This window comes from Rosa rugosa, chromosome 6 (assembly GCF_958449725.1).
Source record: "Rosa rugosa chromosome 6, drRosRugo1.1, whole genome shotgun sequence".
Lineage (NCBI taxonomy): Eukaryota > Viridiplantae > Streptophyta > Magnoliopsida > Rosales > Rosaceae > Rosa > Rosa rugosa.
In genome coordinates this window covers 49486339-49614696 of record NC_084825.1, presented here as the reverse complement: position 1 = coordinate 49614696, position 128358 = coordinate 49486339, and the positions used below count along the sequence as shown (strand labels likewise).

The 128358-nt window shown below is 38.9% G+C and overlaps 15 protein-coding genes, 1 long non-coding RNA gene and 1 pseudogene across 32 annotated transcripts in view; 9 read left to right on the top strand and 8 right to left on the bottom strand.

Annotated features, from left to right (window-relative positions):
• The first annotated feature begins 7 nt into the window (after positions 1-7).
• Positions 8-2066, top strand: LOC133718177 (uncharacterized). Its single transcript, XR_009850132.1, has 5 exons — positions 8-296; positions 862-944; positions 1145-1202; positions 1526-1575; positions 1698-2066. It is a non-coding gene; the product is annotated as an uncharacterized LOC133718177 (long non-coding RNA).
• A 5635-nt stretch (positions 2067-7701) lies between these two features.
• On the top strand, positions 7702-9088 carry LOC133717385 (probable aquaporin TIP5-1). The gene is made up of 3 exons (XM_062144088.1): positions 7702-7934; positions 8176-8426; positions 8578-9088. The coding sequence occupies exons 1-3, from the start codon at positions 7805-7807 to the stop codon at positions 8953-8955; spliced, it is 759 nt and encodes a 252-aa protein (XP_062000072.1). The 5' UTR covers positions 7702-7804; the 3' UTR covers positions 8956-9088.
• Positions 9089-10931: 1843 nt separating this feature from the next.
• LOC133717384 (putative nitric oxide synthase) lies at positions 10932-14998 on the top strand. Its single transcript, XM_062144087.1, has 13 exons — positions 10932-11418; positions 11522-11707; positions 11796-11882; positions 11960-12039; positions 12121-12202; positions 12410-12430; positions 13282-13327; positions 13480-13598; positions 13670-13783; positions 13862-13969; positions 14061-14150; positions 14370-14479; positions 14575-14998. The coding sequence occupies exons 1-13, from the start codon at positions 11023-11025 to the stop codon at positions 14822-14824; spliced, it is 1689 nt and encodes a 562-aa protein (XP_062000071.1). The 5' UTR covers positions 10932-11022; the 3' UTR covers positions 14825-14998.
• A 588-nt stretch (positions 14999-15586) lies between these two features.
• On the top strand, positions 15587-23366 carry LOC133718629 (structural maintenance of chromosomes protein 2-1). Its single transcript, XM_062145502.1, has 21 exons — positions 15587-16016; positions 16393-17073; positions 17218-17361; positions 17482-17772; positions 17858-18043; positions 18124-18288; positions 18399-18458; positions 18541-18603; positions 18722-18813; positions 18999-19095; positions 19410-19526; positions 19640-19858; positions 20381-20521; positions 20595-20762; positions 20837-21021; positions 21171-21264; positions 21336-21424; positions 21536-21761; positions 22216-22290; positions 22669-22790; positions 22941-23366. Exons 1-20 carry the CDS (start codon positions 15699-15701, stop codon positions 22783-22785), a joined length of 3528 nt encoding a protein of 1175 aa, XP_062001486.1. The 5' UTR covers positions 15587-15698; the 3' UTR covers positions 22786-22790; positions 22941-23366.
• Positions 23367-30051: 6685 nt separating this feature from the next.
• On the top strand, positions 30052-32130 carry LOC133718220 (non-functional NADPH-dependent codeinone reductase 2-like; annotated as a pseudogene).
• LOC133718219 (uncharacterized) lies at positions 30523-36880 on the bottom strand. 2 transcript variants are annotated; one of them, XM_062145045.1, is made up of 15 exons: positions 36728-36880; positions 36544-36627; positions 36387-36460; positions 36257-36290; positions 36089-36147; positions 35868-35982; positions 35739-35776; positions 35490-35587; positions 35347-35402; positions 35150-35273; positions 34939-35066; positions 34755-34820; positions 34576-34650; positions 34208-34322; positions 30523-30658 (listed from the first exon to the last, which is right to left on the bottom strand). In XM_062145045.1, the coding sequence occupies exons 1-14, from the start codon at positions 36773-36775 to the stop codon at positions 34269-34271; spliced, it is 1053 nt and encodes a 350-aa protein (XP_062001029.1). In that variant the 5' UTR covers positions 36776-36880; the 3' UTR covers positions 30523-30658; positions 34208-34268. The 2 variants fall into 2 exon arrangements, with proteins under 2 accessions (XP_062001029.1, XP_062001028.1); XM_062145044.1 differs by lacking the exon at positions 30523-30658 and adding an exon at positions 33742-34096.
• A 420-nt stretch (positions 36881-37300) lies between these two features.
• Positions 37301-39714, bottom strand: LOC133715108 (F-box protein At5g51380-like). Its single transcript, XM_062141471.1, has 2 exons — positions 38230-39714; positions 37301-37759 (listed from the first exon to the last, which is right to left on the bottom strand). Exons 1-2 carry the CDS (start codon positions 39519-39521, stop codon positions 37462-37464), a joined length of 1590 nt encoding a protein of 529 aa, XP_061997455.1. The 5' UTR covers positions 39522-39714; the 3' UTR covers positions 37301-37461.
• A 1145-nt stretch (positions 39715-40859) lies between these two features.
• On the bottom strand, positions 40860-52982 carry LOC133715744 (structural maintenance of chromosomes protein 6B). Its single transcript, XM_062142373.1, has 28 exons — positions 52640-52982; positions 52382-52487; positions 52118-52251; positions 51626-51681; positions 51267-51353; positions 50874-51194; positions 50108-50227; positions 49155-49289; positions 48265-48341; positions 48091-48166; positions 47139-47213; positions 46846-46950; positions 46302-46471; positions 46115-46217; positions 45905-46017; positions 45441-45645; positions 44742-44867; positions 44553-44667; positions 44378-44463; positions 44179-44274; positions 43518-43654; positions 43328-43430; positions 42631-42710; positions 42430-42508; positions 42198-42255; positions 41710-41807; positions 41489-41583; positions 40860-41175 (listed from the first exon to the last, which is right to left on the bottom strand). The coding sequence occupies exons 1-28, from the start codon at positions 52779-52781 to the stop codon at positions 41118-41120; spliced, it is 3156 nt and encodes a 1051-aa protein (XP_061998357.1). The 5' UTR covers positions 52782-52982; the 3' UTR covers positions 40860-41117.
• Positions 52983-55638: 2656 nt separating this feature from the next.
• LOC133713526 (zinc finger protein ZAT1-like) lies at positions 55639-57284 on the top strand. The gene has a single exon (XM_062139569.1). The coding sequence runs from the start codon at positions 55800-55802 to the stop codon at positions 57129-57131; it is 1332 nt and encodes a 443-aa protein (XP_061995553.1). The 5' UTR covers positions 55639-55799; the 3' UTR covers positions 57132-57284.
• Positions 57285-62479: 5195 nt separating this feature from the next.
• LOC133716935 (QWRF motif-containing protein 7) lies at positions 62480-64793 on the top strand. Its single transcript, XM_062143569.1, has 5 exons — positions 62480-62914; positions 63000-63236; positions 63349-63438; positions 63554-63649; positions 64608-64793. Exons 1-5 carry the CDS (start codon positions 62480-62482, stop codon positions 64791-64793), a joined length of 1044 nt encoding a protein of 347 aa, XP_061999553.1.
• Positions 64794-71854: 7061 nt separating this feature from the next.
• Positions 71855-76167, bottom strand: LOC133715203 (leucine-rich repeat receptor-like protein kinase TDR). The gene is made up of 2 exons (XM_062141603.1): positions 73173-76167; positions 71855-72493 (listed from the first exon to the last, which is right to left on the bottom strand). The coding sequence occupies exons 1-2, from the start codon at positions 75832-75834 to the stop codon at positions 72078-72080; spliced, it is 3078 nt and encodes a 1025-aa protein (XP_061997587.1). The 5' UTR covers positions 75835-76167; the 3' UTR covers positions 71855-72077.
• Positions 76168-85481: 9314 nt separating this feature from the next.
• LOC133718016 (large ribosomal subunit protein eL15) lies at positions 85482-87244 on the bottom strand. The gene is made up of 4 exons (XM_062144801.1): positions 87153-87244; positions 86904-87070; positions 86251-86448; positions 85482-85929 (listed from the first exon to the last, which is right to left on the bottom strand). The coding sequence occupies exons 1-4, from the start codon at positions 87154-87156 to the stop codon at positions 85684-85686; spliced, it is 615 nt and encodes a 204-aa protein (XP_062000785.1). The 5' UTR covers positions 87157-87244; the 3' UTR covers positions 85482-85683.
• Positions 87245-88009: 765 nt separating this feature from the next.
• On the top strand, positions 88010-90434 carry LOC133715335 (uncharacterized). Its single transcript, XM_062141804.1, has 4 exons — positions 88010-88687; positions 88981-89218; positions 89390-89483; positions 89918-90434. The coding sequence occupies exons 1-4, from the start codon at positions 88272-88274 to the stop codon at positions 90190-90192; spliced, it is 1023 nt and encodes a 340-aa protein (XP_061997788.1). The 5' UTR covers positions 88010-88271; the 3' UTR covers positions 90193-90434.
• Positions 90435-99720: 9286 nt separating this feature from the next.
• Positions 99721-107660, bottom strand: LOC133715533 (DNA-directed RNA polymerase III subunit rpc4-like). Of its 14 annotated transcripts, none has more exons than XM_062142056.1 (18): positions 107516-107660; positions 107341-107396; positions 107172-107232; positions 106531-106570; positions 106104-106345; positions 105946-106009; positions 105700-105788; positions 105351-105587; positions 104228-105233; positions 103795-103844; positions 102434-102684; positions 102239-102348; positions 102074-102160; positions 101656-101920; positions 101439-101570; positions 101070-101189; positions 100325-100970; positions 99721-100165 (listed from the first exon to the last, which is right to left on the bottom strand). In XM_062142056.1, the coding sequence occupies exons 1-9, from the start codon at positions 107549-107551 to the stop codon at positions 105081-105083; spliced, it is 978 nt and encodes a 325-aa protein (XP_061998040.1). In that variant the 5' UTR covers positions 107552-107660; the 3' UTR covers positions 99721-100165; positions 100325-100970; positions 101070-101189; positions 101439-101570; positions 101656-101920; positions 102074-102160; positions 102239-102348; positions 102434-102684; positions 103795-103844; positions 104228-105080. The 14 variants fall into 14 exon arrangements, with proteins under 14 accessions (XP_061998040.1, XP_061998047.1, XP_061998049.1 ...); XM_062142063.1 differs by having other exon boundaries at positions 100325-100967; XM_062142065.1 differs by having other exon boundaries at positions 100325-100465.
• Positions 107661-108968: 1308 nt separating this feature from the next.
• Positions 108969-112829, bottom strand: LOC133718755 (splicing factor-like protein 1). The gene is made up of 2 exons (XM_062145630.1): positions 110424-112829; positions 108969-109358 (listed from the first exon to the last, which is right to left on the bottom strand). The coding sequence occupies exon 1, from the start codon at positions 112748-112750 to the stop codon at positions 110456-110458; it is 2295 nt and encodes a 764-aa protein (XP_062001614.1). The 5' UTR covers positions 112751-112829; the 3' UTR covers positions 108969-109358; positions 110424-110455.
• A 1357-nt stretch (positions 112830-114186) lies between these two features.
• On the top strand, positions 114187-115651 carry LOC133718886 (uncharacterized). The gene is made up of 4 exons (XM_062145766.1): positions 114187-114287; positions 114400-114432; positions 114645-114808; positions 115158-115651. The coding sequence occupies exons 1-4, from the start codon at positions 114236-114238 to the stop codon at positions 115260-115262; spliced, it is 354 nt and encodes a 117-aa protein (XP_062001750.1). The 5' UTR covers positions 114187-114235; the 3' UTR covers positions 115263-115651.
• A 221-nt stretch (positions 115652-115872) lies between these two features.
• Positions 115873-128358, bottom strand: part of LOC133717868 (protein DYAD-like) — a 22254-nt gene continuing 9768 nt past the window's right edge. The window contains exons 1-2 of one of the 3 annotated variants that reach the window (XM_062144614.1): positions 116432-118766; positions 116209-116347 (exon numbers count right to left, since the gene is read on the bottom strand). In XM_062144614.1, the coding sequence (XP_062000598.1) occupies positions 116447-118681 (2235 nt within the window). In that variant the 5' untranslated portion in view covers positions 118682-118766 and the 3' untranslated portion in view covers positions 116209-116347; positions 116432-116446. Of the gene's footprint in view, positions 116348-116427; positions 118767-128358 lie in introns of those variants that run through there. The other 2 variants (XM_062144615.1, XM_062144617.1) reach the window with 2 other exon arrangements.

The following is a 128358-nucleotide window of genomic DNA, read 5'->3' as shown; positions in this document are numbered from 1 at the left end:
CCTTTTGTGTACTTTTATCGGTCCAGACTGAATATGCAGTGAAATTAGCTGTGCTTTCTCTAAAAGTATTACTCACTCCCCTGTTTCGTCACATCCTTAATATCAAGGCATTTACTTTTCAAATATTCGTAGGTTTCTCCAGTATTGATCTGTACAAGTACCCTAGTTATTTCTCAATTGCTATCCAAGATATATGGAGCATTTTCAAATGTCGATACTGGCATCCAGTGAGACCTTTATGTTGCAAATGGCTCTGAACAGCTAGCAGGCATCATCAACCTCAATATGCTACTCTGGTATGTTCTCTGGTTTTCCATTTCATCAAACCTTATATGTTATCCATGTCTGAAATTGATATATCACTTCTGGCATGTTAATATTGGCTTTTTTCATCTTATTTGCAAACTGTTTATCTTTTGTATATTATTGCTTCTTGATACCCTACATGTAAACAATTGTTTGTAATTTATAATAGTTTGAATACTATGACAATGAGCAGTGGCTGACACGAGCGATTGCTTTTGAGCATTTACAGAGGCATTATTATTCTTAGTTTAGACCTTCAGCTATGCTGCTATAACTAATGTTTAATAACTCTAGCCAGGAGTCAAATATTCTCTTTGACATAGCTTGACTGTTTAATGGGGCTTGAGGTCCAAATAGACGGTGTTCCCCTTTAAATTTGTAGAAAGCAGAAACAACTACATGCACTCAATTCACTTAGATTTTTATCCTATAGCTCACTTGCTTGGATTTCAGTTGTTTACTCTTAAAATTGTGGAATTTGATAGTTCGTTGTGACAAGTGACAAGTGTGAGTGTGATTATGGTTTTTTTTTTTTTTTTTGAAATATTTGTGAAGGTGGGAAGGTGAATGAGGTACCTGTAATAAGAATTTACGGCTCTACTCCAGCCGGTCAGAAAGCTTGTCTGCACATTCACAGAGTAAGATTGTTACTTTCTTCTTCTTCATTGAAAAATTCTTATTTTTTTAGGTCTAATTCTAGTTTACTGTTGCATAAAATGGTTGAGAAATACAGCATCTTTGTTAAGAAGTAGTGCAAATAAAAGTAGTGCACTTGTGGTGTGATTTTATTGAGTTTTTTTTTTTTTTTGGCGCTAATTTTTTGTTGTTTATTTTGCAGCCATTACCATACCTATTTGTGCCGTGCAAAGATATACCGATTCAACCACATCAGAAAGGTATATAACATGTTTAGAACTAGGGTGATATTGAAAAATGGATTGAGTAGACTCCTAGTAAGAAGGGGTTAAGGCCTTACTAGGTTGATAATGCAAGTTTTGTATTTATGATTAGGCTTAGTGTCCTTTTGCAAATTTCTGTAATGGAGTTGTTGAGTTATTTTGTGTACCTAGGATGTGCCCCGTCGGCATTCTGATAATTCCTCTATATTGAAGTTGAAGCTCTTTTATTTGATTTTTGCTGTGATTATGATTTAGGTACCTTTGTTTTGGAAAACAGATGTGATGCATGAATGCTTCCTCTTTTTCCCCTAAATGTGTAGGTGATTCGTACACATATGATATATCTCTTGCATTAGAGAAAGCTTTGAAGGTATGGCTCATTGCTGTAGAGGGTGATCTCTGCAATAATGTTGTATATGAGTTTGTGGTGTTCTGCTTGACATAGCTGGTACTGAAAGTATGAATCAATGAACTTTGTATGAACACTTACAGGCAAAAGCAGTGCTGGTTCAAAACGACAACATGTACATGGTTGCAGCCTTGTCCAGGCAAGGAAGCTTTACGGTTACCATTCATCAGAGGAGGTGTTTGTGAAGATATACCTGTATCCTTCAGTCATTCTTGATTTATTTTCTTAGCGGTCCAGGAATTTTTTATGTGACAATCTTGTATGTTGCTGGATATTGAAATTCTTAAATAACTCATTAAAAATTTCATCATCCTTGGCAGGAACTTGACCATGTTGTGGAAGAACTGGAGAAAATTGCTGTTGTCAATCTTCTTCAGCACCGATCAATAATATCTCTCATTGGAAATGTGCAGAAATCATCACTAATATTAGAGAAGCTGTTGTACTGTGTTTTGCTAAGTACTTAGAAAGCATTCCCTATTTCTGTTGTTCTCTAGTTGATGACAAGTGTTGTTCAAGTGATCAAACAGGTTTATCAATTATATATGTATTTGAATATGGTATTCATGTTTTGGTGCATTTTATATAAAATTTATTATTTGGCTTCTTTTGCTCCAAAAATAAAAATCTGGTATGCAAAATTGCATGCCAGGTTTTTTTTTTTATCAATGATATGCACTTTGCGACGGCAATGTTGCCGTCGCCAATGTTGTTGATGACGTAACCATTGCTCTTTGCGACGGCAATGAAACCGTCACCAAAATTCATGCGACGGCGTAATTGCCGTCGCAAATAGCAATGGCGACGCCATCAACGACATCGGCGACATTGCCGTCGCCTAGCCGTCGCCATTGGTCTTTTGCGACGGCAATTTGGCTTTTGGCGACGGCCTTGAGCCGTGGCAAATTGAATTTTTTTTTGTAGTGTATAGAGGCCCGATCAGGAGCGGACGTCCGCACTTTCGCTAAAGTGCGGACGTCGATGCAGCAGCGGCTTCCAGGCGGCAGCGGCGGCGCGGGGCTGGCTGGAGGGAGGCAGGAGGCGTCCCAGACCTCTTCTGGGCGGCGTTCGAGGTCGGAGGAGGTCGGGCTTGCCGGTTTCTGGGCAGCCACCTCACCTGCAGTTGCAGGTTCTGTGCAGCACCGCATAACCATCGCCGGCGACTCCACCGGACCGCAGATCCCTCCGCACGACCCCCAGCGTCCCTCCGGCAAACCGCGCCGCGCCGTCGCCGCTCGATCGAGGCCGGAGGAGCGACGTCCGCTCTCGAACGGCTTTTTATATATATATATATCTTTAAACAAAAAAAGCCTTTGAAATAGAATAATGCTGTATCCAAATTCCGCCAAAAGAAAAAGTTCGTTCTTTTGCCTACGTGGCATAACTGAATGGGTGGGAGTGAAGTCCTACCGAAATGAAATGACGAAAATGCCCATTGGATAAATTGTAGTCCAAAGTGTCCAACTAAGTCCGTTATGAAACCAGTATTTTATTTCTCTCTGGCGAGACCAGCATAAACCATTTCCGTCGGAAAAACAAGACCCTCGCCGGAGACACCATGGATTCAGACCAAGCGGATGCAGAGAATCTTCTTCAGGTTCTAGTACAGCTTAAGTGCGCCGAATCTTCACTGGTAAAGGCTTCACAACTTTACATGCATGTCAGGGGTCAGTTCGGATCAAGAGCTTCGCCTGCACAATGTCACCGCCGAAGCACTGTGGGAGTACAAATCGATAGTTGCAGAAAAGCTGGTGGATCTTTTGAGCAATATTATGGCTAAAAGAAACCTACATTGTTTGCCAATCAAGAAACCAAGGAATCCACAGGAGCTTGATCTTCTGGTTCAATTCTCCAGGTTATTTGTCAATTAAGTTTCCAGAGGCTCCAGCGTCGGACGACGTCGTTTCGGCAGTGTCGAGAAGAAGCAAGGGGATAAGTGAACTGTGGGAGTGGACTTTACAGCTTTTACGGAGCAAACTGGTGGCCGTAACTGACGGAGTCGGCCTGTGGTTGAGGGGTACCGGAGCGAAGGTTGATAAAGAAGTGGACCGGTTGATCAGAGAGCAGGCCCGTCTCGGAGGTTCTTTCGACCATTTTCTCTCTGTTTAATTTCCTTAGCTTGATGCGAAAGATTTCCAGAACCTGCCGCCGTTCCGGCACGACCAAACGGAAAACAGCAGAGACTGACGACGGCGCCGGAACCAGTCAGTTGGCGGGGCGGACGATTGGAGGACCAGAAACGGGCAGCCGCCGGAAGGGAACAATTTCACTAGACCCGGCCCAGTCGAAGTTGCAAAGCAGGACTCTCGGCCCAACTTAGGCCCAATTCGTAGTCTCAAGCCCACCCAGATTTTCGGGATCTATAGATAGTCTTTTTAACTCTTTAGCAAACGAATTTGGGATCGCTCATATCTGTGACTTCTTCTTCGTCCGTTTCAGTGAGTGTCCATCAACCCCTTCGTCCTTCTTCGGTCTCGTCACTTTTGAGTCTCGACTCCTCAGAGAAGTGCAATTGTAAGCCTCCGATGCGTTTTGTTTTCTCAAAATTCATTGCGGTGAAGGGAGTTGAGAGGGAATAAATGGGTGTGAAGAGAGTGATTTGAGTCTGTGTATTGTAGTGTGCGACTCTGTGCATTTAGCATTTTAGCTTTGCTTTGTAAGATATGAGTGAGAGAGAAAGAGAGAGAGTGCCATGTTATTCGATTACTGTTCATTTCATTCTGTAGAGTAGAAATTGGGGTTTTTCCTATTTGGGGCAAATTGTAGTATGCCCAAGTTCGACTTTAACTTGTTACAGGTGAGCCTGAATTTTGTATTGCCAATTTATGTTCCTAGTTGTTGTAGTTTTTGTTTGAGCAGTGATCTTAGTTATTGCTGTAGCTTTGTTTAATACCTACAAAAATGATTAGGGTATGTGAATTAGTGCTAATTGCATTTTGACATGTTGGAATTGTTGAACCTTTGCATTTATAGATAGATGTGGTTATGATGGCTGGATCGTGTAGCTAGGATTCTGAAAACAATGCATCAGCCTTTGTAGGATAAAGATGAGGAATTTAAAGTTAACTGTAGATGAGATGTTTCACCACATGTTGAGGTAGGTATATTAAGTGTCTCTGAAGGTTGTGAGTTTTAGATTGTGATAGAGATCCATAGGTTGCATTTATAAGATCTAGCTAATTGAAAAAAAGGAATTGTGTGTATGGAAGTCATATTTGCTTTCATGGCTTGCTATCGTGCTCACCTCAACATCGATTTGTCTTTACAGGTATCGGTAGGATTGTATTATATATTGGGTCAGAAATTAATTCACAGTGCACGTAAAGATTTGTGTCCTGGCACTGCTAGGTTAATCGTCACTCAACACCAAATGACCATCTGTTTTCCTAAGCTTAGAACTCTGTTTCCCCGGTTAATTTATGCAATCTTCAGTTGAAGTTAGTTTCTGGTAATGATTTTTTTGACATCTTTTCTGCCATGTCCTAGTGTCTTTCTGCAGAGACAAAGAGACCTTTGTATGTTGCTTTTACCTTTGAGAGATTTAGTTCCTCCAGCTTCTTTGGCTGAAAATGATAAAGTATGGCCTGCTATTTTGTATTTTTGAAGGCTGGGGCTTCAAATAGCTGGACGCGCACCAGTTCTCTCTGTCACAGTAGGTTCTTAACTTCTGTTTTCATACATATAGCCTACACGCTTTCCTTTCTGTAGCATTATCTCCTCCTGGAAGCAGAGCTGGCTAACATCCTGCACAGATGAACTTTATCACTTTTCTTTTTGAAGAAATTGATTCTGGATGTGTATTGCATATATGCCTGATCTCACATTGGGTATATGAACTGAAGAAGAGGGGCTCTTTTTCTTCTCATTATTAGCAACCCATGTTTTATCTATTACCCCCATTCTCATCGATATTAAGGCCCTAGCTAACCCTTCTCTATTTCTCTAACTTTGTTTGTAGTAAGTTAGTAACATACCTGCCTTATTGTTGAGTATGTATTGACCCCTTTCTTAGCCGTCATTTCGTGTTTTCATAGATATGCTCCTTTCAGTTTGACCATATGTCCCTCACTTGACCATCTCCTTAAAGCTCAACCTCCATGGTCAAAGCCTTGTGGCTACAAAAGATATGGATGGGATTCTGGAGACTCGACTATGTCATAAAGTGACCTCTGGAATTCTAGTTTTGAAATTTTTTATGATGCTTTAAGTTACAACTTTTGTAGGTTTAAGTTAGGATATGAGTTTTTGTTTTAGTTTAGGAGATTTGAATTTTTTTCTACTTTGGAGAAGTTGGGAGTTATTTTTCTCTAAGCCTCTGATTATTGGAAATTTTTCCGAGTTGCTTTACTACTTGCGTGTTTAGATCAGATTGAGAGGATTGTAGTTGAGAATATGCAAGCAGATATCGAATTATACAAGTCATAATTGCAACTCGTATTATTATTTATTCCTGACGTCATTTTGAACCCTGTTATCCTCAGATGTTCCCTATATATAAGCTATAGCAAGTCAGATATGGTACTAGCAGAAGTGATGTAATAAGATACTGCACTTTTGAGTTGTGATTACATTTATAGTCATCGGAATGGCAACACAGTTCACACTACACACGATTTTAACACACTATTGACTAATTCTCGAATTATAGCAATCTATAGCAGCCCTAGTTACTCTTCTTGATCACTTGGCTTTGTCTGCTGATTCGGCACTTGGTCATGCATGTATGCTTCGGCAGTACAGTATGCTACCTGTTGTGACCCTTGGAGGGCGGTAGCTTAATGCCGTACACTTCTATCCGCTCAAGTGAGATGTATGGGAGGGATCCAGTTAACCTCTAGAAGGAAAATTAATATCTATGTTGCTTAAACTACTTAGGAATTAGGATGCTTAATAATTTATGTCCAATGTTCTGTGAGTAATACCTTCTTCAGAGATTCTCTTTCGAAAAAGAAAAAAAGATGGGCAAATCTACTAGGTATCCTGAGCACAACATTACATATATGTTATGCTTGAAATGAGTTCTCGCAATTGAACTTGCTCTTTTTATCTTTTTGGAAATTAAAGGTCGGCCGAAGGGAGAGCCCCTCAAGCCCAGGCTATGTTGACGCCCCACAGACACCTTGAGTGATCAGCCTAACTTCCAATCAAGAGATTGCTGACCGGCCTGCGAAAGTATAGGAGTGAAAAAATCCCACAGAGTCTCGAATCCTGTCAATTGTCATTAGTCACCTGTCAATAACCGCGGTAATTGTTAGGACTCGAACTTGAATGGGGTTTCATCCAAAAACAATTCTCTCTGATGCTGCCAATAGGCGTAAAATTTAGTCGTAATTTTGTACCTTGGTTTAGGGTTTAGGTATTTTATTTTAATTAAAATATGGGTAGTTTCAAAATTCAATTAAGAGATAGAGAAACATGATTGGCTAGGCGTACTAGTACGTGACACATTTGTTCTACTTAAAATTTTTCATGAAAAAAATGTAGTTAAAGCTTGGACTTTATTAGTTCATACACCATTACATGTTAAGAATATACCTAGAAGTTATGGTAAATTTATGTACTTCTCTCATTGAACTAACACCATCATTCCATCAACTTTTTCATTTTGTGCTGACAGTGTCACAATTGGTTGCATGTGTATTTTAGATTTTTTAATTAAATTTGAGGTCATTTCCCGATAATACTTCCACTTATTCCACATAAAATGCGAAATTTGCAACAAACAAACCGATCAAACTACTGATAACTTATGGGATTTAACAAGGGCAGAATTTAAAAGAATTTGTTACAGTACTACCATCTATTCCTTTGGGAGTCTTACTATTGAACTTACTCTTTAGAAGTTGGTTCACAAAATATACAAGGATACAACCATATAATTTGTAAACCGCAACCACCCATGTCCTCCCAATCTTACATAGTTACTTAGTTACATGTACGTGACCACGTTGGGCTTTGGCGGTTAACATTTTTCATTTCGAATTGCATAACCTTCATATCCCTTCGCCAAATGCGTTGCACCACTTGGATCAATATATAACTCCCTCTACCAGAGACCAAACTACATTTCGACCATTAATTCCCTGCCTTCCCTTCTCGTCGATCTCAGTCTTTCCCTCTTCTGTTATTATACCTCGATCGAGTTTCTTTCTTACAATCGTATTTGGTCTTTCTTCTTAATTGCCCAAAAATGGCTAGGATTGCGCTGGCTGCTCGATTCCAACGAGTAATTACTCCTAATGCTCTCCGATCTTATCTTGCAGAGTTCATCTCAACCTTCTTCTTCGTCTTCGCTGTTGTCGGTTCGATGATGTCCTCCAGTAAGTAATTAACTCTGTTTTTCCTTTAGTTTTAGGGTTTATTTGGAATGGAGCCCTTAATTTCTTGCATGCGTTCTCTGACCAAATTATTCTGTCATTAACTTCTATAAAGATTGTTGGGTCTGTTACTCTGTTACACTACAAGCATTAATGGAAGTATGAAACTAGTTTAGATTGTTACGATATTAATTAGTTGGCTCATTTACTTCTTAAACTTTGTTTGGTTTTGTTGATGTGGCAGGAAAGCTGATGCCAGATGCTGCATCAGACCCAGCTAGTCTGGTGTTGGTTGCCATAACCAATGCCTTTGCACTGGCCTCGGCCGTTTACATCTCGGCCTCCACCTCTGGCGGCCATGTAAATCCGGCCGTCACCTTTGCCATGGCCGTTGGAGGTCACATTAGTGTCCCCATTGCCCTCATCTACTGGATTTGCCAAATGGTGGCTGCTGTCATGGCTTGCCTTCTCTTAAAAGTCACTGTTGTTGGACAGGTACTTTATTTTGCTTATATCGGAATTTAAATCTAACCCTAACCCTAAACCTTAAGGGTAGTTTAATTTGGGTCATAATACCATTGCATTATGTTCTTATAGTTGGTTTTCGATTTTACTCAGTTAATTGTTTGTTATATTTACTATGCAGCATGTTCCAACATATGCAATTACAGAAGAAATGACAGGATTTGGAGCCTCAGTTTTGGAGGGTGTGCTAACATTTGCACTAGTTTACACTGTTTATGCTGCTGGTGATCCAAGACATGGTGCATTGGGGGCTATGGGGCCCTTAGCCATCGGGCTCATGGCAGGGGCCAATGTATTGGCAACCGGGCCGTTCTCCGGCGGATCCATGAACCCGGCTTGTGCATTCGGGTCTGCAGTCATTGCTGGTAGCTTCAAGAACCAAGCGGTTTACTGGGTCGGGCCGTTGATTGGTGCTGCAGTTGCTGGTCTTTTGTATGACAATGTGGTGTTCCCTATTCAAGATTCGAGTACTGGGAATGCAGATGGAATTGTAGTGTAATGCTGAGTATAGACTAATGCTCAGGCATTAGTTCTTGTTTGTTTTGTAGCATTTGTAGTTCATTTAGACTCTCCTTTTGATTTTGTGTAATTAACTAGCTAGTACTAATTAATGAACACTTTCACCTTTAGGTTCATTTAACCAACAAGAAGTGCTGTATCACCATCACCCGTGTATGATCGATCAAACTGGGTCTGACTCTCTTTTTAAACTCAAGACGTACTCGGGCAACAAATTTGTTGTAGCACAATGCAAATTGGTAAAGCTTAAGATAAAATTGAATTTGACTACCGATAGCGAAACAAATATTTTTATTAGCTTAAAAAGTTAAAATCAAATCGGATTTTTTTATGAAATTTTTAATCCAATACTAACAACAAATCCAGTGTAGTATAATACAAATTGGTTATCAAATATATCAAGCTCGACTCTCAACAACATATATACTTTAATTAATTTTTTTTCAAAATAAAAGTTAGAAAATAAAAATACTTTATAAAATTTTTATACAATATTAATAACAAATTCACTGTAGCACAATACAAAAATTAAAGTATCTAAAACTTTGTAAAACGTTTATAACCAATACTAAACAACAAATCCACTGTAGCACAACACAAATTGGTAAAAGCTTATTATCAAATTGGGTTTGACTCCCGACAAAGTAAATGTTTTTTTATTTACTTAGAAAATAGAACAAATATGTTTTATTAACTTAGTATTGGATACAAAAGTTTCATAAAATATTAGATATTTACTAACAACAAATTCATTGTAGTACAATACAAATTGGTTATCAAATCAAGTTCCACTCTCAATAGTGGCATATACATTCTTATCAACTCAAATGTTAGAAAAAAGCAAATCTTTATAAAATTGATATATCCAATACTAATAGTAACAAATCCGCTGTAGCACAACACAAATCGGTAAAGCTTATGATTAAATCGGGTTCTACTCCCGGCAGCGGAACAACTTTTTTTATTTACATAGAAAATATCTAATACTCTATAATATTTTTATATCCAATATTAATAACATCAAAAATCCGTTGTAGCACAACACAAATCGGTAAAGCTTATGATTAAACCGGGTTCGACTCCCGGCAGCGGAACAACTTTTTTTATTTACATATAAAATATCTAATACTCTATAATATTTTTATATCCAATATAAATAACAACAAATCCGTTGTAGCACAACACAAATTGGTAAAGCTTATGATTAAACCGGGTTCGACTCCCGGCAGCAGAACAATTTTTTTTTTTTATTTACTTAGAAAATATCTAATACTCTATAATATTTTTATATTCAATATTAATAACAACAAATCTGTTGTAGCACAACACAAATTGGTAAAGCTTATGATTAAACCGGGTTCGACTCCCGGCAGCGGAACAATTTTTTTTTTTTATTTACTTAGAAAATATCTAATACTCTATAATATTTTTATATTCAATATTAATAACAACAAATCCGCTGTAGCACAACACAAATCGGTAAAGCTTATGATTAAACCGGGTTCGACTCCCGGCAGTGGAACAATTTTTTTTTTTTATTTACTTAGAAAATATCTAATACTCTATAATATTTTTATATTCAATATAAATAATAACAAATCCGCTGTAGCACAACACAAATCGGTAAAGCTTATGATTAAACCAGGTTCGACTCCCGGCAGAGGAACAATTTTTTTTTTTTTATTTACTTAGAAAATATCTAATACTCTATAATATTTTTATATTCAATATTAATAACAACAAATCCGCTGTAGCACAACACAAATCGGTAAAGCTTATGATTAAACCGGGTTCGACTCCCGGCAGCGGAACAATTTTTTTTTTTTATTTACTTAGAAAATATCTAATACTCTATAATATTTTTATATTCAATATTAATAACAATAAATCCGCTGTAGCACAACACAAATCGGTAAAGCTTATGATTAAACCGGGTTCGACTCCCGGCAGCGGAACTAACTTTTTTCTTTTTTTGTTGCTCTTCCCTTCTATCCCGGTCCTGGTTGAAATCCACATCATCACCAATCCTCCAAACCCATTAACGGCCATGGCGCCTAAAACCCTCTCCTCCTTCCTCTCTCCCTTCACCTTCACACTCCCCAACCCCAAGCTCCTCAACCTCAACCTCCACCTCCACCCCAACCCCACTCTCATCCTCTGCCGATTCTCTCAGCCCCACCAGAAAACACCCCTCTCGGAGCCCCAGTTACCCCAACCCGAAGGCACCGGAGCCGCCGCACCCACCCCCGGCGACCGCTTCCTCGAAAGCCGCCGCTCCTTCGACGCGGCTAAGCTCTTGCTCAAGGAAAAGAAGAAGAAGCGGCTCAAAGAGAAGCCCTTGAAGCTTTCCACCGCCGTCGCTTGCTGTTACGGTTGCGGAGCTCCGTTACAGACTTCCGAGCCCGACGCCCCGGGTTATTCCGACCCGGAGACCTATGCATTGGTATAAATTTCGTTCGATTTAACCTAGAGTTTCGTAATCTGGGAATGAATGAATGAAATTTGGGATGAGATGTTCATATATTTTGGTTGTGTTTGATGTGCAGAAGAAGAAGCACCACCAGCTTAGAACTGTTATATGTGGAAGGTGCAAGCTTCTGTCTCATGGCCACATGATAACTGCTGTGGGTGGGAATGGTGGTTATGCTGGCAGGAAGCAGTTCATCATGGCGGAACAGCTTCGGGAGAAGCTCTCGCATTTGCGCTACGAGAGAGCGTTGATAGTTAAATTGGTAACTACTTGCTAGCATTTGATTTCTAATGAATTGAGTGAGTTGCGTTGAGAAATGTCGGTTGTTTGAGATTGTTAGTGGAATGTAGGTTGATATTGTGGACTTCAATGGTAGCTTTTTGGCTCGTGTGCGTGATTTGGCTGGTGCGAATCCCATAATATTAGTCATTACTAAGGTATTAAGCTGCTCATTGGTACTTATATAATGTGACGGTGATGCACGCGGCTTTCTAATTGGACTTTCTAATGACAGGTTGATTTACTTCCCAAGGGGACTGATTTTAATTGTATTGGTGATTGGGTTGTGGAGGCCACTGTAAAGAAGAAGCTTAAGTAAGTTTTGTTTCCTTGGCCATGCTTTTATTTATGCATACAGTATCAATCTAAAAAGTGTCCCTGGGTGCTTATTGGCAGTGTTATGAGTGTTCATCTAACGAGTTCAAAGTCTTTGGTTGGAGTAGCTGGAGTTGCATCAGAGATTCAAAAGGAAAAGAAGGTATTTTCTTCTTAGTTTATTTGTATCTGCATGTGTGAAATTCATTATCCTGACTAAAGCCATTGATAGCAGTTAGTTAATTATAGCCAGCGAAAGAAATAGGATTACACATTGTCATTTTGTACTTTCTATTGAATAAAATGGAATATGAATTTCTGTCATTTACATGAACTTCAAACTGAGTTCTTTGGCTGTTTTTTGGTGCAGGGGCGGGACGTGTATGTTATGGTGAGCTTCTTGATGGGAATTCTGGAGGTTTACTTACTTTGTACTGAGTATGTGGTTTTGTCAAGTGAATTTAACACTTTTCAGAACCTTAAGAATTTTTTACTTAATGCCCCTGCATTTAGAGTGTATGGCAATTTTATTGATTCTCAAAATATTGCTTCACATTTAGATTTTGACCTGTTGACTCTCAGTAAGCTTTTGAATCAGTACATACTTCTGCAAGGGTATGTTATCCATGAAAAGCTTCATGCACACTCAAGTCACCTTGCTGATTTTCATTTGAAATCTCAGGAAGAAAAAGAATATAATCATCATTTCAGTCATAGAGTTCTTTTTGTTCCTTGCCATTTTCAAATTCAGTTCTTTTCAAATTTTCTATGATGGATTGCTACTTGTCTAAGAGTTCTTTTTGTTCCTTGCTATTTTCAAATTCAGTTCTTCAAATTTTCTATGATGGATTGCTACTTGTCTAAGAGTTCTTTTTGTTCCTTGCTATTTTCAAATTCAGTTCTTCAAATTTTCTATGATGGATTGCTACTTGTCTAAGAGACCTGTGTGTGCCAATGGCCAAGATGTAAGGAGCTGTCTCAAGTCCTGGTGAGCTACTCCTGGTGTCTTGTTCAGCCATTGGGGTAACAAGGGGGAGTTCATATATGCTTGTAAAAAGAGGGAAAACGAAAGAGTTGTCATTGTTTTATTTTGCTTTTTAGTTGCTTATTCTCTAGTTGGAGTCGTTTATTTCGCTCTAGTTTATCAACTTTTGATGTTCAATTTTTCATTAGTCAAGATTGATATGTATATAGTGTACGTCTCTTTTGCATTTCTGATAGTTTATATTACCTTTTCTGTAGGGGTCGGCAAATGTTGGGAAATCAGCTTTCATCAGTGCTTTACTGAGTAAGTTCACAAGTTGACACATTCGTGTTTTGTTGCCTTCGGTTGACATACAGTTTATAGAATTTCTGTTTTAGAGAGATCAATGCCAGGTTTTAATTACTGAATGAGTCGGTCTTCTTTTAAACTGACTTGTTGTTAATATGTGACACAAGAACTGATGGCGGAAAAGGATCCAGTTGCTGCATCAGCGCAGAAGTACAAACCAATACAATCTGCTGTTCCTGGAACTACGTTGGGTCCAATTCAAATAAATGCTTTCCTAGGAGGAGGGGTATGCCATAATATCTGTATTTTACCAATGGCCTTTAAGAATTTAGTAGAGTAACCTTCTATTACATGCAGAAATTATATGATACACCTGGAGTTCACCTCCACCATAGGCAAGCAGCAGTGGTTCATTCAGAAGACCTACCTTCCCTTGCTCCTCAAAGTCGGCTTAGGGGTCAATCTTTGCCTGTAAGTTATTATTATTTTTTTCTCTTAATTTTTCCTTTTGTATATTTGAGTTGTTGACTGTTTGTTATCCTTCTCCAGAATTCTCAGGTTTCCTCTGGAAATATAACAACATGGAAAGGCAATTCTAATGATTTGAATGGCTATTCAATATTCTGGGGAGGTCTTGTCAGAGTAGATGTCTTGAAGGTTTGGTTTGGTCTTGTAGCCTCGGATACATTGCTTTATCCGGCTGATGCATATATGATGTTTCCTGAATATCAAATATTGTTAATTTCAGGTTCTCCCTGAAACACGTTTAACATTTTATGGGCCAAAGAGTCTTCAGATTCATATGGTACCCACTGATGAGGCGGATGAATTTTACCAGGTAATCAAGGTCTCACTTGAGATTCATAGTTTCTGATTTTCAAATAGAGCAGACTTATGAAGCATTTGAAATATTTTGAAAATATTTAAAGTGAACCCCTCTATGTTACAGACACCATCAAAATGTGATACACTTCCTGCCTTTTAGGGCTGTGCATGATATTTTTCTCTTTAAATTGATTGGTGTGATTGTAATGTGCATTTTTTTAACATGTTGCAGAAACAAGTTGGAGTTTTATTGACACCTCCAACTGGGAAAGAAAGGGCAGATGAATGGAGAGGACTCGACTCTCAGCGTCAATTGCAGATAAAAGTTGAAGATGTGCAAAGGTGAATCATTCATATGAGTACTGCAGTTGTGATATTTCCATAAAATTAGTCGGTTAATCAATATGAAAAATTCTTCTCTTCTTTTTTGTATGCAGGCCTGCATGTGATGTGGCTATATCAGGCTTAGGATGGATTAGCATCGAACCTATTTGCAGATTATTGAGAAGTTCTGATTCAAATTCAGAAAAAACTGCAGGGGAACTGCATTTAGCTGTGCATGTCCCCAAGCCAGTCGAAATATTTGTTAGGTCTCCAATCCCAGTGGGCAAGTCTGGAGCAGAGTGGTACCAGTATCGGGAGTTGACCGAAAAGGAAGAGGAAGAAAGACCAAAATGGCATTATTGATTCTTGTGTATGTATAGACATAGAGATATGCAGTCAATTAGGTGTTGTAAAAAAAGGAATTGAACAAATCTTCATACAAAAAGACTATAGACACATGAACAATGCCAGTCCTGCTAACATGAACCAGTCTGTAACTCTGTATGAGAAAAAGAAATTTGACTCTTTTGATAGAAATTGTTTCTCAAAACACCTCTAAATACCAGTTTTACAAGAGGAACTGATTGCAGAGTTTTCTCAAAAAAAAAAAAAAAAAAATAGATATTTGTTCAAAATCATGATTTTCATTCAAAATTGTGGATAGCACACGGATTTTGGTCAAAATTTCATGTTCTTATTTTTTCACCAAAGTGTAAGTCATGATTGTTCAAAAACCGATGAACTTCAACAATCTTGATCTGATTTTTTTTTAATGATTTGTCATAGTCGGAAAACTGGAAAAATCATTAGAAAAAGAGATTTTTGGTCTGTAACTCGGAGAAGGTCCTAAAAATACAGGTTCACGTGTTCCTACGGTAATCCCCCCCAAAAAACAAATCTGTCGAAAACCATCATAAATATGATACCTTGCATCCCAAAACGACCTCGTTCAAGAGTTTAAAGGTCTCTGTCCCAAAAACACCCAATGAAAGCCCATTGAATATAGTGTAAAGCCCAAGATATAAAATAGAGGCCCAAAGTAAGTAGTTTCCCGCCTTGTTTAGGGTTAAAAATTCGAACCCACCAAAAAAGCGGAAATATAACAAAAATTCGAACCATTTCAGACTTTTAGAGTTCTAAGCAAAACCAGAAGCTCATTTTCTAGGGTTCCGATCTAATCACCGACCATCATTCCCTACAAAATTGGACGGCCATTAGAGTCCGTAGCTCTCCGGCTATGTACATCAAGGAGGTGACCTTGGAAGGGTTCAAGTCGTATGCGACGCGGACGGTGGTGCCGGGATTCGACCCGTTTTTCAACGCCATAACCGGGCTAAACGGGTCGGGTAAGTCCAACATTCTCGATTCGATTTGCTTCGTTCTCGGCATCACCAACTTACAGCAAGTCCGGGCGGCCAATCTGCAAGAGCTAGTGTACAAGCAAGGCCAGGCCGGAATTACTAAGGCCACCGTCTCCATCGTCTTCGACAATTCGGACCGGGCCCGCAGTCCTCTCGGGTACGAGGCCCATTCCGAACTCACCGTCACCCGGCAGGTATGTCGTTTCCGGGATTTGGATGTCGTTTTTGATGTTGAATTTTGGGGGTTTGTTGCTTAATTGCTTGGTTTCTTACTATTGTTGAGTTGAATTTTAGAAATGAGTTGCTGGAGTGGTAGTAATGTTATGAGAAGTTAGATAATCGCAACCGGAATTTGTTAGTTAAGCCGATTATTGAGTATGTTATAAGTACTTGAAATTTAGGGTTTCTTGCTTAATTTCTCACTATTCTTAGGTTGATTTTAGTTGTAAGTTGCTGTAGTAGTGGAGTGGTTGTAATACTCCCAGTAGTTATATAATTGCAACCTGAAATTTTATTAATGAATCTCGTTATTAAGTATGTGATAAGAATCCATTGGTATTGCTCTACCAGATTGTGGTTGGTGGAAGGAACAAGTACTTGATCAATGGGAAACTTGCGCAGCCAAGTCAGGTCCAGAATCTTTTTCATTCGGTGCAGCTCAATGTGAATAATCCTCATTTTCTCATTATGCAAGGCCGGATTACCAAGGTTTTGAATATGAAACCTCCCGAGATTTTGTCTATGCTTGAAGAGGCTGCTGGGACGAGAATGTATGAAACCAAAAAGGAAGCCGCTCTAAAAACACTTGAGAAGAAGCAGAGTAAAGTTGATGAGATTAATAAGCTTCTTGACCACGAGATACTGCCTGCATTGGACAAGTTGAGGAGAGAAAGGACACAGTATATGCAATGGGCTAATGGCAATGCTGACTTGGATCGGCTTAAAAGGTTCTGCATTGCTTATGAATATGTTCAAGCAGAGAGGATTAGAGACACTGCAGTTTGTGAGGTGGAACAAGTGAAGGCCAAAATTTCTGAGGTTGACGATGATACAAGAAAGATGCAGGCAGCAATACAGGAAATGGAGACACAAGTGTCAAAGTTGACTGCTGAAAAGGAAGCTAGTATGGGTGGAGAAGTAAAAGTTTTGTCCACCCAAGTAGATAAGCTTTCTCAAGATGTAGTAAGGGAAGTGTCTATACTGGATAATATGAAGGACAATCTTGATACTGAAAATGAAAATGCTAAAAAGGTAACTGGTTTATCCTATAGCCTACCACATTCTTCTGTATGACATCTGGCTCTTTTAAGTCTGTTATGTAATCATTTACTACATGCTTTGTTTTAAATGGTTATGTTAACATAGAATTTGTGTATTGCCTCTCTGTGTTGTAAGATTGCTAGCAACATTGAAGACATGAAACAGTCTCTAAAAGATAGGGACTGTGCTATCAGAAATGCTGAAGAAGGAGCTGCTGATTTGAAAAGGAGAGCGGAGGAACTTTCTCATAGTCTGAATGAGTATGAGACGCAGTACCAGGTAAACAGTGTATCTATGTGTTGGTCTATACCTTGTATCATCAAAGTCACATGTTATGCTTGCATGGTGTGCAAGTTACTTTTGTAATCACTATGATTTTTGATTCATCAATGTTTCCAGGGTGTAATCGCTGGCAAGAGTAGCGGAAATGAGGAGAAATGTCTTGAAGATCAATTGGGTGATGCCAAAAGAGCTGTAGGGAGTGCTGAAACAGAATTGGAACAGTTGAAAACAAAAATTCGTCACTGTGAAAAGGAGTTGAAAGAGAAAAATTCTCAACTAATGTCAAAGCGTGAAGAAGCTGTTGCTGTAGAGAGTGAGCTGAAAGCTAGGAAAACAGATGTGGAAAATGTTAAAGTGGCACTGGAGTCTCTTCCATATAAGGAGGGCCAGATAGAAGCATTGCAAAAGGTTAACATGCTTTCTGTTTGATCATTCTCTCTGCACCTAAACAGTTTATTTGGTTCATCTCTCTCTCAATTAATATTTTCTTCAGGACCGGTCATCTGAGTTGGAGTGTGTGCAGAAGTTGAAGGATGAAATGCGTAATCTTTCAGGACACTTGGGAAATGTTGACTTTTCTTATAGAGATCCTGTGAATAATTTTGATAGGTCTAAAGTCAAGGGTGTAGTTGCAAAACTTATCAAAGTGAAGGATAGCTCCACAATGACTGCCTTAGAGGTTAGGAATGCTTTTATTACAGATCATTTCATCTCATGACTGATAGATACTGTACTAACTCGCATATCTTTAATTTCTAGGTCACTGCTGGTGGAAAGTTGTTTAACGTTGTTGTAGACACAGAAAGTACCGGAAAACAACTTCTTCAGAATGGTAATCTTCGAAGGAGAGTAACAATCATACCCTTGAACAAAATTCAAGCTCACACAGTTTCTCCTAGGGTTCAACATGCTGCTGCTAAATTGGTTAGTTTCTTTACCAATAGTTCCTCCTGCCCCCCACCTCGTTGTAGACTTTTCTTTCCTCTCAATTGGGTAGTTTATTTACTGAAAACCTTTTGATTTCTTATGATCAGGTTGGCAAGGAAAACGCAGAACTGGCACTTTGTTTTGTTGGCTATGATGAGCAACTGAGGGTAGGCTTTGAGCATAAACAAAACACAGACATTTCAAATATGATAATTGCTCGTTTTACCTAATATTCAATGTTTACTGCAGAGTGCTATGGAATATGTCTTCGGTTCAACCTTTGTGTGCAAAACTATTGATGCTGCAAAGGAGGTGAGAGGTTGATTTGATTGTGCTGTAGGCTGATTGTATAGTATTGTCCTTTAAAACACTTATAATCTAAATTGGAAAGCTGCATGACCCAATCTGGTTCTCTATGAATGTTACCTAGGTTGCGTTTAACAGGGATGTTCGCACCCCAAGTGTCACTCTTGAAGGTGATATCTTTCAGCCCAGTGGTCTTTTGACTGGTGGAAGCCGCAAGTAAGCCACTGTTCTTTCTCCTCCAGTTCAGAATTGATGCTTTGTTCCCCTTCTTTTAGAGTGTATCTGTTAGCTTTTTCTGACTAAATTTCCAAACTTGTTATTATTGTCCTTATCATTTATCAATTCAAAGTACAGATACTTCTGGCTAGTCTTCCTTCTAAAGCAATAATTTACTGTCACAGGGGTGGGGGTGATCTGTTAAGGCAGCTTCATGAGCTGGCCGAAGCTCAGCTAAAACTATCCGAGCACCAGAAAAAGTTGACTGAAATTGAAGCTAAGGTTGACTATGAAATCTTATTTTCTCTTAATAAGATATGCTGTGAAATTTCATATTATTCTATGCAATTGAAAAATCATGTTGTGGCTGTTTTACATGTCCTTGGGAACTTTATTTCCATAGTAATTTCTTTAATGTATTACTGAGATGCTCTCTCTCTCTCTCACTCTACCTCTTTTCTTTTAATTAAAAAAATTATCCAAGACTTTGTATGTTTATGTATAGTATATCTATCTTTTGCCTTTGGTATTGGAGGTTTAGAGCAGAATGAAAATGATTATGGATTTCACATAATCTTTTGTTAACTTAATTGCAGATTAGAGAGATTCAGCCTCTTCACAAGAAGTTCATGGAGCTTAAAGCACAGTTAGAACTCAAATCATATGACCTTAAATTATTCCAGGGCAGGGCTGAACAAAATGAGCATCATAAGGTTTTGTCCCGTTTGTTTTCTCTTTTAGCATATTCATTCGTAGAACTATGCTGTGGACTGCATTTACTGGTTTGTTTATGACATGAATCCTAATTTTTTATTCTGCTACCTAGCTTGGTGAATTAGTAAAGAGGATTGAGCAAGAGCTACAAGAAGCAAATTCTGCAGCCAAAGAAAAGAAACTTCTGCATGAAGATTGTGTGAATAAAGTGTTGTTTCTTGAGAAATCAATCAAAGAGCATGACAACAGTCGGGAGGGAAGGCTGAAAGATTTGGAAAAGAAGATCAAAGAGACAAAAGCTCAACTCCAGTCAGCTTCAAAGGATCTCAAGGTAGGTCTTAATATTGCTGAGGTTTAATATAAATATTGTCCATGGGATCTTATTTGAGCTTACTTTATTTGAAACAACTTGATTGATGATGCTTGTTCTTAGATAGTGGTTCTTGTGATTGTTTGGCTGGCCTGCTGAAGCCACCTATTGTATTTTGCATCTCATACTATTATAATTGTCATTCCTATAAAAGAAGTTCTATGTATACAAAAATAAATAAACTTAGTTATGAATATCATGAACTCTTATGCTTTTGAATCCAAGTTACAGAACTTTTGTTATGGAAAAATACACTGGACAGGAGTTGTTTAACTAAGATGCTTCCTCCCTAATTGAAACAACCAGGAAAAAAGAAAAGAAAAAAAAAGATTAGTATTCTGGAAGATGTTTGCCAATGTTACTCAGAAGTCTTCATGTGGCTAATTGTGTTTGGAAACTGCTCCAGTTTCTGGGTTGATAATTATTGTCTGATTCCACATCAGCTCTTTAATTTTTGTGTGATATGATTTTACTGACTGCTAGGGACATGAAAATGAAAAGGAGAAGCTTATTATGGAAAAGGATGTTGTTTTAAAAGAGCTTGCATCTTTGGAGACTCAGTTGTCTTCGTTGAGAGCACAAATTGATGGTCTCAATTCAGAAGTAGAAGAACAGAAAGAAAAGGTAAAACACTGATACTGGTTTTGGACTCATAACTTGTGTACGATTTTTCATGCTACAAACATCTCTTTTGCAGGTAAATTCTACAAGAAATAAGCATGATGATGCAAAATCCCAGCTTGATTCAATTCGTATGAAGATGAAGGAGTGTGATTCCCAAATTAATGGCATTGAATCTGATCAGCAAAGACTTCAAGATAAACTTCGTGAGACAAATCTTGAACGGAAAAGGATGGAAAATGAGGTACTTTGCTGATTGTCCTCTACATGTTCTCCATACGTATAACTCATTCTAATCTTTTTGAAATTCTAAATTAGGTTAAAAGAATGGAAATGGAACAGAAAGACTGCTCTACGAAAGTAGACAAGTTGATAGAGAGGCATGCCTGGATAACATCTGAGAAACAGCTATTTGGAAAAACTGGGACTGATTATGATTTTGCCATGCGGGATCCTTGCAATGCAAGGGAAGAACTAGAGAAACTGCAGGCTCAACAATCTGGGTTAGTGACTCGGATTTTTCTTCTTCATAATTGTTGGTTATACTTTTCTGCTCAGGGACTGAAGTATTTTCATTTTTGATATGCTCTAAAAGTTATGCTATTAGTACCTTCCATGAGGCTGAGAGATAACTTTTTCCTTTCTTTTGTAGCCTTGAGAAAAGGGTGAATAAGAAAGTTATGGCAATGTTTGAGAAAGCAGAAGACGAGTACAATGACCTAATGTCTAAGAAGAACATCATTGAGGTTGGTGAACCTTGATCTTTCTGAGTGCTCTTTTACTTTCCTTATACTTACTTCTAGGTTTGCTTTCTTAGAATGACAAGTCTAAGATCAAGATGGTGATTGAAGAGCTGGATGAGAAAAAGAAGGAAACATTGAACGTTACTTGGGTCAAAGTTAACAAGTGAGTCATTCTCAGTTGATTTTATAATTTTTAACAACTTCTCTATATTTCCAATGCTATTTGTTTTTAACTCCAAACTGACACTATTCTAAAAAAAAAAAAATCCTTCAGAGACTTTGGGTCTATCTTTTCTACCCTTTTACCCGGCACGATGGGAAAGCTTGAACCTCCTGAAGGGTGCAGCTTCCTAGATGGCCTTGAGGTGCGTGTTGCATTTGGGGGCGTTTGGAAACAGTCCTTGTCAGAACTGAGTGGAGGTCAGCGATCCCTGCTAGCACTTTCTCTGATCTTGGCATTGCTTCTCTTCAAGCCAGCTCCTCTGTATATACTGGATGAGGTATGCTTAACTTTTCTTTTAGGGTTTGTTCACTTTCCAATTACCAGAAGTGTGTCCAATTCGGGTTAGAATATGACTGCATGCTTCTCCTATGGACTCTCTACCAAAACATTTCTACAACCTTTCTATTACCTCGTAATGTTCTTAACGGGTGGCATATATTGAAGGCTATTACCTTTGGTGCTCTGTTGTTCTATGTGTTTAATGGACTGCTCGTCCCTTGTTTACCTGGGTTTTAGCTTTTTTCTTGTCTTTTCTTTGTTTGAAAAAGCTACTCCATATGTGGAAGTTGTCATTCAAAGGTTTTACTTTTTTTCTTTTTTGGAGTACTCTAGTGGGATGCTTATAGCATCCGTAGTGGTATCTGCAAATCTTTAATGTAGGTTCATTATGTTGTATTGGTCTCTTCTTGTTTAGATGAAACAGTTACTAGCATCGTATTATTCACTTACAGGTTGATGCAGCTCTTGATCTAAGTCACACCCAGAATATTGGAAGAATGATCAAAAGTCATTTCCCACACTCCCAGGTTGGTGGATTCTGTCATTTGGTTATTTACTTTTTACCTAGCTGGAATCTGCTTCTGAAATGTAACGTCTTTTCCTCCTGTAACCCATAAAGTTAGATTTAGCTAAGATATAACTTATTTTCCGTCAGTATATAAGTAATGTTATCTGAATTTTACAAATCTTAAAAAGCTCAGAGAACGTTTTAGGCATAGTTGTGATCTAGCATAACCACTGATCTTTGACTTGACATCATCCCTTGGGTGTTTGTAGAGTCTGGTATTCTGGAGTCTGTAATGCAAACCTCATTCTCTCAAATGAGCAGATTGTGGCATAAATTGTAAAGTCTGCACGACAATTAAGTTATCTTACCCTTTTTCTTGTTTGTCACATCTTTTCAGTTCATAGTGGTTTCACTGAAAGAAGGCATGTTCAATAATGCTAATGTCCTTTTCCGGACAAAATTTGTGGATGGAGTTTCTACTGTTCACAGGACCGTTGCTAAGCAAAACAAGTGATGCTGGTACTTCTCCAATCTCCTTAACTAAATGGCCCTTTGTACTGTTTTCTTTCAAAGTTCAATTCATTTGTAGCTTTGTGTTAAACAAAAGTTGCTCCTTTGCCATGTCGAGTATAACTTGTTCTGATTGGTCGAACTTATCTTTTGTTTCAGATGTTTTACTTTACCATGGTGAATGATTTTTTCCGGTGAAGCTTATTCATCTCCAGCGTATGTATGAGAAACTTCTTGTTTGTCTACATGTTAGATTGATTATGCAAACAATCTCCAGCTCTCATTTAGGTACAAGTGTATATGTAAAACCGTTTCGAGTAGTTCCATGGTGGTGGCATTCCAATGTTGTGCTTATATTGAGCCCTGTGCTCAACCTGTATACTAGAGCTTTGAATTTGTATGCCAAATCTGTTCATGCTTTAAATTTTAGAATCCTTTTTGTGGTCTCTAAGATGATAGGAAGAACATGAGAAAATCTCTGCCATGACATGATTTTTGGGTTGGCATCCTGATACGCCATTGGGGCTATGCACAAAATATATGCATCATGTCTTGTAGTGAAATGTCCTCAAAATCTGTCAAATTTTTTTTGAAAGGGAAATCTGTGTTATTATATGACCAGCATTGTGTATCTTTGTAAGGGATGAAAAATGCCCATTAAGGATAAAAAAAATGCTTAATGTATTCACCCTATCGGATTTTGGTTTTCCTAGAAAAGGATTTGAGGGAGCTCTTCTAATAAGGACTACTAAAATGAGAACTAGTTGACAACTTTCTAATCAACGGTTTGAGAAACTTATTTTCAATTACATTACAGCTAATTAACCGTTAGATGTTTATGTATGCATGAGTAGATTACTTCTGAAATTTTTTTTTCCAAATTGTTAATCGTTAAGATATCGAACTAGATCAAATTAATGGACGAATCAAATCTGTCATAACTTTTAAATCACGGTTATGAATGCTTTAAAGATTTTTCAATTTGGTTGAAAAATTGCATATCTTCACATAAATATCTAAACATCTAACGGTTGATTTGTGGAAATGTGATCGAAAAGTGAGTCTACCAAAAAAGTCTTCAACTAGTCCTTATTTTAGTATTTCTCATTCGAATGGCTCCCAAGGATTTGATATATGATCCAACCTTGTATATAATAAGCCCCAGTTGTACTGAGTTGTACAGTTCAGTTCTACGGGATTCGGACCCAAATCGTCGTGAATAGAGATGTTGTCTCTCAAGTGTAAAGAATATTCAAGAGCCTAGATTTGTAAATTTGACTAAATTTCAAGATTAAGCAAGGAAGATTACTAAAATAAAACTTATAATGTCTATTTGATTTTGAGCCATGTCAACTAAGAGAGTGCAAGACTAAGGGTGAACGAGACAATGTAATCCTAGAAAGATGTCTCATCTCTACGAAGACTAGCCAATAATTATTTAAAACTATGATTTTTCACCAAAAACGGTGGACATTATAGGTTTTATCGACCAAAAGCGCATGTTCTTATCTTCTCACCACAATTGTCTCACCCTCAAATTATGATTTTAAGCACTTCTCGAACATATGAAACTCAAAGATCTTGACTTAATTTTTTTAAACGATTTTTCAAAGTGGAAACAATAAGAAAATTCATAAGAAAAATTCCATGTTCCGTAATCAATTGGAACACCTTCACCAAAAACTATGAATTATGGGACATGTTTTTGTGCCGAGATTCCATGTTCTTATTTTCGCACAAAATTTTCCTTTCCTTTTATCATGATTTTTAACCACTTCTTGAACTGATGGAAACCGAAAAGCTTCATCCGATTTTTTTTTTTTACGATTTTTCAAAGTTCAAAAGCAAGAAAATTCACAAAAAAAAAAAAAAAAAAAAAAAAAAAAAATTGTTCGAGGAATTGGTTTAGGATGTGAGGAGTTGGTGGTTTCAGTATCCAATTATAAACAGCTTCATAAATCAAACATCAAAAATTGCAAGATGGTGGTTCACGACACAAGTACGGTTTAGTTTAACTTATTAAAGAGGTTGACATTTTCAAATATTTCAGAGTTGAGATTCCAAAGAGAGGCTTTCATGAAAAGCTTGAAAATGTTAAAGAGTTGAAGATTATTGGTTGTGAGAAGCTGACATCTTCTTTTCAGAATGAGGATAAATTACTGCAACACTTGATTTCTCTCGATGGTTTGTATATCGAAGACAACTCTGCCCTTTTTGAAAAGCTAGGGAAAGAATCAGAGCAGTTGGTGCGTGCAATTGCAAATACTGGATTGCAAGGTTGAACGTCTGAAATGAAGCAAGTGTGGAAGCCTTTTAAAGGTACCAGAAGGATTGCATCACCTTACATCTCTTCAAGAGCTTCAAATAAGTGAATGTTCAACTCTTGTTTCTTTTCCGGATGTTGGTATGCCACCTTGTCTTCAACAGCTTGAAATAAATCAATGTTCAAGTCTTGTTTCTTTTCGGGATATTGGTCTGCTACCTTGTCTTCAACAGCTTAAATAAATCAATGTTCAAATCTCGTTTCTTTTCCGGATGTTGGTCTGCCACCTTGTCTTCAAGTCATAGAGATTTGGAATTGCTATTCTCTGTTGCATTTTGCAAGATACCAGATTCCTTCAAGTCTAAGAAGAATGAAGATTGAGGATTGTGAGAGTTTGAAATCATTGATAGAGAAAGAGGAGGTGGGGATGGATGGTTCTTGTTCGTCTTATTGTCTCGAGTATTTGAAGATATGGAAGTGTCCATCTCTGTTGTCCTTATTATGCAAAGGCCAATTACCCACGGCTCTTAAAAAGCTTAAGATATGGGATTGTAGACAGCTGGAGTTAATAACTCAGAGGAACCTTGATGACACCTGTCAACTCAAAGAAATTGATATTTAGAAGTGCCCAAACCTTAAATCCTTATTGAGGGACTGTGCCACCTCACCAATCTTCAGTCATTATCTATTTTCGATTGTCAATGTCTTGTTTCGTTGCCGAGAATGATTGTGTGGCCAAGAACGATGATCATCAGATCTTGTGAGAAATTGGAGGTCGCACACTTGCTAAGAGACATGATGCACTCTAATAATCTTGAGTAATTGGAGATTGATTACTGTGAAGGTTTGAGTACTACTTCCCCCCTCCAAACCTAACATCACTTGTAATTTTGAAGATCAATAATTGTAAGGCGCTGATGGAATTTCAAGGGTTACACAGACTCGCCTCTCTGAGATATATGTGGATCTCTAGTGGTGAAGATGATCCAGGTCTGGTATCCTTTCCACCTGGGGAGAATTAGAAGGAAAAGGAGATGTTTCTCCCCAGATCTCTTGTTGAATTGAATATTGGAAACTTCCCAAATCTAAAGAAACTTAGCAAGGGCTTTCAATTCCTCACCTCTCTTGAACGTCTCAAAATCTACAAATGTCCGAAGCTTACAACCATTCCAGAGGAGGGCCTGCCTCTTTCACTTACTCTATGAAGTATTTCTGGGTGTCCTCTACTTGAAGAAAGATGCAAAGGACGATACCGGCCCAAGATAGCACACATCCCTTGCGTACAAATTGATTTTCAGCCCATATAAGAGACAAGTCAAGTTTCTAACTTTTTATTTCTTCCATCCACAGGTCTGCTTATGTTGATCACATCCTTTTCCTCCAGAATTTGATATTTAGATTCTCAATTCCAGCCTTTCCAGAAAGTATGTGATACACTGATTTCTAGTTTTGTATCTATATATGGAAAAAATATAAGCTCTGTCGAGGTTTGTAAAAGAAACTTAGGTGGTGTTTGATAACGTTTTCATGCATGTATTTTCATTTTTGAAAACGAAAATAGGATGAGAATGCATTCGGCGACATACTTCTCAAAACATGGAAAATAATTTCCAACTTTTACTCGAAGAAACTGAAAACAATAATTTGACGTTTTCACTTTTTCATTTTTCTAGTTTAAAAAATATGGAGAATATTTTTTCGCACTAAACTATTGAACAAATTTTTAAATTTGGAAAATTAGTAGAGCTAATTTCATTTTACCTCCCTAACCTTTACGCGTTAAATCAGTCGTGGCCCTGCACTTTTAATTTCATCACATGTACTCTTGTGCTCTCCAATTTAATCAATCATGTCTAATCATTAGTTTTTTTGTCAAGTATTTAGTAAATTGAAAATGTGGGTCTCATGGGCTCCCATGTATGATGATGATTCGTTAATGTGACATGTAAAATTATATTGGATGTGACTACAATTTCAAAATATATCACACAATAGTTGGCAAGAAAACCAAAGATTAGACAAGATTGATTGAAATTGATAAGTACAGAGGAACCCGTGATGAAATTAAAAGTGCAGGGGTACAAATGATTTTGGGTCTAAAAATCAGGGAGGTAAAATGAAATTTGTCCTTGGAAAATATAATCTCATTTTCTCATTTTTATTTAAAATTTTTTTTAGAAAATCATTTTTTAAAACATTGCCGAACAGACCCTTAGCTTTCAAAATGCAATTCAATTTGTCAGTTATGTATCGGACAATTTGCAGCAGGCATTTCAAATTGAATTCAAATGTATTAATTGCATCTAGTCATTTCATTTGGTATTTTATGTTGGGGTTTTGTTAATTTGCTAATCACGCATTCGGATAAATATATCACTCATACTATTCATTGTTAGTGTTTATGTCATCTTAATTTAGCAACTAATAAAAACAAGCTGCCATTGCTTTTGTCACATTTTCAAACACTCAAACTCCATCTCTGTGTGTGTGTGTCACGCATGACATGGAGTGAAGAAGATTGTAAATTTATCAACTCGTGTGCGTTTCACTATTATCATCAAATCGTCCCTGCAATAAATTACCACATTCAAGGTAAATATTTGCACATAATTCAACCTAACAGAAATGTATAATCCATACAAGCCCCTACCACGATTTAGCACTCGCTCACCATCTTTTGTTCAGGACGGTCAAAGAAAAGCACAACATCAGGTTCTGCTCCAATCTGCAATAGTTGATTATGTAAACAATCTCCAGCTTTCATTTAGGTAGGATTGCATGTACATATAAAACTGTTTCGAGTAGTTCCATGGTGGTGTCATTCCAATGTTGTTCCCGTTTTGAGCCCTGTGCTCAACTTGTATTCTAAAGCTTTGAAATTGTATGCCAAATTTGTCCATGCTTCAGATTTTCGAATCCTTTTTGTGGGCTCTAAGATGATAGGAAGAACATGAGAAAATCCCTGCTTCACATGACATGATTTTTGGGTTGGGATCCTGACGCCTCTGTGGCGGTGCTCAAAATATATGCATCATGTCTTATAGTGAGATGTGCTTAAAATCTATGCTATTATATATATAACCAGCAATGTGTATCTTCCTAAGGGATTAAAAATGCCTAATGTATTCACCCTATCGGATTTTGGTTTTCCCAGAGAAGGATTTGATATACGATCCAACCTTGTATATAATAAGCCAACTAGGTCGTGGTACTAAGTAGTACGGTTTAAGTTCTATCACTTCTATGCGATTTGGACCCAACTTGCCATAAGAATAAGTGCAAAGAAGATATTCGTGACGCTAAAATTCGACTAAATTTCAGGATTAAGCAAGGAGGACGCTAAAATAAAACTATTAATGCTTATTTGACTTTTGAGCCATGTCAACAAAGAGAGTGAACAAGGCTATGAAGGTCCAACCATGCAGTGTCATCCTCAAAAGATGTACCAATTTGCAGAGATTTACTCTTCTTTCAAAAAAAAAAAAAAAAAAATTTAGAACCATGATTTTTAACCACTTTTTTGACTGATGGAATCGAAAGTTTCCACATGACTTTTTTTTTTTTTTTTGCAATTTTTCAAAGTTGGAAAACAAGAAAATCTATTAAAAAAACAAATATTATTTGAGATTTTGGTGTCCTGTCAATTGGATCACCTTCTAAAAATCATTTTTTACGAATTGTGTGCTTGTAGTTTAAATTTTTTATGCGTCCAAAACCATGATTTTTCCCAAAAAACTAAGGATAGCACACGGTTTTTAGGCCAAAATCACATATTCTTATTTTGTCACCAAAATGATACCACCTTCAAATCATGATTTTTTAGGACTTCTCGAACTGATGGAACTCAAAAGTCTTACTCGATTTTGATTTTTCGAAGTTGGAAAACAAGAAAATTCATAAAATAAAATAAAAATTCTTTCGAGATTTTAGTATTTCGTCAATTGGTACACCTTCTAAAAATTATTGTACTTAAAGTCTTAAAAAAAAAATTGTCCAAAATCATAATTTTTCACCAAAAACTATGAACTCTCAAGATTTTTGGGCCAAAATCGCATGTTCTTATTTTCTCATCTAAATTATTACACCTTCAAATCATGAATTTTAAGAACTTCTCAAACTGATGGAACTCAAAAATCTTGATCCACATTTTTTTTTTACAATTTTTCAAAGTTTGAAAACAAGAAAATTCATTCGAAATTTTGGTGTTCTGTGAATTGAAACACTTTCTAAAAACGAACTGTTACGGAACAAGAAAATTTCAAGAAAAAAAAAAGAAGAAGAAGGGAAATGCTACATTTTTTTTTGTCAACGAGTAATGCTACCTAATTTGATAATTAAGTTATGGTTAACATGTTCATTGACTTATTTACCATAAAAAAATATCTCTATTGACTTTAAAAAGTTAAATAATGCATTGACAATTAATATTGGATGTCAACCTACCAATTATTTAAATTAATTAATTATTGTTAGAGACTTAGAGTCAATAAACCCCAAGATAATTAATTTGCACGCTTAAGCATTTTCCATGTCAAGCTAAAGAGAGAAGGAAATAGAAGAGAGGAGGAGGCAACACTTGTAGTTCTTAGAAGCAAGGGTTGCTTTCAGAGTGCCACAGAGGCACATTCAAGTTGACCTTAAATATACCAAAGAATAATATTAGGTTTGTTTAGCTAGAAAAATCTCTCCCTAAAACTAAAAGATGCCCCAAGATACTTGCCCTTTGGGTTTTTGGGCCATTTCATGAAATCCCTAAAGACATGGAAGATCCTTAGCTTTGATTTGTTTTGATTCAATAATTCTACTTCAATGTCTTCTTCACTCATTGAGTAATGAGCTAGCAACTTATCCGAGTTTTAAAACTATTCTATGAGGTTTTTTTTTTAGAATAACTATTCTATGAGGTTGAATTAGGAAAACGGTTAACCTAATGTTGACATTGGGAGAGGTCTCTCTATAAATAGGTGCAGCAGAAGACCCTTATTTGCATTGTGAGTAGCAAAAACACATACCAAATATAGAGAGGTGCAGAGAAAGATGAGGAGCAACCAAGTTCGCTTGAATTGTGGTGTAACAATGCCTCTCATTGGGTTAGGCACTTACTCCTTCGAAAATGATAGGAACACTACTGAGCTAGCAGTTCATATGGCCCTCAAGGTACAAACCATATACATTCTTGTTCTTGTTCTTCTTCTTCTTCTTTCTTTGTAATCTGATATACCGACAGCGTTTTGAGGAAATGGTATGGATCATTTTGATGTTATTTGTCATAAAAAGTAAAAGCTCAAACTTTTAAACCTAACATATTTAGCAGTATGACATATTTTACAACACCATGTGACTCATTTTAGATGTAGTGTTGTAAATAAGTTTTATAACAGATGTATACAATATTTCTCTCATATACATAATACATCCATTTTGTATATATCTACGATACACTGAACTTTCATCGACAAGCACGTACATTCCGGAGTAGTTCCTAATCCCTGCAATTTTCTGAAATAATTGATTTGTACAATGCAGATGGGCTACAGGCACTTTGACACAGCCATGATATATGGTTCTGAGGCTGCCCTGGGAAACGCTTTAACAGAGGCAATTCAAGATGGGACTGTAGAAAGAGAAGACATTTTTGTTACCTCTAAGTTATGGGGGAGTCATCACCATGACCCTGTTTCAGCTCTGAAACAAACTCTAAAGTAAGCACAGATACTAGATTACTATACCAACTAACACCAAATTCATTTCTTAATCTACTGACTAAATTAGGAAGGAACAAGCAGAAACTAGTTGTCGACTCATAACAGGGTGCATGTGATTTCATGAATCAAGTAGGATTCAAGAGTGTTATAATAATATTACTAAAGCAGAATCTCTTGAAATCCCATCCTCTTTTGTTGGTCAAAGATTCTGATGACCATATCCAAGCCTGAAAATCATGGCACAAAAATTCATGAGTTTTGGGATTTTTGAGGATCCATCACTATGCAAGTTGATGTTATTTTTCATATAAAAGAAAACCCATCTGTTCAAGTTGTTCATATTAATAATCTGCAATGGAATATTGCTTCAGGACTATGGGGATGGACCATTTGGACATGTACTTGGTTCACTGGCCAGTGAAATTGAAGCCATGGGCTTTTGATGCCATTCCGAAAGAGGATCACTTTGAGGAACTAGACATAGAGACAACCTGGGCTGGTATGGAGAAGTGCCTGGACTTGGGATTGTGTAGGTCTATTGGTGTAAGCAATTTCTCAAGCAAAAAAATTGAACAGCTTTTGGAATTTGCCTCTGTGCCTCCAGCTGTTAATCAGGTATGTTTTAAGCTAATCATATTAGTTAATCTAATGTAGAGAGAAGTCAATGATTTTTTTTTTTTTTTTCAAAATTTTATTTGGTCAATGCTTAGTTTATGAATTCTCAAAAAAAAAAAAAAAAAAAACCACAGTTTATGCATTTCTTCAAGTATGAGGTCCTCAGCATCAATCAATCATCACCACCTACTCTTTACATTGCACAGGTGGAGATGCACCCAATGTGGAGGCAAGAGAAGGGTGTGTGGGGACCACAAAATCCATGTCAGTGCTTACTCACCACTTGGTGGGCCAGGGAATGCATGGGGCTCAACACTTGTGGTGGACAGCCCAATCATCCAGTCCATTGCTCTCAAGCACAGAGCAACTCCAGCCCAGGTAACCCATCAAATCCAAGCCCAACACCAGTTTCTGTGCTTTTCTCAAATCCAAAATGTAATTGTTGTTGGCTTTTTGCTTCATATAGGTTGCACTACGATGGGGATTATCAAAAGGGTCAAGTGTGATTGTAAAGAGCTTTAATCAAGAAAGGATGAAGGAGAACATTGGAGCCGTTGATCTGAAATTGGACGAAGAGGATTTGATGGAGATAGAGAAGTTGGGGGAGAGGAAGATCATGAGGGGAGAGTCTCTAGTGAATAAAACTACAAGTCCATACAAGACACTTGAAGATTTATGGGATGATGAAATTTGACTCGCTGAAACATTGAACATTGATGTTGTTGTGTTTGTATGTATTGTACTACCTTTCATCTGCAATGAATTATAATTTGGGTCCTTGACCAAAAGCCCCAAAATGAGCCAAAGTTATCTCACTTACCCCAACAATAGATTTTTATTCCCACTAACCCAATTTAAAGAGAAATGACAACTTTGCCCTTCACCTAATTAAAAAACTACATGATGCCATTGTCCTCTCTCCTCTCTATCCACACTGCCAGCAACCCCTCTCTCTCCTCTCTCTCTCTCTCCGGCACGATTCCTGTCTCTCTCAGCGTCGCTCCACTGTCGACGACGTTGTCACCGGAGAAGTTGCCTACAACGACAGCGACGGCGACAAGACCCTCAAATGCAGATCGTCACCACCGCTACGCGATCTCGTGAAGATCGTTGATGGTCCCGGAAAGCAGAGCGTCCGATGACGATGTCGTAGTCCGTGATCGGCTGCGTCGTAGGGATCTGGTGCTCCTTGCCGTCGCCGATCACCCCCTCCTCGTCTTCATCGTCTTCAGCCCATGAGTCAAACGATAGGTCTGCTGCATCAGGTCTGCGATTTTGTCTTCGCCGACTGGCGCGTCGGGAGTCGGCGTTGCCATGTTTTTTATGATTCTTTGAATCAGAAATTGTGTGTCGTTGATGGTTTGGTTTCGATTCGTCTGCATTGACCACGGAGGAGTCTGAGGTGCCGGAGTCTTCTCGGAGCTTCTCAGCCTCCAAAGCTCTGGCCTTTTCATCATAATTGGATTGATCAACGGTAGAGCTAATGTGTATCAAAAAAAAAAAAACCGATAGAGTTGTAAAGACCAGTTTCAGGGATTGGAGGAAGAAAGATGAGGTAGCAAAAATGGCATGAGAAACTGGTTCCAGAAAGTGAAGGCTTCATTCTCAAACAACAAAAAAAAAAAAAAAAAAAGGTGAAGGCTAAACAGAGAGATATGTAAAGGAAAGAGGGCAGAAGGTCCAAAAGGAAAGAAAAAAGAAAAAAAAAAATTATTAGTGGACAATAGACATGTATTGCCCTTCAATAGACGTCTGATAAAAGTCTATTGGGGGGTAATACATGTCTATTGGGGGGCAATAGACGCTTTAAATTGATGTAATCTCTCATTTTTTTTCTTTAATCAAAGTTTTATTTGTGTCATTTTAGGAAGATTAATTCTCATTTCGGTAATCAAAACGTCTATTAGGGGGCAATAGACGTCTATTGGGGGGCAATACATGGCTGATAAACGTCTATTGGGGGGCAATACATGGCTGATAGTCGTCTATTGGCCCCCAATAGACGTCTATTAGGGGGCAATAGACGTCTATTAGGGGGCAAAAAAACTTTCCGGTGGGCGGCAGCCGGTGACCGGAATCCGGCGAAAGTTGGCCGGATTCCGGCGGCCGGTGACCGGATTCCGGCGGCCGGTGACGAGCTCCGGCGAAGTTTCCTATAGTTTCTCTCTCTTCCATTTTCTCTCTCTCTCTCTAAGTAACAAAGGGGTGAGGGGTAAAATTGTATTAAAAAAAAATTAAAAACAAAAAAAAAATCTTAATGGGGTATTAGGGAAGACTCTCTTAGAGTGTATTGGGTAAGAGGGAATTAAAAAAACTTAATGGGGTAAGGGGGAAAAAAATCCCTAGAAATGGGGTAAATGGACAAAACCCCTTATAATTTCACCACCAAAAGCCATCTGATTTTCTTTCCATTTTTGGTTTTAATTTCACCACCACAATGCTTTGAAGACAGGACCTGCCTATTGTTCTTGAAGATAAACATTTTACCAAGTAACTACTAGTATAGAAATTTAGAACAAAGAACAGATCATTCATCTTTGCATTTCAATTTCTCCAATCGAAACGAAGAGGAGAAGTTTCAAAAAGGGTTGGTTGCATACTGGCATTACAAGAGGCTAGCATGCACAAGGTTCTTGCTGGTATTATACTCTCCATTTGTATTCTGAACTTGCAATGATCTTCATTGATCTTGTTCACAGCTTTCAGAAACCTTACCGGATGTATCTCGAGTTCTATATGTCGCAAACCATAACAGGAAGACATAAAAAGAAAATATCTTAAAAAGAATGAAACAAGCACTGGCAAGTCAAATGTGAAGTTGGTGATGAATAGACTGGCCTTACCTTGTTCGCAGCATTTCAGACCTGCCTTGATGTAGCTAACACCCGAATGCAAAGTCTAATTTTAGAGAAACCAGCCATTTTCGTTGGATGCTGATTGCATGCCTTGCTCAATACGCTGGAGAGTTAAATTGCTTTAGTTATCAGGGAAGAGATACAACATAACACATGTGCTTCATTAAGACAAGTAACTAAGAACACGAGATAGGATCAGATCATGCTAAACTGAGCTGGTATGTAGCTGTCTCATTTTCCAGTCAAACTGGCTATTCAATTTCCTGGATATTTTTGCTTATGTAGGCATTGCTTGGGACTTGCCAATCAATTGTTAACATTAACAGTCACATTTTCGATGTTTAATTAAGAAGTACCTCAAGAATATATCCGTGCAGCCAATCTAGTGTTTGAGCGAATGTGGCTGCTGATAGGTTGAGAACTGTCAGTCCCTGATAGTATAGGAATGACATTAAGATAACCATGGATAAACACCAGCCATTTCAAAGATAAAGCGAATCAAAAAGTACCTGGAGAGTTCAGACACGATACCTACCTTTGAATCAAATGAGTGAAGATAGTCCTGAATCATCTTCACATTGCTTATCAGCTTATCTCTATCCTAGACAGAGAAGGAAAAACCAAAGAAGTAGAATGAACTGAAGAGTTTAAATGAAGAGGATTAAGAAAATTTGAGGTTGAACTACTAATATCCATTAGTAACTACTTTCATAACTTACCTGGACTTGCCATTTATCACTACATGTGCAAGAAGAGAACCACTCCTCTAGCAATGCCTGGTGCTCAAATTCAGCCATATTCAAAATCAGAGGTATAATTATTGGGTCAGGACCCTTAACATTTTCACCTACACAACCAAACATTTATGAACAAAATGAAAGTAGGTTTATCAGAAGGGAAAAACATGATAAACTTACCGAGCAACTTTACCTTTCTTCTCATAAACACCCTTCCCTTTTTCTGAGCTGACATGCTGATCGGTACTAGAGTTCAGATCCGGTGAGTGGCTCTTTTCTTCATACATTAAAAAAATGTTTGGATCCAAATGTATCCCCTGAAATTATCCAAATACATCAGTTATAATGTAATTTTTGACTCTAGAAATTTAATATGAAGTGTTTAAGTACCTCTATTATTATTGGCTTTCCATCTTTCAGTGCTTTCTTCAAATCACCAGCCAAACCTGGAATTAAAAACATGTGTTGCACAATAGAGATTATATAAATCAATGGATTAGCAAAATAATGCAGGGGACTAATGAAGTGATTACCTTTTCGAACAACCCGGCATTCTCTACAAAATTCAGTAATCAACTCTTCAGAGGAGCTGAAGTCTCGTGCCCATATCGGAGTGGAGGCCAATGGTGCACTGAATCGGATAAGAGGAGAGTAAAAACTCTTGTATTGCTTCTCAAAACGAAAAAGGAAACTTAACTTAATGGAGAAAAAATAAGTAACTAGTTTAACATAGAAACTTGTTGAAATGTAGAATCAAGGAGATAAACAAGATTGGCACATACTCTGTCGATGTGCGCAGCAATTCGTACACCACATCTGTCTGCAACAATCAGTAACATAAATAAAACACAAAGCCATCCGTGTAGCTCAAACAAAATAGGTACATATTATATCAGATAGAAAAGAAGAACCTGCATGACATTAGGCAAATTGAACCTTTGTGAAATTTGGGCAGCAATAGTGGACTTTCCAACACAGGAAGTTCCACACACAATAATAACTAATGGAACTCGTTGATGGTGAAATCTGATAGAAAAGACATACTAATTAAAAACCATGTCATGCTAAAAAACTTACCGTCATTCATTCAGCTTCTAGGCATTTCCTAAAAGTAATATCTAGAGTTATTAACCTGGTCATCATCCGGTAACGCTTTACGTAATCTTCCCTAAAACCCCTTTGCTCCATAATCTAACACATACAGAGATGATCATATGTAACCCAATACATCCAGAAGTGAACCAAGTGCACCACTTTGAATTTGGAAATTTGACATTGTACAATTGCATCATGACATTACCTTAAACAGATTCTCTTCCAAATCCGACTGCGAGCTGCAACAAAACACAACGAACTAAGATGGTTTCACGTAATAAAATCTAACCAAAGAGCAAAAAAGGAACATGATCGATTGAGGAGGGGGCACATACACATCTAGAAGGCTGTTGTCTACGAGTAGCTTCTTGAGATCAAGAGCGATTTTGATAGATATATGATTTGGAATCTGAACAATGACATTGCCTAGTTAGCCAAATAATCGAATTGACATTGTATATATTTAAAAAGAGTAGGAAAAATGATTATTACCTTGGTGACAGTTAAATTTTGGCAGAGTAAAAACCTGGAAAACACGTAGTAGTGCTCGGCATGATCACCCAGCCACACCTTCACCTACAGAAGAAAACAGAATTACGGATTTGGAATATGACTATTCAGGATTGAATCAAACAACAAAACACAAAGGAAGAGAATGTTGAAGAAACCACCAAACCTTGACATAGTCGTATTTGGAGGAACCGTGCTTTATTTCACGACCCATAATAATAAGATCATACCATGTCCTGCAATTCCCTCTAGCTCAAACTGCATGTACGGAGTGAATTTATCATCATCATCATCGTCATCTCGGCTTTCATGGCGTATGCGTACATGACCTCACATTTAATTTGGGGGACCTAATTCAATGCACTAGATTGTATATATTTTGCATGTATAGAAGTTTCTTACTATAGCTCACACTTTCTAATATTACGAGTTTATTAGACCGGTGCGAAACAAAATTTTATGAACCCTTAAAGAGCATTTTCAATATTAACCATTGATCAAATTTTTGGGTGGATTTAGAACTCCTTGATCAAAATCGGGGTTATTCTGGTCTTTGAATGGGGTTATTTGGAAGAGCGTTTTGGTATTCATGGATTACTTATGACTGCAAATCTGTTGGTTCTTCATGCACAACATTTAAGTGCAGCATTCTTTCATAGCACTATATTAAGATCAAAATAAGGTAAGATCACTTGCACCAGAACTAAAATCATGGCAAGAAGAGTTGCCTGAAAAACAATTTCCTTAATGGGAAAGACGAAACTAAGAACATCTTCCTCTGCGAACAACTGTGTTTAATCCAAACGGACAACAAAATCAGTACGGCAGCTGTAGTATACTACTGATACTCTTCAAAGGAAGATTAATTGCAGCTTTGACACGAATCATCTGTGCATAAGATCAAGGAGCATCAAACAGAAACTTCAAGTCTCTACTTTTCCTGAAAAATCTACTGCCTTTCTTTCCCAAACTGGTTCCAACAATGCTTGATGGAAGCAGAGATTTGGTGTCAGGTCTCCATTTCATATCTATGAGAGTAGAGAATATGCTTGAGAGTGTAGGAGATATATCCTTGTCCTTTATATTCTTGCATGATACAACTCTAAGGCGTTCAAGCTCCTTCCAGGAGAGAATCACAGACTCCAGACCTTCCGTTGTTAGAAGTGAGCATCCTTCTAGAGATAGGAAAGTCACCCTCCTACAAAAACATTGGAAACCATTAACATACCAAAGTAAGAGATCGAAAAACTAATTGGAGTTCCTAAAGTCAACATGATTAATTTGTTACTTGTCAACAAGGTAAAGCAAAATGCTGATTCAAAGAACAAAATCTAAACAAAAGGTGTTTTGCCTTCTTGACTTGCTTTACAACATTACCAACAGAATCATATCAGTTACTGAAAAATCAATTGAACTACCTAACTTGACACAGTTGCTTATAATCACACTAACAAGAAAGATTTACCTTATATTTCGGCAGATCTACTCACAAAGTTTGAGATTTAAGAACATTTATACAAGATAACTAATCCAAGTATAGATTCGGATATACCATAGTTCTATGCCAAACTTTCATTCACATTATCTGATTTATCTTCTTTAGAACTTTAACATGCCAATATCAAACTCAAGCAACCAAAGATAAGCATATCAAAAACAACCATCTACCTGCAAATACTAGCCAGCCTGAACATATCATTGTCCAATCCCCAACAGTCCTGAAACACAATCTCTCTAGCAGCTGCACACACCATAAACAAAGCTCTCACACTCTTCTTATCCCTCAGCTGACACTTCTGCAAATGCAAGTTCTCCAAAGCAGGGCAAGCACCCAAATACTCATCCGGCCCGGGAACACACTCAATCCTCTTACAAGATTGAAACCTCAGAGTCTTCAAATTCTCACAATACGAAAGCGCAGCCAACCACCCACCATCCATCCTATGATCACAGAAACTCAACTCCTCCAACATCTGGCAACACTGCCCAATTGCCTTGATCCCATCAAAGCTTCCCTCACACCCAGTAAGCTCAAGCTTCACCAGCCTTGTACACCCCTGAGCCAAAATCGTCAACCCGATATCTGAAACCACAGAACCATATAGCCCCTCCACATTTGCCACCAACTTCAACACTTGCAAATTCTCACAAGCTGCAATGCCTCTTAGCAAATTGTCATTGCACTTGTGCAACTCCAACTCTTGAAGAGTTGGGCACTCTTCTGCTATACTTAGCAACCCTAACTCACTCGCCCCAATCACAACTAGCTTCTTCAAATTGGGGCAACCACTCCCTAACTCACTAAGCCCTCTATCCACAACCTCACCAGGAACCAAATCACAGTCAGCTTCGAAAACCCGGTGACCGGAACAAGCAACCGGCACCGAAAACCCACCATGATTCAGCAAAATCCCGGAATTCCGGTCCGAGATCAGTGAACCGGGTACCAGATCAACCTGGGTCAAGCTCGGAAACCTTGAAATTACCCGACCCGATTCGACAAAGCTCCAGTCTTTCACCTTCACCGACCTCACAAGGCGGCCCTGGAGGCTCAGCCACCGCTTGCAGACCAGCGCGCTCGGCTTCCGATCAGGCTCCGGCAGTTTGGCCAGAATTTCGAGGAGGATTTGATCGGACAATTGGGCCGTCCGGTCAGAAATTTCAGAATTAGGGTTTAGGGTTTTCTGGGCGGGCTTCAATCTGGACTCTTTGGGCGAGCCCAGTTGCATAGCCATGATCACATTCTTGAGTGAAGTAGTGTTCTTGAGCCACGACTCTGACCAACTCGCCGACCTTCTGTTCAGCTTCAACGGCCGTAATGGGCTTCTCGGGTCGGGCCTCTCCGCCGCAAACGCCGTCGTTTTGCGACCCTCCTCCTCCTCTTCTTCTTTTGCTGATACTGATCTTTTGAATCTCATCTTCAACATTCTTGTTCTTCTTGGGTCGTTTTCTTTCTGCATATCACATTTTCTAAAGTTTCGATCTTGAAATCAATTGCGAGATTTTGGGTCTATGAATTGATGAAGGGTTTCCATCCCTGGGGTGAAGAATTTGAATGGGTCTATGATGAGGGTTTTGAACTCTGTTCCCACATTCTGGGCGCTTTTTTGTTTTTAGTTGCAACTCATTTAAATCTTGGTGTGAAAAATAAAAGGAAATTAGACATTGCATTGTGTTTTGCCCTTTTCAACTTATCCGCTTTTAAGTTTTTACTATAAGCCAAAAACATTATCCACCAGCAAGTATTGAGTTTAAGTTTTCTCCTCTTCTATACGGTAAAAAAATTTCCCACGAATTGTGAGGATATATAAAGTTGTTTAAGAATTTATGTAAAAATGAACTCACGAAAAGAAGCACCGAGTTTTGTGGGTGATTTAGTTACTTGATTGATACGGAATAACGAGTTTTTCAACGGGAAGAAAAGTCTTTAATGGTGTTGTGACTGTCTAACCTGTTGGATAAGATTGCCACATAGAACATCAATTAAAACCTTATACCATAAATGGAGAAATTATTATACGGTCCGAAATCACTGCATGTAATGTGGTGCAGACTAATGTGATTGGTTCACATAACAAAAATTTAGGAGTTAGTTTACTCAAAATAAAAGTTCCCTTTTTTTTTTTGCCCCATGTATTCACCTCCACCCAAATATATTGTTCCCATTGGTTGGATACACTTGAAATATATATTAATTACTCAAATAAATGTTATCTATAATAACAAAAGTACCTCTCAATTCCTTTAATCAAATACAGATTAATGCACATAATTAAAGGATTCAGCCATCTTAGTGGTACAACAACTCTACTAAAGAACTTCGGGGCGTTGAAGAAGTTCAATGTATTGGATACATAATTTTCACATTAGGTAATTAGACATTTACCATAACGGGTGTCCCATCCAGATGACCGTTAGATAGCCGTTTATAATTCAAAATTGTTTAGAGGGTGGGACAGATCCATAGGGAAAAGGGAACCAGAGATACTACCTTTTTCAACGAATATAAACGGAATGCTTTGGCGGTAAAGGGTTCAGATTCATTTCAAAACCATATTGTTTTTTTTTTAATTCATTCCTCATGGCAATAATATAACAAATTTATTTAAAGGATTTGACACTAGAAAAATGAATTTATTCGAGATAAGTCATTGTTAATTCATGCATGTACGTTGGGATCTAACGAAAGTTGTGTTGGAATTAGATATGTAGGAAAATACGTGAAACCATGAAAAATACTCGGACTGGTCCCCCACTCTTCTTAGCTGACCTTTGGGAAGCAAAGATTTACTCATCAATTGTGAAACCCATTACGAAGTGATTATATCTTCATTACTGTTTATCAAAACTTTTATGAAAAAAAAATAATGAAAAAAAAAGTGTAACACACATTAACATCTTGTGCTTACTATGATACATGCAACCAAGGCTCATTAATTCCAAAAAGAAGCCATGGATTTTCCTTACAAACTGAGCACGACTAAAGAAGGATAGATTTACATCCTAATCAAAAGCATTACCAGGTATTTGCATTGACTAAACAGTACGATGGCAAATCAAGAACGAGGAGCCGCCATTTGCTGCTTCTTTATCCGATCCCCATTTTTCACCATGCTGTATCAAAAGCACAAAATTCGAGTTGGTTCACACAATGATCAATTACATAGCTTTTTACTATTGTGTTCGGCTTTTTTATTGCCGCACACAGAGAAACCAAATAATCAGACAGAACCAGGCATTATAAGGGGAGAATGCACTCAATATCTTTCGAAACCAAGACAACAATATAAAAAATACACCAAGCAGTCTATATGGGACTGCTGAATTTAGCTCCAAATATTTCACAGATACTTGAAGCAGTCTGGTGGCAAAGGCAAAATCATTCAATGTGACACCAAATGTTAGAGAGCAAATAATTTCCATTCACCTGATATCATGAGGGGTGATTAGTACCCATTGGGATCCTTGCGCCAATGCAAACTCGACAAGAGTATCAAGGCTGATTTTCCGACTTACAGCATCCTGAAGATTCAATACAATAAAATTTGTAAAAGTCGTCAATATGAACTACTATTTTGCATCTTAAAGAATACAACATAGATTAGTATGAATACAATCTTGGCATAAAGAATGCGCTTAAGACCATACCATAAATACATCAAACTCATCCATAGCTCTAAATGGGGCTTCAGTCATATCATGAAGAGCCAGCGCAAAGCACAATGTTGAGAAGGAGCGTTCTCCACCTGATTAAAAGTAATGATAAAAATAAGAGTTCATAGAGTTCATTTATCCTAGTTTAAAAAAAAAATAGTAACAGTAATAGTTAGTAATAGACTAATAGTAATAGTAATAGGGTTTACTAATAGTAATAGTAATAATGATGATGATGATGATGATGACGACAACATTTTGAACAAATACAGTTAAGATTTTTGTACATAAAGTACAAATATGAAAATAAACAAATAAAGAGAGAAACAAATCCTGATTAAGACACAGAAATATCATATTACTCCCAAGTGAAAGCATATTTAATTAACTAAATAATTATTACCAAATGCAAACAATGAAATCATTGAGCAAAATTGCTCAAATAAATGAAAAAATGGTCAAAAAAATTTCAAGAACAAAACCTGAAAGCCCTCTAGTGTCGCGAACAGTGCTGCTTGATGAATCCTGGGGCATCTTCACCTAAAAAAAGAAGTGCACAGAATTATGTCATGAAAAGAACAAGAGGATAAACAGAAGAAACACCTAGCTGTCCAGGAATCAAAGAGCAAAGGTATACAAAATTTGTGACCCAAGATACTAAGAAAAGATCAAGTGGGCATGACTGAGTATTACAGAATGAGTCAAGTTGCTTACCTCAATTGAAAGGGTTCTCTCCTCATAACTGACCTTAATCTTCCCACTGAACCCTTTCCTTCCCAGATGAGAATTAAATCTAATGGCAATGATTGATCATGAACAGATTAAAAAATAGAAAGGTACTCTGAACTGAAACAAGAAACATGGATAAAAGTAAAAGTAGCGAGAGACAAGTGTTATTGTGAATAAAGCACATACCGCCACGTCATCTGGCGCTTTAGTAAATCTTTATTTCTCTGGAACTTTGTACTTCGCAATTTTAGGGCTTTCTGGCAAGCCTGTAAATTAACAATGAAATAAAGAAATCAACCATGAGAAGGGCTCAAAAAAAAAAAAAAAGGAGGAAATTAAAATTGGGGATTGAGTATTACTGAACATATCTAATAAAAGGAAACACTTTGCACAGCCCAGACATGTAAGCTACCAACAGAAAATATCTGTCTAAAATCACTGCCTTGTAATAACATTTTTATGGCAATGTCCAAGCAATAAGGCTCTTTCAAGCAAGGGTTAAACCATGAAATATTCCTTTTAACAGTCTATCCTACTAACTTCACATATTGAAAACGTTTTAATTAAGTACAACATCTCGAGTCAAGGAAATAGTCTCTGGTTAGAATTTTGAATAGTAGATACAATTTATGTAAAACAGAGAGAAAGAAAAGGAGAACCAGAAGCACACCTTAAGGTCTCGTTTGTTTCACTGATTTGAAGAATGAGAAAAGTGTTCACAATGGTTGGCAAGTACAAGGTTTAAAAAAAGAAAAGGTTCCTACTATGGAGCAATAATTTGTTCAAATAATATAAAAGTTGATTGCACAACAAGTTTGCTCTGCCACCGTTTAACAATGACAGTTAAAAGCACCAACAAAGCATTACATATTCTGGGACTTACATTCAACTTTTCTCGAAAAGCTCTGTATGTTTTCTGTTTTCTTAAAATCTTACGTTCTTTTCTCTCATATGACATTCGGAGCTCATCAATGGATTCAGTGCATCTGCAACATATACAACATAAAATCTTATATATAATGGAGATTGGTTGTTTCCAACAGATGCAATGACAAGGGGCGACATATAAATACCTCTCACTCTCTCGCTGAAGTCTCTGATTCAGCCTGGTTAATTGGGCACTGAGTTGTTCTGGAGTGCTACCATCCCAATCACCCAAAGCTGTAATTTCACTTTCAGGACAGAGGATTGAAGCCTTTCTACAGTTGTCCTGCAGTCAAATATATGACTTGAGCAACTAGTTGATACTAAATCTTTCATATAAAAGTATGCCAAGTTCTCAAGAAGTCAGGGACACAGCTCAAACATCCATCATAAAAGAAACGGCAGTAATATCAGCATTTAAGCAATAAAGCATATTATCTTGCAAAATAAGGTGCCTTAAAATTTATAAATGTAAAGAAAAATGCAGGAGCAAATAGTCAATATCCAGAGACAGAAAGTCAGGAATTCAAGCAGCATGGCACAGGTAAAATTTATATGCCTACTAATTTTCAATGTTTTCAATGCAAGCAACCAAGAAACTTGATAACTTATCTAAGAACTTGTTTTTAACAAAAGAGGTAGAATTTTTACATAGAAATCCGTTGTCATGAAGCTTTCTAATGGGCCAACATTTTAGAGAGAAAAACAGTTTGAAATACATATTCCACATCAAACTTTCAGTCTCCATAGAACCTTCTTGATGAACTCGGTGCAATAATGCATGTGTCAACAATATGATGCAAATTATACCTCGCGGTGATGCTCAAGCTCTTTATATTGTTTTTCAGCTTCATTGATTTCATGAAGGACTTTGGTCTTCATTAGACCTTCATAATGAAGCTTCTCCTGAGATAAACATCCAATTTTAGTTACTAAATACAAGAACATAAGATACAGGAAAGCACTAAGAACATGTTTGTATGTGTAAGTTTAGGGAAAGAGGGCAGACCGTTTGCGCAGAACCTAGTTTTGTTTCTATCTCCATCAAATCTCTCTCTGCTTTCTCAAAGGCATCAATGTCTCCTTTTGCTGACTCTATTTGTTTTTCGGACACAAAGGGCAAGTAAGATGGGAAGAAAGTACTAGGGAACCAAATACTTAAAAGCTGAACACTGTTATCATACCACATAGATTCTCAAATGTTACTTTAAGACCATTGGTCTTCACCACAGCTTCACTAATTCTGACTTGAAAGGTTTTCAGCGACATTTCCCTCTCTTGAATCTCCTCTTGGACTTTCTGATGATCAACCAAAATGGGATGTCATCATAAGAAATGAAGTCAAACATAGCATAAAATATTAAGAAACAGACCAAAATATCTCGATGAAGCTCATCAACAGTTGATGCAGGTGATGTACTGGCTTCGGCATCATATGCACTGTCTTGAATAGCTAGTCTCTTAGACGCCAAATCACGGTCAGCATTCATACGCCTCCTCTACAAAAAAAACGAAAAAAGCAACAGATGATGAACATGACAGCACCAATGAAATACTGACAGGACAATATCAAAAGAAACTCCATGCAGCCAAATCCAATTAAACTAGGTTGCTTGGCTGAGTAGTTACCTAGATTAGCCTGTCACTAACAGAAAACAACAAGTTGGGGAAGATGATTTCATTTGGCCCAACTTCTATGCATTGACTCACCGTTTGGCACCTTCTATGCTTCATCTATAATGGTATCATCAAAGATGCACTACGACACAACTTAATATGTCCAGCCTGAATCCTCGGCTAACAAGATTTACATGTTAAAATAGACCCCAACAGCCAATAGCCCACCCCAGCCACCTAGCGCAGCCTTAAATGCCCATTACCCACTCCCCGCCCAGGCCAATGTGCGGCCAACTTTTAATGAAAAATTGTGCAATACTTAAATTCTAGATGGTAGTGTTGGTATGGTGCCAAATAAGAACAAGAGGCACTATCCCTGCAGAGATAAGTGGACAAGCATGCATTTGAAAAGCATGAACCCATAATGAAGAAAAAGTAAAGCAAATAATTATTACCTTCACACTTTGGTGTTTTTCTTTGAGATCCCAAAGTTTGTCTTCTTCTTCCCTTTTTCTCGTCCTGCACTCCTCAGCTTCTTTTTGTACAGCTGATGCTGATGTTTTAAGCTCACTGATTTGATCATCATAATTAGCACAGAGTCGAGCAGGTCTATCATGCCTAATGGGAGGAAGAACCGTCTGGACAGAACCACGCGAAAACCTAAAACAAGATAAAAGTGAACACTCATTGTGAGACTGTGAGAACCCGATGAAAATGGTAACACATTGAATGAGAGTAATAAATCCTTGCTCCAAGTCAATTACTTTTTAACAAGCCTTGGAAAATTAGATTATAAGGTAAGAAACTGTAGTGCGTGGGTTATGATATTTAGAAACAAAGAAAAAGTTTATCAAACTCAGCAAGTTGTAAATCTGAAAATTGAATGCATAAACGAACAGGATATACATCTGTCGCTTACATCTTTCGCCCATCATAAGTGTAGACCTCCTTCAGATTGGGGATCCTCTGGTCAAAAGCAACTTCCTTCCCCTCCTCATATGTTTTAACAAGAACTTGCCTTTCAACACTTCCCTGGAAAAGTAAGAATGATTGAGCAATCATGTGAAGTTCGGAAGCTCAACAAGATCGATAAATCATGCAAATGAGCATAAGTAACCAGTGAGCTTACCATATCTACCAAGACATTTACCACAGTATGATTTTCAGAATGGAGAAGAGAAAGAGTAGTTGGGTGCCTTGTTTGTGGAAGCATGTGAGGTGGAATATTCAACCTACACCAGACAGTAAGAGGGAATCATAATCATAATCATAGAAAGAATCAACATGCAGTGAATGAGAGAGAACTAAATCTCTACCTTGGTAATGAAAAGTCATATATGATAATCTGAAGGTGATTATAGTTTGCTTCCCTTGCACATGTTCTGAGAAGTTGAGAGTCTTTATGATTTGTTACAATGAAAGCATTGAGCAGCCTTCCTACAGCATTTTCAACAGTTCTAGCCCATTCATCTCCATTATTCAAAGTCTGCAGAAAATATTTATTACATAAAGGTCGAGCACGTAGCATGAGTTCCAAGTGACATTAGGTTCTCATCCACATAATCAATAGTCAATTGGAAAGAACTATGTCCATAAAAGATTAAAATAAAACTTTACATGAAACACCATATTAAACAGGGTCAAAAACATGAAGTAAGATGCCTGCTTTAAGGAACAGAACATATCACGGTATCACTAGAGAGTCAGGAAGTTCATGGACATGTTTGTTCTCCTTTATGACAGAACAAATAGTTCTGATTCAAAAGTATTAGTTCTGTAACAGTTTAACATAGACTGCCAAATGACATTACGAATAGAAGTTCAGTAAACTTGCAGATGTTGTAGATATCCCACACTTACCAAATGGGCACCAATCGGACCAATTGGAGGGCTTTTGAATCTCTGATGATTCCTCTCAATTATACGTAGAAGGTCCATCACTCTATCTCCACCAAAAGCTGTGACCTATTTAAACAAAACAGTTTCCTCAGAGCATTATAGATATTTCTAGCAAGACATTAGCCCAAGATCAATTGCATATGCAGTTTAGAATAGATGAGTAGAAGTTAATTGCATTTGCATATGCATATGCCCACAAAGAAAAGGCTCTGCAGTTTTCCCATGCGTCAAAGACAACAATATACAGTGCTCACCTTGTTGCTTTGATTTCTCAGAACCTCGCGGACTTTATTGGAGTATTTTTGACATTCCTTCTCTTTGCTTTGAATCTACAAGATGAGTATGCAATTATAAACAATTTCAAGAGTAAGGCAGCTACTGAATCCGAGAAAACAAACTATGAATAATCACAAGTTCACAACACATTTTGTGCTTATACAATTCTTACATATTTTTGTGCTTATACAATTCTTACATATTTATTAGACAATTATTTTCTTGAAGTCCCCTAAAACCACAGAATTATTTATAGACAATTATTTTTTTAAACCCAAAATCCTTAGCTTATTCCCAACTTTCTCAGAAAACAATTGGCATCCATCTCCCATGACAAAATCAGAAGATCATGTCCCTCAAAAGGAAGTAAAATATAAATTTTTACAGTTATGTCATCTAAAGTAAGAACTTAGGCTATAATAAAAGCATCTATCCCCATGTGTGCATATGTATGCCACTCAATTTTGATAAGGACCGTATTTAAGATTATTCAAACAATTATGTAGAATTCTTTTAAATATCTCCAAGCATAAGATATCTGTTTTCAAAATAGAAGAGCTTATGATTAATATCTAAAATTACTCCTGCGTCTCCAGGAGAGCTAGTGGTTGAAACGCTTCAGTTATAAGAGAAATATTTAAGTAACTATTAAGATGATTCAGGATCTATGGGATATTGGAATTTTGGAACATTTTCAGAACAGGAGATATGCATACGACACGGTACATAGCTATGACATAATAATATATTTACCAAAACCCATTATCCACTTAAATTGAGCAACTGTGTGTGCACGTGTGGGAGGGGGGGGGGGTTCCGGTAACAACAAGCTGCTCTTCAGTATTTCAAGATAATTTATTTGGTTGATTTAAGGGAAACAACTTGCAGTGAACAATTTCAAGTTACTAAGTCAAGTAAAACATTCCACACCATTTCAGTTAATTTTCCAATTTCAGTAATTGTCTTGTGTACACTTATTGATAAGGCACTCTCTTCTTCCTGCAACCTGAAATATAATAAAATGCAAATGCCATTAGGTTAAATCTTGCAAGCATTGATTTACAGGAAAGCAAAACATAACCTGATGAAATTAATGATTTCAACCTTGCAAGCACTGATTCAATAGTAGCAACCTCATTTTGCAGTTCTTTCAGCTTTTCCTCCATTGCAGATTCTTCTGCCTGGAAGAGTACAAAATTAGTGGGTAAAAGCTATAAAACATTAGCCCATGCATTCTGTGCCGCTCTTATTTTGGTTCTTTTCTTTTTAAATATGAAACCTGCATGGCAGTTTATGTTATCTATTAAATTGGTTACAATGTTAAAAAGCAATTAAAGAAGGATGTTGCCATAGTTTTAAATGGACAAAATTGCCGTTAATGTCATTAAAATATGGACATTAAGCTTTGGGGGTCAATAGAATCACCTTATATTAGAATGGAGTTATTATGAGGGTGAGTCCTGGGGTTCTACCACCACCAAATACATGTACAAGTAATTTAATGCAATCTGTCAAAAAAATCCTTATTTCTAGAAGACTACAAAGGTTGTAGAGTTTTATCAGTTGCTTATACTGTATGACTAGGAAGTTTCTAATTTTGAAAACTCAATTCAAGAGTTCATAGTTATTTTACGTTTTCACTGGATTGAATTGATGATGGAATAATGACTTTTTAGAGTATGAGACAAACTGCAGCTTCAAAAAACTATCAACCAGAATTTCCTGCAAGTGTCATTACCAAGTTTCTGAAATCTTCATACGATGATGATATCTCCCATCTTTAATCACCATACCTTTGAACCCCAGGCCATTTTCCCATTATCAAAACCATTACACACCATGCTACTCTAACTTTAGCCCGAATCAAACACATAACTTTCTAATTAATGTCAAATTTGCTTGCAGTATATTGGCTAATATGGTATTGAAAATTATACTGCCCGTGATATGGTCCCACACTGTTGCTGCTCATGAATATAGCAAACAGAACAAACCTGTGTATTTCTGGCATGCTGCTCCTCAGCATCCTGAATCTGTTGCTGAAGAGACCTAACAGAGTTCGTCAATTTCTGGATATAGTTAGTTTTGCGGCCATATTCTTCTTCTAGCTTAAGCTTGTCTTTTGTAGCCTGAGTGGAGAATATAGCATCCAAAAGTACATCAAGAAACATGAAAGAATATAATAATACAGACATTAGCAACAAGAAGAAAAATAGATCAAACACAATAGAAAAGAAACAGGAATTAGACAGATAAACATTACTCAAAAAGACAAGCAAATATAGCAAGGTAACAGATACTAAAGTTTATCAGTGTTTCATTATAAACCAAAAAGCAGTTATATATCAGTACAGCAGTGTCTATTTAGATGAATTACTAGTGACAAGCATTTTCAGCTGAACATGTTTTAACAAATATTAATCTATTTTGAAGTAATATCACGGTTGAAGACAACATCCGTTAGTAGTTTTGTCTAACCAAAGCTATTATACAAATGTGACTTATAATTGACTGCAGACAGTAATATTCCATCAAGAGTTATCAGAAACTGGCCAGCAATGGATTAATAGTCTCTGAAGACTAAGTCAAACACTGGCCAGTGGAGACAATTAGTGGTTCAATGAAGAAGCTGATAGTAGCACCATGATGCAAGGCTTGACTTTATTCTGGGTAATAGTGTTACACTTCTCGCAAGTCATTTTACAATTAGTTCTCCACTGAATAGAGCTCAACAAATTTTCTAAAATTGTACAAAAATAGGGAGAGGGGGGAGGGGTAAGTTCTCTATTCCTAAAAGCTGCTTAATAGGGAGAGGGGGGAGGGGTAAGTTCTCTATTCCTAAAAGCTGCTTAAGACACCACATATGGAGCCTATAAGCCCATTGACCCTAGCAGAACTAGTTTGACAAACAATAATCAGTCGACTTTATAAGAAACTTTCAACATACCGATGCTAGCGACTGTCGCAATTCGTCCTTCATTTGCCTAACTTCAGCGGTCTTTTCCACCATGCTTGCAATCTCAGATTTCTTCAAGGTATAGCATTGGCTAAGTTTCTCCACTTCATCCTGTATAATAGATGAAACAATATAATTAGCGAAAAAGTCTCTTCTGGAAATTGTCTTGTAGTGTATTCCCTCAACTCCTTTCAAAAATGACTTGATTCCCTAAATCATGAGCTAATATTTATATAAGAATCCAGAGAAGATACAATGTCCATTGGAATTGCCCAAAGATTTTATTTTCATTACCAAGTCAAATAAGTTATAGTAACAGGAAATTCATGTCTGCAAAACACACAAACAAGAGTCCATTTCTAATTGGGAATCAAATAGAAAAGTAGAAAACCTAATCAATTTTGTCAACCATGCAGAAGAGAAACAGATGATAATTTTGGGTAATCCTATATTTAATATTCTAAGTCATGAGATAATACTTGGCAGAATGTGAAAGAACTATTGATATGATTGCAGGAACTTGGCAACTCATAGTATGGGATTTAGACAGATGAATAATTTGTCCAAATGCATAATATCAAAGGTCATTCTTAACATGAGATACAAAAATAACCTATCGCCTAATACAAATTTCTAGCTACGCATCTACCTAAAAGCACTTTGCATGAATAACTGCTTTAGAATATTCAGAAAGATATCTATAAACTGGCAAGCCAAATTCATGCCGAAATTTAGAAAGCCAAGAACTAATACTTACTCTAAACTGATCAATTTTAGCTTGACAAAGAGGTACGCGATTTTTCAGCTTTCCAATTTTTGCATTCTTTTGCTGGAGTTGCCTGTCTACATCATATACCCATGACCAAGCAAGCTTCTTTTTTAGCTGCTTCGCTTGTTGAGATATTTCTTCAATGTGCTCCATGTTTTTTATCTTTTCATGTAACTCATTAAGTTCCCTTTCTATGGGTCTTATGGAGCCCTCTAACTGATCAACAACAACATTTGCCTTCTCCAACTGTTTCTCAATGTCTTGCAAAAGCTCTTCGACTTGCTGCAGAAGTGTGGCCTTGTAAAAGAACTGAGCAATCAAGCGTCAGTACAGCATACCTATTGAACTGTGCTTATAGAAACATGTAATACATAACATCACCTTAAATTTATCTTTGTCATTCCCAGAATGCAAAAACTCTCTGCTTCTGTCTTGGCCCATTATTACACATGGATTCTCAACATCAATCTGCACAGATCAAACACAGAACCATGAACATCCATTAGGCAAATTTCAGAAGAAAAGGACTGAAGTACCTAGAGTATGACCTATTGATTTATTAAACCAACGATAACCTAGAACAACCTTTTTAATCTGTCATGCTAGTTCAAGGAAACCATTGTCCCTTAAAACTTAATAAGACTGTGTTGAATTAAGAAACTAATAGGCACCATATACATGAACAAACAGCTAGTGCAAAGCAGGGTAAGCGAGTAATAGAAAAAGAAAAAAAAACTTACACTAAAATGTTCAATTAGCTCCCGGAGGTCCTCCTTCCGACTAGCAACCTTTCTTCCTGTCAAAGTCCTCAGATGGAGAAGAAAATCAAATGAATACCGCAGCCTTAGCAAGGTAGCAGTACAGTGCAATAAACCACATCCAGTTACTGTGTGTGTGTCTTTTATTTTTCTTTTCTAAGCAAACATGACAGTATATAGTATTGTCAAAGTCAATCAAAGATCCATAAAAATACTACCCCCAGCCTGAAAAAACAAGACATAAAAACTAAACCCACGAATCAAGTATCACCCATGCAAAACCAGAAACGACAACTATCTCCTCTACGTTCAGAAACTTAGAAACAGCAGCTTCCCAATATATTCTCAATATAACACAACCCCAAATCAAGATAGAGAAAACCAATTTGACCTTTAATAGGTGGAGAGGTTTCCAAAATTGTGAATATATTATTAAGAGAGTAAAAACACATAATATAAGCAAGGACTGTAAACCTTGATGATCCTTCAAAACAGTGGCGTTTGAAGCTCCAGAAATCTTGCGCTCTATGATTATCACATCCCCATAAATATCAGGCTTGAAAGCATCCTCCCCTTGATTCTTCAATTCAACATGGACAACAGCGTAACTGCAATGAAGCACCAAACATAAAACTAAGACCCACCTAACAAGTTGTAAAGTTCAATACCAGTTTCCAGAACCGGAGAAGCAAACACCATATCAAATAAATATCTAAGAGCATCAAATGAGGGTTCTACCTGCAACCAGTTTTTATGAAATCTTTCAATGTAGACCCTCTTTGAGTCTCCTTAGCTCGGGACCCAAATGCGACACACAGAGCCGTCAGTATTGCACTTTTACCACCTACACAAAACAGAGCCAGTAAGCCAATAATCAATCTGATACTAACCCTAATTTCAAAAACCCAGTTCAACAAACACTATTTATGATCAAAATTTCGAAGCTTTATGGATAAAATGGAGAAACCCAATTCAATAGAGAGAGGAGGGCTTTACTCCCGTTTTGACCGGTGATGAAATTGACCCAATCGCCGAGCTCGATCTGCAAGCTACTGTGGCACATGAAGTTCTCCAACCGGATTTTCTGGACGATTCCGGCTTTGGAACGGTGGCGACGGCCGGCGATTGGCTCGGCCATGGACGGGTCTGAGGACTTGGGTTCGGTTCTGGAGTAATGAAACGGCGAGTTCTGGGTTTAGTTTTGTTGAGAGAAAACCCTAGGTAGCGAAATTGCAAGTGAAATTGGGGAAAGAGGAGGAGTGGGACTGAAGGAGGGGACGTTTGGCGGGAAGAAGAGGAAATGTTTATCGTGGGAAGTTGGGGACTAGACGCCTTTTGTTTCCTAGTGCTTCTCTCTTTAGATAAACCCTTTTGCTTTTTAATTGGCAATTAAGGAGAGGGTTTAGAAAAAAAGAAATATTAATTTTCATTTTTAATAAATAAAACGCAAATATCTTTGCGATTGGTCTAAGTGGTGAGAGAATCCAGATTTAGGCTAGGATTTGGTAGGAAAATTTCTTATACTATAATACGGTCAATATCACATTTTTACAATCTACACTACAAAATGATAAAACTTAAGATACTAAAAAATGAAACATGAAGTGTGGATCATAAAATGGCCTCTAACAAAAAGCTACGTTGTAATCTTTGCTTTATGTTATGGTTGTAGACAAGTTAAATTATAGAGTACTTATGTAAAATGTTTTTTTTTTTTTTTGAAAAATAAAATCCTCGCAAAAAAAAGAAGGTTGTGTTTTAGCCTTTTAGGCATTAGCATGTCTTCCCAAAATGTAATTTAAGTATCTATATACTTTAATTTGGTTTCGGTGAGAACATATTCATTTATCGTGTTTAGTAAATGAAAATCTTGAAAACATAAACAAGTGACATGATGATGCATGGACAGATAGACAAGTGACATTGACGCTCATCGACTCGTTTGTACTATTTTCTCCTTCTATTTGAATCAAATCACATTCATCCGGCAAATCAAATAAAGTTACATAATATACAACATACTAGCTAGCTAGTAAGTACATTTTGTTCAGAACATTATCTCTAATATGTGTTTTTTTTTTAATAAATACGTATTTCTATGCACGTATGAATAGACTCACCACAAATATAGCCACTAACAAAACCACACTTGTAGCAATTAACACTAGTCGGACTACAAAATTTAAAAACATCTCAAATTAAATCATAACAGAAATTTGTGTTGGTAGCAACACATTCTTCATATTCGAAGAATACAGAGATAGAAAAACAATATAATTTTTCTTAATTTTTCTCATTTCATTAAGTTTTTAAATTTCAATAATTTTTTTCTAATGGGACAAAATGACGACATAATTTTTATTTTTATTTTGTTGAGAAATGACGACATAATTGGGCACTCAGTTTTTTTTTTTTTTTTGGTTAATTGGGCACTCAGTTAGTGAACAAGGAATTGTAGTGAAGCAACGACGGAGTAAGTGAGTAACGTTGTGCATGAAGTACCAAACTGTTGGCACTCCCCATATAACGCCACGTCATCAATAAAAGCTGCGTGAAACAATTATGCCAAATGGGCGTCGCGATCAAGTCCAGTTTGGAGTTTGGACTCCAATCCAGATCACTACAACTACAATGCTACAAATTAAAGATGGAAAGATGATTCAGCCTATTATATAGGCTTTGTCTACAACAGTACAACTATTTTATAGAAATTTGATGTATATCTTTAATTTATTTTTTATATTTTTGCAAAGATAAATGATAAGAATTAATTCAAATGAAAGATTAATGAGGCTTGAAATATCTTATATACGATTTATCATTGCGACGTCTCACAAGTACAATAACGAACAACATAAGCACAAAAACTTTTACACAATAACTTGTTAAGATATGAGACCTTTATGAACGTGCGTGAACAATGACAACTTACTTGTGCTTGGTTCTCTCAATCACTTGCATGGAGGTCGATACCAAATTAACCTAGAGGTGGAAACCCTGATAGTAGGGTTTTGCAAGACCACTATGGTACCGGTTGTAACCTATTTACTTGCGTATTGGTCCTCTCGATCACTAGCATGGAGGTAGATACCAAACCCAGAAATAGAAACCCTAATAGTAGTGTTTTGCAAGACCACTCTAATTGTAATCTCGCTTCACGATTACCAGTAGATGGATGAATTCATATGTTTTATACATTTTTCATAAACCCTAGCTAGTTGCAATAACTTATGTTCTACACATTTGGTCTAATTGTGCACGTCCAACAATCACTTCAACTATCGGATATCAATGTTTTTTTCGTAGGAGAATTTGAGTAGTCACATGAAGTAATACACACATTATACCAATTCAAACGAAAACTAAGAATTTTATCATTATCGGTCACTCATATGATCTTCTAAAATAATTGTATTGTAATCGATACATTTTTTATGTTACAAAACAATGTGCGATATCAAAACTTTGGTCTTATCCTTGATGCAAGATACATGCTTATGTTACTTGCACATCGAATTAAATGAGACAAATGACGTGTTAGATGCAGTCAACTCAAACATCACACCTAACACGATGCATTACGACCGATGAACAAACGAATTCGATACGCTGAATGCGGTCAGCGTAGTTCGCGGAACACAATTAGAAATGCATAAACCATCATTCAAAATAAATCTCACACTTTAGGAATGCAGCTTTCCCCCATATGAATTTTCATTATGACCTTCCTCGCCCCCTCTGGATTCACATCTGGATAATTCTAGGATTGAATTGAATTAGGTGGATTTTGTGGTAGATTTATCCTTTTGATTCAGAAGAAAAAAAAAAAAAGTCACATGAAAAGTCCAATATTAAATCAAAAATTCCATGGCCTACTTTATTAGGGTCGATATGGTTTTTAAATGGCTTCATATTTGACACCATATATAAAGCCACTCCATGCACACCCATTTGGCCTCACCCTCAGAAGGACACTACCATCCTCTCTGTTCTTCTTTTGGTCCTTTTGCGTAAGGATTTGCTTGTCACCTACTCCTAAAGAAGAGAGAGTCGAGAGAGTCCCCTATTAACTCTCACACTCTTCTCTCTTCTCTTCTCTTCTCTTTCTTCATCAAAACCCAGATCTTTCTTCTGTCTTCGATCAGATCCAGTCGCCATGGATAAGCCTTACACCTGCAAGATCTGCAACAAGCGCTTCAAAGGTGGCAAGGCCATGGGCGGACACATGAGATCTCATCTCGCCAAGCTTCCGCTCCCTCCCAAACAGCCTCCACCTCCCCCGCCGCCGCCAGCGACTCCTTCTCCGCCTCAGCGGCTCGCTCACTCGCCGGAGTTTTCATCCTCCACGACTCTTCATAACCTTAGCAACAACCACAACAACAACATCTTCCGAATCCGGAACTTAAACGGCAGCGTGAGCCTCATGCAGATGATGATGATGCAATCTCCTCCGCCGTCTCCGGCCCCGGCCTCTGCTCCGGCGACTATTCTGAAGTACCGGGAAGTTGTTGTTGCTGCAGCTGCTGCGGCTCCGCCGTCGTCGATGGACTCGGCGGTGGAGAGCGACAGCACCGAGTCGCACCAGAAGAACCTGACCCGGAGAAGATCTAAACGTCGTCGTAAGGTGATTGTGAGTGCGGCGCCGCCGCCCCTGGAGGCCGCCGAGGGGCAGGTAAGTTCCGTTTCCGATACTTTCTCACCGGAAGATTGTGCTCTCTCTCTTATGATGCTCTCAAGGGACACATGGAAAATGAAAGTCACAAATGAACTAGCTTATGGTGATGAAGAATCTCTCGAGGAAGAAGAAGAGGAGGAAGTGATGGAAGAAGAAGAGGAGGAAGACGACGACGTCGTTTTCATCCCCAGGACTACTCCCAAGAGTACTTCTTCTAATAATCAAAGGGGGAAGTACAAGTGTGATACTTGCAAGAAAGAGTTCCAATCCTACCAAGCACTCGGCGGCCACCGAGCCAGCCACAAGAGAGTCCGGCACCAAGTCTTCGAGGAAGACGACGATGACGTGGAAGTCGGCGATGATGATTCCGAGGAGGATGAGGTGTTGGCAGTAGGAGGAAGAGGAGGTGGCAATGGCCGTGGCAGTGGTAATGGTGGTGGAGGAAGTGGTGTCCAGGGGTATAATGGGAAGTCTGCTGTTGTGGAGCATCCTCCTCCCAGGGTATTTGAATGCCCATTTTGTTTCAAGCTGTTTGATTCTGGTCAAGCACTTGGTGGGCACAAGAAGGTGCACTATTATAATAATACTAATAACAATACTAGTTATTATAATACCAACAACAACAACAGCAGCAGCAACAATGTCCCAGCTGCTAGTAGTACCACCAACACCAACACCAACACCAACAATGCTAGGGCCTCTTCCTCCTCAGCAAATGTATCTTCTGCAAACTATGGAGGCAACAATCTGGTGATTGATCTCAATCTCCCAGCACCAGAAGAAGAGTTCGACTTTTCGACAATTTCAGATTAGTTTAACATCTCAATTTATAGAGGTACCAATTAGTTTTCTCATAATGTCATCAGCATGCAGCAACAGCAAACATCTACCTTTCAAAAATGGTTTCGCTTTAGTTTGCTTGTTGTAATACACAGTCATGAAAATTCTCTCTCCCCCCTCCCTCCATTTGATAATGTTATACAGTGATGAATTATATATTTAGTGTTCTTTGCAATGTGGTATGGTGTTCTTGTTTCATAGTACTGAGGACCCCTCCATTTGATAATGTTATACAGTGATGAATTTTATCTTTGCAATGTGGTACCATATTCTTGTTGCATAGTACTGGGGATTGGGACAGAGTTGGGGGTTACATGAAAGGACAAGCAGCCCTTTTGTTTTTGGTTCTTTGTGCAGAAGGATGGGGACCCAGTTGGGTTTGTTTTAGCTGAGATTTATTAACTGTTCTCCACATTTTTCTCATTAAAGAAAATTTGGGTTTTTGTTTTGGGGGGTGAGCTTAGTTTAGGTTCTACCTGTCACAACCTGCAGCTTTATAGTTGGTGATGAAGTAGTCAAGAGCCTACAACTCTATTCCTCTTCCTTCTTATCTTCTCTAGCTTCTGGGTTTTCCTAGGCAAGTGTTACACTTAGCCATGCATAGAGTCAAGCATAGTTGTAACCAGTCAAATAGTGCCATTTTTGGGAATTAAAGGGTTTTTTTTTTTTTTGAGCCAATTAATATGAGGACCATATAAGTTATTTAAATTTTCAGCACAAGAGACCTTACCATGAAACCATGCGTTTTTTTAAATATTGTAAAAACTTATTTTGTTCCAAAATGGACTCTTGAAAGCAATCCAAATCCTTTTCAAACCCTTCCTTTAATTACCAAGAAAAGAAAAAAATCTTTCAAATTAAACTCTCGTGATAAGGTCAGATTTGCTTGTTTGATTTTCAGTTTAAGGAGATAATTGTGGCCTAAATTTTAAACCCAGTCATTAATGTTTGCCAATATTGAATGCCCCACATTAAAACCCGTTTACATGCATCAATCTATTTCTAATAGAGACGCTTTCATACCATTTTTCTTTTTGTTGGTGATAACTTGATTAGTGATTCCCAAGTCGTATATACCTCCCAGAAATTGAAGAAAACCTAGCTCAAATTATCTCCTCCATTTTCTCTGCATTCTGGGTCGTCCAAGTCAAACTGATCAAGAAAAATAAGTTTGAGATTTTTCTAAATAAACATGATACATTTTATCTCTCAAAATGAGATTTTGGCCTCCTTTTACGCGTTGCGATGTTCTACGCCAATATCATATATACATTATATAGTAATATTATCATGTCAGATATGGATGGTTTATGTCAGATTGTGAAACAAATCATACTACAGGGAAATGACTTGCTAAGTTATTTAATTGGCAACATATAAAGTGTAATTGATTCCTTGATTATCATCTAGCTAGATCGATGAGTATGAACAAGTTGTCCTCAGCGTACTCATGCAAAAAATAGCCAATGCTTTATTTGTTAAACTCAAAGACAACCAATGTTGAAACTGTCATGTAATCACATTCACTTATTAATAACTTGTATTAATTATGGGATGGACGTTCATGGGTGCGAAATGTTAGGTCATTAGCATTTCCATTCTAGGAAGCAAGGGGTCAAGAATGAGACTGGGCCAAACCTCAGTAATTTGTTCTTCATGTTCCTTTGCTTAATTAGTAACCGTGAATTTTGGGTAATGGGTTGGAAGCTGCAAATGACAAAGGTAGGCAACCCAATCATATTAGGAAGCGTCTCTGCCGAGGTTAGTACTTAGTAGATACTTAACACATAAGCTTTGCTCAATTGGGTGTTTATACAATTAATCTTAGGCAATATGTACGCCCGTACGCCAACCATTATACTTACAAGATACATGCTAGATCCAATGAACATTAGCATTTTCTACCTAACACGATTTACAATTATAGAAAATAAAACATTTGTAAACCATCTTGGCCAGTTAACTTTCTCATAAAATTTGATACCTGAAAAACTTTAATTTAAATAAAGGCTTAAGAGCAGCTACACTAATCCTTTATTCAAAAAAAAAAAAAAATTTATACTATGTCATACAGGTACAAGGTGGTAAATTGGTGTAACTAAAACATAATTGTCAATCATTTCAAAAAAAAAAACATAATTGTCAATTTGTAATTATTTTGGCCAGATTAATGATGTTTTACCTCAATTATATTCTCGATATGTTTATCTATTCGTATAAAATGTGTATGTCAGAAAAAAAAAAAAAATTTGATTGTTATACTTATCTATAACGAAAAAGACAGGTATCACAAGTTATGACCCTCACATAGCAAGAAAAAAGCTATCAAGTTCCGTTATTTTCATTTTTTTTTTTTGTGAATTGATAAAGGTCTACTATTAAACATTCAACAAGTAGTACAATAATGACTTACCCATGAGGGTCGTCAAAAAAAACCAATAGTTAGAGCACACAGATTAGTATACCCCTAGCACAATAGTTATTGTTTACTCCCTATACTTATAGGGTATCGTCATTTCAGTCTCTGACGTTTCAATTTCACCTAAAAACTCCCTAAACTCTTCAATTTCACCCAATTGGTCATTGCCGTCAACTTTCCGTCTAAATCTTCGTCATCTTGTTGACGTGACATTCTTTGCACGCTAAAATCACTATTTTACCCTTGATTACTCTTTTTTATTATTTATTTATTTAATATTTTTTTATTTATATATTTTCTTTTTATCTCTTGTTCTTCCCCTCTCTCTCTCTCGTCTCCATCCTCGTCTTCACTGCAACCTTCAACATCTGCCTCATCAATCATTCTCCTCGTCCCTTTCTTCCTCAAATAACCACTTCAATTTGTTCTTTGGACTGCATCAAGGTTGGAAATCAACAAAGGAAGACCAAACAAATCGATAACAATACAGTTCCAATACCACCAGAACAACAGTACAAGAGCACAACACCAACAATACTTTGATCGATCTAGAATTCCATTCAAATCTTCAATTACAGTTAATAAGGCTACCAGGGAACCAAGTGATGATCAAAACCATCAGAAACGGCCAAAAAGACCAAATCACCACCGTGCACAGTAGCCATACACGGTGGCGGAAGCTGCCCAAAATATCAAAATCTCCAAATCTCAACCAAATTCAAATTCAATTATACCGAGAGATAGAGCTTGACTAGTACACAAACTCTGACACCTGAGTTGAAACCAAAGTCGCCGGAAAACATGGAAACTCGCAGGAAAACTCAAACATCTTATCCTCTTCCATTCTCTATCTTAGCTCATCATATCAGCAAACCAACACCATAGAAATGGTGTTGACGTCGAGAGAAAGCTTATGATATAAGTCCGACACCACGAATCGGCCGAAATCAGAGAATTTTCCGAGAACTCGAGAACCTTAAAGGCTTCGTCCTGCCGCCGCCGTTGCTATCTTGGAGAAAGGAGGATCGGGCTCCACTTCACGCCGCTGAGAGCAAGAGAACCCGACTAGTCCGGTATCCAGCGTGGCCGGAAACTAGAGCTGCGATCGGATTGTGTCGCCGGAAGGAAACTATGCTCCGTCCGAGGTCGGAGGTGTGGTAGAGAGGTGCAACTGGACAGAGATGAGGAGGTCAAATTGGAGGAAGAGCAAGTCGAATTAGAGAAACCGGAGGTTGAATTAGAGAAGGATGAAATCGAATTAGAGAGGAGAAGAGATCAGAGAGGAGGAAGAGAAGGGACGCGGTAGAAGAAGAAGAGGTAAAAGGAAAAGAGAATTTACTCTCTAAAAAAAATTTGGTCAATGAGGGTAAAATGGTCATTTTAGTGTGAAAGGAATGTCACGTCAGCAAGATGACAGAGATTTAAATGGAAAGTTGATGGCAATGATCAATTGAGTGAAATTGGAGAGTTTAGGGAGTTTTTAGGTGAAATTGGAGAGTTTATGGAGTTTTTAGGTGAAATTGAAACGTTAGGAACTGAAACGTCGATACCCTATAAATATAAGGCGTAAACAGTATTTTGTTCTTTTTTTAAATAAGAGCAAAAATAGAAAAACATAGCACTTAGAGAACAAATAAAATAATAATGAAGCTACTTGTTCCTTTGTTGATCATTTCTCCTCAAGCATAAAGAGAAACATCTGAATCAGCCTCAATTGAGGTAGTCACTTCCTCAATTGGATCCGAAACTGTATCCTGTGAAGACTCCACTTCACTTACCTCACATGAGACCTCCGTCGCTCTATACATTGGTACAGTTGAATGTGTCATTAAGGTCAAAATTACTTCTTCGCTCTCTTAGTTCTCATAGTCGGTGTTATTTTTTTTTATGTTTATTTATTTTAAATAAAAAAGTTAAAGATCAATACGTAGTAGTCTTTGATAAATGAACATTTTTTTTGTCCTTCTTAGAATCCTCAACTTAACGAATCTCAACCAAAAAAAAAAAAAAAAAGGAAAAAACAAAACTAAGAAATTTGAAACCTAACTCCATTATTCTCCCAAACACTATAGTTTATCACAGAGGAAAAATAATGTTAACCGCTAGAGCTATAAATCTCTATGAGAGGCCTTTAACCGAAGTAGATAGGAGGGATTTGAGTAGAGGATGTATTCTCAGGTTTTTGAGAGATACAGAAGCTACAACGGGTCAATCTCGAGATATGTAATCGTTGGTTTGGATGAATAAATTAAAGTTTACTTTTCTCAAAAAAAAAAAAAAAAAAAAAATCTCTACGAACCCTTGGATGGTATCTAACACCTTATTCGAAACCAAATCTCTGAGCATGTATCATACGGTCGTATATTATGCAATAATTGGCAATATAGTCTACTAGCTAGCACCGAGTTCTGATTAATATACAAATTAACAGCAAATCCACGATTGCAACCCGTCCATACTTCCTATACATTTTATAATCTACGTGCAGGGGTTGACAAAAATTAAGAAAATAATTTTAATTGGTTTGGTGAACTTACTGACTCTCATGTACTGTTAATCTTCAATCCTCTGGTGCTCAATACGTGCTGTCATCAACGTCCCTCGTCAACTATATATATCTAAACTCATTTCATTTCCCAGCTACTCCGATAATAGACTAAGAAATTAGGGCATCATGGAAAACACATACCCGCGGAGGCTCCAATCACATACAGCCACGTCAGAACAGCACTCTTCTGGGCCTCGTCTTCTACGCAGCAGAAGCGGAAGTAGTACTTCTCCGGCGACAAACAACTCGTTATACACTCCGAGCCCCAGCCACAGATTCACCACTCCCCGGTCCAAGTCCACCGCCAAATCCAGAACCGGTTACAGAGATGAAGAGAAAACGTTAACTTCCAGCATGCAAAAGAAGGGGCAAGAGAATAGAGAAGGTAAAAATAATAGTCAGAATGCTACTTTTGTTATTCCTAGGTTGTTGCTGCAGCGCGGGAATACTAGCCCTAGTCCGAGTCCACGCCCTAGCTTTGGCTCGACGAAGGGGAGGAAGTCGCCGGTGTCTCCTTCGGCTTGGGCGTTGTCTCCGGGACGGTCTTTTCCATGCACGGTGGGACCGGAGCTGACTGCGGCGGCAGTGGCTTCGCCGAGACCGAGGGTGAAGTCTAGTGGGGGTGGAGTTGGTGGGGTTTTGAAGTATTTTAGGCTTCAGAAGAAAGGGATGACTATACAAGAGGAGGAGTTTCATCAGTTTCGGATTTTGCATAATAGGTTGCTCCAATGGAGGTTTGCCAATGCTCGAGCTCAAGCTGCCGTGGTTGCTTCACACAAAGTTGCACAGGTAAGTACTAATGATTTATTTTAAGTTTATTGACTTTATTCACTAAACTTAGACCAATTATTTACATGTATTTTGTATATTTCAGGACAGAATGTTCAGTGTGTGGCTTAGAATTTTCAAAATGAGGAACTACATCCTAGATAAGCAACTACAACTGCAAAAGCTCAAGCATCAAATGAAGGTGTATCAAATTGTGTACCCTCAAATTTCTCTACTGAACGAATGGGGGAAATTGGAGAGAAAAAATCAAGAATCTGTGAGCAGGATGGTGAGGAAGTTATCCGGAATTTCAAATACAATTCCTTTGGTAAATGATGCTAAGGTAAAAATATATATATCATTTTTAGTTGATAATTTCAATAAAATTTCGGTGATTCAGTAACAACTCAGATATATCTAAACTAAAAATTAATCCCATTTTTCATCTCGAATAGGGAGATGTGGCGTCTATATACGAAGCGATGATCACGGCCATGGATGTCATGGCTGGTATTCAAGCAACGGTCACTAAATTGCTCGCGCAGGTAACTAATTAGTCTTTATGCGCAGATCGATTAGTTAATTTTTATTCTAAACATGCAATTTAAAGCATCATGTTCCAGCTGTTTTGTTAATATGAATTTGGTAATTTCATCCCAGCTCGAAAAGCTGCTCTACATGGTTACGGAGCTTTTGATCACGCAGAAGCAACAAAGAGAATTGGAGAAATATATAACATCGGTCGTTGGTCTTATGGTAAGTGATATTTGCCGTTGCTGTGATCAAGCTCCTAAATGTATCGTACATTCATATCATTTTGGTAGAATCTGTGCCTAAAGCTTTTTCACCAGGGAGTCACTATCGTTCAAGTAAAAATAAAAATGGAGGAGCTTCGTCATAGACATAAGATATTAGGTGCAACCAACCCAAACGGAGCTTGTGAGTTGTGAAAAGATAAAGAATAATAGGCCCATTAGTTCATGTTCGAAAGAGATTAAATGACCTACACTTTAAGCTTGTTTTCGATTGTGACGATGTTATCCGGTTGTCTAATGAATTGTAGGTTGATATATTAATTAGCCAGTGTGTTATTTCATTTGTTATCTTACATCCACTACCGAGAGTAGTAGTAGGCATTACTTAACTGTGCAACGTAGAGTCGTAGACCACATACTTAACTCTGCAACGTAAACCACACATGAAGTCACAATTTGTCGGAAAACTTCTGAAGTATTTCATATGTTTTAACAGAAAGAGGAGACAAGCGTGAGAGTACATCTCATCCAAGTAGCGAATGAAAGTCAAGGAGAGGCCCGGGTTTATATGTTAAAATAATCCTTTTGTAATACTTGCCCCTGACCTTGAATTTATTTTAGTGTTCTCCTTTATCTACAATATGATACCCAAAAAGATGATATACAAGAGTTGCTCCCTCAATTCTCTCACCGGAGGGGGAGGGGGAGGGGGAGGGGGAGGGGGAGGTAGAAGAAGTAGATTTTTCCCTCCTCCCTTTTATCTTTTTTCCTCTCTCTCTCTCTCTCTCTCTCTCTCTCTCTCTCTTCTTCCCTTATTTAATTAGTTTTGGTCCATTGCGATGAATAATAAGTCTCTTGTAATGATTTGATCGACTATAGTCATACTTAGATTTGAGTACCGCATCATCTCTTTCTCTTAACCTTGATCACACTCTAACACGTATTTTCCTTACATTTAGACATCTCCTCGGGTTGAAGAATTACGTTGTTCAACATCTATGTGCTTTTGGCCATCTTCATCAAATACAGATTACTGTGGTTTTAAGTGGAATTTGTTGAGCAATTTGCTATCATGCACGATTGGATCATTTGAGATAGAATCATTCTTAGACCCTGCTCGTGAGCTACAATCACTTATTGGTTAGATACAGATAGAGTTTGTAATGATGATGTTTTAGTTCGTGGTGATTCTCATTAAGTTTTTTTTTTTTTTTTTAGAGTTTGGATGTTTTACATTTTCTAGAGTTCGTCTAATTTTGGTAACGTGGGGTTAGTATATTAGTCTGATTTTTGTCCATCTTCAGTTTTATCTAGGTGCACTAGTTGTCTTTTCCTTGACGTTGAAGCTAGCAACTTAGCATTGAGTCATCCTGAAATAAACATTCACGTTTGTATAAATTCGATCGACTTAAGATAAACCACAAGGCCGGCCATCTTGTCAATGTTCATAGTTACTCCCAACGCAAACTTTGCAAGGTTCCAAGCTCTTGATGGCAATCTACCTAGCCTTTGGTGTGAAATGTGAACTCAACCCATTTACTCACAAGTCTAAAAGTCTTGACCCTTCCTCTTTCTATGCTTTATTCTTCAAATCTTCGAAGACTTAGAGATACTATTGCTCACATTGTCATGATAAACTAAAATTCTAACAGATTCACACCCTTTAATTTATATACGTACGTTAACAAACCAGAATGTAAGTGTGGCTATTAAATGTAAGAGCCCTCATTTTGTTGGACCTGATACATGTTGAGATAGTGTAAATAGCTAAGTTTGTCCTATAATCAGTTTGCAATTTTCCCTAATATCCTCAACTCACTCAATAAAGTACTGTGATTATATATTTTATATACATTATTGAAATTGCATATGGAAGCTGGTCTATTTTTTCTTAACTAGTCCTAATGCAGGCTAGGGTTTCATCAAATGACTTCAGTTCTCAACCAACTTCGTCAGGATATGGAGTTATACATCCCTCCATTTTCTTATACCTAATAACCACCGTAATGAAGCAAGATAAGAAAGTAGAAGTAGTATGTTAACAATATGGGAAATGCATTGGCTGACAAATTGGCTGACTTTGGAGCTACCAATATGGGTTCTATTTGGTACATTACCGTTTTGTTACAGGCCTCTATGGACGTGATTTGACATCAGGCACTAACTACCGTTTTAGGTAGATGATTAGTTTCTTCTTTAACTATTGTAATTGTTCTTTTTAGTTGTTCTTTCTCTGTATTAGTAATTGGTACTTTCAGTTGTACTTGTTCAGCTTGTGTTTTCTTATGGCACGGTATTGGCTTAGCCCCCCTTGCTATGTATCTTTTCTTTATTTATTAATAAATTCGGGTAAGAGCGCTGAGTTAGCTCTTATTCCGCTTCTATAAAAAAGAAAAAAAAGAAAAAGAAAGAAGAAGTAGTATGTTAACATAAACTTATGCAGAACGCAAATGTGAGATTTTTCCTATTTTTTATGTGGATCAACAATACCCATGTTACTACCAAAATATTTTAAAGTAACAACAATAACAAAACATATGAGCTTATTCATCCGATCCATTACAAATTTCAGACCAATTATATCCTAAATACTCTAATCTCTAATCTGCTTGATTATCCTTCTGGAAATCCATCTTTCACCTCTTTCCCTAACCTCTAGCTACTGCCTCCTTTCACCTCTTTTCCCCCACCTCTACCTTCTTTCTCCTTGCTCCCCACAGCCTTCAACAATTCATCAAGTTTTTCATTCTTACTCCCCACAGCGTTCAACAACTCATCAAGTTTTCCATGAATTAATCTGCAACGACATTAAACGTTAGCCCAAACAAATAAGCAAACGGAATTTGAAAATAACATAGAAAGTTTGGAACTTTACTTACTCAAACTGTTTTTCAGTTGCTTCAAGACCATCTGAGATGGACTCTACATTTTCTTTGAGCTCTAAAAGATCTTTACAGATGATCTCTAGGCCGGTCTTCGTTAAACTCTAGCTCGTTGCCGAAATCTTCCTTCGCCTTTACAGCTTCATAGCTTCTCCGGACGGCATTTGGAAGTGCTTCTACCGCGGCAGCAACTGGCGTCTTCTCCACCTTCTTCGCCTCCTTCACAGTCTCTTTGGCTGCAGGTTTGCTGTTTTTCCATTTCAGGTAAATACATCTTTCTTTCTTTTTTTCTCAATATTTTTTTTGTCATTACCAATGATATTTTTGGACCACAGGATCACGAAGAACCCTTCATTAACCATACCCTCAAATCAGTCAAGGCAACTAAGGACTTGGATGGAATCTTGGATTCAAGACACAAAGAGAAGGTATGGGGCCATGAAAATTTGATGGGGGGAGGGGCTGGGGGGGATTGATTGCACCTATCATAAGACACGTGATATTCAACTTTCCCACTACAATTATAAGCCAAGTCCCATCCTTTACACCTTTTCGTTCTTTCGATCTATGAATTATACTTCCCTTATACTTTTGTTATACTATTGAGTGATTTTACAACAACACTAAGGGGTCACGGTAATGTTACTAATGTAAAATGGAGCATAAAACTTTGGGATCATAATTTTGGTAACGTGGGGTTAGTATATTAGTCTGATTTTTGTCCATCTTCAGTTTTATCTAGGTGCACTAGTTGTCTTTTCCTTGATGTTGAAGCTAGCAACTTACCATTGAGTCATAGGCGTTGTAACTGCAAAATCAGATGTTTTCATTCAAAAAATTAGTTTCAATTTATTTGAATCATTTGTCGCTAGTAGGATATTTTTGCCCGAAATACTCAACCAAGTTATAGTCAGTATAACATAACCACAAATCTCATCTCCTACTTCACTAAGACATAATAGAAAAGAGGGTATATAACTGTATATATAACCCTGTTACTATACAAGCAAGAATATACATGTTGAGGCTTTTTATTCACAACATGTTAAAAGTGATTAAATTTTTACGTTCTATATAGTTTTAGACTCTTTAGCTTTAGTGTCAGAATGATACTGTTATACGAGATATCTGTTGAGTGAGCTGTTCCAGTTAGGATTAATTTTTGATTGAATGATTAACTTGTAATTCTAGATTGATAGATTTGTAATCATAGGTGATTGATTGTAATCATAGAAATGATTAGTCTAGGTGTTGAATGCTTACCTTTTGTATACGTTTTGTAAGCCTATTTAAACCTCAGTGTGAGGTAAATAGAGATATACTGAAAATTACCCAATATCTGAGATGGTATCAGAGCAATACGCTCTTGAGACCTGAGAAAAAAAAAATCTCATACAAAATTCCGCTGCCAAAATTCTAAACATCTTAGCCATATCAAAGCAAGATAAGAAAGTAGAAGTGGTATGTTAACATAAACTGATGCAGAACGCAAATGTGAGATTTTTCCTAATGTTTATGTGGATCAACAATACCCATGTTATTACTTGACAAAAAAAAAACAATACCCATGTTACTACCAAAACATTTTAAAGTAACAACAATAACAAAACCGATCCATTACAAATTAAGTTCAAGACAAATCATATCCTAAATAATCTAATCTGCTTTCTTATCCTTCTGGAAATCCATCTTTCACCTCTGTCCCTAACCTCTAGCTACTGCCTCCTTTCACCTCTTTTCCCTCACCTCTACCTTCTTTCTCCCCACAGCCTTCAACAATTCATCAATTTTTTCATTCTTACTCCCCTCAGCGTTCAACAACTCTTCAATTTTTCCATGAATTAATCTGCAACGACATTAGCCCAAACAAATAAGCAAACGGAATTTGAAAATAACATAGAAAGTTTGGAACTTTACTTACCCAAGTTGTTCTTGAGTTGCTTTAACACCATTTGAGATGAACTCTTCAGTTCCTTTGAGCTTTGAAAGATCTTTACAGATTACATATGCTCTCTAGGTCTTCATTAAACTCTAGCTCGTTGCCGAAAAGTCTCCATGGTCAGACGCCATGTGAGAGAGCTCGCCGCAGGCTCTTCGACCGTCTTTACTCGGCACACCGTGGGTACACCAGCTGGCCCTCCTTCTTACTTTCTCTGAGGTGACCACCTACACGGACTCGATGTTGAAGTTTCTTTCAACTGGCGTCTTTTCCACCTTCTTCACCTCCTTTGAGGTCTGTTCGGCAAGAAACTTCAACATCGAGCCCATGTAGGTTACCGGCGGATAAGTCGCTTGTTACCTGCCGCCAGCAATTGTACTAAACCATTGCTCGCTCAGTGCATCAGTCCCGTTGCATTTAGATGTTTTGTGATTCAAATTTAGTTTTTTATTTTTTATTTTATTTAGTTTCTGGGTAGTGGGCATGCCTAGCGAGTTTGGAAATTATGAATTCACCCATTGTGGTTAACAAGCTACAATAGACTTGGTTGCATGAGTGGCTTTACATTACTTGGTTGCATCATTTGCTTTACTCCTGCAAACTTGGCTGCAGGTTTGCTGTTTTTCCATTTCAGGTAAATACATCTTCTTCTTTTTTCTCAATATTTTTTTTGTCATTACCAATGATATTTTTGGAACACAGGATCACGAAGAACCCTTCATTAACCATACCCTCAAATCAGTCAAGGCAACTAAGGACTTGGATGAAATCTTGGATTCAAGACACAAAGAGAAGGTATGGGGGCCATGAAAATTTGATGGGGGGAAGGGCTGGGGGGGATTGATTGCACCTATCATAAGACACGTGATATTCAACTTTCCCACTACAATTATAAGCCAAGTCCCATCCTTTACACCTTTTCGTTCTTTCAATCTATGAATTATACTTCCCTTATACTTTTGTTATACTATTGAGCGATTTTACAACAACACTAAGGGGTCACGGTAATGTTACTAATGTAAAATGGAGCATAAAACTTTGGGATCATAATTTTGGTAACGTGGGGTTAGTATATTAGTCTGATTTTTGTCCATCTTCAGTTTTATTTAGGTGCACTAGTTGTCTTTTCCTTGATGTTGAAGCTAGCAACTTAGCATTGAGTCATCCTGAAATAAACATTCACGTTTGTATAAATTCGATCGACTTAAGATAAGCCACAAGGCCGGCCATCTTGTCAATGTTCATAGTTACTCCCAACACAAACTTTGCAAGGTTCCAAGCTCTTGATGGCAATCTACCTAGCCTTTGGTGTGAAATGTGAACTCAACCCATTTACTCATAAGTCTAAAAGTCTTGACCCTTCCTCTTTCTATGCTTTATTCTTCAAATCTTCGAAGACTTAGAGATACTATTGCTCACATTGTCATGATAAACTAAAATTCTAACAGATTCACACCCTTTAATTTATATACGTACGTTAACAAACCAGAATGTAAGTGTGGCTATTGAATGTAAGAGCCCTAATTTTTTTGGACCTGATACATGTTGAGATAGTGTAAATAGCTAAGTTTGTCCTATAATCAGTTTTCAATTTTCCCTAATATCCTCAACTCACTCAATAAAGTACTGTGATTATATATTTTATATACATTATTGAAATTGCATATGGAAGCTGGTCTATTTTTTCTTAACTAGTCCTAATGCAGGCTAGGGTTTCATCAAATGACTTCAGTTTTCCACCAACTTCGTCAGGATATGGAGTTATACATCCCTCCATTTTCTTATACCTAATAACCACCGTAACGAAGCAAGATAAGAAAGTAGAAGTAGTATGTTAACATAAACTTATGCAGAACGCAAATGTGAGATTTTTCCTATTTTTTATGTGGATCAACAATACCCATGTTACTACCAAAATATTTTAAAGTAACAACAATAACAAAACATATGAGCTTATTCATCCGATCCATTACAAATTTCAGACCAATTATATCCTAAATACTCTAATCTCTAATCTGCTTTCTTATCTTTCTGGAAATCCATCTTTCACCTCTTTCCCTAACCTCTAGATACTGCCTCATTTCACCTCTTTTCGCCCACCTCTACCTTCTTTCTCCTTGCTCCCCACAGCCTTCAACAACTCATCAAGTTTTTCATTCTTACTCCCCACAGCGTTCAACAACTCATCAAGTTTTCCATGAATTAATCTGCAACGACATTAGACGTTAGCCCAAACAAATAAGCAAACGGAATTTGAAAATAACATAGAAAGTTTGGAACTTTACTTACTCAAACTGTTTTTCAGTTGGTTCAAGACCATCTGAGATGGACTCTACATTTTCTTTGAGCTCTAAAATATCTTTACAGATGATCTCTAGGCTGGTCTTCATTAAACTCTAGCTCGTTGCCGAAATCTTCCTTCGCCTTTACAGCTTCATAGCTTCTTCGGATGGCGTTTGGAAGTGCTTCTACCGCGGCAGCAACTGGCGTCTTCTCCACCTTCTTCGCCTCATTCGCAGTCTCTTTGGCAAGAAACTTTAACATCGAGCCCGTGTATGTGGTCACCTCAGCGAAAGCAAGAAGGAAGGCCAGCTGGTGTACCCACGGTGTGCCGAGTAGAGACGATCAACCATAGTCATGCTTAGATCTAAGTACCGCATCATCTCTTTCCCTTAACCTCGATCACATTCTAACACGTATTTTCCTTACATTTAGATATCTCCTCGAGTTGAAGAATTACGTTGTTCAACATCTATGTGCTTTTGGCCATCTTCATCAAATACAGATTATTGTGGTTTTAAGTGGAAATTGTTGAGCAATTTGCTATCATGCACGATTGGATCATTTGAGATAGAATCATTCTTAGACCTTGCTCGTGAGCTACAATCACTTATTGGTTAGATACAGATCGAGTTTGTAACGTTGTTGTTTTAGTTCGTGGTGATTCTCATTAAATTTTTTTATTTTTTTTAGAATTTGGATGTTTTACATTTTCTAGAGTTCGTCTAATTTTGGTAATGTGGGGTTAGTATATTAGTCTGATTTTTGTCCATCTTCAGTTTTATCTAGGTGCACTAGTATTTTTTGCCTTGATGTTGAAGCTAGCAACTTAGCATTGAGTCATCCTGAAATAAACATTCATGTTTGTATAAATTCGATCGACTTGAGATAAACCGCAAGGCCGGCCATCTTGTCAATGTTCATAGTTACTCCCAACGCAAACTTTGCAGGGTTCCAAGCTCTTGATGGCAATCTACCTAGCCTTTGGTGTGAAATGTGAACTCAACCCATTTACTCATAAGTCTAAAAGACTTGACCCTTCCCCTTTCTATGCTTAATTCTTCAAATCTTCGAAGACTTGGAGGTACTATTGCTCACCAATTCATGATAAACTAAAATTCTAACAGATTAACACCCTTTAGTTTATATATGTACGTTAACAAACCAGAATCATAACCAGAGGTACAATAGAACTTGAAAATTCCATTTGAAATAAGGTAAAATAAGAAATCGCTTCTCCTATACCAATCCCCACCATTTTTAAAAATAAGAAAGAAAAAAAAAAAGCCAAAGAAAGAAGAAGAAAACCCTCCAGTGATTAATCCCTATTAACATTCCAGTGTTGGCTTTTGTGGCAAAGGAATATCACCACAACTCACACTTCGATCACGACCAACAACATGACTAGCAAGCAACTTCCTCTTAGGTTTGGCTTCAATGAGCATCAATACCACATCCCTCATGGACGGCCGGTCCGCCGGATTCCTACTCGTGCAAAGCAACGCAATCCGAAGCATTTGCATCATCTCCTCCCTCACCGGCGTACAACCTGCCCCGGCATTCTTGTCCAAAACATCGTTGATCCCGTCTTTAGTCTTGATTTTCGTCCGAACCCAATCCACAATGCTATTCCCATCCCCGAAAATAGCCTCCACGGATCTCTTTCCGCTTAAAATCTCCAATAGCACAACCCCGAAGCTGTATATGTCACTCTTCTCATCAACTTGGAGGGTATAAGCATACTCTGCAATACCATAACAAATAAGAACACTAATTAGTACATTACCTCAATCATTTGGTAACTCAATCTTACCCAAATACGACTTATGAAAAAGAGAAAGTGACCCTCTGCAATAGTGGCTACATTGTGCGCACTCACATGGGGAACTGTAAACATTGGTACATGGTGGACAAACATGTCAATGTCAACCCTTCTTTTTAACCTATACTTCTTTATGAACTTTATGAAATGTGACTAATAGTAAATTAGTAAATTCAATAGGACAAGACTACAAGGATGGACCACTGTAAAAAGTAAAAGAGTTGCCTAATTACAGTAGTACAGTACAATGCAAAGGTAAAGATAGTGTTAGACTTTTTGACTAAATGGTGAACATGTACTTTACCTAAGATAAAGCTTAACCATAACCATTGTGAACATGTACTTTACCTAAGATTAAGCTTAACGTAACTAGCAAGTGTACCATTAATTGCTTAAAAGCAAACACTATCTTACTCCCTAACTTGCCTCCACTAGATTTCGTCACCCAACAAAATGAACTCTGATAGAAGAATCCAAAACCAGACATCACCAATCAAGGTACTAAGCTACGCCGGAGGAATGTCAACTCTTCCTCCGGCACATAAATAGTACTAGTACACAATAAAAAATTAAAAACAATAACGTGAAAATATGAACGCACCTGGTGCAATGTAGCCGTAGGAACCGGCGATCACCGACATGGACTCATCGCTCTGGATCAGCTTAGCCACCCCAAAGTCCGCCACTCTCGCCTCCATGTCACCGTCCAAGAGGATGTTACTCGGCTTGAGATCGCGGTGGACGATCACCGGATCACAGTCGTGATGTAAGTAGCAAATCCCTTGAGCCACACCGAGGGCAATCTTGTACCTCGTGACCCAATCCGCGCCCAAATTCTGGGCCTTGTTCTTGCCATGCAACAAGTCGTCCAAGTTGCCATTGGGCATGTACTCGTAGAGCAGCATGGTGCAGTCCCTGTTGCAGCAGCACCCTAACAATCTCACTATATTCCTATGCCTCACGTTCCCCAACACCTCCACCTCGGCCAGCACCCCTCTCCGCCGTCGGATTATGCTCTCCTTCTGCTTCCCCCACAGCTTCTTCACCGCTATGATCTCGCCACCTGGCATCTCCGCCTTGTACACCGTCCCGGTCCCACCCATCCCTATCACCTTATCGCTCATCTGCAAACACTCCAGCACATCCTCCGCCGTGAAATTCAAACGCTGGAAGGCGGTCAATTTCCACGGTCCGATCTGGGGGCTATCCTCCATCCGACGGCTGTAGCTCGCGTGGAAGCACCTCGTCCCGGCGACGAGGACGAAGAGACCGATCCCGAACGCCGCCGCCATGATCCACACAATCGCGCCGGCCGTCTTCTTCGGCTGCTCGTGACCGTCAACCTCAACAGCTCCAGCCGTTACAGTATCCGCCGCACACGGCTTGGCCAAAACGGCGCCGCATAGCCCCTCATTCCCGGAAAACGACGTCGGATGGAGGTTCGGGAAGATCGCGCCGGAAGAAGGAATAGGGCCGGTTAACAGATTAAACGAGACGTTAAAGGTCTCCAGCGTTCTGCAATTCTCGAAATTCGAGGGGATGGTACCGGAGAGGAAGTTGTAGGAGAGGTCCAGGTCGGTTATGGAAGGCAGAGCTGAAATTTCCCAAGGTATAATTCCGGTGAGTGAGTTCCGGCTGAGGCTCAAGCTCAGAAGCTTCTCGCAGTGGCCAATGTCCCAGGGAATGCTGCCGGTGAAGTTGTTGCGTTGTAATTCTATCTTGTAGACGCTCTTGCAGCCGATGAAGTCGGGGATTTTTCCGGTGAGGTGGCTGGAAATGGCGGAGAATATCTGCAGATTAACAGCGCCCCAGATGTTTGATGGGAGGAGTGTGTGGAGAGGGTTCTGGGAGATGTTTAGGTACTGGAGCTTCGCGGCATTGCCGAGATCGGAGGGGATGGGGCCGGAGAAGCTGTTGTTGCTGAGGTCGAAGAAGGTTAGGTTGGGGAGGGAGCCGAAGCCCTGAGGGATTGAGCCGTTGAGTTGGTTGTTTTGGATGCGGAATCGGAACAAGGATGTACAACTGGCTAAATTTGGTGGAAGATGGCTGGTGAATCTGTTTGAGAAGAGGATCAGCTTGACGAGTGTGTTGCCTTGGCAGAGAGTTGGGGGGATTGGACCTGTGAGGGAGTTGGAAGAGAGGTCGACGACGACGAGCTTCGCATTGTTGCCGAGGTTTTGGGGGAGGTTTCCTGTGAGGGAGTTGTTCCAGAGAAGCAGGGATTCCAAGTAGGGAAGCTCTCCGATTTGGGATGGTATTTCGCCAACTAAAAAATTGTTCAGTAAGCTCAGCCTGTTGAGCTGCTTTAGTGTAGCAATGGCGGCTGGGATGGAGCCCGAAAGCTGATTCTCTGATAAGTCGAGGAATTGGAGAGCTTGTAAGTTTCCGAGGGTGGGTGGGATAGTGCCCGAAAATTGGTTTTTGAAGAGGAACAATGTGTTGAGCATGGTTAAATTGCCAAGCTCAGGTGGGAGTGACCCGGAGAGCAAGTTATTGGAGATGTCTAAGTAGGTGAGGTTTGATAGTAATGTCAATTGTACCGGAAGCCCACCTGTGAAGCCGTTGTAGCCGATCTCCATGCGAGTGAGCTCTGATAAGAACCCCAGTTGAGGTGGTATTGCGCCTTTAAGAACATTTCCAGCGAGGCCAAGCTCCCGGAGTTGGGGAATATTTCCATACCCTGGTGGAATATTACCTTCGAAGTAGCTTCCACTAAGGTTGAGCTTCTCGAGGAACCTGAGTCGGATGATTTCTTGAGGTAAAGGACCGGTGAAGCTGTTGCTGTAAGCATTGAAGACCCTCAAGAACTTGAGCTTGGAAATCCCAGGCGGGAAAGTTAAGTTGAAGTCGTTGTGGCTTATGTCAAGGATTCTGAGCTGGGTGAGTTGGAAAATGGCTGGTTGCAGAGGTCCAGCAAAGCTGTTACCGCTCAAGTTTAGGTGAATCAAGCTCGACAAGTAGCGAATTTCAGCTGGTATTGTACCGGAAAGATTGCGGTGAGAGAGGTCTAGAGAGACTACTAGGGATGTGTTGGGGTGGCATTTGATTCCAGACCATGAACACCAAACTGGACCTTCAGTATTAGCCTTGCTCTCCCAGCCATTGAATGTAAAGAGAGGATCTTTGAGTGAGGATTTGAGGGAGAGCAAGGCACTGAGTTGGGAAGGTGCAGACTTTGAAGCACAGAGGACTATGGATGCTTGAAGAAAGAAGAGAGAGAAGAAGAAGAAGAAGAAGAGAAAGCGAAGAAAGGGAAGTTTCATGGTTTTGGGGATAGGAGGAGGGTCTTGGCTGAGACAGTGTTGAAGATGAGAGTGGTAAATTTAAGGGAAGGAAGGTTTTGATGACTACTGAGTGAAGTTGAAACGCTTTTAGGGAGTGCTGGGTGCAGAGGGTGTTTCATCATGATGATTGCTTCAGTGGGATTTCTTGGTGGGCTATGTCTATAATAAGCTTGGGAAAAAATGGAAAGAGAGAGAGAGAGACAAAGCAAAGCTGAGCTCCTTCTATATGAACATAAAATCCAAATCTCCCTCTTGTTAATTTCTTTCAAGTTCTCAGTAGAATTCTACCTTTGTCTGATTATATCTATCCACCTATTCTTTTGGTTTTGTTGGATTTGTTTCTTTTGCCCTTTTCTTTTGCTGCTACTTTTCATCATTCCTTGTTAGCTTTATCTTTGTTTTGTATAACAAATTGATTGATGAACCAACAACATGTATATCTGTGTATATAGTTTGTGACAAATGTCTCTCACAGGATCCAAGAAAGTCATCTCAATTTCCCACCATATTCCCCAACCCTTATTTAAACAACTTCTCATTTCTTTTCTTCTTCTTTTCCCTTCCAACATTCTCATTTTTCTTCTTTTCGAAAAAACATTCTCATTTTTCTTGGCTTAGATTGAAGATGAAGTTTCCATTTAAATTCAATCAGAGCTCCATTTTTATGTAACAATGGGTGAATGGAGCACTTTTCCACTTTGGATATTACCTGTTGCATTCATAAATCATGAAATAGAATAAATTAAGATGATTTCATGAAATACGATGTATAATTATCGTTTCATTTTAAAAATTATGATGACATAAATTATGGTGTTTGTTATCGTTAATTCAAAATAAAAGCCGCTCTAGCTACGACTACAAAACCCGTTTGGTAGCTCACTATTCACCAGTAAAATAAAGAACAGAGGAATTCTTTGCAGGACATGGCGCATCATAAGTGTGGCTATAATTTTTGTGACATGCACAGTTGAATCTATGATTGTGCTTCTTAAAAATAAAGAAACAAGTCTGCTACAATTTGGCGCGGACGTTTGAAACTGAACAGAAATTCCAAAAATAAAAATAAATAAAAATCACTGTTCTTGGCAACCAGAAGCACTGGGATTCTAGGAATTAGATTATAGGACCCTAAAAACTAATTAATCAAGGACGATCTTTGTGATTATTGTCCATCAATGTCAATATTATACCGGGATATACCATTAGTGGGTTGATTAATATTTTGCTTTTCCACTCATTTTGACTTGGAAAAAGCTCTGGCATGATGCCTATTTACTTTGTATCATTAACCTTGTTAAAGTATATCTTACGATAAGAATAAAGCTTCAAACACAATCATCCTACCTCATTTGATTATCCATCTTAATTAGTGTTTTGCAAATACTTCCACCGAACAACTTTTTTTTTTTGGTTAATTGTTTATGCGATTATCGATGATACTACTAAATTTTTGGGAATGAGAAAATAAACTTACTATATTACTGATAATATTAAGTTATTAACTAAGATTGGACTCGGCGCTAATGATTTGGTGTTTTAGGCCGAACCGACCATCAAGTCAGTCATTGTGGTTTCTTCATTTTCAAAATTGAAAAACTATCAATTTGGGTTGGATTTAGTTATTTTCTTGCTATATATTGTCATTAATTGTTCATTTTTATCGGCATTTGAGGACGACTAATCGTTAATTGAGACGAATTTAAACTAACAGTATGATGTGAGGCTCTTTTGATTAAACATGTACTGAAAAATCTAACCCTAACTCCTATCGCACAACATCACATATTTCGGATCTTGTAACTACTAGTACATTCATTTCTCCAATTGCATTGAAAGGCTTACATTCATTTTTCATATATTGTCGAATGTTAATGATTTGTTAATAGTACTATATGGATCATACACAAACAACTAAACAAGAAAACAAAAACAATGAATTTTAAAGTATACCTTTGTCTTATGGAGAAAATACAAACATATAATATGAACATAGGATCATGATCCAATAGCTCATGAAAGAAAACAATAATGTCCATATCATGCAAATCATTTAACAACACTCAGGTATGTACCACAAGAGAATTTGATCGAGAAAACCTATATTTTAGTGAGAGGGAGACGTGCTCCAAGAAGTACTTGTTCTAGTTAAGCAAAGCTTTTTCGTCAGCTGCTCTCTTTTTCCAAGAGAATGTTAAATAATACAACAGAGGAAACAAATAGACAATCTCAGAGTTGGTTACCCAAATAAGATTAAAGAAGAGAAATAAAGTAAAAGGAAACCCAGAAATTAAAGTTTGTTTTGTTGCTCAGTTGTAGAAGGAAGAGAATGTACGTATGAGTAGTCGCATTCTGGGAGGGAGTTTAGTGGGAATTTTCAAATTCGAAGCAAGACTTTGCTTTATGCATGCGGAGTGGTTCTCTTATAGCGCGTGCTAAAACGCAGTACCACTGCTACTTTGAGCTCTTTACCATTTTTGTCATTGAAGAAGATGAAGGGGATGCCTTAGAAACCCATCAATGCCAACATACTATATCTCTTTCTCACCAAAGTTTGATCTGTTCTAATAGAATGATTATTCTTGTGCATATACATTGCAAATTATTTAGAAGATAGGAGAGATGGCAACGAAAATAATTTGATTATATTTATAACAATAAATTTCTACGGTATTTCCGGCCAATCTCAGCTACAATCATGTTAGTTTTTCGAAGTATTTGAGTATAAAAGCTTAATTAGCTTAACCGAAATGGACCATTAATTGCTCTTTTGATCCCTATAATTTTTTTATACATATGTTGTTTCGTCGGGTGAGCATGATAAACACTCTAGACTTGATAAATTAGTCTAATCTAATTCATAGATATGCCACATTTTGTATCATTATGTAGATTAAAGAGACAATTGGTTGTTTTTTATGTTTGGATTCTTTATCTATGAAGCTCATGCTACAAATTATTTCTTAAAATTTTAGAGAATTTGGTTTTCTCTTTCCTCACTATCTCTAAAATTGGAATAGTTATAGGGAATCTGTTAGAGCAAAACATGCTCATTTTTCTCTAAAAAAAAAAAAAAAAAAAAATCAAAATATGAGAAAGATGTTGAAGTTGCTCTTAGTCATCTAATTATGTATGTTAATGATTAGTCTAAGATAGATTGGAAAAGTAATGCATAAATGCATTATAGAAAAAAAAATTTGATCGTTGTAAACTGATTCATTACATAATAAACTAACTTCATGTAGTTGTAAACTAACTCATTAAGAGGAGATAAAGATCTCTATAACTACCAAAAATAATTAATAATGAAGCTAAGTGAACTCCGATAAAAGTAGCTATTTAATTATGTATGTTAATGATTAGTCTACGAGATATCAGAAAAGTAATGCATCGTTATAAATATGTAACTAACTTCATGTAGTTGTAAACTAACTCATTAAGAGGAGAGAGGGATCTCTACCACTATCGAAAATAACTAAGATAAGTGAAATCCGATATTATTATGTTCGTAAGAAATGTTTAGTAGCACATGGAAAATCAAACACCAGATGAACATGAAAGAAAGAGAAAATAATGTTCGAGAGGGACATCTCCTGTGAAGACCCTTGAAGAGGGACAACCTTACAATCTCATTATTCTTTCTATGCAACCATCAAACGGCGCGTGCACTATAGTCCCATAATTCTCCGGTATATTCTCTTCCTTAAATTTACCATTCCACCCTTTTCAGAAAAGTTTATACCCTACCCGCCTACCGTACCGTAGATGACTAGAGGAAGGCCCATGAGAACGGTGGGTGGGCCCATGAGTGATCATGGGGCCCAGTATCACTTTGTCCCCTACATACCCTTCGCTTGTCGTCTTGTCTTGTATGCCACAGCCTTTTTCTTTTTTCTTTACAATTTTTATTTGTTAATGGATAAAATTGAAAATAATATTATTAAAAAACATGGATGTATGGAAGGAAATGGGCACGTGCCCAAGGCCCCAAGGCATGCGGGCTGTGAGGCGTGACGGGGTGGGTGCCCCTACCACCAACGACCAACCGGCCTCTCCTCCTTTTTGCGACCACGCCGGCCGACGCCTAAACGGTGCGCTCTGGTTTCCCCACTTTCTTCTTTTACTGAAGCTTCTGTCCCCTTTTCCTCCCATCTCTCAGAGACAGTATCCTATAGTTTTGGTCTTTTGGATCATTGGTTTTCATGGTTTGATACAGGTGTAGGTGTTCCTTATCTAGGGTTTCATAAAGACTGGTTTGGTTCCTGGTTAGGAAAGGAGAGCAATAATCCCAAATGAAAGTTAAACCAAACTCATAATTAACAAGAGGAATGAGTTCATTTCATCTTCGTTATGTATCGTAAACTTTTTTGGAGTCTAATTGTTGTCTAAGGTAATATATTAAAGCCATAATGACGCAGTCGGAATGATCAGATTGATAACCTAGGTTTACCAGCAATAAACCTAACAAAGAATTCTGGAGTCCACCAGAGATAAAAGAGAAAATCTCTATTTTATTGATAAAAGATGAAAGATGCGTTCTGCAGCCACATACGGCTGCTTAAATAAGAGAAATAAAACCCTAGGGCGACTAACATTGAACCCTAAAGCCCATGGGTAAAAAACAAAACAAACTAGAAAACCTAAAATAAAAAAGAATGCAAAACTAGCCTAAAATATTAAATCCCGAATCGGATAATTAAAACGACATATTTTGACCTAAATCCGTTAGGGCTCACTAAAGTGAGTCTTGAAGATCTCGTCGTTCCCATTCTGGAAAGGTATTATGCGTCTCAAACGGACATTCTGGCCAAAAGTTAGTCAAATCTGATTCAAAATCAAAACCTGACTTTTCGCACGAGAAACCTGAAAAGTCCAAAACCAATTTTTCTTGAATATTCCAGCAGCTAATAACCTCTTTACACGTGAGTTACCTATTTTCCAATCACTTTTCTTGATTCTATGCCGCTTCTTTACTTTTATGGTTTTCTGATTGAGTCGGGTCCATTCTCGTCCTACATCATTCTCCTCCACTATGAAAGAACTCGCCCTCGAGTTCCTCTTGAATAAAAGACAAGAATAGGCATTCAAAAGACCCAAGAAAAAATTAGACAATTGAACCTGTGGATTATTGATCAGATCTTCTGCATATTCTGATGGCACAATCATGAACCCAACACCATAGATGAGTCTATCGTATGCATTTTGGCTTTCATAGGCAACCGTAGTAGATTCTTCTTGGCTCTCAAGGTTGCATTCTTGAATGACATCGGGTTCTGAATGATTTATTTCAGGCTCCAAAACTTCTTCATTATTAATAACCATGTCAACACAAGCAATTTCATATTTAATCTCATCTTCATCATGGATGATTTCTTGTGGGGCTTCTTCTATTGAAAAATTTTCTATCTTCTCTTCAGGTAAACAATTGCTCTCAACGGGCAAAGCAAACTCTTTGGACTTTAACTCCTTCTCAAAAATCTTATGAGGATAATTCTTGAAACAAAAATCTCTACGCAGAAATTTTTCATTAAGAAGACCTTTCATCTTCCGCCATGTCTGAACAGGCACTTTTCTTCGCCTCTTTCTGGCTCCTTGCAATTCATCCCACCAATAAGCAGCAGTACTTTTAAGCTTTCGAGACACCATCTTAACTTGCTTATTCTCTGGAATCTCCATAATTTCGAAGAACCTATCCACGTCAACTTGCCAATCCAGAAAATCTTCCACACCCAAGTTGCCCGAAAAGAAAGGAATTTCGGCCTTGACTTTGTAATCCTGGTCAACTTGTTCTTGTGGTTCATATTGCACAATCTCTTCTTCAGACTCAGATTCTGAAGTATGAACAACAACTTCACCACGTGGAGCTTTAACTCGCTGGCCTCCTTCCCCGCCTCTATTCCGATTATTGTTGTTGTTGTTGTTGTTGTTGTTCCTCTCACCCAACAATCCACGAATTTCTCCGATCTGATTATTCAAGGAATTGATGGCAGCGGTAAACGCTGTTGTAAGAGCTTCAATATCTGATTTCGTAACTTCACCCATTGCTACTAAGGCAAATAAAAGAGACAGGGAAGACCTGCTCTGATACCACCTGACGCAGTCGGAATGATCAGATTGATAACCTAGGTTTACCAGCAATAAACCTAACAAAGAATTCTGGAGTCCACCAGAGATAAAAGAGAAAATCTCTATTTTATTGATAAAAGATGAAAGATGCGTTCTGCAGCCACATACGGCTGCTTAAATAAGAGAAATAAAACCCTAGGGCGACTAACATTGAACCCTAAAGCCCATGGGTAAAAAACAAAACAAACTAGAAAACCTAAAATAAAAAAGAATGCAAAACTAGCCTAAAATATTAAATCCCGAATCGGATAATTAAAACGACATATTTTGACCTAAATCCGTTAGGGCTCACTAAAGTGAGTCTTGAAGATCTCGTCGTTCCCATTCTGGAAAGGTATTATGCGTCTCAAACGGACATTCTGGCCAAAAGTTAGTCAAATCTGATTCAAAATCAAAACCTGACTTTTCGCACGAGAAACCTGAAAAGTCCAAAACCAATTTTTCTTGAATATTCCAGCAGCTAATAACCTCTTTACACGTGAGTTACCTATTTTCCAATCACTTTTCTTGATTCTATGCCGCTTCTTTACTTTTATGGTTTTCTGATTGAGTCGGGTCCATTCTCGTCCTACATCACATAACTTGAAGGAAACTCATTGAAACCAATAATTAAGTTCGAATCATGATTGACATTGCGTACAGATACTGTGAGAGATTCAGTGGTGTACGTGTACGTACGTACCTCTGTCTGGAAATGATGCATCATCTTAAGTTGTTAACTATGACTATGCTTGAAACAGTGATTAGGGTTCAAATAATCAGTGAAAAGTTGAGGCACTAATCGAGCAGAGAGCTCTATGCACATGCCAAAGGGCCCAGATATGTCTATCTGCATGATCATCAGCACTTTAGTTTGTACGTATAAATAGCGATCAAATCAGAGTTTTGCATACATGGTTATAACAAACCAGAATGGCCCAAAGCAGCAGTACTAGAGAGGTACGTGAATGGTAAACGTAAATCTGTAATATACTGCTTGGAGTTTTAAATCAAAGTAGGTGCAAGACTGCAAGTATATGGGGTCCAAATCCCATGACAGAATGATTGAGAAGTTGAACATACTCGAATATAAGATTTGAGTGATGGAAGAGTTGGGTAGATCACAAGGACCCACTGCTTCATTCTTTCTGCAGAAGAACACTGTATAGACCTTGCAGTACTGTTCAACTTGATCCACACCACGTCCAGCTCTTCGAATTTTCCCTTTCTAATCTTATGAATAATAATCTTTTTTCATATTCTTCTGTTTTCCCTTTTGGCCAGTGAGCGTGTTTTTCTTCACATAATTTAGAATTAGTGGAGAACAGAATGATTAGGTTTTGAAGGTGAGTGATGCGAGCATGTGAGATAGACTATCCTCCAACTCTCCAAGTCAAGATTTAGAGCTATCTTAATATATCTCAGCAGTAGTGTATTCTACTACTGCATCGTCACACCTCTCATACATGGAGTGAGCAACACGCACCAATTATACAATTACAAATCAATTTTATCCTATGTGAATCCATTTTTTCTTTTCAAAATAAATATACATCGAAATGTGTAAAATAAAGAAGAGTGCATAAGAGATAAAGAAACCGAGCAAATTACATCTTTGATTTGATATATTTACTCCAAAATTAACCCATAACGTACACTATTTAGCTTTAAGATTTTGTGACATCATGTGCTAAATAGTTTCTTATTACTATATCGTAAAAACTTTCCTAATGACATATTTACTGTGGGATTCGAATCATTTCATCTATGTGGTATGATGCCAAGAAACTTTACCAACTTTGATTCTTTCACGAAGTAGCTTGTTTGATTATGATCATGAAAGAATTTACTAGTGATAAGTAAGTTACTAATTCTCACTTCCATGTTTACGTTCCATGTTCACCTTTATGATATAAGAAGTTGAAAAGAGCCTAGGTCAATTGGTGACTTTGATCACAATGCAAGTTATAAACAAATACCAAAAGGGATTAAAAAGGTTAATTAGTTGTAAGATGGAGCTAAATTTGTCGGTTAGCTCGAAATAAGTCTTTCTATTTTGTGAATTAGAAAGTTAATCAAGATAATTGAAAGGGATCCATGGCATGTGATCGTTGAGCTAAGCCAATAGCTCATTAATAATCACCCATTTGAAACCTTTTTATGTAGTGAATCTTTGTGGTCTAAGTGAATTTGAACAACATTACAAAAAGGGTCCCATAATATCATCATTATACTGCATAACATGCCATGTTAACTCGATTGGTGTTTATTTTGGATTAAAAAAGAAAGGAAGAAAGAAAAAGATGCTTTGAGATTAAGATACATTGAGAGCACCTCCACTTATATTGAGAGTATGTGTGGGAAATGAGATAGACAAGCAAATGATTCAGACCTTCTAAAGCAAAACTAGGCTAAGAAATAAAAGGGTTGGGGATCGATGGTTTTGGGAAACCGCCCAAATTACATGTTTTAAGTAAAGAGATGGAGATGATATATAAACCACTCTTCGTGATCTTCTCATTAGCATATTTTTTGCAAAATAATGTTTTCCTTTTCACAAGCAAGTGAGTTTAGGCTGTAGCCAAATAAAGATAAACACACCCATATGTTTCCTACCACAAAGAAATTGAGCTTTAAAATCAGAAACCATATGGCCATTTGCGAGTTGCACTGTTATTCGCTACTCACTGGTCATCGATTGGCACATAAATAATTAGACCATACATATGTCCAGCTTTTGATAAAATCTCATACCCACTTAAGAGACTTGAATGACTATCGTGGAGGAAATATCGACTTGAGTATTATTTGTATGAATTCTAAAAGAAAGCGGTAAGATTCATAAAAAAATATGAACCTAATTCGGATTTGTTGATCCAATTTTCATATTTGTTTTCCCCTTATCACGCCGGAGTCAATCACTTGTGATTCCCTGCCTTTTTAAGCAAAACAAAGACTAATGCTACCGGAACAGTTTGGAGGAAAAATTCAACCTCCCTAGGAAAAACTCCAAAAACCACAATCATTCTCTTTTAGAAGATGTAGTTCACTTTAAATTCATGTGTTTGTTGGATACTTGTCTAAATCCTAGTCTACATCTTCATCATAAGTTTCATCTTTCTCTTTTCTTTCTACTTTTTTCATGGCCAGAGCTTTCAAAGCTTATAATTACCATTGTTGGTCATTTCAAGAGACATTGGAGGACAACCAAATTACCCGTGGCTGTCCTATGAATCATCACCTTGGTCCTTAAAGGCTGTACCTCAGTTCCTACTACCTAGCCATTTACTTTTCCCGGTTCAATTGTGAAATTTCATCAGTCTTAAAAAAAAAAAATGCTCAATTTCTTAGTTCACCTACTCTACTCTTTGGCTCTTTGCTCCGTTAAAATGATTACCTTTGCTGATGGTGGATACATCACTTCGAATTTTCGACTGGTTTTTATTCGCTTGCAGAGCTCTATGCTAATCTCAATTTGCTAAATTCAGATCGTATAGACTATAAAACAAACTCGAGAGGGATTTAAGACCAACTTGATAAGTATTCATGGGTTGAAAAATGGTTCAACAAGCATAGAAGTCATAGCGCAAACACAGGCAACCATGTTCAAGAGTATAAAGTAAGAAAGATACTTCTCTCTGTTCCAAAATTTCTCTCTTCCAACACCTAAAGCGGAGGATATTGACTAGCATATAGTTAAGGTCACCAATAGGGTCAAGACAATCAACGGTAACGCCGAAGAGAAAGGGTGTTGTTTCTCTTCCAGTTGGCCCTCCTTGAAGGTCGTGCCTTGTGGTGCAAGTGACCCTTTCCTTGCAGACCCCTATATTTCTTTCCAGCAGAAGTGAGTCCACGAAGCTCTCTGTGCTTGTGAACAGGATTGCAGATCCAATTAATCCTTCGGTCATTTTGGATGGTCATATGGGCAGCATCAACCAAGATCACCTCAAAATATTTGTATGTAGAATCCTGAAATCGATAATAGTACGTAAGAAGTTACAACTGAAGCATACATTGCAAACCAGAAAGATAACAATATATAAATCGGACATATCTCAACAGTCCTAGGGAAAGTTTTCCTAAAGACTTACATTACTCTAGGGATCAGATGGGTTAAATTAGCAGATGCTAACATTTCATAAGATTATACTAGCTGGTGTCATGCATAACAGTTTCACATCTTCCAGAAGTCCAGGGTTTTATATGGTCTAAGTAGCTTATTCAAAATTTCTATCTTCTACAACTATTGTGTTAGCATTTAACACACATAAGTTAAATAGCTTAACTTACCTCATTAACCCAGTAAGAATTGAGAACCTTAAGGCCACCTAGTTTGCGACCTGCACGCTCCTCTGCAACTGAGCGCTTGCTGCGTTGGAACTTCAATTGAGTAACACCCTGGTTTGTGGGCTTGCCATACACAATACCCTTCGCAACTGGTCTCTTGCGTCCACCACGCCTCACACGCACCCGGTAGATAACGTACCCCTGTAAGGAGTTTATAACACTATAATCAGCAGGAAAACTTCTAATGGGTAATCGGAGCAAGAATGACATCATCACCGGAAATCTCAAATGATTGCATATGGTAAAACATCTTTTGAAGTATCATAATACAATATCTAGAGACCTCTGACATAACCATAAGATAAAATACTACAGTATAGAAAAGTTCAACAAAATCAAAAGCATGACTATAGGAGACATTATAATCAGAACACGGAAACCAGAAGCTAAACCCAATCACCTCCCATTGTTTCCAATTTCATTCAAAGACGTATTCTACCTAAAGATTTTGTGATGTCTATGTTTTTCAGGTGAGGGATAAAAACAAATATCCATTTACTTTTCACCCCCCTCAAAATTACTCTCAAACTTTTCATACAAACAAATCATCACAGTAAGGAATACAAAAGCAGAGCATCAAGGTGGTGATGACATACCTGCTTGGCCTTGTAGCCCAAGCGACGAGCCTTGTCAGGGCGAGTGGGACGAGTGACGCGGACAATGGAGGGTTCCTGGCGGTACTGCCAAACTCGGATTCTGGAAACGAAGTTCATAACGTCCGACTGCTTCTTCCTCCATATCTCCGATACGTACTTGTAAGCCCCTAAAACCAGAACCAAGGATAACATGTTGAACAAGATGAAATAGAAATTCTAAATTTTCAGAGGTTGGAGGAAACCTCATACCCATTGTCGCAGTGTCTCTGAGTCTCTTGCCCGCCGTGAGCTCTGAGCTTGTAGGGTTTTTAAGTAAGGGTTTTAGTGGTGGGTTCGGGTTACAAGCCGTCAAGTTGGGCCTGCCTGGAGGTGATTGTCAGCCCAAGCTGAGTAGAAGTTTTAACCTCATTATAGCCATTTTAAATTCATAATGGAAATATAATAAATGCTGATTTGTCACATTCTATGAATTATTGAAAAGATTTAGTAAGAATTTTATATCACATTCCCCGTGTGTGAAAACTTACTGATATTTTAAGGTTAATGAGCAAGAGTATGTTACATTTCTCATATGTGAATGTGAATCATTCGGTTTAAGATCAAAAATGACAAGCATATAAGACTAAACATCTCAATCTTAAGGGTCTACGAATTCTAGTCTTCTTCTTTTTCGGCACATTGTGGATTAATATAATATAGCGAAAACAAAATAGAAAGTTAAAGGAAACACACCTCTCATAACAACCAAATCTAAGCACAAAACTTCCTTTAACCCTAGCATAAAGCGTAAATTCGAGTTCTCCGTTTCATTAGCAATGTATGACGAATTGTTTAGCCATGTTTTCCTTTCACAATGCCCTTACATCAAAAGACTAATTCCTCTTATAAAACCGCTACTAATTTTTATTTCAATAACTAATACTTTGTAAATTCACGACCTTCCACTTACAAAGTATAGTATTCCGTGAGGAATGCGACTAATAGTGTGAGCAGCTCAAATTTTCTTTCGTTTTCATTTCTAGATAGAGACCTTGGATGTTACTTTATTAACGGGAAAACAAAAAGATGAATATCCTACACACCACAGAATGCCACCACTCCACTACTACGAACCATAACTTGTTTTACACTCAGCAGAAGTGTAACGCCAATCAAACACATCTCCCTCTCCGTTTCTATAATAATCTTATCCACAAATTTCTTCGGTAGCATCAATTCCATAAAGCACGAGAATATTAATAACTGACAGAGACACAGAACCCAACAACGTAAAGGAATCCTAGCAATCTAATCTAGGCCTCCCAAGGTTTCAGATTACATAGCAACACCGAAACACCCACAGAGTTTCTAGTTTGTTCTTGAGTCAAAATGATGTTCGGCGGCAGAAGCATGGGCGGCGGAGGAAGTATGTTCCGTACAGTCAGCAGGGCGGCGCTGACTAGAACCACCGGTGTTGCAATCCAAGAACCCATCACTTCTTCGAGTTCTAACACCAACACAACCACCACGACTGCTACTAGTCCTTCGGCTTCTAGGAATACCCAGAAACCCGGTTCGGTCAGTAACCTCTGTCTCTCTTCTCCTACCTCTCCGAATTGTGGGCCCGTTTCTGCGACTTCCGACGGGCACAACTGGCCCACTTCGCCTCAGTTTGATGATTTCGATTGGGTTTCTGTGGACGGGAGTGAAGATGTTGAGAAAGCTCATGAGTTTCTTGATGACTTTGTTCTTGGACCTGTTCCTTCTGGAGATGAAGTTCACAACGCTGTTTCTGCTCTTCAACAGTATTACCACTCTTTCTCTCTTTCTTTATATTCATTTATATGAACCAAAATGTTGTATGTATGATACTATGATCACAAAATTTGGCTAATTGATTAGTACTTTTGTAACATATATATGATTTGCTACATACCCTATATAAATACTTAGTTGGTCATATGTACTATTTGTGACTTGGTTATGATCTTTGGTTTTTGAATTATGCACAATTTGCTGTATATTGACATTGCATTTCACGCTGTAACTGTCATCTTTCATGAGATGGTGTTAAATTGATATGCTTTTACATTAATAGGGTGTTCACTCCGACTCATCATCCCCAGTTCATCCGGGATAAATTTGGTTCCGAGTACTTGGACAAGGATGTAGCTGATCAGATTTTGAGTGCTTCTGGTTCGGTGCAGCGAGTATCTTCATTTGGGACAGAATCAGATTGGATGGAGCCTTCTGCTTACCTTTGTAATTCCCAGCCTCAGGGATGTCAAAGAGTTTATGAGGCTTTCAGTTTATTGCAGAATGAGTCATCTGTTCAGGTCCCTATCTCTTGTTGACCCTTATTTTGCAACACACTTGACATATTGGTTTTTGTGTTTTTGAATTTTAATCGCACAAATGATTCAAAATACTAGTATCTATGCGTGGTTGTCGAATCTCACTTGCATTTTCGTATGATTATGTCATAAAGGGTATTTTTGTGTGTGTAGAGAATGGTGGTTTCATTGTCATCTGATAGAGCAGTTTGGGATGCTGTGATGAATAATGAGGTGGTGAGGGAGCTGAGGGAATCCTTCTATGCAGGTTGGTATGAATTTCAAGGACCGTAGTTGATTAGACTTATCTAAGTATTGTACTCTGTGTTATAAAAGAGGTGCTACAACACGATTTTACAAGTTTCATACTCTATGTTACGTATAATGGCTATTTTTTAGGTCTTTTTCCTGGTTTAGTCGCCTGCTTCATTATGAATGTTCCCATGTAAGTACTGCTGAAAATAATATGAAATTTGCAGCTTAGAATAAGAACCAGAAATTAGGTCTTAATAGTTTCCGTGCTGTTTTTGCCATTGCAAATAATTGGGGTTCAATAGATGAAGATTATGCAATTATTAATTGGTTTAATTACAATAAAACTAGCTGAAAACAATGTAATGGTGGGGAAATGAAATTCCTTGTCACTAGTCGCTACTTACAGGCTCATTGAAATACATGACTAAACTTTCATTACACATGCAGCTGAAGACAATAGTTCCCAGAGTCCATCTGAGGATTCTGATGATAACAGTACAGCAACAAACTTTTTGAGATGGATCTTTCAAAATACCTATGGAAAGGTAATGGAGGTAATAGAGAACATTACCAAGCTTTTTGATCACTTGCTTCAACCTCAAGGCAGTGGCAAGGCGAAAGCTGAAGCTGGTAATCTGTTTGAGGACAGGCTGAGAACATCAGTCATGCTCTCTGTCGTGGTCCTCTTGGTTGTGGTGGTTACTCGAACCCACAGTGCTTGAACATAATCCGTCGACATCACAGGTGGTATTTCCACATAGGTTGGCTTTCTGTTGAAGTGTTTGCTGCAATGTATTTTTTTGCAGATCTTCTGTTTCAAATGATGCTTTGTTATGAATGTCCTAGTCTGGCACATTATAGTCACAGCAGGTTTCTGATATGGAATATTTGCCGTGTTTTAAACTAGTGCATGGATGATTGAATATTTCATTTGATTTGCCGGATATAGTGATTCAATTTGTTACTTGGTAAATTTTCTTGGTTTGAATTGGATTTTCAATTTTTCATCCTTGATTGTGTAATTCAAGACTACTGATAATTCTTTTTTTCAATTTCATTACACACGTGATGAAAGTTGCTCATTCTTCAATTTAAAAAAGAGTAGAAATTTTTCTATTTCGTTACGCACATGATGAAACTCATTCTTCAATCTAAAAATGAGTAGAAAGGATCCAAGAGCCAGGTATATTTGTTATATATAATTAAAGACGGCCCAGAAAGGCAGGGACCAAAACTCAAACAAAACTTAGAGTGACAAATATTTGTTAATCCTGTTGTCTGCCTATTTTGATTCAGCTCAATTAGGGGTTATTCTTACCAAATCCTCCCATTACTGAATTTAGATTACTGATTTAATGTCTTGAGTTTTCAGCAAAACATGGAGATATAACTGAGCAAACTCTCAGAATTTCGCTGCACCTGATCCCAACCTTCATCCCACTAGAGACTAGACTAAGAAGCAAAGCGGGCTATTTTCCCGCCAAAACATGCTTCCATCCACAAGCTTTAGTTTAATTTGTCTATCAAGAAGCTTAATTTGCTCCATCTCACTTATATGGCATGAAATCGATAGCCACTATCATTTTGGTTTGTATTATACCCTAAACCCTAAACCCTAGTGTTACTCCTAGCATTAGAACCCTAACCTATTCATTTAGTTGTGCACCTAAACAAACAACTAAAGATTCATCTTGTAGACACAGTGAAACAAACACTCAATTGATAATATAGAAAACGGCATCGAAAGTTTTTCTGGCCCTTTGCTAATTGAGCGTAAAACTCCAGAATTTTGAAAATGCCAAAATAGGAATAACACTTAAGATTATCATAATTGTCTAGAAAAAAATCATATTCATAAAGCAGAAATACATACGTACTTCTATTAATGTGGAAAATATACCCAATTAGTCGATTCAAATTAGAATCAAAATGTCAAATTAGCCATAACTATTTAGTCAAAACAACAATTTGTTTTGATCTAACCGCCCAATTTCATTTGCTTGTTATGGTACATGTCTTGTTTCAAGATTCATCCACTCAGAATTATCACTTCCATGTAATATTAAGCTGATAGGCTTAGAACAGTGGGAACTGGGAACTATTTGGCTATTTGCAGTTATGCACTTCTGAGTTCTGATTTTATTATGTGATTTGTTAACCACTTATTTAGTTATTTATTTATTTATTTTTTTTTTTTGTTGAAAGGCTAGTTATTTTAGTTATTTGTACTTTTGTAGTTCCAAGTTCTGCTTTGATTTGCATTTTGGACAGAAATGTGCATGAAGTTCATTGGAGAACTATTTACAATGCTGCATTTTTTCAGGTTTCTGGAAATTTTGCTATTCAAAGTAGTTCAGGCCGATTGGAACCGATTGGTACCGAACCGATCGGTTTCGGGCCTAATCGGTATTGCAAATGAGATTCCGGCGTCCCGAACCGAACCGAGCCGATAATAAACTCGGTATCGGTATCGGTATAGGCATGTTCCCGAGCCGAGCCAAACCGATCCCAGGCCTAGTCGTCCATGTTGTTGCGGTGGTTTGTTTCTCCAAAAAATTGGCCGATTTCAATATGGGATGTTGCTAGTAGTGATTATTTTATTTATTATGATTTGGTTGGGCAATAATAAGATTATTGGGGGACGAAAAAACGATTATTGGAAGATAATAATGAGATTATTGGGGAGCAGTAAAAAGATTATTGGGGGACAGTAAAATATTTATTGGGCAATAATAAGATTATTTATTTGGATAAACCTACTAAAACTTTCAAAATTAAAAACATCTTCATTTTTCACTAATTATTGATCCCTAATAAACTTTTTATTGGGGGGCAATAATATGATTACTGGGTATTAGGGGGCAATAAATTCAGACGCCGGAATCCGGTCACCAGACTGGTATCCAGATTCCGGTGATCATTCGCCTGATTCCGGTCGCCGGAGTCCGTTGCCAGCCACTGGTCACCGGAGTCCGGCAAGGTCTCCGATGACTTCTCTCTCTAAGTGACAAAGAAGGAGAGGGCAAAAATGTCCCAAAAATAAATAAAAATGAGTAAAAAAAATACTCAATAATCTCTTAGAGTGTTTGGGTAAGTGGGCAATCTCTTAGAGTGTTTGAGTAAGTGGGCAAATTTTAAGCTAAAATTGGGTAAATGATCATTTCCCCTAAAAAAACAAATTTGAAAAAAAAAATTTCACCTTGTCTCCTTACTTGCCTTCAACAATTCATCCGGTTTTCCATGAATCATCCTGCAACGAAAGACATTAGCCCAAACCAATAAAAAAAAACAAATTTCATCTTGTCTCCTTACTCGCCTTCAACAATTTATCCAGTTTTCCATTAATCATCCTGCAACGAAAGATGTTAATCCAAACCAATAAAAAAACAAATTTGAAAAAACAAATTTCACCTTGTCTCCTTACTCGCCTTCAACAATTCATCCAGTTTTTCACTGATTATCCTGCAACGAACGAAAGGCGTTAGCCCAAACCAATAAAAAAAACAAATTTCACCTTGTCTCCTTACTCGCCTTCAACAATTCATCCAGTTTTCCACTGATTATCCTGCAACGAAAAACATTAGCCCAAACCAATTAAAAAAAAAAAACAAATTTGAAAAAACCTAAAAAGTTTGTAAATTTACTCACCCAAGCTGCTTACTCTTCTCCTTACTCGCCTTCAACAATTCATCCAGTTTTCCATTAATCATCTTGCAACGAAAGACGTTAGCCCAAACCAATAAAAAAACAAATTTGAAAAAACCTAAAAAGTTTGTAAATTTACTCACCCAAGCTGCTTATTCTTCTCCTTACTCGCCTTCAACAATTCATCCAGTTTTCCATTAATCATCTTGCAACGAAAGACGTTAGCCCAAACCAATAAAAAAAAAAAATTTGAAAAAACAAATTTCACATTGTCTCCTTACTCGCCTTCAACAATTCATCCAGTTTTCCACTGATTATCCTGCAACGAAAGATGTTAGCCCAAACCAATTAAAATAAATAAATTTGAAAAAACCTAAAAAGTTTGTAAATTTACTCACCCAAGCTGCTTACTCGTCTCCTTACTCGCCTTCAACAATTCATCCAGTTTTCCATTAATCATCCTGCAACGAAAGACGTTAGCCCAAACCAAAAAAAAAAAAAAATTGAAAAAAAAAAATTTCACATTGTCTCCTTACTCGCCTTCAACAATTCATCCAGTTTTCCACTGATTATCCTGCAACGAAAGACGTTAGCCCAAACCAATTAAAATAAATAAATTTGAAAAAACCTAAAAAGTTTGTAAATTTACTCACCCAAGCTGCTTACTCGTCTCCTTACTCGCCTTCAACAATTCATCCAGTTTTCCATTAATCATCCTGCAGCGAGAGACGTTTAGCCCAAACCAATAAAAAAAAAATTTGAAAAAACTAAAAAAGTTTGTAAATTTACTCACCTAAGCTGCTTTTCAGTTGCTTTAAAACGTTTTGAGATGGACACTACTGGTTTTTTGAGTTCTAAAAGATCTTTCCGGATTTGCTCTAGCTCTTCATTATACTCCAGCTCGTTCCCAAAATTCTCCTTTGCCTTTGCACCTTCACCCGTTATGCGGACGGCGTTCAGAAGTGCCTTTACAACAATAGCAACTCGCTCTTCATTATACTCTAGCTCGTTCCCAAAATCCTCCTTTGCCTTTGCAGCTTCACACGTTCTGCGGACGGCGTTCGAAAGTGCCTTTACAACAGCAGCAACTCGCGTCTTCTCCACCGTTTCACTGTCGCCGATCTTCTTCACCTCTGTTGTCTCGTCCGCAAGAAACTTCAGCATGGACCCTGTGTATGTGGCCACCTCCGCAAATGCAAGCAGGAAGGCCAGCTCATGTACCCAGGGTATGTCCAGAGAAGAGCCCGTTGGGGAGCTAGCGACTGACCTGTGTCAAGCAAGGAGGGCCAGCTGGTGTACCCACGGAGTGCCTAGTAGAGACGGTCGAGGAGCCTGTGGCCGAGCTGCAGCGAGCTCTCTCACATGGCGTTTGACCATGGAGACTTGGGCAGAACCAAAGATGGGGTTCATTCTGCAATGGATGACTTTTGAGGGTAAAAAAGGGGTGGGTTTGAGATCTGGCTCTGGCATCGTCAGCCGGGCTAGGAGACCGGAGACAAGGGAACCAGAGATTTTGAAGAAATGGAAGGGTGCCATTGAGGAGTTGGGGGGGAGAGAGAGAGAAGGGAGACTGTGGTGAGAGAGAGGAGAGATGATAGTGGTGGTGTGGGCGTACGAATGGACTTGTCCTAAGGAGTCGACACTATATAGCATGTGCTTGGATTACTCACAGCAGTCCATCCAGTGTGATCTAAAGGCCCAGATTGTGAGAAGATGACAGGTAGTGGTACCTTATACATACATCTAAACCAATCCCATAATCATGCATGCCCCTAGGTTTGTCAGGTTTGTTAGCATTATAATTGTTATTAGTGATGTGCACCGAGTCTTGAAAAATCGAGTGTATTGCAAAGGTTCTAGAGTTTCTTTGGAGAGTTGTAGCATAAAATGCGGTAACAACAATGGATAACTTATATAAGAGGAAAACTGGAAAAGCATATGGTCTCCTCCTATTTGCCCTAATTGTGGAATTCATGCTGTAGCAATCGAACATTCCATGCCCATGGGTAGTTGCGTGACTGGCAATAGAATGCAGAAAAAACATTCGATGATTGAATTAAATCATTCAATGAAGCACCTACGCTAGCAGATGAAAGAGTTGAGATTCTAATCATTATTATTCGATCGACTTTCTGGGAGATTTGGATTTGGAAAGCCCGTTGCGCATGAAGGTCGTCGTCTCATTCCATTTCAGACCATTCGACGAGCTTCAAAGTTGCTTGCCTTCCCAGATTTCAAACACGGATGCAGGTGAGATGCTAATGGATTGTACCTGGGTGGAGTCAGCAATGCAGCTATTTGGGGAATTAGAAATCGCTGAAGCTTGACAAGCCTATGGGGAAAGATATTTCTTATCATTCTTGAGACTACTGCGGAAGCGCGGTGCTCGCGTGTGCAATTCATTCTTGTTTTATTTATCATTATGCATCACACATCATAACCAAACTATCAGCAAGTGAAGTATGTGAAAAAGCATAATCTACATTACACTCAAGTCAGGGGTATATATAAGTTACATAACCAAAGATTAATGCATTTTCCCAGTAGAAAAACTTTGCTGTCATCTTGAAGTCATCATGAAGCTAATAAAATTACACTCTAATATCATTGATGATTGTATTTGATGGTAGCAAGGATGGAGTTTTGAGCTCATACCTATCGAAGGGCACCTTTAATGCATTTATTTCCAATTCCTCCCATTCCAGAAAATAAAGCACCGATTGAATGCCTGCAATTTCACAAACTCAACATTAGTACTACAATGAAGAGCAACCTTAAGGCCTTAACTTACCCAAACTGAGTTGTGAACAAGTTAATTGGGTCGCACCATAAACAAAGAACTAAAATTTGAGGACTGGGGACACATAATTGATGTTTGATCTTCTTCCAAAAAAATCAGCCGATTTCGAGGAACTAGGGACACATACTCAAAGATTTCACCTTGGCAATTTGGGTCACCCAAACATTCTCACAAATCATAAAGGATGAGAGAAAAAGTTGTAGAGATACAGTGAAGATGCTTTTGCAAGCTTGTCCGTTTTTTCCTACTAGTCCTAATGGAAGCTAGGGATTTCATTTGACTTATTTACTGTAATTCAATTTGGGTCAATGAATATCTTTTGCCTAAATATTTCTAATGCAGCTAGGGTTTCATTTTAGAATAAGAAGGCAAGAAATCAACAATAACCAAACAATAGACTCATATATAGACAAATCATATCATCCAATCCATTACAAAGAGCAAGTCAAATCATATCTTTAAACCTCTAATCTCTAATATGTCTTGAATGCTTTCTTTCTGGAAATGATATGGATTCCTTTCACCTTGTCTCCTTACTCGTCTTCAACAATTCATCCAGTTTTCCACTGATTATCCTGCAACGAAAGACGTTAACCCAAACCAATTAAAAAAAAATTTGAAAAAACCTAAAAAGTTTGTAAATTTACTCACCCAAGCTGCTTACTCGTCTCTTTACTTACCTTCAACAATTCATCCAGTTTTCCATTAATCATCTTGCAACGAAAGACGTTAGCCCAAACCAATAAAAAAAACAAATTTGAAAAAACAAATTTCACCTTGTCTCCTTACTCGCCTTCAACAATTCATCTAGTTTTCCACTGATTATCCTACAACGAACGAAAGACTTTAGCCCAAACCAATAAAAAAAAATATTGAAAAAACAAATTTCACTTGTCTCCTTACTCGCCTTCAACAATTCATCCAGTTTTCCACTGATTATACTGCAACGAAAGACGTTAGCCCAAACCAACTAAAAACAAAAAAAAACAAATTTGAAAAAACCTAAAAAGTTTGTAAATTTACTCACCCAAGCTGCTTACTCGTCTCCTTACTCGCCTTCAACTTTTCCATTAATCATCCAGCAACAAAAGACGTTAGCCCAAACCAATAAAAAAGATAAATTTGAAAAAACAAATTTTACCTTGTCTCCTTACTCGCCTTCAACAATTCATCCAGTTTTCCACTGATTATCCTGCAACGAAAGACGTTAGCCCAAACTAATTAAAATAAATAAATTTGAAAAAACCTAAAAAGTTTGTAAATTTACTCACCTAAGCTGCTTACTTGTCTCCTTACTCGCCTTCAACAATTCATCCAGTTTTCCATTAATCATCCTGCAACGAAAGACGTTAGCCCAAACCAATAAAAAAAAACAAATTTGAAAAAACCTAAAAAGTTTGTAAATTTACTCACCCAAGCTGCTTTTCAGTTGCTTTAAAATGTTTTGAGATGGACACTACTGGTTTTTTGAGTTCTGAAAGATCTTTCCGGATTTGCTCGAGCTACATTGTACTCCAGCTCGTTCCCAAAAGGCCAAAATCCTCCTTTGCCTTTGCAGCTTCACATGTTCTGCGGACGGCGTTCGGAAGTGCCTTTACAACAACAGCAACTAGCATCTTCTCCTCCATTGAGTCGCCGATCTTCTTCACCTCTTTTGCTATCTCGTCTGCAAGAAACTTTAGCATGGACCCTGTGTACGTGGCCACCTCCGCAAATGCAAGCAGGAGGGTCAACTCATGTGTTTGAACCCAAAATAACATTTTTTCCCGATAAGGGGAACTCGAAGAAGACCGGGCCAATATCGGTGGCCCAAGTTATATATTTTCGACAAGTTCGGAATATATCGTTTGGAGGCTAAATAAGGCCTACTTAGAGATCAAGCAATCCTGAAGCAAATCTGGATATTCATTGATTTATTATTATTAATTATCAATATATTTGATAATTAATGGTAATTTGTTTGCTTGATTGTCAAGACTTTGCAATGGACGTGAACAGTTGGAGAAGGGGTCAACCATCTTTAATTGTGATTGACAAATTGACAAGGAATATATCTATTTTTTAATTTGCTTTGGCATGGTGAGACAATTGAGGAAGGCTATCATCCTTCAGTACGTATATACATGCAAGTGAATTATCAAGGGGGCCCCACATATATTGCAATCAAGAGTAGATGGAGCAGATTGAGGAAGGATATAATTATCCTTGATTACATTCAACAGAAGACATATGCATGCAATCCGTGCATATCTAGAGGTGGTGCTCCAGAGGTAATTAATCTTTGCCTATATTCCAGCCATGTACAGAGTCAATCTCTTATTGCTTACGATAGATATCAAAACTATAAAGAGTTTTGATTTGATTCAAGGCCAATAACTGTGGCCTAAAATATAGCATTGCATTCCTATTTGGAAGAGAATCTGCAGCAGCCTATATATAGAGGCTAAAGACGATACAGAAGGGGACCTCTCTCAAATCAATCAATCCTAGCGATTACAAAGCCTCCCCGGAGCAAACCTTCAACCTCGTTGAAACCCGGTGACCGTGCGCCAGTCCCAGTCTCCCAGCGAGCCGACTGTCAGCATCACCAGATCAACCCGGCGACCGTACTTCCAGTCCCAGTCTCCCAGCGAGCCGACTGCAAGCGCAACCGCCATTGTTACTTCCAGCGAAGCAAGGGTAACGCCCTCGCACCCAGCGAAGCTAGAGTCACGCTTTAGCGCAACCCCGTGCTTCTCCCAACTTCCCAATGATTGCTCTGCTTAGTCTACAACACTAAGTATCGATTCGGTGAACGCAAGAGACCACAACCAAAGCCCTTACCCAGTAAGGCAAGAAGTCCTTCTCCGGAAGGCTAGAGAAGAACCCCGTGACGAGGTTGGTGCTCTCCTCGTCCACGGTCGCTTGAAGAAGAAGTCAGGTCAAGGGACTACCCCGACGACTGCACCCCACGGTGCTGGCACGCCTGCGCAATCACACACTCAAAAGAGACAGTTTGCAAGCCAACTGGTTTTGGAGCCAAACATCATGTACCCAGGGTATGTCCAGAAGAGCCCGTTGGGGAGCTAGCGACCGACCTGTGGCAAGCTCACTCACATGGCGTCTAACCATGAAGTTTTGAGCTCATACCTATCGAAGGGCACCTTTAATGCATTTTTTTCCAATTCCTCCCACTCCAAAAAATGAAGCACCGATTGAATGCCTGCAATTTCGCAAACTCAACATTAGTACTACAATGAAGAGCAACCTTAAGGCCTTAACCTACCCAAACCGAGTTGTGAACAAGTTAATTGGGTCGCACCATAAACAAATAACTAAAATTTGAGGACTGGGGACACATTATTGATGTTTGATTTTCTTTCAAAAAAACCAGCCAATTTTGAGGAACTGGGGACACATACTTAAAGATTTCACATTGACAATTTGGGTCACCCAAGCATTCTCACAAATCATAAAGGATGAGAGAAAAAGTTGTAGAGATACAGTGGAGATGGAAGGATGAGAGAAAGAAGAGACGGATGGAAGAGGAGTAGAGAGATAGTACTTTAAAAATTCATCCATCTGTTCTTCTGTCCAATTCAATTTGGAACGAAAGGTTGGTCAAAGGGTGAACTGCCTAATTATCCATTGTGTCAGAGACTAGACTCTGCAGGAAGTCCCTGCCAGGGACCACTTTGATTCGAATTTCCCACTCAAGAATGATTTGATCTTATAGCTGGCCTATTTCACCCTTCGTTGTTTTTTCTTCGATCTTATTTATTTTGATCTTGCTTGGGAATAAAACTAGGTAACACTCCTGCGCGATGCTGTGGGCTTGTTTTTTCTTTTCTAAAATTTGTTCGTGATAGTGACAATTGTAATCAGAGAAAGTTTAACTGAAAATATTATCATTCCTACATATTAAAACAGCTAGTATTGTTTGCGTCTATAAGAATCTACTGAGGCATTGGACTACTGTGGCACTGGAGGAGGCTATACGCGAAAAGACTCAGCATCATCCATAGGTTGAAAGTTCCTGCTTCGTTGGATATCTCAGTCTTTGCCAAGAGGAATGAGAATGGTGCTTGTGTAAAACCAAATGACGGCCAAGGGAATGCTCACTGTCAACAATGTTAGCATTCCTTCTTCCATATGAACTCCAAGTATGTGGTACTATTTAGCCCCATACGCTTGCCCATGTGGTACTGCTACTAATAAAGCCGAAGCTCTGCCCATTATCTGTATGGACTGCACCCTTAACCAGCCAAATCCTAAAAAACACATAAAACCAAAATGCATCACAATCAAGAAGCTACCTCAAACCCCTAAGAGAGAGAGAGAGGAAGGCATTTAATGTGCAAGACCTTAGATTCATATCAGATAGAGATGAAGAACAGTGTAAAACAGAGATGCATGTGCAGCATATATACCTTACTCAAACAGAGATGCATGTGCAGCATATATACCTCACTCTCAAAAGGGGATTTCAAAATGCCATTAAGATGGAGATTGCCTAGCAGTTGCCTCTTGGCATAAATGACTTCTGTAGCAGCAAATAAGGTTCATAGATCCTGAAGAACATGATAAGAAACAACAAAAGAAGCTCGGTGCCAGATTGAATTGTTCTTCTGCTGTGAATTATGAACCGATTTTGTATAGACAACAAAAGAAAAGATGTAATGTGGCAAAATTTCAGAAAACCTAAGAAATTTCTTGTTAGCAGTTCTTAAGATAAATAATGTGGCATCTTGTATCATTAATTCCCATCCACACTAAAATGTCTGATGTTTAGCCTCATTACTTAGAGATAGGATAACCTAATAGGAACAAAATTTGCAAAGAAACCCTACTATAGGGACTGACTACCCTTAAAAAACTGAATTACTAATGACGGCAGCCTCCTGACTCTATCAAAGAACCACCCTGTACCATTACTAATGCACAAAATTTTACATCTCCCAGTAGTTGTTAATTGATTGATAAGAAGAAAAAAAATCCATATACACAGCCCTTCCATTCCCAGATGTGCTTTAGAACTACTGTCACCAGGGGTTTGATGCAGCTTTTGCTGACCTGCTGAAGGGATTTAGATGGGGGTTTAGGTGTGCCGTTAATTTTTCTTTTCTTAACACACTATAAATAAATGCAGAATCACGAATCAACATAAAAAATTACCTGTTGAAGCTCTTCATGGTTCAAAATAATTTTTGATCGTTTCCAATCACTATGAGGTGCAATTGGTTTCCCTCCTGGCGGTGCAATAAGATATCCAACTTCAACACATGGCGGAGGAAACTGTCAAAAAGGTCACCATCATAAATAAAACTTTAAAAACAGCTGAAAAATAAACATTTACCATAATGGAAACTACATAGGGTAAGGATTTAAAATGAACAGGTTTAAGTATTAGGGATCAGAATAATCAAATAAGAACCAGTAATAGCAAGAGACCAAATTCATAACTGATAAAAAAAAAGAAGATTTACATAGTAGAGTAGAAACTTTATTGAATAGATTGGTATTAATGCTTATCATGGATCTCACCAGTATAACAATTATAACAAAATTCGATGTCAATAAAATACACCAAATAAAAGCCATGAGCAAATGCTCCAACCAACACAGCAGTAAACAAACGGTCCCGTACAACTGGATTCTTCTGCAGTTTGAGTTGGACTGAGCAAGAAAAACACAAAACCCAGATGTTAAATACGAAAAAAATCACAAATTGAATCACAAAAGATGAGCAGAATTGTGAGACTGAGGGAAGAACAGGGAGTAGATGAGAGGAATCAAGACTTAATTTGATGCACTTGTTTATATTCCTTATAGCAACAGCCTCCCTTTCAACAGATTCAATGCATATAACAGCAGTAATAGATTATACTGTGAATCTGGATTGAATCTGGATGAACTGTCTCGCACCATAAGCCCTATGTAAAACCCACTAATTTTTGGAATCATCAGCGCTAGCAACAAAGGATTGCAATTTCTCCACTTTCCTTCTTAATTTTTAATTTTCTTCCCTGTAAGATCATAACCAATATGCTTATCATCCAGATACCAATTGCATTCTTCAAATCATAAAAACTTTGAAATTAATAGAGATTAAATGGCATAGAAAAGTAATCCATATCATTACTTTTTTAAGCTAATTTTCTTTATTTATATTTGCATACTTCATTTTCGGAGGAACCACTCTCTTCATCTTCTGAGTCTGTGTTTCTGATTGATGGATAATCCTTTGAGTTGGATCCTTCACCAACCTTTGAAATAAAACACCCATTAATCAAGAAAGAACAAAAAATTAAGCAGAGCTTTAGCCACATCAAATATATTGTTACCTTTAAGAAGAATGTAAAGAATTTCCCCTGCACTCAACATTAGCCCCCAGCAAGTACCTCAGGCACTATATAAAACGGACTTACCACCAAACCATGCAAACTCTGATATGCTTGAACCAAAATATTGTCAAACATCAACTAACCAAAAGTGGAATAAAAATCTAACTCATCAAAAGCAAAGAATTTTGGAAGTACCAGGCCTGATGTAAGTTGCAAGATCAAAGTCTGCCAATTTAATATGGAGATGAAGAGGCTTTTGTCCAACAGAATATTCTCAGGGTTCAAATCTCCGCGGAGAATCCTATTTCTGGTGGAGAAGCTGTCCTCATCTCTCTTTATCTATTCTCATTCATGGCCACTGAAATCAATTCCACATAAATAACCTTGGTTCGGATCATGTTGCAGCTTTCCTTGTTCAACTAAGTTCTTGTACTGCGTTAATGGCCCTGAAAGCACAAAGCTTGCATCAGAATTCAAAAATCACAATTTAAATGGAAATTTACAAAGCAGTAGCACACAATTGATACTCGATTGGCAAAGGAAGCATAAGGATTTTCAAGAAATACATTGGTCTGTGTTATATAGCAAATGAAAATCTTAGAATGTGGCAGCAAAAGAGAATACAGGAAAGAGAATTGGATTTTGATCATGAAGAATAAAGAACAATAGCTTTAGCTTGGTTTTACTTTCGATGGAATAGCGGTCATATACATTCTACTTGGTAGGTATTTTTGTGCTACAGCTATATTGGGATTCAGATGGGAATGACTGTGATATAGTCATTGTCATACGAATGATCAACCATCCTTGAGATGGCAAGGTCATCAGAAAATTAAGATCCCTGATTTGCTTTTTAAATTTATACATTGAAACTATATAGACACATTTAAATCCTAACCTGTGTAGAATTGAATGTTATGACACATTTTGTCATTCGATCAGAGGATAAGTATCTAAAAATCTTACGCATATATGTATTTAATTAAACAGGGGAATGTTTATAAAATCTTGCTTTATTCATTGCCATAATTGGCTGAGACATGGCATTCACCCAATTCTCCACGGATAGGCAATAAGGTCAGGAAAGTTCTACCATTGAATAAGACGATATATGAAAATCAACAGGCATACACACATGTATATTTCTCAGTTGCCTTTTATTTTTATTTTTTTAATCTGCATTCCCTAAACAACTAAACCAATTCAACTAAAAACGAACCGACATGTGTACAGATAGAATCCAAAAAACCACACCAATTCAACTAAACAAATTCAGTATATTGGTTTTTTTTTTTGGATCTGCAGTACCTAAACAACTAAAAGATATGAAATCAGCTACATAACAAAGAGAATCCAAAAACTGGAGCATGTCAGAAAACGATAGCACTTCAAATCCAAAATATCTTCCATGTTTCAAAAACATAAAAACAGGTACACATGAGTATGATTGAAGAGGAGAATGCAAAATTTCAGGACAACTTTACCATTTATTGCTTTCACCATTGTTACTGGAAGTAGAAAGAAATGGTATATATAACATAAGATATAAGAGATACCAGGGACCCAATGGCTTGCCTGAAATGCTTGAGTTCATTCCAAGCTGAACCTGCATACTGCATTTTTGTTTATTCAGTAAGAGTTTATAATACAATTAGGCAAAGGTAAAAATAATATCATCTGTTGCTCTATAGCTCCAATGCTCCATTACTAAACGAACCACACTATCGCTGTAATAGAATGATGGTAGAGAGAAATATAATTATAAGGTTTTCCTCTATTAATCTCTATAGACTTGTGAAATGTGCTTCATGACACACACTAATTCAACTCAGCACCAAATTCTAATCTTGAAGATTCAACAATAACTCCATCCAATGTTCTAACAGCGCAAAATAATCTAGGTTCCACCATTTGCATTTATAACAAAAATCAACGAAAATTGAGTAGCATTTCAATTTTCACAGATTCATCACCTAACTTGCTACCTACCTCTTTTCGTCATCGGTAAGTTCTGTGGCGCTGGGGCTTCGCCGGAAGTTCGAGCAAAAGATGAAATCCCTAGCCGTACACGAAGCAAAGAGTTCCGAGGCAGAGTAGGAATCTCCGTACACTCAATTAGCTTGGGAGCTTACCTGAAATTCGGAATCCGGACTGATTGGCTCCACAGTCGTCCTATTTCAATTCCCCAGAACTCCTTCTTCTCTCTCTCTCTTCGTGCCAAGCAAAGAAGCTTAATTAGAAGCAAACACGCCCCAGAACCTTCTATCACGAAAAAAAGAAGGGCAAAACCGTCTTTGCGCTATCTTATGAACAATGCCTCCCGAGGGCTTATATTTAGAATTGGAATGAGAATTGCTTGTGGAGACTAGAGAATGGTGGATCTCATTGTCGTCCAAGGCATGCATTATATAGAAACCCTAACATTCTATGCAGGTTGGTATCAGTTTCAGGGACCAGGTGATTAAACTCATGTAATTACTTCCTGTAAGCTCACGATTATGTTTACCTTCAAGTAAATCTAATGAATTCCAGGGACTATAGGTGATTAAACTCATCTAATGATAACAGTACAGCAAGAAATATTGTCATCCTCCAAGACCGGTAATAGCCTTCTATGTTCCCAGAACAGTTGGGTAAAGAGCATATTAGATCAGATATTACCTACCAAGTCTTAATCTACACTACAGGTTATGACGCTTTACATCCCACTCAGCACAGTAGCAGAGTGTTTGTGACTCTATGAACATATATGCCTTTACATATCTAACAATACCAGGTTTCTCATGCGCACATTCTCCCACTAGCTAAGCCTCACTATGTGAATGAGGTAATATCGCTGCGTTTAGTCCAACTCAATCGTTGCGTCTAGTAGGGAATCCACATCAGGAGTTATAACAACTCGCTGGCCAAGCTCTCCAAGAACACAACACTTTCTCGCTGCACTGTTGATTGCAGCAACATCTTGAGCAAATATACAATCTGAACCGGGTGAAACCTGCACACATATGAAACCATGATTTTTAAACTTGAAAAACCGAACTTTAGGTGTCCATCTATGCAAATGTTGTGCTTTCATTCTAGTTTAAGGAAAGTCAGTGGCTGTATGACTTACATCATACAGTGCATCTCCTAGCTTGAACTTGACTGCTCCACTCTTGTAAACCAGCATCTTCCCCATATACCCCTCAGATAACTCTTCCAAACTACCGCCCTTCTTTGCAGCACCTACCTTCTCTGATGGTGCTGAGCTTCCGACTTTCTCTTTCCCCTTTGCACTAGTAGGTCGCTTGACCAATGGTAGAGTAGGAGGCAGCTGAACAAAGAGCAACTTCTCTTTCGCATTTTGCTCCTGTCACCAATCACCAGTAACATACCATCACCTTTACCATTCGATTAATTGCTCAACATTGTTTAAGAAACAAGGGATTCTTATAATTTCTTATTACTAAACTAACACTCACCAGCAGCCCGAGTTCTGAAGAACAATTTATAGTACTCTCATCATACTCCTTTGCAGCATCCTCAACAAATTCCTTCTCATTAAGAATGTCTAAGAAAGAAAATGAGTAGAACCGACTGATAAGCTCATCATTGCATACAATGAAAATCAGAGTCTCTATGTATAACACATTTGTACTCATTGAAAGCCATCAATTGCATGGAAAAGAAAAGTCCTGAAACTTTCAAAATGCATCTGAAGAGAATACCTGGGTCTCCAAAGTAGGGCTTCCTCAGCGGAAGAGTAGTAGGATATTTGCTGTTCTCATAATCCTGCAGCAGCAGCACAGTAGCCAACGGTTAGGAGTTAGAGACTAGAGATGAGCAACAGAAACGGAGAAGGGGTTAGTCACATTAGTTGTCTTACCCAAATCTCTATATATTGATTCTTGACATTTGAAATTGATGCATCCGCAATATCAATATCCATAGGTGCATCAGTTCCAGCTCCACTGGTAGCCAAAGGTGAAGGTGACAGAATTTGATCATTGTCAGAGCCTTTCACTCCTAAGCTGCTCCCTTGATCAAGATTTTCTACCTTCGGTACCCCATATGTCCTCAAGGAGCTTGAGGATGCAGCTCCTGGACCAAATGCTACTTGCACAGTAGCTGCAGATCGAAGAAAAAACATGAATGGAAAGCACACTAGGTAAGACTTCAAGCCTACAATGCTCACTAAATTACATTACAGTGACCAGATCAGCAAGCACAGAACAATTGGCTATAGCATCAAACTAAATCTAGTAACTATAAACCAATTAACCAGCAGAAGCATAAGAAACGAGAGAATTTACATTTTTTCTCAGCTTTAGGCGCACGTCTAGCCTGTTTCTCCTGTAAATGCAAGGGCCAGAAAATCAATGATCTATCGAATAAATCTATAACCGAAAGCAAACAAAATGGAAGTATCTAATCGGTCGCATTTCTAATCATACGCTAATCAGGAATAGGGTTGATACACTGCTGTTATTCACTGAATAAGTGAGAAAGTTCAGTTCTTTTTCCCTTCAGGTGCTACGTATAACTCACATGAGCTAAAAAGACTCTTATTTCCACTAACCAAGTTACCCTCATTTTCACAACAATAGGGACTGTGAATTGCATGCCTAAAAACAAATCCTCCATCTGTTTTTAGTTTTTTACCTTCAATCTTTTTACATTACACATCTCCAAAAGTAACCAAGCAAGGAAGGTAAAGGTAAATACAACTTACCAAAACAAGAAAAGAGAAACAATGTGTACCAAACAGGACCTTACTTTTAATTATTTTTTCATAAAAGCCAAAACAATGTGTACCAAACACAGAGAAATCATTCTGGATATTAAACATGGTATTAGAAAACTTTAACAATAAAAATTTATTAGAAAAAAAAAAAAAAAACAAATAATAAATGGAATCATTACCCAAAAGAATATGTAGTATTATTATTATTACCTGGAACTTTCGCAGCAGAGCCTTGGCTTCTCTTTCTTCTTTCTCAGCATCTTCAACCTCACTGCATTATTCAGAAACAGAAATGTTAAAGATTTGAATGTGTGAAAAAATAAATGGGGATTAATTTGGAGAAATGAAATGAACTAGGGTTTTGAAATTGTGCGATTACGTTGTGGGCACAGTGGTTTTGGGGTTTCTGGGTTGAGCTTTGGGCTTGAACCTTCCCTGCAAGAAAACAGAGCAAGAATTGGAAGGAATTTCAGATCTATGAGATGGAATTTCAATTCCTTGAACGAAAAATGACGAAATTGGTGTGAAATTGAAGAGAGAGATGGGGTTGTTACCTTCCGGCGAGGAGCAGAGGACTCGCTTTTGTCCATGGAGTTTTGGTTGGTTGGAGAAGAAGACGAAAAAAAAAATTGATGGAAAACAGGGCAGAGGTGGGTTTCGAACCAGTGACTCCTCTCACAGAGGATGAGGAAGACTTTACCAACTGGACTGACAGGACTTATATGACAAGACCCTAATCAGATAATACTTGTATTCTTGTTATTAGAACGAGCATTCACTGTTTAGTATTTACCCACACGGGTTAAAATTCGAGAGTTTCATTTTGTGCACTTATATTTCGATTCTGTTTTTGCTCTACTATTATCATCTATTTTAGTGTGCAGTCTATGATTATATGATTGAATTAATGGATGATCAATAGTTAAGATAGTGGATATTCACGTCATCAACACTTTAACAAAATCTTTAGGGGATTGCAATTTGCAAGTGAAGAACATCCTCGCAAAATGTAAGTGTGAACTCTCCATGAAATAATAGGAGTAACATAACCTCAAGTGTGCGGAGTCATATCAAATATGAGGGGCGATTACTGAATTCATGTTTAGATGAGCGGTTGTTTCAAGTTACTTTTTTACAATCGATTCATCAATACAGCATTGTTTTCATAGACGAACTTGTAATTGCAATCAAACTACATATTTGAGAATGATTGCAATCATCCCCGAAATATTAGTTGGATCGTGGCCATGTTTGCAGAAAACCCATGCACAAGAGCCATCTTTTCCCCGGACTACTGGAAAGAAGTGATCCTTATAGGGTCCGTCTTTTTCAGCACATGCCCATTTAATGCAAGATGAGAATCAATATTTAGTGCAATTCGGCATAGGCTCATATTCAACAGTTGCTATTGGAAAAACATGGAAAGGTAAAACATACTCATAAAAAGCAACACCTTCTCATATCAGACTTATTTAAGACCAATCTTAATTTTCATTTAAAAAGGAATATGAGTATGGACTTCCCAGCTCCAAGGAGAAGTGTGGCCCAAATGTACAAGTCAAAGCATAGCTTGAAGACAGAACTCAACGTAACTACTCGTTATTGCTGCAACTGTATAACAGACGAATACAAAATTTGGAATGGGCATGGATAGTTGCAGCCTAAAGCCACCGAGATGAGAAGTGGTCTAAGAAGTCCCACCGTTGAAAGCCCAAAGAGAAGGGTATCCCTAAAATGACTGAACTCAGAGCACACCATAACCGTCACGGGTAAGTCAAGCAAATTCTCCTCTGCAAACAGGGTCAGTAATTCACCATTGATCTGGTGGTTAGCTACAACATAATGGTTAGTGTTAGGATATACCCAATTACCAAGAAAACAATTTTCCTTGACTCATTCATACTTGCTCAAACTCCCTTGTACTCACAGCCTAACTAGGAAGCTAAGCAATCCTAGCCCTCTTCATTCAAATGAGAAAAGTCCCCAAGGAAAAAACTACCAATCTAGTGACTTCAAAAAACTTCTCATGGTTCTTATTTTCAGAAAAGGCAATCACTGAGTTTACGGATCATGATGTAAACCACTTGGTCAACATGACATCATAAAACATCAGTACCAAATATTCAGAGCAAAACTTAAAAAAGACATTAGTAACAAGACATAATAGGAGCAATCACAGAAATAACAAAAAATAAGTCCAACATAAGCAGCGAAAATAACATGAATCATATGGTTTGATGGCTTCTCCAACATGAGAGCAATCACTGAACTTCCAGCCAAGTCTCTGCAAAGGTCATAACATTACAGCAAGGTTAAAGATGTGAGTCCCAAACTTCCAACAAAGTCATGGCAAGAGGTAAGAAATCACGTTGACAAGAGCTCCAAGAAACGTTAGTCCTGTAAAAGATTTACATAATGGCAACAAAGAAGTGTCAAGAACAGAAATAGCATGATAATAACGAATTATGCAGTGACTTTATCCAAACACTGAGAATGGAGACAAATTAAAGATGTACCCCTTCAGAGGATAAGAAGGAAAACTATAAACCATGCATCATTACAATCATCTCTTAAACAACATCGATTTTTAAGATAAATGAATTAAATACAACGGAATCGGCACCAAAAGAATAGTAATCATTAGAAAGTCTTTCTTCATTTCATCTTTCTTTTTTGGTGCCATATCCAGAAATTCCTTGGGGACCACATACTTACCATGGTTGCATGAACATCTTTTTCCGTAAAGAACCTTCACATATACAAAAGACCAAGTGAAAGCCCCGGTATGAAATAAAACTAAACAAAAAAGAAAAGAAAAGAAAAAGAGAAGGTAAAATTACTGCAAAGCAGATTCTAGAAAATACACATCATTCAACAGATCCCACCCCTCAACAAAGCAAGAGGGAGAGAACCGAAGGTGTTAAAACCAGGATACAACGTATAAAAATCCATCTTTAGAAATTTACTTCGTACAGATTTTATGGACACGGCCAAATATCTGTATATACATATTAAAGGTGCAAATTGCTATAGTAGCAACAATTCATACCATTGCATACTGCTGTAACACGTTTATTGTGGCTTCTGTAGTTATACCTTTTCATTTGGAAAAATAGTAGTCTAATATAAATTAAAAAAGAAAAACAGTAGTACTTTTCCAAAACTTTAAAATTTGACAAAATTTTTCATAACAACACAATTACTAGGCAGTAAAACATAAGGTAAAACTCAAAAGATATGTTCAAAATCATTTGAAAGCAGAGACGTCTCCATATATTGCTCTGCTCAAGTATAACTGATGCTGCTCAAAAGACAGGTTAAACATATTTTACATGCAACTAATGAATGTCCCAACCTATTCATATGAATCAAATATACGAGCAAAGAAACAAGTAGGCATCCAAAAGATACGAAAACCAAACATGTATTAACAGAAGGAAACAAAAGACATGCAGTGCATACCTGTCAACGTGGAGAAATAGCAAAGGACCATATCATTTTGTCTCTGCCATGAACTTCTCATACTCTGCATCTGCACCATACGTTGCTTTCTCTGCAGAAGAAGCAGGAGGGGGAGCCGGAGTACTTGCGGCCCATGGCACATTACCAATGTTCTGAGATTGGTCTGTAGTTGAGGGAGGGGGAGGTGGAACAGCATTGTAGTAAGATGAGTAACCATATGAAGATGGAGGATAAGTGTGTTGGCCATTTGGTGGCATTGCCGGTAAAGAGCTCCCATACATATTAGTTGGTAAAGATTGGGTAGGGTTTTCAGATTGAACTCCTGGAGGAGGGTAACTCTGCTGTGCTTCACTGGAGGGCAGCTGAGGTGGTGCACCAGGGGGAGCAGGGTACCGTGGACCATAACCAGCCATAGGTTGACTCATGGGAGGATAAAACATTGCTGAACTAGGAGGAGGGGGAGGGACATAAGGAGCATAAGGAGGAGGAACGGGAGGTCCCCATGGAACCGGGGTACCCGCATAGCTAGTAGGTGGTGCATTCCCAAGAGGACCACCTGGGGCAAACTGCTGAGAGGGATAGGCACCAACAGGCTGACTGGAAACAGGGTATGACGGCATTGCCGAAGCTGGCGGTCCGGGAGGCACAACAGGCTGGGGAGGCTTGCCAGCAACTCTGACAGCAATTGATCGCCCCTCAAGCCGATAGCCATTCATGCTTGCAATAGCATTATTAGCCATCTGAACATCTGCGTACTTCACAAATCCATAACCTTTACTCAATCCAGTAACCCGGTCCTTGATAACTTTGGCCATCACAATGTCACCGAACTGTGAAAACATACCGATCAAACCATCATCCTCAAGTGTAGGTGGCAAGTATCCAATGTACAAATTTGTGTCGTCATGTTCCTTTGTAGTAGGCTTAATTCCAGAAAAACCCAACCCTGGATGTGATGCACCGCTAGCACTCCCACCACTGTTAGACCACGGAGGATTGCTTACTGAAGTCCCTGGGCCAAGAGCCAGAGTAGCAGTCTGCTTAGTTGCTGACTCGGGAACTGTCCCACCTAACTCAGCCAAAAAATTCTGATACTCATCATCCATTTTCTTCCCAGATGTACCCTTCATTGGACAATCGATAGTAGGATGCCCACCATCACCACATATCTTACAGAGCACATCACTCTTAAAGGTTGAGGTTCGTGAAGGACATGCATACTGACGATGCCCAGGCTCACCACATAACCTACAATACTCCTCATCCCTAATAGTCCCATTCAACGCCGCGAGTTCCCTAAGCTGTTGCCTCTTATGCTCATTCAACACCTCATCCACAGGCTGCAAGAGCTTCTCCACCATCCCAGCTGCAGCATCAAGAGCATCCTGCGTATCAGCCTCAACCAGAACGTGCAAGTCCTCATTCTCCGAAGGATCAGGTTTCAAATCCCTCTTCTGCTGCAACCTACCCTCCTTCACAGACCCTTTCCCCCTAATCACAATTTTAGCACCAGTTTCTTTCTCCATCCTCTTTTGAGTATTACCCCGCGGGCCGATAATAAGCCCAATAAAATTGTAACCAGGGTACTCCTTCATGGGAATGTAAAGCTTCTTGTGAAGCTTAGGCGGCCTGTAATCCGCTGGAGGCTTATAGTTAGGGTTCCTCTTAAGAATCTGAGCAATAATCTCCTGCCTCTCTCTATTCAACCTCTCACGCGCTCGAAACTCTCTAGTATTAATCCTAATCCCCATGTTATCATACACCGGCTCCGGCGACGGAGACCTAGCTCCTTCGGGTCTGTCATCCAAAGGCAAACCCGAAGAGAGCATCCGACTAATCTCAAGAAGCCTACTATTCAAAGCTTGAATTTCAGGATCGAATTCTATACCTCCCATGAAATCCGGCAGCTGAACCACCGGCTTGGGCTCCTCGGCGGCCCACCGCGACTTCCTCTTCCTCTTCCCGCTACCGGACTCGTCCCCCTGGTTCTCCGACTCAGGCTGCGGGTCCCACCGGCTGCGACGGCGCCGCCTGCTCGTGGTCTCCTCCTCTCCGCCGGAGACTTCCCGGTCGGTCGTCCCGCTCTGCGTGTTGGTCAGTCCGTTCTCCGATATCAGCAGAGCAACCGCCTTGCCGGCGTCGGTGGAATTTCCGTTCTCGACAGCGGCGGCGGCCTGGGAGGCTAGGGTTTGAGATGGGGGAGGAGACGGGTCCTTGTAATCGGAGACTAGAGATTCCGAAGGAGGGTGGTGGTTGTAGGAGGCGGGGGGTTCGGAGGGAGGTTGGTGATCTAGGGTTTCGATAGGGTTTGGTTGGATGGCCTCCATGGATTTTTGAGATCGGAGAAGAAGAGAGAGATGTGGTTGAAGACGAAAACTAAACTATCGAGGAGTTCGGTAAACGAGAGCGGGATATAGGGGTTAATAAAACGACATTGCGTATTTTATATATAGGTGTGAACAGTAACTACTTCAGGCCCAGCCCAAAAACGGATTTGGTTTTGGATTCACAGTCCCATTTCGTGTTCTTTCTTGACAAGGTCTTTTATTTATTTATTTATTTATTTTTTCGGGTCGGTTTTAAATATCAAATATGGAGGAAAGGTTGAAGGGCCATTTAGCTGAAAAATTGAAATTTTCGATTGTAAGACCAAGCATAAGATTGAGAAAATAAGGGTGTTACTCGCAATACTGATGTGGGAGTTATGTCGATAATGTGAAGTGTTTTAATTATTTAATGTGACATTTTTTACATGATAATTTGTGAATGATAAATGAATAGTTTGATAATAGATCTTGTCTACTTGTTTGATACTTTTAAAACTCATTTAGTCATTTAAATATATACATTTGAAGTGTATTGAGATGAGTTCACATTGTGGGCATATTTGAGATTGCTTCTCCGAGACCAAAATAGCTATTTTTTTATGTATGAGAAATTTTTCTTAAACATTTTTAGTTATTAGGGGAATTTGACTTTCTTCTTTTCCTTTTCTCGGTTGATCATCTACCTTCCCTCTTTTGTAGTCCGTAAATCGTGGTGAGTCCATCTCCTAATTGTTCGCTGATAACTTCTCATGGTTGTGTTCATATTATGATATTTCTCGTCAATCTCTCTCCCAGATATTTTTTTTTATCTCTACTACTACAAATGGAAGGCCCTCTTTTGGTGTCAAAGGGTTTCACCAAATTTTGAAGTGTCTATAATACCCTTTCATAACATAATTATTAAATTAAGTCAATATAAATAGATAAAAGTGTAAATTGAAATTAAAAATAGTCAAACCACTATTCTATGTTAAAAAAAAAAAAAAAAAAAAAAAAACTATTCCTTTTAGTCGACCATTTTCCCTTAACACAATGTCACCAGCGACAAAAGCGGGCATGTTGTTAGTAATGTTTAAGGGGGCGGTGGTCTATGCTTTCGTTCGTCAATATTTTAGTCGATCATTTTCCCTTAACACAATGTTACCCGCGAGAAATGCGAGCATGTTGCTAGTCATAATAACCCCAAATATTTGTTTGTCAAAATCAGTTGAAATTTAACTAAATTTAATAGTTCAAAACTGAACACTTCGCTTTATTGCGGTAGAGATGAATGACACAGAAATGACAGAATTCCAATGTTTCATCATAATATTCAATTAAAAGGAAATTTCATAATTTCTGCAATTTCTCATCTAACGGTCCATGTTCCTCCGTTACGTCAGCAACTCTGTGTCTGGAATATATCAATGAATTATGAACCAAAGCCCAATGAACCCCCGGGTACAGAGAGAAGAAACTCCGGGCAAACCCTCCTCGACTAGTTACATGGGTCTTTTCAGTTCCGATTCCGGTTCACTTTTCCGTCGCCGTTCCAAAGGTTAGTATACTCTCATGTTCAGGGTTTTAATATTCGTTAATGGTAAAGATTCGTTAATTGTTCGGGTTTTATAGAAGCGTCGTAATTATTTGGTTGCTTTTACCATTTGCAGAATCATCATCCAGTTCCCCCCCAAAACCAAAGAGTAAGAATTCTCATTCTATTTTCTATTTCAAGGGACCAGTTTAATTTACTAGCCATTGCCCTCCTCCTGCGAGGGACCAGTTTTTTTTTTTTTTTTTTACTTTTCTCTTTGAAAACACAAACAATTATGAATGTTACTAGCCTCAACATTTCAGTATAACAACATCAATTCTTGTTTGCATAGTAATGGCTTTATGTATTCTTTTCGATTAGGTCTTAGTGAAGTTCAAGATGAGCTTGTCAAGAAATATCCTCCCGGTGCTGTGGTTATTCTGACCAGAACTCCGTCGAGATCAGCTGATGATTTCAGGTGGGACTATCTCAGACCGAAATACCGATATCCTACTTGTGAGGAATGGATTGAAAAGTTCTACGAGGTATCTTAATTTGCTCTTGTTAAAATTCTTCATGTGCTTGCTGCATTGCTATGTCTGTTCAAAATTGGATGGAAAAGGTTCAGTATCTTTTAATAACACAAAAAGCACTATGCACTTGATATCGTTTTCTGTCTTGTTATCTCATCTCTTGTGCGCGGAGATGGAAAAGTTACGATAACCATCTTAACCATGAATGGTGCTCGACCTTATCAGGGACTTCGGAGTTTAACCCCATTGTTACATCAATTATTACGTAGTGTTGGTGATAGTCAGTTACTTCTGCACAATAGGATCAGTAGCTAGTATGGCCACGAACTGATTTTTCGAATGTAAACCTCTGTTCTTGCAGTACCAACGCTTGTGTGGAAGAAATTGTCCCGTATGGTCCAAGATACAGATTGAGACCTGTGGTCTTGAGGTGTACCCCGAAAAGCTATTGAATGACTCGACTTGAAATAGCTTGAGAATGACTTGACTTCCAGTTCTTGGTTTGAATGTGAGGATCCAGAGGCTTACTCCAGGCATTATCATTTAGAGAAACACATTTTGTTGCCGATGCTTGCACTACTCTATGCTACTATGAAGACGTTGAAATGATTTGAGTTCGTCAATTCACTCCCTTTGTAGGAAAGCTTTTTTAGTATGCAACTCTAGACAAATTCTGTTTGTAATTTGTCTTAATTCAGTGATTTTCACAAAAGATGATCTTCAAAATGCATTTCAAATTCAATAAGCATTGTGGAAACACTACTAGTGTGCCAAAGTTGTAAACCAAAAACCCTCTAAGATGAGGAAAGCTAGAGAACTACATGTGCCATTGAAATTGTCCCTGGTTATATATAGCTTCTTAAAAGTGACCAAGTTCTCAACAATTTTCATCTGAGACCTAAATTTAAACTAATATTGTACAAACATAACATTATCGGGAACATTATGACTGATTTAGTAACAATCAAAATTAACAATTGTTCAATTGAAGAACCAATATCAGGCATAATGAGTATATTTTGAGATTTGCAGGAAAAAAAAACACCAAGAAAAGTAACTAAAAATCATTCTGGCCTTAGAAAGCCCAATCATATTATCAATTGCCTCATATTAGCTTTCCACCAAAACCATACATATATCTGTCACACTGGTATTGTAGCTCAGTAACTGTTTCAGATTTTGGATTAAAAAAGGGTATAGATAGCCACCTACTTGGGAAGATTTAGCCAGCATAAAACTCCATAGTCCATACATAGGAGTCCAATGTAAATTAAGTAATTTCCAATGATCATATATAAATACAATTATTGCTCGATCATATTCTAATTCCGACTAATAACGTAGCTCCCTGAGTTACGAACCAAATCAACAACATCCAGTATCCGAAAAAGGGGTTGGAGATCCCTGAGTTACCCACCATTTGCTTCAAGTACTACTAGTGAAAGAAGAAGAATACCACCTTTGCTGATGCGTTAAGTTGTACCTTAACAATCCCATAATATCCTTCCCTGGATCTGTATCATGCTCCATGGTCCTTTTGGCCTTCACCATCTGCAATCCAGTAAAATAAATTAAACTGCATTTCCATTAAACATATAGAACATAGAAAGAGATCATCAGCATTCAGCAACTTGCCACTGCTGGGTCTAATCAACTGGGCGGCGGCGAAGAACCTGATCCGCCGGCGCCGGAAGTCGAACCGGAGACTGAAAGCAGCTGCGTGAGCTGGCTCATGGCTCGGACCTGCATCTCCAACGCCGCAATATAATCAGTAGCCTCTTCTAGAATCACCGGCAGCGGCTGCTTCCGGCAACCGGGAACCAACCCGCCGAGCACCCGGACCTTCCTCTGCAGAGCCGGTAAGCCCTTCCACTTTAACGGGAAAACGCTGAACTTCTGCTTCTTCAACCGGAAAACGCTGAACCTCTGCCGGAACTTGAGCTTGAGCCGGTTGGTGAGAATGGCCCGGCTCCAGAGGGTCCTCCCCTTGGCGGCCTCGGCCAGGACCCGGTCGGCGGCCTCACGGACGGCTCGGGCCCGGCGGGGAGGAGGACACGTGGAGGAGAATGATTGGCTCCTGGGCCCAACGGAAACCTGATTGAGCGCCTGGAGCAATTTGGAGGTGTAACTTTGCTGCTGGGCTTCGGATTTCCATTTGGTTTGGGAGTGTTGAACGAGAAGGTGGTGGTCCTGTTTGGCCTGACTCTCTCGCTCACTGGAGTCCCGGCTCCAGCGGGTCCTCCCCTTGGCGGCCCCACGGAGGGCTCGGCCCCGGCGGGGAGGAGGACACGTGGAGGAGAATGATTGGCTCCTGGGCTCAACGGAAACCTGATTGTGCGCCTGGAGCAATTTGGAGGTGTAACTTTGCTGCTGGGCTTCGGATTTCCATTTGGTTTGGGAGTGTTGAACGAGAAGGTGGTGGTCCTGTTTGGCTTGACTCTCTTGCTCACTGGAGCTTGGAAGCTGCTTTGAAACAAGATAGGAAGGACCTTCCAACATGCTGTTGAATTGGGGATTATGGTGAAAAGAAGGCGTTGAGTGCCCCAGCTCTACTTCTTCTTCTTCTTCCTGCACATTCCTTGTTGAATTATCAATGACCTCTATTTCTTCCGATTCTGTGACCACCACTTGGATATTTGGGGTAATAAGATCCAATGATCCCTGCATGTTCAGTACATCCAATCCATCTGCAGGTGAAAGGAGCTCAGGCAGCACGTCAGATAAACCTTCAGTTTGCTCGACTCCCTCCTCTTTAACACTTGCCGAGTCCAACAAAGTCTCCTCAGTTACATCTCTTAGTCCCTGCATATTGAGCACATCAAATCCAACTGCAGTTGAAAGAAGTTCAGGCAGCTGCACGTCACATAAATCTTCATCTTCAATTTTCTTGATCGCCATCTCTATATTGTTTGCAGAATCAATGGCCTCCTTCATATTCCTTTCTACCTGCCCTTTGAGTTCAATGAAGAGCCTGAAAAGATACTCCTCCAAATTGAAAATTTTGTCAGTGAATTTATACTTCCTGTAGTTTGCATGCTTGCGAACCTTGGAGCATTTGTGAACAAGCTCTACACCATTCCTTATTTGTATAATAAACTTTTCCACTTCTTGCTCTGGAAGATGCACTACCCTGCCATGTTCTGCTACCTCTTCTATCAGTGGTTGTAAGCAGTAGAGTGTGGATTTGAATGCGTCGAGGAGGCGTTCAAACATCATGTTCTCGGTTTTCGCTTGTATGACAACATTAACCAACTGTCGGAATACTACTCTTAGAGTAGGATTAGCAGCCCCTATTCTGCTTGATGATGGAGCTTGTTGCATGCTATTAGGAACAAGTCTCTGTACTGTGTCCTGCTGCTTTATCAATATAGCATAGATTTCCTGCTGCCCCCTCAATATATCATCTACTTTTTCCTCCATTTCAGCTTGTCTTTTCTCCATATCATCTTGTCTGTCTTTGAAGTTTCTTGCCAAACATACGAGCTCGGTTATATTCCTCATTTGCTCCAGCCGTAGTGATTCTACCAGGCTCCAAAGAAAACTATTCAATTCACCAAGTTGTTTCGCGTAATCAGGCCCTATGCAGTTGCAGCAATTGCCCCAAATGTGGATGTTCCACATGCTAAGCTCGGATAACTTACTCACAAGTGCTTTACCCTCTTTCATTTTTTTTTCAAGCTCTACTACTGTATTGGTTGGGAGATTTAGTCGAACGTTATTTTCTCCTATCTGCTCAAGCGTCCGTGACTCTAGACAACGTAGTGTGAATTCAAGATTTATGAGGTCAGTTTTGAACTTTGTACTTTTGTGAACGGCCACCTTAACTACATCATATAGCCCTTGGAAAGGAATTCCTCCAACAAAGTTTAGAGCCACGGACCCCATAATTACAACAAAATCGATCAACAAATTATTGCGGCTATGTATTTTCAAATTCAAAGTACTTAACCAACCTTGATTATTGCAGATTGATCGGGACCAGCTTAATCTTTGTGGCTGTGGAAGATATGAACCGTGAGCCCACCCTTGCTCCTTGGCCTAGCTCCTCAGTTTTTCTGGACGAATCAATCTGAGCAACTCCAAATGCAGCAGTGAGTAAATTGTCCAGACCAATTGGAAGAAAGTGAAAAAAAAGGTAAATGCATTTGTCCACCATTTAGTGCCCCCCACATGGTCGAAATGATAGAGAAATGCTCTTTTTCTGGAAAGTTTGGCAAACATAAATGGAGGAACAATCCAAGAACAGCGTTGCACTTGCAGCTTCTGTGTATCTTCCCTTGGCTTTTGTAATAAACAATTAATATTGTTGTTTTTCTTTTTCTTCCACTAAAGGACTTTCGGTTTCATTCCCACGTTAGACAAACAAATGATTTTATCTTTTATGGTAACCAAGACCTTTGCTAGTCGAGGACGTTGACCATTGACCCTGACGAGATTTTTTTTTTTTTTTTAGACAAATGGTCCCCTACTTCATTTATTTGAAATTTTGAATATACTGATTCTCATATTGCCGAATTCAGGTCGTTGTTGTGTGAAAAAAAAAAAAAAAAAAATCTAGAGCAGATGTTGCGTTTATAATTGGTGTTAATGTGGAGGAAACATTACTTAATTTATGAAATAAAAAGTTAAAAACCCTCCAATCTGTAGAAATAAAATGAGAATTGGTCTACTCATTTCATTTAATAATCTTTTTATATAGGGAGAGAATTACAATGGAAACATCAATTACAATAATGATAGTAAATGTTGATTGAGCTATAATCGTAATTCCTTGATTCCATCTTCGTCAGTTACTTTGACGAAGACACATAATGTATTTTTCCTTTAACACTCCCCATTGTGCCAAGTCAAAGAGGAAATGATGCACGAATTATTGCCTTACTAAAAACCTTGCCAAATAACAATAAAAACCCTGTGGGACAAAAAATACACATTGGTCGAAGGAAAAGAGCACAACGCACCTATTACATTTGATGATAACATGTGTGTGTTAGACTCCTCTTGACGTCTACACCTCTTCCTGACCCTTACATTAGTCAAGGGAGCTTGGAAAGTCTTCGCATTCCTATGTTTTTCACATGTTTCTCTCAAATATGGCGTTAGACAATGATTTGGTGAACAAATCTGTCACATTCTCCTCAGACCTTACTTAATTCACTTGAATCTTGAGCAGAGCATGTTGTTGCTGATTGTAGAAAAACTTTGGTGTTATGTGTTTTGTATTATCACCCTTGATATAACCTAACTTCATATGTTCGATGCAAGCTGCATTATCTTCATAAATGCAAGTAGGCTCTTTAGCGGTAGAACTCAAACCACTAGTCTCTCGAATATGTGTAATAATACCTCTTAACCATAAACACTCACGAACTGCCTCATGTAGAGCAATGATCTCAGAGTGGTTCGAAGAGGTAGCCACAATGGTTTGCTTGGTTGATCTCCAAGATATCGCTGAGCTCCTAACGGTAAATACATAACCAGTTTGGGAACGACCTTTATGTGGGTCAGAGAGGTACTCAGCATCAACAAAACCAACCAAAACATTATTTGGGGTTTCGGTGTAGTGAATTGCGCTTTTGCCATCAACATTTCCTTTAGGGATTGCAATTTCATCTGCGGTCCCTCTTGTCTCTCTGTACAGAAAGAACAGTCTCAAGTCAATGGTTCATTTTAGGTATCAGAAAATGTTCTTGATACCATTCCAGTGACGTTGCGTTGGCGCTGAGCTAAATCTAGCTAACAAGTTCACTGAGAATGCAATGTCTGGTCGAGTGCAATAGGCGCATTGGGCTAAGTACAATAATGCGCCTATTACACTTAGATAAGGAATTTCAGCTCCAAACACCTCTTTGTCATCTTCCTTTGGACGGAATGGATCTTTTCTTGCATCCAAACTTCGACCGATCATGGGAGTGCTAGCAGGATGCACTTTGTCCATGTTAAATTGCCTGAGCATCTTTTGGACATACGCAGACTGGTGGATTAGTATTCCACAAACTTGGTGTTCTAGTTCAAGGCCTAGACAAAATCGAGTTTTCCCAAAATCCTTCATCTCAAATTCGGATTTCAAGTAGCTCGGGGTTTCTCTTATTTCATCAAGAGTACCTAGCTATTATGTTCATATCATCGACATATACAGCTACAATTGCACATCCTGAACTTGTTTTCTTTATGAATATGCAGGGGCATAATTCATCGTTCTTATATTCTTTCCCAATCAAGTAGTCACTTAGACGGGTATACCACATCCGCCCGGATTGTTTCAATCTGTAAAGTAAGTGTTTGAGATGGGGGAGGAGAAGGGTCCTTGTAATCGGAGACTAGAGATTCCGAAGGAGGGTGGTGGTTGTAGGAGGCGGGGGGTTCGGAGGGAGGTTGGTGATCTAGGGTTTCGATAGGGTTTGGTTGGATGGCCTCCATGAATTTTGAGATCGGAGAAGAGAGAGAGAGAGATGTGGTTGAAGACGAAAACTAACTATCGAGGAGTTCGGTAAACGAGAGCGGGATATAGGGTGTTAATAAAACGACATTGCGTGTTTTATATATAGGTGTGACAATAACTTCTCCAGGCCCAACCCAAATTTAACTGGACGAAATGGATTTGGTTTTGGATTCACCAATCTCAATTCCATTTCGTGTTCTTTCTTGACAAGGATTTTCTTTTCTTTGTTTTTCCTTTTTCGGGTCGGTGTTAAATATTGTGATTTTGGATTTCAAATATAGAGGAAAGGTTGAAGTGTCATTTAGTCGAAAAACATGAGAGTGTTAGTCGGAGCAGTGATGTGACAATTATTATGCATAACTTGCAGTGTGATGTATAAACTGTTATGTTATTGATAGAAGCCTTTCTAATGGGGACCATTAAAATGAGGACTAGTTAACTTTTGTATTAGACCCATTTTTCGATCAACCATTAGATGTTTAGATATTTATATGTAGATCATTTATGCAATTTTCACCCAAATTGAAAATCATTAAGACATTCATAATTGTGATTTATTAGTTATGAACATGAACAGTTCATATTTGACAGATTTCGTTCATCCATTGACTTGATCTAGTTCGGTATCCTAACGATTAACAATTTGGATGAAAATTTTCAGAAGTGACTCATGCATACATTAACATCTAACAGTTAATTTGCCGTAATGTAATCGAAAAGTGATTCTCCTAAATGGCTAAACCATTGATTAGAAAGTTCTCAACTAATCTTCATTTTAGTGGTCCTCATTAGAAGAGATCCGTGTTATTGATTATTATCCTTGTGAATTATAAATGACAGTTTGATCATAGATATGTTATAAGTTTATAACTTTTATTTTGTTTACTTGTTCGATACTTTTAAAACTCATTTAGTCATCCAAATAAATACATTGAAAGTGTATTGAGATGAGGTTCACATTGTGGGTATGTTTGAGATTGTTTCTCGGAGACTAAAATAGCCATTTTTTTTTTTGGGTTTTTGTCCATTTACCCCATTTCTAGAGATTTTTTTCTCATTTACCCCATTAAGTTTTTTTAATTCCCTCTTACCCAAAACACTCTAAGGAGATCTTCCTTAATACCCAAATAAGATTTTTTTTTGTTTTTATTTTTTTTAATACCATTTTACCCTCACCTTTGTTACTTAGAGAGAGAGAGAGAGACCATAGGGGACTTCACCAGAGCCCGTTCACCGGCCGCCGGATTCCGGTCACCGGTCACCGGCCGCCGCCCACCGGATTTTTCTAAAAACTTCACCCGAACGGTTTATTGCCCCCAATAGACGTGTATTGCCCCCTAATAGAAGAGCAATATAGGTCTATTGCCCCCCAATAGACGTGTATTGCCCCAATAGAGGGGCAATAGAGGTCTATTGCCCCCCAATAGACGTCTATTGCCCCCCAATAGACGTCTATTGCCCCCCAATAGACGTTTCGATTACCGAAATGGGAACTAATCTTCTTAAAATTAGACAAATAAAACTTTAATTAAAGAGAAAAAAAGAGGAAATTACATCAATTCAAAACGTATATTGCCCCTCAATAGACGTCTATTGCCCCCCAATAGAACTTTAACAGACCTCTATTGCCCCCTAAATATGGATATTGTTAATGTCTAAAAGTTCGGCGGTAGCTGAACCTTTGTTAACGCTGATCCGGTGGGCGGATCGATACTTGTGATGTTCTCAAAGCTTCCGCTACCTATCAAGTAAAATACAAAGGGCGTCAGAGGGAGACCGCACCGGGCGGTCTTCAACTCTCCGATGCCTAAGTTAGTCAATGTATTTATGTTGACAAAGTAACAGTAGGTAAGTATTGAATGCGTAATTAATGAGGAGAGAGGAGAGAACCTTTTTATAGGTGAGGAGGAGGCTGACCTCCTCCTTGTTTTCGATGTGGGACTGATGTGCTTCAGTTCCCAGCTCTGGGAGCTACTGATGCCATTTTGGCACGGCGCGTGGCGGCGCGTCGGCGGTGACCTGGGGGTGATCCGACGCTGAGGTTGTAGCCCGCCTGCCGGTGTATCTGTATGTCACTCCTTTGGTTGGAATTAGTACCTTTGGCGGTGCAATGAGCGTGGCCCATTATAGCTAATTATGCTTGCAAATGTACATGTATGTACAGATATTAATACTCGATTTCTTTCTTGTCCTATATAACAAATATGGATATTAATCAAATTTGCACGACATGTTCGTGGCGGCGTTAAAGCAGCCCCTGGTCGAGGGGGAGCTCAGGGAGGAAATCCAAGGTCTCCAGAGGGAGTTGGCGGAGGCGAAGGAGAAACTGGCGGAGGTAGAGCGGCGCCTGGCGAAGGCGGAGTGTGATTTTGCGGACGCTCGAGGCAAGCTGACGGTGGCCATCGAGCGGGACTTGGACCGGAATGAACACGTCTCCAAGTTGGAGCAGGACACCGCCCTGCTGCAGGAGCAGATAGCCGCCAAGGACAAAAAACTCATTATTGTGCAGCGGGAGTCCGCCGCCAGAATAACTGAGGTGAAGCGGCTAGAGGGTGAGGTTACCCGCCTGAGGGCTGAAGGGAATAATGTCGCGGCCGCGGCTGTTGAGGCGTTCAAACAGTCAGCGGAGTACAAGAAAGCGCTGACCCAGTCGGCGAAGGAAGGGGCCCTAGCAAACATAGACATGCTGAAGCGGAAGGGCGCCATCGACTTTGCCAAAGCGTCTCAGCCCGACGTGCCGCCGGCTAAGAGTGCCCCACCGGAGAAAGGCGTCGCACATGCCCCCGCGGAAGGTGCCCGCTCAGGTAGCGGAGAAAGTGGTGCACGGCCGGCGGAAGGGTCCCAGCAGACTCCTCGTCCTACCCCGTCAGAGGTGTCACGTGCTGGCTTCCTGGCGGCGCACACCCGGGCGGACGGCACGATAGAGACACCAAGTCCCACAGCCCGAGGGTCTGACCAAACGAGCCGCGCAATCCCGCCGCCGCACGCTGAAGCAGAAGATGCCGAGGGCCATCCCTGATGCTCGAACCTTCACTATATTTTCCTTCTTGTCCTTTTGTAGCCGCTGAGGCATAAAATTTGTACCAAACATTTTGAAATGGAATGAATTTTTGAATGTGTTTGTTATGATGTGTTTGTACCGCTAGTATTCGGACTTAGATTTTTCTTTTGTCAATCAATGAAACATTAAAGGAATTAAGATTGGTCCAAGTGCACCATGTAGCGGACGAGGTCCGCTGATGATTGTTGGCGTTGCCAGTTGCCCTCAGTGCTAGACTTGGTAACAATGGTTTGAATAATTCCCCGTTTCATTGATAGCTGATTTATCAGCGTGTACAAAAGTGGGGTAGTACCCGTTGGGTAGCTTCCCTTAGCTAAATATTGAACAAAAATTTAGCTAAGTCAAGATGCTCCTGGGTAGCGGATGACTATTTGTAGTAATACCGAAGGTGTTCGGTATTCCAAGGGTGGGTCGACGTGACGCCATCCTTGTCCATTAAGTAGAAGGTGCTTGGGCTAACGACTTCCACAATTTTGTACGGACCTTCCCAAGTTGGGCGGAGTTTTGTTGGTGGCGGAATGACTTCCTTCATTACCCAGTCCCCCAATTGGAGGTTCCGGGCCCTGACTCTGGCGTTGTAGAAACGCGATACTAGCCTTTTGTTTTGCAAGTTGTGCAAATGGGCCTTGTGTCTTTTTTCTTCTAGGAGGTCTCTGTCCAGGTTGACGCCGTCGCTATTGGTCTCTGGGCAGTAGCCTTCGACCCTAGCGGTAGGCTGAGTTACTTCAATAGGTAGGACTGCCTCTGCCCCGAACATCATACAAAAAGGGGTTTCGCCAGTGGCGGTAGTTGGAGTTGTCCGGATGGCCCATAGGACTTCTGGCAGCTTCTCCGCCCACAAACCCTTGGCGTCGTCGAGCTTCTTTTTTAGCAGCTTCTTGATTATCTTGTTTGCTACTTCGACCTGGCCGTTGGTTTGGGGATGGGCGACAGATGCAAAACTCAGCTTGGTGCCCAAGTTGGCGGTAAAGGAGATGAGTTCCTTGTTGTTGAACTGCGTGCCGTTGTCCGTAATGATTGTATGTGGGACACCATAGCGGCAGTAGATGTTTTTCCAGAGGAAATGAGTTACCTTAGCGGTGGTTATCGCCGTCAGTGGCTCCGCCTCTATCCACTTGCTGTTATAGTCGATAGCAACAATGATGTACTTGAACTGGCCCTTGGCGGTTTGGAACTTTCCCATCAAATCGAGGCCCCACGTGGAGTGAATCCAAGGGCCGATGATGACTGACAGTGGTTCTGCCGGTGTATGTGGGAGATCTGCAAACTGTTGGCATTTATGGCAAGACCTCGAAATCCGCCGGGCGTCATCACCAAGTGTGGGCCAGAAGTAGCCCTGTCGCATTGTGCGATTGGCCAAGGATCTGGCGCCCGAGTGGTTTCCACATTCTCCGCCGTGTATCTCCGCTAGAACCACTCTTCCCTCCTCCGGGGTTAGGCAGCGGAGGTTGGGGTGGGTGAATCCCTGGCGGTAAAGCTTGCCATTCCGGATGTTGTAGCGAGTTGCTCTCCGCTTGAGTTGTCGCGCCTGAACCTTGTCCTCCGGCAGTGTGCCGCTGCGCTTGTATTCAATGATCTCGTCCATCCAGCTGGGACTGACCTCAATGCTGAAGATCTCCGCCAGGGTTTTTGTGATACTTGGCCTGTCAAGGCACTCCACTCTTGTGTCCGCTGGACTTTGATGTGGTTGGGCGGTTGCCAGTCTCGCCAGTGAATCAGCTTTGGCGTTCTTTTCCCTGGGGATTTGTGTGATGGTGTGAAATTTGAACTTTTTTAGCAACGTTTTGACGTACCCCAAATATGCCGCTAACTGTTGGTCCTTGGCTTGGAAGTTGTCGTTGACCTGGTTAACGACTAATTGAGAGTCGCTGAATATGTTGACGCTGTCAGCCCCTGAGTCAATGGCGAGGAGCAAGCCGGCAATGAGTGCCTCGTACTCCGCCATGTTGTTTGAAGCTTTGAAGTTGAATTTCAACGCGTACTCCGCGTTCAGTCCCCCGGGTCCTGTTAAGATGACTCCGGCGCCGCTGGCCTTGGCGCTGGCGGAGCCGTCCACATGCAGGTTCCAATCTGACTGTGGGGGAGTCGCTTCCTCAGCGGTTATCATGTCTGTTCCGGGCTCTGGCTGGCGCTCGGTGAGCTCAGCGATGAAGTCTGCCACTGCTTGGCCCTTTATGGCTGTTCTTGGCTTGTAATCAATATCGAACTCACTGAGCTCAATGGCCCACTTGCTGAGGCGCCCCGAGTGTTCAGGGTTCTGCAGCACTTGCCTCAGCGGTTGATTGGTTAACAAATGGATTGTGTGAGCCTGAAAATATTGGTGGAGGCGCCTGGCGGCAACGATGAGTGCGAGGGCCAGTTGCTCCAGGGGAGGATACCTCGTTTCTGCTCCGTTCATGCCCCTGCCGGCGTAGTACACCGGGAGCTCATCCTGGCCTTCCCGCCGGACAATGGCGCAGCTTACCGCTGATACTGATACCGCTAGGTAAGTGAATAGTGTTTCTCCTTGCACAGGGACAGAAAGGAGAGGGACTGTCGCCAGGTATTCCTTCAGGCCCTGGAACGCCGCCTGACACTCTGGGTTCCAGTTGATGACTTTCTTGTGAGTTGTTTTGAGGAGTTTGAAGAATGGGGCACACTTATCAGTGAGTCTGGAGATGAATCGAGAAAGGGCGGTTAACTTGCCCTGGAGGCACTGTACGTCCACCTTATACTCGGGGTCCGCCAGGTTAAGGATGGCCTGCACCTTGTCCGGGCTGGCCTCGATGCCTCGCTCGCTGACGATGTAACCCAGAAACTTGCTGGCGGTGACTCCAAAGAAACATTTTTCTGGGTTGAGGCGCATACCATAGGCCAAGAGAATGGTTACTATGATCTTGAGGTTGGCCACATGTCCGCTGGCCTTTATGCTCTTGACTAGCATGTCGTCCATGTAAACCTCGATGATTTTTCCCAGATGCTCAGCGAACATGGCGTTCATCAACCGCTGATAAGTTGCACCGGCGTTCTTCAGATCGAAAGGCATGACATTGTAGCAGTAGAGGCCTTTATCGGTGGTGAAGGTGGTGCACTCCTGGTCGCCGGGATGCATCTTGATCTGATTATATCCAGAAAAAGCGTCCATCATGCTGAGGAGTTCATGTCCGGCGGTTGCATCGACTAGCTGATCGATACGAGGTAGCGGGAAACTATCCTTTGGGCATGCCTTGTTGAGATTTTTGTAGTCGACACACATCCGCCACTTGCCGCTGGGTTTCTTGACCATTACCAAATTGGAGATCCACTGGGGATAGATGACTTGGCGGATGAATCCAATGCCCTGGAGCTTGGCAACCTCCTCTCCTATTGCCTGGTATTTTTCCTCATCAAAGGCCCTCCGCTTCTGCTTGATGGGATAAAAGGAGGGTTTTATGGTCAGCTTGTGAGTTATAATTTCAGGAGAGATACCTGGCATGTCAGCGTAGGACCAGGCAAAGACGGCGGCGTTATCACATAGGAACTGAGTGAGCTCCGCCGCTACCTCTGGGTCTAGCTGGGCGCCTATGCGGACCGTCCGCTCAGGGTGCTCGTCCGAGATGCAGATGACTTTCAACGACGTCTCCGGGTTGACCGGTTCCTTCTTGACATACTTCTTCTCCTCATCCCTAGGATCCTCAAAGATATTTGGTGCCTGATTACCCACCGTCAGAATTTCATAGCGGCGTGCTGACCGTGCTACAGTCGTTGAATAGCATTCTCGAGCTAACTGTTGACTTCCTCTCACACAGCCCGTGCCGTTGGGTGTGGGGAACTTCATGAGAAGCATGTATCCGGCGATAATGCACTTGAGCTTGTTAAGTGCTGGTCGTCCAATGATGGCGTTGTACGAACTGAAACAATCGACAATAATGAATTCCGTATGTACCTCCGCCATGCATGGACTAGTACCAATAACCAGGCGCATGTAATCCGACCCCAGCGGTTGTGTGACGTCACCGGAGAAGCTGAGCAGTGGCTCGTGATCCTGGAGTAGTTTCTTGTTCCGCTTGAGGTGGTTGTAACATCCGCTGAAGATGACGT

Excerpts from the sequence above, each read along its gene's own strand:
- LOC133717385 (XM_062144088.1), top strand. The coding sequence starts at position 7,805 with ATGGCTAGGATTGCGCTGGCTGCTCGATTCCAACGAGTAATTACTCCT. Across the intron at positions 7,935-8,175 it reads CGGTTCGATGATGTCCTCCA|GAAAGCTGATGCCAGATGCT; the intron begins GTAAGTAATTAA and ends TTGATGTGGCAG. Across the intron at positions 8,427-8,577 it reads AAGTCACTGTTGTTGGACAG|CATGTTCCAACATATGCAAT; the intron begins GTACTTTATTTT and ends TTTACTATGCAG.
- LOC133717384 (XM_062144087.1), top strand. The coding sequence starts at position 11,023 with ATGGCGCCTAAAACCCTCTCCTCCTTCCTCTCTCCCTTCACCTTCACA. Across the intron at positions 11,883-11,959 it reads TAATATTAGTCATTACTAAG|GTTGATTTACTTCCCAAGGG; the intron begins GTATTAAGCTGC and ends TTCTAATGACAG. Across the intron at positions 13,328-13,479 it reads TTTCATCAGTGCTTTACTGA|AACTGATGGCGGAAAAGGAT; the intron begins GTAAGTTCACAA and ends ATGTGACACAAG.
- LOC133718629 (XM_062145502.1), top strand. The coding sequence starts at position 15,699 with ATGTACATCAAGGAGGTGACCTTGGAAGGGTTCAAGTCGTATGCGACG. Across the intron at positions 16,017-16,392 it reads AACTCACCGTCACCCGGCAG|ATTGTGGTTGGTGGAAGGAA; the intron begins GTATGTCGTTTC and ends TTGCTCTACCAG. Across the intron at positions 18,044-18,123 it reads CCACAATGACTGCCTTAGAG|GTCACTGCTGGTGGAAAGTT; the intron begins GTTAGGAATGCT and ends TTTAATTTCTAG.
- LOC133718219 (XM_062145045.1), bottom strand. The coding sequence starts at position 36,775 with ATGGGTCGTGAAATAAAGCACGGTTCCTCCAAATACGACTATGTCAAG. Across the intron at positions 36,291-36,386 it reads GACAACAGCCTTCTAGATGT|CTCGCAGTCGGATTTGGAAG; the intron begins GTATGTGCCCCC and ends GTTTTGTTGCAG. Across the intron at positions 34,651-34,754 it reads TTCACTCATTTGATTCAAAG|GGACTGACAGTTCTCAACCT; the intron begins GTAGGTATCGTG and ends CTATACTATCAG.
- LOC133715108 (XM_062141471.1), bottom strand. The coding sequence starts at position 39,521 with ATGCAGAAAGAAAACGACCCAAGAAGAACAAGAATGTTGAAGATGAGA. Across the intron at positions 37,760-38,229 it reads AGGCTGGCTAGTATTTGCAG|GAGGGTGACTTTCCTATCTC; the intron begins GTAGATGGTTGT and ends ATGTTTTTGTAG.
- LOC133715744 (XM_062142373.1), bottom strand. The coding sequence starts at position 52,781 with ATGGCCGAGCCAATCGCCGGCCGTCGCCACCGTTCCAAAGCCGGAATC. Across the intron at positions 51,195-51,266 it reads ATGACAAAGATAAATTTAAG|TTCTTTTACAAGGCCACACT; the intron begins GTGATGTTATGT and ends TTGATTGCTCAG. Across the intron at positions 47,214-48,090 it reads TTGGAAAATTAACTGAAATG|ATTCAAAGCAAAGAGAAGGA; the intron begins GTGTGGAATGTT and ends CTCATCTTGTAG.
- LOC133713526 (XM_062139569.1), top strand. The coding sequence starts at position 55,800 with ATGGATAAGCCTTACACCTGCAAGATCTGCAACAAGCGCTTCAAAGGT.
- LOC133716935 (XM_062143569.1), top strand. The coding sequence starts at position 62,480 with ATGCAAAAGAAGGGGCAAGAGAATAGAGAAGGTAAAAATAATAGTCAG. Across the intron at positions 62,915-62,999 it reads CTTCACACAAAGTTGCACAG|GACAGAATGTTCAGTGTGTG; the intron begins GTAAGTACTAAT and ends TGTATATTTCAG. Across the intron at positions 63,237-63,348 it reads CTTTGGTAAATGATGCTAAG|GGAGATGTGGCGTCTATATA; the intron begins GTAAAAATATAT and ends CATCTCGAATAG.
- LOC133715203 (XM_062141603.1), bottom strand. The coding sequence starts at position 75,834 with ATGAAACTTCCCTTTCTTCGCTTTCTCTTCTTCTTCTTCTTCTTCTCT. Across the intron at positions 72,494-73,172 it reads CTACGGCTACATTGCACCAG|AGTATGCTTATACCCTCCAA; the intron begins GTGCGTTCATAT and ends ATGGTATTGCAG.
- LOC133718016 (XM_062144801.1), bottom strand. Across the intron at positions 86,449-86,903 it reads TGGGCTACAAGGCCAAGCAG|GGGTACGTTATCTACCGGGT; the intron begins GTATGTCATCAC and ends AACTCCTTACAG. Across the intron at positions 85,930-86,250 it reads ATTCTTACTGGGTTAATGAG|GATTCTACATACAAATATTT; the intron begins GTAAGTTAAGCT and ends TATCGATTTCAG.
- LOC133715335 (XM_062141804.1), top strand. The coding sequence starts at position 88,272 with ATGATGTTCGGCGGCAGAAGCATGGGCGGCGGAGGAAGTATGTTCCGT. Across the intron at positions 89,219-89,389 it reads AGAATGAGTCATCTGTTCAG|AGAATGGTGGTTTCATTGTC; the intron begins GTCCCTATCTCT and ends TTGTGTGTGTAG. Across the intron at positions 89,484-89,917 it reads GAGGGAATCCTTCTATGCAG|CTGAAGACAATAGTTCCCAG; the intron begins GTTGGTATGAAT and ends TTACACATGCAG.
- LOC133715533 (XM_062142057.1), bottom strand. The coding sequence starts at position 107,551 with ATGGACAAAAGCGAGTCCTCTGCTCCTCGCCGGAAG. Across the intron at positions 107,233-107,340 it reads AAAACCACTGTGCCCACAAC|TGAGGTTGAAGATGCTGAGA; the intron begins GTAATCGCACAA and ends TGAATAATGCAG. Across the intron at positions 105,789-105,945 it reads GCCCTACTTTGGAGACCCAG|ACATTCTTAATGAGAAGGAA; the intron begins GTATTCTCTTCA and ends TTTCTTTCTTAG.
- LOC133718755 (XM_062145630.1), bottom strand. The coding sequence starts at position 112,750 with ATGGAGGCCATCCAACCAAACCCTATCGAAACCCTAGATCACCAACCT.
- LOC133718886 (XM_062145766.1), top strand. The coding sequence starts at position 114,236 with ATGGGTCTTTTCAGTTCCGATTCCGGTTCACTTTTCCGTCGCCGTTCC. Across the intron at positions 114,288-114,399 it reads TTTCCGTCGCCGTTCCAAAG|AATCATCATCCAGTTCCCCC; the intron begins GTTAGTATACTC and ends TACCATTTGCAG. Across the intron at positions 114,809-115,157 it reads GGATTGAAAAGTTCTACGAG|TACCAACGCTTGTGTGGAAG; the intron begins GTATCTTAATTT and ends CTGTTCTTGCAG.